The 104,102-nt window shown below is 43.7% G+C and overlaps 4 protein-coding genes and 1 pseudogene across 25 annotated transcripts in view; 1 reads left to right on the forward strand and 4 right to left on the reverse strand.

The window, feature by feature from the left end:
* LOC106588422 (chromodomain-helicase-DNA-binding protein 4) overlaps nt 1-20,672 on the reverse strand; it is a 23,623-nt gene extending 2,951 nt beyond the window's left edge. For 2 of the 18 annotated variants that reach the window (XM_045709278.1, XM_014177382.2), the window contains exons 1-35: nt 20,371-20,672; nt 19,775-19,909; nt 18,277-18,383; nt 17,872-18,126; nt 17,239-17,357; nt 16,652-17,030; nt 16,210-16,357; nt 15,390-15,559; nt 14,836-15,066; nt 14,347-14,550; nt 13,893-14,101; nt 12,346-12,477; nt 12,136-12,235; nt 11,673-11,864; nt 9,313-9,513; nt 9,037-9,174; nt 8,654-8,775; nt 8,323-8,496; nt 7,918-8,059; nt 7,567-7,698; nt 7,226-7,343; nt 4,958-5,082; nt 4,569-4,661; nt 4,180-4,333; nt 3,975-3,998; nt 3,592-3,767; nt 3,197-3,386; nt 2,226-2,315; nt 1,983-2,083; nt 1,643-1,776; nt 1,391-1,535; nt 1,127-1,295; nt 868-927; nt 528-634; nt 67-295 (exon numbers count right to left, since the gene is read on the reverse strand). In XM_045709278.1, coding sequence (XP_045565234.1) covers nt 67-295; nt 528-634; nt 868-927; nt 1,127-1,295; nt 1,391-1,535; nt 1,643-1,776; nt 1,983-2,083; nt 2,226-2,315; nt 3,197-3,386; nt 3,592-3,767; nt 3,975-3,998; nt 4,180-4,333; nt 4,569-4,661; nt 4,958-5,082; nt 7,226-7,343; nt 7,567-7,698; nt 7,918-8,059; nt 8,323-8,496; nt 8,654-8,775; nt 9,037-9,174; nt 9,313-9,513; nt 11,673-11,864; nt 12,136-12,235; nt 12,346-12,477; nt 13,893-14,101; nt 14,347-14,550; nt 14,836-15,066; nt 15,390-15,559; nt 16,210-16,357; nt 16,652-17,030; nt 17,239-17,357; nt 17,872-18,126; nt 18,277-18,383; nt 19,775-19,838 — 5,134 coding nt within the window. In that variant the 5' untranslated portion in view covers nt 19,839-19,909; nt 20,371-20,672. Of the gene's footprint in view, nt 1-66; nt 296-527; nt 635-867; nt 928-1,126; nt 1,296-1,390; nt 1,536-1,642; nt 1,777-1,982; nt 2,084-2,225; nt 2,316-3,196; nt 3,387-3,591; nt 3,768-3,974; nt 3,999-4,179; nt 4,334-4,568; nt 4,662-4,957; nt 5,083-7,225; nt 7,344-7,566; nt 7,699-7,917; nt 8,060-8,322; nt 8,497-8,653; nt 8,776-9,036; nt 9,175-9,312; nt 9,514-11,672; nt 11,865-12,135; nt 12,236-12,345; nt 12,478-13,892; nt 14,102-14,346; nt 14,551-14,835; nt 15,067-15,389; nt 15,560-16,209; nt 16,358-16,651; nt 17,031-17,238; nt 17,358-17,871; nt 18,127-18,276; nt 18,384-19,774; nt 19,941-20,370 lie in introns of all 18 variants that reach the window. The other 16 variants (XM_045709284.1, XM_045709285.1, XM_045709282.1 and 13 more) reach the window with 16 other exon arrangements.
* A 13,429-nt stretch (nt 20,673-34,101) lies between these two features.
* Nucleotides 34,102-50,740, reverse strand: LOC106588426 (cell division control protein 42 homolog). 2 transcript variants are annotated; one of them, XM_014177403.2, is made up of 6 exons: nt 50,504-50,740; nt 48,688-48,792; nt 37,805-37,877; nt 37,297-37,406; nt 35,530-35,727; nt 34,102-35,164 (listed from the first exon to the last, which is right to left on the reverse strand). In XM_014177403.2, exons 2-6 carry the CDS (start codon nt 48,790-48,792, stop codon nt 35,075-35,077), a joined length of 576 nt encoding a protein of 191 aa, XP_014032878.1. In that variant the 5' UTR covers nt 50,504-50,740; the 3' UTR covers nt 34,102-35,074. The 2 variants fall into 2 exon arrangements, with proteins under 2 accessions (XP_014032878.1, XP_014032877.1); XM_014177402.2 differs by having other exon boundaries at nt 50,408-50,530.
* On the forward strand, nt 50,349-72,532 carry LOC106588424 (gamma-enolase). Of its 3 annotated transcripts, XM_045709271.1 has the most exons (13): nt 50,349-50,631; nt 54,390-54,579; nt 62,708-62,793; nt 62,993-63,088; nt 63,280-63,338; nt 63,710-63,779; nt 63,941-64,074; nt 64,309-64,531; nt 68,097-68,294; nt 68,728-68,929; nt 69,616-69,724; nt 69,866-69,924; nt 71,882-72,532. In XM_045709271.1, the coding sequence occupies exons 1-13, from the start codon at nt 50,622-50,624 to the stop codon at nt 71,949-71,951; spliced, it is 1,506 nt and encodes a 501-aa protein (XP_045565227.1). In that variant the 5' UTR covers nt 50,349-50,621; the 3' UTR covers nt 71,952-72,532. The 3 variants fall into 3 exon arrangements, with proteins under 3 accessions (XP_045565227.1, XP_045565228.1, XP_045565229.1); XM_045709272.1 differs by lacking the exon at nt 54,390-54,579 and having other exon boundaries at nt 50,549-50,631; XM_045709273.1 differs by lacking the exons at nt 50,349-50,631; nt 54,390-54,579 and adding an exon at nt 60,735-60,859.
* A 1,216-nt stretch (nt 72,533-73,748) lies between these two features.
* On the reverse strand, nt 73,749-86,437 carry LOC106588421 (triosephosphate isomerase A-like; annotated as a pseudogene). Its single transcript, XR_001324657.2, has 6 exons — nt 86,185-86,437; nt 80,791-80,914; nt 77,611-77,828; nt 76,777-76,862; nt 74,785-74,872; nt 73,749-74,442 (listed from the first exon to the last, which is right to left on the reverse strand). The product of XR_001324657.2 is annotated as a triosephosphate isomerase A-like (transcript).
* A 7,323-nt stretch (nt 86,438-93,760) lies between these two features.
* Nucleotides 93,761-100,423, reverse strand: LOC106588420 (guanine nucleotide-binding protein G(I)/G(S)/G(T) subunit beta-3). The gene is made up of 8 exons (XM_014177380.2): nt 100,163-100,423; nt 97,831-97,935; nt 97,293-97,438; nt 96,824-96,887; nt 96,365-96,521; nt 95,831-96,099; nt 95,270-95,486; nt 93,761-94,858 (listed from the first exon to the last, which is right to left on the reverse strand). The coding sequence occupies exons 2-8, from the start codon at nt 97,885-97,887 to the stop codon at nt 94,752-94,754; spliced, it is 1,017 nt and encodes a 338-aa protein (XP_014032855.1). The 5' UTR covers nt 97,888-97,935; nt 100,163-100,423; the 3' UTR covers nt 93,761-94,751.
* Between the last annotated feature and the right edge of the window lie 3,679 nt (nt 100,424-104,102).

Genomic DNA, 104,102 nt, shown 5'->3' on the forward strand with positions numbered 1-104,102 from the left:
AACAGAATGCAATAGAAGTGGTACTGTGGAAAAATAGTACTGAACCATATTCTATTACGACATCACCTTTGGCCTTGGAGTCTTCCGATTTGACCTCGGACACGTCCATCTTGGCCTCTGCTGCTGGAGACTTGGTCTCCTCTCCTCCCTGAGTAGGCTTCTCTGCAGTCTCGCCGTCCTTCTCCTTCTCCGCCTCTCCATTGGTAGGCTTGTCTGTTTCCATGGGCTCTTCTTCATCTTTCTCTTTCGGTTCAGGGGAAGGAGTCTTCTCATCTTTATCGGGGATCGCATTTACCTGAAAGAGAGGAACATTCCTTAGAACCAGAAGCACAGAGAACAGCACAGGCGTTTTAAACTTACTAAAACTAACTATTCTGGACAAGGAGCTCCATCTCAAACTTCACAACAATGATATATACTGTGGTATCTATACCCCATGTAGAAGTATGATAAATTGATTGGCTTTGGTTAGACATTGGCTTATTCTAGTCTGTTGACCAATGTAGATCAAGTGTATAATTCTTTACCTCTGGGTCTTCCGTCTTTCTGGACTCCTCCTTCTCCACCTCGCCATCTTTCTTCTCCTCTTTCTCGCCATCCTTCGCGGCGTCCTCAGTCTTCGAAGGATCGTCTGCTAAACCAACAGGACATCAGCTCTTAATCCACCTTCCACATCTCCAAGCACTGATTGACAGTCACACATTTTACACACCCAAGCACCTCTTTTTTTTCCTAGGGTGGTTTCACTAAAACCAGCATAGCAGCAGCAGAGCTTGAGTCGGTGTTTGACCCTGCATGTCAAGAGTCCTGGAACAGTGAGATGGTGTGGAGGTAGACAGGGGGGAGTGGGGGACAGAGTTGGTTTACCTGGGGCAGGCGTGTTGGGTTGTGTGTCTGCGGGTGTGCCAGTGGAGGGAGTTTTGGGGGCTGGGGAGGGCGAGCACACAGAGGGGAACAGGGGTTAAAAGCATCATCGCAGGAGAGGGTCTAGACTCTGCAAGACACGGGACGTACTTGCAGAGATTTTGGGTTACAGACCATAGGTCACTACAGCTGGGAAAGACTGAAATGCAGGAAGAGCAAGGACCGGGGAGAGGGTTGTGGAAGAGGGCGTAGTGGTCTGTACCTGTGGCGGGTGTGTTGGGCTGCGTGTCTGCAGGCGTGCCCGTGGAGGGGGTCTTCCCTGGGGAGTCGGGGCGGGCTCCAGCTGCAGCGGCCGCAGCCTTTTTACTCTCCTCCAGCTCCATCATCCACGGCATGGACCACTGGCCGTTGACGTGCTCGAACTCCTGGACCTGGTGGAAAACACGGTCAGGACGAGCTACACTCACACTTTAGCGTGTTGAGTTGAATTCCTCCCAACTATCCCAAACCAGGAACTGGGCTCTACCTTCTTGCGGATCAGCGACATCACACCGATGCGGGTGAGTACGTGTTGCCGCGACAACCCCTCGCGGGGGACGCCGTCAGCGAAGGTCTCCGCTCCGTCGGCGCCGGGCTCGCACAGGTGCCTCATGAAGAGGGAGACGTACGCCCTGCGTGGGAGAGAGGATCCGATGTTAAACAAAATATAGAGGACAAATTCAACCAATATCAAGGCATTACTATTTTGGATTTACACTATAACATGTTAGTTACTCACTTGAACTCTTTCTCAGATTTCCCACGCAGGTCTCTGACCAGCCACTGGGTGGTGAAGGCGTCCTGAGGAGGCATCCCATAACGCATCACTGCATTCAGGAAGGCCTTCCTCTGGCGAACGTTGAAGCCCAACACCTGAACACCAGAGAGGCAGGGTTAGTGTTGCGTTAACAGGTAGTCCACATATTGACCCCTGACCTTTATTTCTGTACAAGCCAATTGAATGCCAAGAGACAAGTGGTGGGTTGGCCCATCCGTAGATAAGCTAAATTGCAAACACATTCAGGATCATGCAGAGCATTGGTTCAGAGTGCAGTGATCGATGGACATTGGAAGCTGACCTCAATGTTGCCTCCCACTCTGGCCAGCAGGGGGGGCAGTGGCTTGTCCCTGTCGCCGCGCATGCCTTTCCTGTTGGGTCTGCGAGAGTTGGCTGCACCGCCAGAAAACAGGAAAAACACCAAAAGTTATTCTCTTAAGCTTCACAAACCACATACAAAAACACACACACACACACACACACACACACCCACTCTTGTAAACACCGACAGAGACACCGTCTGTCCACACACACTTTCGCTTACCTTCTGCCCGCTCATCAAAGTCCTCGTCACCCTCCTCGGAGGCCACAGAGTAGTCCGAGTTGTTGTCCGATTGGTCATCCTGCCAATCTGCTTGGAGACAGAAGACACGGGGCGCAATTTCAGTACACAGTCCAGAAACTTCTCTGAACTTCTTCAAACATGAACATTTAAAAGAGGGGGGGAAAGAAGATTCTACAAGGAAGTGGACTTTGAGTAAAAGGTTGACAACCAGACCAAGCACAGAGCGCTAGAAGGAAACCAACGCCACAGATATGGGGGTGATGTGTCAACTTGTCCACAAGCAGTGCCCGAGTGCGAGTAGCTGACTCAAACCACATGTGGGACATTGTTTAAGCTAGTATGTGTACAGTTAGGAGCCGAGAAGAGATGCACTGTTTCCCGACTCAAAACGGAAGGGGTACAAAATACAAAACAACTGCAATTCAGTCACACGCGCCAACTTATTCTTCAAATCCCTTAGGGTGCTAGGATTAAAGAGTGCCACATTTTACAGGGGCGGGTGCTGGCATTTTCATCCTCTAGATGCAGTGCATTGTGGGTAGTGTAGTTCGCCATTGCAATGCATTGTATTCAGGTGTCAAAAGTTAAAGGAAAGCTGCCATTCCAACATAAAACTAACAAGGACTTGGAACAGATATCCGCTCACGTTAATGTAATTCTGAATAGTTTGGATTGTTGCTGGGAATAGAAGATCACGAGCATGTCGGAAGATTTACCAGGCTTTCTGAGGACTGACATAGAGCCTTTCTGAAGAGGTAATGCAAAAGGGAGGAAAATTCAAATTGCCACCACAACTGAAGAGGCATGCCTCATGCAGGTGAGGAGTAATCAAACCAGCACAAACACACGACACCACTCAGTTACTAAGACTTCGCTGGTGAAACTCACACCCACCACTCTCTCTCTCACACACGTAAGTAAGTAATGGCATTGGCGCTTGTTGTTGTTACCCCGTCTACTACCTCGGTCCTCCTGGGAGCCGTCGTTGTAGTTGACCTGCTTGCGGATGCGCTTGCCCTTGCCCAGGTTGCGGGCCAGGTCCTCCTGCTGCTGCTCATAGTGGTGCCTGAGCAGCTTCTCCCAGTAGTCTGGGTCGACACTCTCCTCCTGCTTGATGATCTCTCTCTGTACTTCCTCCTCCTGGGGGGGCCCGAGAGAGAGGAGGGAGGGAAAGGAGAGTCATTGATCAAGTGTGCATGTGTCAAATGAGACGTCAGTTACACACACACCTCACAACGTCTGGGCTACAACAAGGCCACTTGGGAGTCGACATTCTAAAAATATAAAACATCACTATGGGTCAAAGTGTCTGCTAAATGGTGTTTTTGACCCAAAACAAACTTACCGGCTCCTCCTCGTCCTTGACCACGTACTGGGCCACCTTGAAGGAGCCCAGGTACTCGTTCATGCTCCCGATCTCCGTTTCCTCCGGGGTTTCGGACTCCTGGTTCCTGTCCAGAAGTCTGTCCACCGCCATGTCATCGTAGTGGATCACCTGGCTGTCCTCCTCCTTGTTCTCACCTGGGGGACATGAAACATTTTCAGAACATGGTCCAAACATTATCAGAACGTGTTATAAACATTGTCATAACCTTATCTTGAACTAAATCTGTTCTAGACATCGGTTTACCCAAAATGTTGATAATTTCACCTAATAAGTAATAACCAACAAACTATCATCGTATTTGACTGTTCGTATCTGCTGGCATTTGCTCGTTTTCTGTTCACCTGCAACACGCTTCCAGTAACCTGCTGTGGGCAGGTAAAAAAATAAAATAAAAAAATATACAATAAGACAACATTTCATTGCTCCCTTTCAAGACAACTGAAAGGTGATTTAACAGATGAACAACTATCCACTCCATCCTTCCACCTACCCATCCACCCTCCCCATCCATGTTTACAACAGCAGGAGCTGTTTAGTTCCTTTTACCTTCTTTGTCTCCCTTTCCAAGCTCGTCCTTGAACAGCTCCTCCGTGCCAAACTTGAGGATGTCGTCCAGCTCCTGTTTGGACATGGAGCCCGTCTTGGAGCCCAGACCAGGACGCACCACCAGGTGGGTCAACATCATCTTCTTCTTGGCAACCTGGAGAGGGAGGGAACGTGGGATGTTTCTATGTCTGCATTGACTTTCTTCCTGCCAGTATAGGCCAAAGAACTGAAATGAGTAGCGCTGACGACAGACGAAGCTCGCTTCCACACACACACACACACACGACATTCATTGGATCCAACAAGGTAGCAATTCTATGATACAGACTGCTGTGTTGCGTTGTGAAGAGGTCATTGTGATGTTGCGGGAGAGGGGACGGCCTCTTTACCTGAGTGATCCTCTCCTCCACAGAGGCCTTTGTGACGAAGCGGTAGATCATCACCTTCTTGTTCTGTCCGATACGATGAGCTCTGCTGAACGCCTGAGATGAGAAAGAGGCAGAGACAAACAGTATGAATCTTTCGTCCTTGCAACCACCTTAATAAAAAGTTGATATAATAGAGAACAAGGAGATGGTGAATGGCCCAATCATAAACTGATCCATAAGCACTTGTGGAGATCTGATTGGATTCGACAGGTGTAAGCAATATGGTAATAGCTCCACCTTACCCTCTGACAGGCTAGGTGGAAGGTTCACCATAGTACTTCTACTAATCAAATTCTCAAAGATCATTGGGCTTGACTTGGGCCTGTGTGTGATGGTTTCAAGTGTGTTACCTGGATGTCGTTGTGAGGATTCCAGTCGGAGTCGTAGATGATGACAGTATCGGCGGTGGCCAGGTTGATGCCCAGACCTCCAGCTCTCGTCGACAGCAGGAAGGCAAACTGCAGCGCTCCAGGAGCTAAGGAACAAACAGATCAACCACTCAGACCAAATCACTATACATCAATCTATATTTACATCAATCACTTGCTTTATCTCTATAATCATTCACTTTCCAGGGATTATTCAGTTTTCTGGCCCGCCTAAATTCAAACAAGCAACGTGGCGCCGTTTCCACCTACTGAGAATTCCATCTCTTAAAACCCGATACAAATTGTAAAAAAGATAAATGGACCTATATAATTGTGTATTAATATCACGTTTGAGAACTAACCAAAGCTGGACAGTCAGGGATGATAACAAATTCCCCCAAAAACTATTGCAACAAAGACTCAGAACTTCTTTGGAGCCCTGTTTTATCGCTGGTATTCTTAAAACGAAATTCATTTGAGATTGCATGCACCTGCGTGGTAAAACAAGCTCGATTTCAACGAAAACCCCACAAGAATAAAACACTACTTTAGATAACCCGACGTTGATATCAGACAGCGGCAAATTTGGCCATCTGGGTTATCTATTCCCGCACAATTGAATTAAAGAACTATCAAGAGCTTCAGAAAACATAAGGCTGATGAATGTAAAATAGCTTACTATAAGAACAGGATTAGCCTGATAGTCCTACAGACTAGTTCATTCCAATGTTTCACCATAAATGGCATTTCATTTGATAAAAATAAAACATTTCAAATAAACAGTATCAGTCAAAAGTTTGGACACACCTACTCATTCAAAGGTTTTTCTTTATTTTTACTATTTTCTACATTGTAGAATAATAGTGAAGACATCAAAACGATGAAATAACACAAGGAGCCAGAAGATAGCCCTTATTGGTAAAAGACCAAGTCCATATTATGACAAGAACAGCTCAAATAAGCTAAGAGAAACAACAGTCCATCATTACTTTAACACATGAAGGTCAGTCTATCCGAAACATTTCAGGAACTTTGAAAGTTTCTTCAAGTGCAGTCGCAAAAGCCATCAAGCGCTATGATGAAACTGGCTCTCATGAGGACCGCCACAGGAAAGGAAGACCCAGAGTTACCTCTGCTGCAGAGGATACGTTCATTCGAGTTACGAGCCTCAGAAACTGCAGCCCAAATAAATGCTTCAGAGTTCAAATAGACACATTTCAACATCAACTGTTCAGACGAGACTGCGTGAATCAGGCCTTCATGGTCAAATTACTGCAAAGAAACCACTACTAAAGGACATCAATAATAAGAAGAGACGCGCTTGGACCATGAAACACGAGCAATGGACATTAGACCGGTGGAAATCTGTCCTTTGGTCTGATGAGTCCAAATTTTGGTTCCAACAGCCGTGTCTTTGTGAGACGCAGAGTAGGTGAACGGATGATCTCCGCATGTGTGGTTCCCACCGTGAAGCACGGAGGAAGAGGTGTGATGGTGCATTTCTGGTGATTTATTTAGATTTCAAGGCACACTTAACCAGCATGGCTACGACAGCATTCTGCAGTGATACACCATCCCATCTGGTTTGCACTTAGTGGGACTATCATTTGTTTTTCAACAGGACAATGACCCAACACACCTCCAGGCTGTGTAAGGGCTATTTTACCAAGTAAAGTGATGAAGTGCTACACCAAATGACCTGGCCTCACCCGACCTCAACCCAAATGAGATGATTTGGGATGAGTTGGACTGCAGCGTGAAGGAAAAACAGCCAACAAGTGCTCAGCATATGTGGGAACTCCTTCAAGAGTGTTGAAAAAGCATTCCAGGTGACTACCTCATGAAGCTGGTTGAGTGTGCAAAGCTGTCATCAAGGGAAAAGGGTGGCTACTTTGAAGAATCTAAAATAACATATTTTGATTTGTTTAACCCTGTTTTGGTTAACTACAAGATTCCAAATGCGTTTTTTCATAATTTTAATGTCTTCACTATCATTCTACAATGTAGAAAATAGTCAAACTAAAGAAAAACCCTTAAATGAGTAGGCGTGTCCACATTTTGACTGGTACTGTATATAAATCCCTCTTGATATTTAACAATTATAGGATATATATATATATATATATATATATATACACACCTAATTTAGATCTGAAGACTACAACTATATAATAGTCACTCTGAAATTGCAGTATACACAGTGATCTAGTTAGATAGTGAATGAGGAAGTCAGTGTGGGGTGAGCCTCACCATTGAATCTGTCGATGGCCTCCTGTCTCATGCCCCCGGTAATGCTTCCGTCGATACGCTCGTACTTGTAGCCCTCGTTCTCCAGGAAGTCCTCCAGCAGGTCAAGCATCTTGGTCATCTACGACAGAGGGCGTGAACGGGTGGTGAGTAAACAAATAAAGCTCATGCACAAGTGGAAAAACAATCTACATGAGTAAGCAGTGTCCATGTGAGGCGTGTGCTTTTTGTATCCAAGACCTTTGAAATGTTTGAATCCTTCTTGATGTAATGTGAGGGACTCAAATAAATGGACTTCGTGAACTCAAATAAAATATTGATAATGTGTGTGTTGGTTAACTAACCTGAGAGAAGATGAGTACTCTGTGCCCTCCGTCTTTCAGCTTCCTCATCATCTTCTGCATTAGCGTCAGTTTCCCAGCAGACTTAGTGAGGGCGCTACCGTCGTACATCCCATTGGGCATCTTTGGGGCTTCCTGGTTTTTTTGTTGGGGGGGGCAATCAAGAGTCAGCTATATAGAGCCTTACAGGAAAAATACTACAAAAGTTATAATGCATATCATGAAAATGCTTGACGCAAATAGTATCTAAGACTGTATAAAATAGACTGTACAAAATGAATGCACCACTACCCCACTTAGCCATCACAATAGCATGGTCCATTCCCATTCAAATGTATTATAAGTGGGTCATACCATGGCAGCCACAGGGAAGAGGTAGGGGTGATTGCAGCACTTCTTGAGGTCCATCACCACGTTGAGCAGGGATACTTGATTTCCACCACTGCGCGTGTTCAGAGCCTCAAAGTTACGGGTGAGGATGAATTTGTAGTACTTCCTAAAAAGAGAAAGAAAAAACACGAAAATCCACATTTAATACCACTTCCACAGTCCAATTATATTGTAAAGTTCTAGTGAGTTGAGTATCCCAAGGCAAGACTGTGTTTAAGTAAAAGTCTATGGACGATGACTAATCATTCTAACTTTATATTTGATCACGTCTCCCTTTTAGCCAAGTTAGACAGCACATACAACTGGGTCACCACTATTCAAAATGTACACCTTCACCACACCCTATCCCTCCATGCACTTTTCACTCACTTCTGCATGGGGCTGAGCTCCACCCTGACGATGAGCTCCGTCTTGGAGGGCATGTGTTTGAAGACGTCAGCCTTCAGTCTCCTGAGCATGTGTGGTCCCAGCATGTCATGCAGCTTCTTGATCTGGTCCTCTTTGGCGATGTCAGCAAACTCTTCCAGGAAACCCTCCAGGTTACTACACAGAGAGAGGAAATTGCAGGGAAGTAAGTAACGGTTAACTCTATAATAACTGGGCTAAGATGAGTGGGGTGTGATACAGGTGATGTGAAGTGGTCGTTGGGATTGAGTGGGAAAGTGATGTGGTCAGAATGTGTGTATACACACACACACACCTGAATCTCTCTGGCGTGAGGAAGTTGAGGAGGTGGAACAACTCTTCCAGGTTGTTCTGTAGAGGTGTACCGGTCAATAGCAGCTTGTGCTGGAGAGGATAGTTGTTCAGCACTCTGAAGAACTGGAGGGGAGAGAAAACAGAGTATTATTCAACTAGAAATGCAACACTTCTGTATTTGTCAATGGTACTTTCAGCCATACCAGTTTAGGTGGAGTTTCATTGTACAATGAAGGTATCCAACTAATGAGAAATAGAATTTGGGATGCCTCATTGCCCTTATACTTCCAAATTGATCTTTATCCTGAATAAGGGAATATGTTGCACATAACAGGTAAACTACCTCCATAACAGTCCTTTAAACCCTCAACTCTAATCTCTCACCTTGGACTGGTTGTTTTTGAGCCTGTGGGCCTCATCGACCACCAGACAGGCCCAATCTATGGAACCTAGGATGGCCATGTCGATGGTGATCAACTCATAGGACGTCAGCAGCACATGGAACTTCACCGATGAGTCTTTCTACAAGGCCACGACGGGGAACGGTTAAAAACGTGACACACACCAGCATATCACTGAAGGAGTGATATATTGAAAAAAATAAAATACATTTCATTTCATCGGTTCTTTTTTAAACACATTTCCCCCCGTAATTCTCACCTTCATCTTAGAAGCCCTCTTGCCTCCGCGGATGGCGTTGTTCTCGAAGGAGAACTCGTTCTCTCTGATGACGGCTCTGCTGTCTTTGTCTCCTACGTAGGTCACCACGTACATGTCCGGGGCCCACATCTCAAACTCTCTCTCCCAGTTAATGATGGTAGACAGGGGGGCGCTCACCAGGAACGGGCCCTTGGAGTGACCCTATAAAGGGGGAAAGAAAAAAGTTGATTAAAATAAGATCATTTGTATGGGTGGCCCAAGCGGGAATCAAACCCACTACCGTTGGTGTTGCAAGTGCCATGCCCTACTAACTGAACCACAGCTAATCTTAATAAAAATATATAATTTCTCATGTAACATTTATATTTCTATCATTCTAATGTTAAAATATTGTGTCGTCAAAAGATATTGCATTCTACACTCCGATCAATAGGTGGCAGTACATTTTAGTCATTTAGCAGACGCTCTTATCCAGAGCGACTTACAGTAGTGAATGCATACATTTCATACATTTTTTCCCCCCCGTACTGGTCCCCCGTGGGAATCGAACCCACAACCCTGGTGTTGCAAACACCATAACGCCACCTACGCAACAACATAGGCCTATACATCCTTTAAGCAGGGCTCATACCGACATTGGCAAGTCAAATTCAAGGGCTTCTTCAAGCATTTCATTGTAATTTAAGGACCTCAATAGTTTACACAATTGTACATATAGGGCCTAATATACTGACTAACGTTCAATATTCACTACATGGCCAATAGTATGTGGACACCTGCTCGTCAAACATCTAATTCCAAAATCATGGGCAGTAATACGGGGTTGGTCCCCCACTTTGCTGCTATAAACAGCCTCCACTCTTCTGGGAAGGCTTACCATTAGATGTTGGAACATTGCTGCGGGGACTTGCTTCCATTCAGCCACAAGAGCATTAGTGAGGTCGGGCGATTAGGCCTGGCTCGCAGTCGGCGTTCCAAATCATCCCAAAAGTGTTCGATGGGGTCGAGGTCAGGGCTCTGTGCAGGCCATTGTCATGCTGAAACAGGAAAGGGCCTTCCGCAAACTGTTGCCACAATGTTGGAATCACCGAATTGTCTAGAATGTCATTGTACAGTATGCTGTAGCGTTAAGATTTCTCTTCACTGGAACTAAGGGATCTAGCCCAAAGCATGAAAAAAAAAAAACAGCCCCAGACCATTATTTCTCCTCCACCAAATTTTACAGTAGGCACTATACATTGGGGCAGGTAGTGTTCTCCTGGCATCCGCAAAACCCAGATTCGTCCTTATGACTGCCAAATGGTGAAGCATGATTCATCACTCCAGAGAACGAGTTTCCACTGCTCCAGAGTCCAATAGTGGTGCGCTTTACACCATTCCAGCCGACGCTTGGCATTGCGCATGGTGAGCTTTGGCTTGTGTGCGGCTGCTCAGCCATGGAAACCCATTTCATGAAGCTCCCGAGGAACAGTTTGTGTGCTGACGTGGCTTCCAGAGGCAGTTTGGAACTCGGTAGGGAGTGTTGCCACCAGAGGACAGACGATTGTTACGCGCTTCAGCACTGGGCAGTCCCGTTCTGTGAGCTTGTGTGGCCCATCACTTCACGGCTGAGCCGTTGTTGCATCACATCACCACATCCGGCCGTAACTGGGAGTGCCATAAGGCAGCGCACAATTGGCCCAGCGTTGTCCGGGTTTGGCAGTCATTGTAAATAAGAATTTGTTCTTACATGACTTGCCTAGTTAAATAAAAGGTTCAATAAAAGAAAGATTAAACATCTAGGAGCAACATTTTCAGTTGACCAGGGCAGCTCTAACAGGGAAGAAATGTGATGAACTGACTTGTTGGAAAGGTGGCATCCAATGACGATGCCATGTTGAAAGTCATTGAGCTCTTCAGTAAGGGCCATTTTACTGCCCATGTTTGTCTATGAGATTGCATGGCTGTGTGCTCAATTCTATACACCTGTAAGCAAGAGGTGTGGCTGAAATAGCCAAATCAACTCATTTGAAGGGGTGTCCATATAGCGTACACTACAGGGCCTGAAGTATAAGTAAATGGAAGGACAGAAAAGTGATGTTTTATGTCATGATTTTGGACAAATCCATCAAGACAGCAACCACGATAAAGGGTTAAACATAGGGTTTAAAGCAACTCAGGAATTTTACTGAATATAGTCATGATTCCCCCTTATATCTTAATGTAATGACGTGAAAAAAATTGGCAGACTTTTATCAATGACTTGTCAACAGCCGTAACAAGTTAACCAGCAGAGGAAATCCTCCCTGGTACCCTAGTAAACAGAAAGACCCACATACACTTTCACCCTTATTCTCTCCCACACACACACACACACACACCTCTTTGTAGAGTGAGTAGAGGAACACGGCAGTCTGCACAGTCTTGCCCAGTCCCATCTCGTCAGCCAGGATAGTGTCTGTGCCCTGTGCCCAGGAGAAACGCAGCCAGTTGAGCCCCTCCAGCTGGTAGGGGTGCAGGTTGCCCCCCGTACTGTCCAGGTAATCAGGCTGCCGCTCAAACTTGATGGTGGGCTGAAGAGGGGGGAGATCGAGAAGAACAGTGAGTTACTGTTGATGTCAAGACACACCACTCAGCAGGAAATATGCACCATAAGGGATTTATCATGTGATTGATATAACATAAAGCTGCAGAAAAAGAGATGCTAAAAGTCTGTTTTAACAGTAAGATACGGAGCAATTTATGACGATCGGGAATACCTGACAAATCACGAGAAACCATATCTCTCATAAAAAGACAAGCCGTGTCGCCAATCCAATTAAAATGACAACAGCCAACACTTACGTCAACGACAGGATTCTCAGGAGGCCGGTCCATCCTCTTCGTCTTGCCTTTCACCTTGATCTTCTTCCCTGGTTTACCCTCGTCGCCCATCATCAGCTCCCTGAAACAGACGAGAGGGAACATCGTTACCCTCGGAAACAGACAAAGAAGAAACTCCTCCTCCGTTCCACCTACACAATGTAGAGAAGGTGGCGATAATGCATTAGTGACCTGTGGTTCCAGTACTGCTGTCTGAAGACGTCAAACTCTGGGATGTCCATGTCCTCAGCCTCCCAGGTGGCCTGGTCGTAGGCCAGGTCTTTCCACTTGATGAGGTAGTGTACGTTATTCTTCTTGTCCTGACTGCAGCTCACAAGACAAAACTTGGTTAGCAACGTTGCCAATTAAATCCAGTAGGCATGCACGCACATACATACACAAAAGTATGTGGACACGCCTTCAAATTAGTGGATCCGGCTATTTCAGCCACATCCGTTGCGGACAGATGTATAAAAATCGAGCACACAGCCATGCAATCTCCATAGACAGACATTGGCAGTAGAAAGACCTTACTGAAGAGTTCAGTGACTTTCAACGTGGCACCGTCAAAGGATGCCACCTTTCCAAAAAGTCAGATTGTCAAATTTCTACCCTGCTAGAGCTGCCCTGGTCAACTGTAAGTGCTGTTATCGTGAAGTGGAAACGTCTAGGAGCAACAACGGCTCTGCCGCTAAGTGGTAGGCCACACAAGCTCACAGAACGGGACTTCCAAGCACTAAAGCGCATAAAAATCGTCTGTCCTCGGTTGCAATACTCACTACCAAGTTCCAAACTGCCTCTGAAAACAACGTCAGCACAAGAGCTGTTTGTCGGGAGCTTCATGAAATGGGTTTCAATGGCCGAGCAGCCGCACACAAACCTAAGATCACCATGCACAATGTCAAGCGTCAGTCGGAGTGGTGTAACGCTCACTGCCATTGTACTCTGGAGCAGTGGAAACACATTCCCTGGTGTGATAAATCACAGGTTTGGCGGATGCCAGGAGAACACTACCTGCCCCAATGCATAGTGCCAACTGTAAAGTCTGGTGGAGGAGGAATAATGGTCTGGGACTGTTTTTCATGGTTCGGGCTAGACCCCTTAGTTCCAGTGAAGGGAAATCTTAACACTACAGCATACAATGACATTCTAGACGATTCTGTAATTCCAACTTTGTGGCAACAGTTTGGGGGAAGGCCCTTACCTGTTTAAGCATGACAATGGCCTGCACAGAGCGATTCAGTGCTTCCAACTTTGTGGCTTGCACAGAGCCCCATCAAACACCTTTGGAATAAACTGGAACGGCGACTGCGAGCCGGGCCTAGTCGCCCAACATCAGTGCCCGACCTCACTATTGCTAGTGGCTGAATGGAAGCAAGTCCCCGCAGCAATGTTCCAACATCTAGTGGAAAGCCTTCCCAGAAGAGTAGAGGTGTTATCGCAGCAAAGCGGGCACCAACTCCATATTAATGCCCATGATTTTGGGATGAGATGTTCGACAAGCAGGTGTCCACATACACTACATGACCAAAGGTATCTGCAACTGATTGGTTGAAATTATTGCACCATTTGCACCACAAGGAGAAACCCTTTACCTGACAAAGAAAACATGCAGATTTCACTATGTGTCTGGCCTTGCAACTCAAACTCTGCTGCTATTTTGGAAATGTTAACTCTCAATGAGACTAAAAATACATTTGAATCCCATTTAGCAGCCAGTCCGGGAGTCTCGTCCTGACCTGTGGTTGAGGATGCGGTGGATCATCATCCAGGCAATCTTGATGCCGAAGCGGTAGTATTTCTCCTCCATCTTGGCGTAGAGCGGGTCCTTGGCCTTCCTCTTCGTGCTCTTTTCCTCGTCGCCCTCGCCAAAGTCTATTGAAGGAGGCTCGTCCATGTCGTTCTTCCTCTGGTAGTTCCTGAACATCACCTGACAATGCAGCTCCAACTGGAGACAGGGAAAAGTGTGTGTGGGTTGTCGAACGTTGGTGCGACAACGCTCTTCTCTAATCCATTTCAGTGAGAAAGAAAGTGTCTGAATGGTTTTTGTTTGTGTTTATTTCAGTGTTCGCCGGCGCCTCAAAAGCAAAAATAAAATGCGCGACAACTCAAAATGAGGGTAGGTGTGTATGAGTGCGATTGCCTGCAACGTGGCGGCCGAGCGTAAGTCTGCATACCTGTGTGTGTACATACCTGCAGCTCAGACACCCAGGAGCAGTGCCAGTAGGACATGTTGCTCCACTTGGCGAAGAACTCCCTCTCAGGGCGCCCGGCCAGAGGGGCGGGGTCAGGCTGGTCAGCCGGGAGGTCTGGGGGGCGGGGGATGGGCGTGGGCGGAGGGGGGTCGCCCCAGCGCCACGTCAGAATCTTCTGCACCTTGCCCTTCATGGGTGGACACTGAGGAGGGGAGGAAAGTGTCAGTGAATAGGTCAAATGTTTTTAAAAAGCCGCTCGCTTTTCAGGACAAACTGATCATAACGTCATGGTGAAAACTCCTTGTCTACAGATAAGCTAGGTAATGTTACATTTAGTCGTTTTGTTTTCCCAATACACTACCCAAGGGGGTAGGGGGCTAGGTTTCAATTTGGGAAGTAGAATTCACTGTACCCTGTGTAACTGGCTGTGCCCCGTGTCAATCACCCTGCGGGTCCCACCCCATTGATTTACTCATGGTTCACTCACAGTGCAGCGTGGGCAGATCCACTCTCCGTTGGGGATCTCAGGCAGGGGCGGGTTGAGACAGTGGATGTGGTAGGAGGAGGGACAGGAGTCGCAGCAGAGCAGCTCGCCACCGTCCTTACACACCCTGCAGAACTCCATGTGGTGGTCGTCCTCCTCCGGCTCGGCCTCCACCTCCTCCTCCTCCTCTTCTGAGCCCTCCTCCCGCGCCTCCCACTGTTTGCCCTCCTTCTCCTGTGGATGGGAGAGGGAAGGGGTTCATGTGAATGGTAGTTGAGCAACGGGAAAGGGTTAACTGTTTGACTGGTAGGGAAGCAAAGATGGTTACGCACTTGAGCAATTTGAGAGCTAACAGTACCAGCATATCCCACAGTACTACCAGCTAGCGGTTTATGATCATTGACTAATGCCTCTCAATATCTCCTCATTACCCTCAACCAGATTCCTCTGTATTTTGTTGTCACTCCGATTGATCATTCTGGTTGGCTGACCAGTACCATATTGCCCGGTCACTTACTCCACAGAGCCATTCATTGGCTAAGGAAGGTGTCACTCACGCAGTGTGGGCAGCTCCAGGTGCCCTCTGGGGCGTTCTCCATGTCGGGGTCCAGACACACCATGTGGTAGGCCCTGGGACAGGTGTCACACAGAATGATCTCCCCTCCCTGCTGGCACACCTCACAGTAGTCCTGGTGGTCCGTCTCATAGCCGTCACCATCCTCCTCGACTGGAGGGAAGGAACAAAAGGACAGAAGTGGGTGAGAGCAATTCAAACTAGACACGGTACATTTCCTGAACAACCCCCCCCCCAAAAAAAGGAATGCATTTTCAACATTATTTTTGTTGTTTGACGAGCACCCTAATGAAATACCAGCGAGGCTATAACACTTTAGAGGTTACATATTGTGAGGAACGCACATTTTAATCAATCAGAATGTATTTTATAAAAGTGCTGTAGAATGAAACGTTAGGGAATGGACATCGCTGTTCGTCGCTCCCTTTTACCGTGTAGGTGGAGTCATTCAGATGCAATATAGGAAGCATTTCAAACTCCTGGGCGATATGTATCGATACTCTGACAGAAGAGTTTGTCTACGTCAAAGTGTGTGACAATCCCCAAAAAATTTAAAGGCAGAACATGCTGGATGCTGCCCTGCTGAAAAAGTATAATCTTCTAGTGACTCAGTAAGACTGAGTGGTACTGGCTGAGTCATAGCTAATTGGACATGCATACACATCCAAACTACAGCTGTGGAGTCTAGCAACTCAAGACCACTTTTTATTGGGTTTGAGACATACTGCATCACAGCCATGGATGACACACAACTTCTTGGGGTTGAGATATGTATCAGAGCCATGGAAGACACACACACACACCTGCAGAGTACAGACCCTTCTTCTTCTTGGGCTTGCTCTTGGGCTTCTTGGAGCGGCTGCTGCGGCTGTTGGAGCCGTCCGACACGGACACGCTGTTCATGCTGGCGTCGTCAAAGTCACTCTCCACGTCAGGCTCATCCTCTTCACTCTGATAGGAACAACCAGACAGAGAATGGTTAGGAACTTCGTTTTAAGGAGAAATGTGTCTAGGTCGGAAGGCCTCTATGCCAAATGATAAAAACATTTTGTCATCAACAACGAAGTCAAAGTGAGCGAGAGAGGTGACTAAACAGTGGGGCCGGGAACTGCCAGGGACCTCACGATACGCTATGATCACGATACTTACGTCCTGATACGATATGTATTGAGATTCTCACAATTCTATATGCATTGCGATTCGATACTGTGATTTTTATTGCGACTCAATGTTCCAAGCACTTACCGAGGAGCGTTTCCTCTTGCTGTTGAAGCCTCCTAGTTTGATCTTGAGCGGAGCTACCTTTTTTGTAGCCACTTTCTTCTTCTCTGCAGGCTTGGGGGTGGGCCTGGACTTCTTACGAGCATTAGGACCTTTGCCCTCTTTGGTCTTGGCCTTTTTCAGAGGCGGGGCGACCGGTGGCTGGGGCTCGGCGACTGGGGCGGGAGCGACCTCCGCCACCATGCTCTCCACGGCGGCAGACACATTGGCGGCGGCCAGGGCGGCAGTGGCGGCGGCCGAACCTCTCAGGGGATTGTTGGTGCTGAACTCACGCCACTTGGCACCCAGTACCATCATCATCTTGGACACGGCGATCTTGGGGTTCTTGGCCGCGATGAGTGGTCTGATGGAGAGATAGGGGTGGATGGTGAGTAATGAGGACAAAAAAAATTAAATATGTAAAAGAGTGAAACGGTAGGCGAGATCATGGGGAGAAAGGAGACAAAATATCTGAGAGAGCAAAAAGTTGAACAGCAAATGAGTGGGGGTAAGAAAGAGAAAGCTTAAAATACAATTCATGCGGCAAGCATTGACAAGGACAATCTCATTACCGGACATATTGGCTGAAGGCCTTGTAGTTGGTGAGGGAGCGGTAGTCCTCGTCGCTGAAGACGTGGTCAATGTCCTCCATTCCCCAGTCATCCAGGAGCTGGGACGACGTCTTAGGCTCCTAGATGAGACAATTCAACATGAACGTTTGCTTGAACGTGGTTCTTTCCCGTCTTTTCCTTACTGACTGGCCTATTGTGGTGGGACTATTTCTTGCCCTCTGAGTGTTGCCATTGTGTTCAATAGTTACTAGGTCTTTGTTAACTCTAGCACGGCTTTGGACAAAACACTTTCCTCCCACCATCGGCTATTTTAAGCTGCATGCAGTTATACCATGTGGCAAGTGCTTGTCTTAAAAAGGGCCAATGTCAGGTAGTTCGGTGTTGCCACGGTGACAGTATGTCCTTGCATAAGTGCACTTACCACTACCAGTCACCCTAGTGGTAGTCAACTCAGCATGGTAGTATTGATAACTTATCTACATCTAGAGATTACAGGTAGCTTATTCAATCACTTTCTATGAAGCTCTGAGTTTTAGTTGCATAATGACAATTCAATTAACACCATGACATATTATTTAGTCAACTTTAATGCCCCCCCCTCTCCATCCTTCGATCCTCGAACTAAAAACTCACCAAGCTATCATCGTCATCGTCCTCATCCTCCTCTTCCTCAGGTTCAGGGTCCTTCCTCTTGTCCTTTCCTCCACCGTTTCTGTCAGTGCTGGTGCTGCTCCTCTTCTTCTCCTTGGAGGTGCTCCCCCTGTTCTTCTTCTTCTTCTTCCCTGGGTTGTAGTCGCTGCCCTCGCTGTCCGAGCGGGGCGCCGCTCGCTCCTCGTCCCTGTCCACCTCGGGGGTCTCCATGGGCTCGGGGGAGCTCATAGGCACATCCTGGAGAGGACACATGGGGGGGGGGTGTATGAGTAAGCCCGTTGTCTTCCGACAGGTGGCGGGTCCCTCCACTGGCAGACAAACGGAACACAGTGCGTCCAAAGAACGTACAGATAAGATTAGAGACGTGGTCATGTCACTGTAGCCTACCTCTCTGCGAGAGGTCCGCCTCTTGCTGCTTTTGTTCTCCCGGCTCTTCTTGGCCTTCTTCTTCTTCACCTTCGGGGCCTCACTCTCTGACATCTCCTCTTCCTCATCTGCAATGAGGTCAGAGACACAGCTTAATAATAGCTGTAACGAAGAATGTCAATTGAATATCCTTGCAACCTTGGTAGCTGCAAAGTCCTATGGAATCGGGTTCCAAGGCCTATTATGTAATTGCTCATGGTAGATGTAAGCAAATGGCTGTTGGCATTGCAATCAGCACCAAGTAGCCATGGCCGACATGTGATAAGCTGTTTGTAAGTCAAAATGAGGGGTGCTGGGTGTCTAATTAAATGACACCTGAATGCCATGTCATCATTATCTGGGTTATGGTTGAGTCCAGTTAGCCCAATTGTAGAATTTGATGTCCCACAAACAAATTGGAAAAGATGGCTCTTCCAAGTCATTATCTAGATTCGAGTAGGATTATATATGGTCAATGATTTTCACATGCGAGAGGTTTGAACGCAAAAAAAATTAATAATAATAATTACTAACGACTATCCAAAAGGTGGCCTGTTGACGCCTGCTATGTCTAAAATCGGAAAATTCCATGGCCTTAACTTCCCCACCGAGGATTCTAATGGAATATGCAATGCCGTCATATCCGAACCTGTTGTGTAAACAAAGTAGCCAGCTAGCCTAACGGTTTTATTGTCCTTCGCCAGCTAAGGTAGCCATCTACGTTATATAAGTACAATTCTGTGACACGTTCCACAAAATGTACAGATAGAGTGAATGACTGCATTTGTTTCTACCACGCACCCGATGATAGGAGGAGAAAGTCACCGTCGTCATCTGCCATCTTTCAAGCTAACTGGCTGGCTCCATCTTGTCATCGGCACGTAAAAATACCGGTAACATTTGCTAGGCCGCAAGAATATGCCGGTGGGTCGGCATGATTTGTGTAGCCAAAAGTTTAAGTTCTGTAAATTGCTTCGGTATGGGAAAACATCTGTCCGTTTAGCAAACTTACATTTAAACGGCTTGCAATAAAACTGAAACAAAAACGTTAACTAGCATTGTTAGCACACGCAAGCTAGGATAACGTGTTAGCTTCTGCCAGATAGCTGCAGTAGTCAGTCAACTATCACAGCTTAGAGGCTGGTGTCCACTGTTCCAGCAACTACTTAGCTAGCTAGTTAACTTTTCCATAACTAGTTGACCAACTAACCGTAAACACTGTATTCTGCTTGCTTAACTAGCTTACCACAACCTGCCAAGTTAACTAACCACAACCAGTATCAACTAACAACCTACTGTATGTTAGCTAGTTATCCATAGATTCAAATTCACGTCACCTTCAAGTTCTTTACTCAGTGCAAAGCCATACATGGCATCTTTGGCTCAGTTTTACGATTAACTCGCATTATTTACATAAAGTATATAACATTTTTATAAATTAATTTCGTTGCAATAAACACATGTGTTGAAGTGGTCCTACCTTGCATTAGAGACCGGTCCTCTGGGGCTCCAAAATCATCCCTATCGTCCTCGCTTCCAGACATAATGCTAGCTAACTTTAAAATGTAGTTAGCTAACTAAAAAAAAAGTTTAAATCCGTGTTGCCTCCAGAGTCCTGTCCCAGTATTGAGTCCGTCCAGGTCGAGCGGGGAGGACAGGTCGGCAAGGAGGTGGAAATAAAAAAAAAAGAAAACAGAAGTGAATATTCAGAACTGATGTCGTGCATTGAACAATATAAATACATGAATTGCCTCTTATGTAGGTTAAATAATTTCTGATGTCAATTGTTTTAGACAATACTAGGCTACTCAAGATTATCAGCCTTTCAATCTATGCGTAGTCTCGCTACATTATAGCTAGCTAGTTAGCCATTAGACATGCCATCGTCGTGCTACTAGTTTTCCGTCCCACACTTGGTTAGCTAGCCCGCTAACTCCAGCTCAATCACCGGCTAGGTTCAGAAACGAGTCACACATTCATCCCAAAACATATCAATAAATGACGAATTTCAATTGTTTAATGAATGGTCTAATATCACAAATACAATTATAAACAAACTACAGTAACGTTACTCACAAGTTGAATGGTTCCACTGTTTGAAAACAGAAACAACGAAAGGGGATGTTTGCCTTTCTTTCAACAGTTTTTCTTTTTGGGTTACAATAGCAAGCTAACGTTAGTTCCAATAATTAAAATGCAGTATTTGTCTTATGTTGCCTGGCGATGCACACGACGTCGCCGTCTCCCTCTCTCGCATTAAACACCCGCGCACACACACACAAAGAGATCAGGGGGCAGACATCCCATAATAACCCCCCCCCCCACACACACACACATATATACACACACGCACACCCCTCCCCCACTCTGCATAGTTACCTTGCAACATGCAGACCATAATAATCCACCCCCCTCCTCCCTCACATGGAGTCTCTTCCCCATTCCTCCGTGCCACCCTAGCAACCAACGTTGCTATGGGAACACTCACCCCCACCCAACATCCCATAATAATAATGAGCATAGTCACTGACATCCCACAATAAGCATAACTCCAAAAAGAGAGGATGAAAAAAAGACTCACATGGCAACTCCTCCACATGACTGCATGTAACTTCTGTGTCACAATCTACATGTATGTAGAGACACTGTACTGTAGGAGCATATTTCAGCATCTACTGACACAAAGCATGCAGACATATGATATATAGGACCCATATGAACACTTATAAACCATACATTCCTTGTGGAGGGTCACCACAGGGCACACTCAGGTAAACGCTGTACTGTGAACTTGGGGAGACCCACTTGAAAACCATTGAATGATTCCAATGATTTGCTCAACCCCCATTATTTAATCTACACACAAACCAAACCACCATGAGTCAAATAAAACATGTTGTTTCCAGTCAAAGCAGACACAAAGACAAAACAGAAGTGCCATTAACTCAGGGAAACCCTGGTGTAATGATGGCCTTAGGTATATTGATAGGTCACCATGCATCATAGACACGGACTAATGAAGCCTTATTCAAAGCTATGTCTCAATCAGACCTCTGTATCTTCCTAGATCTAGCCTATAAAGCGTAACCAACAGCTGAGACCCAGGGTCTGCAAAGGAGGCCTTGTGAAGGCCTATACTGCATTGCACTCAATGGTGGGAAAATTGTTTGAATCCTAACATGATTCTGTAGTGCTACGTACTGCATGGTTATTAGAGTGCAAAGTACTGCATATGAAGCTAAGCCAAAGCATTGGCAATCTACAATGTGGATATGAAATGCAGGCTTACGCAATTAGCTCATAAGTGATGCAATGGGCCTTTTTCAGTACTGGCAAAAAGACAGACTGCATCTACCACCATTTGTGTTGCATTGTGGCAAATGTAGTTTGTGTGAAACACCGCATTTAGCACAGCCAACGGGTAGACCTTCACAGAAATCCATCCCGAAATGTACATAAATTAAAGGGGTTACGGTTTTATTAATTACTGATATAGTCAGGGTTCAAACCATTCTAATTAAACTCCAGCCTATTCAGGAAGTGAACTGAAATGGAACATTTCCTATTCTGACATATCCTATTATTCTTCAAGTCATGAATTGAATTTGAATGAGTTTTCTTGAATGGCCTTGAATTTCAATTATTTCACCCCACCCGTGTGGATATGATTTGTGTATGGACCTTCAACCATGTACTTTTCCAGATCAGATTCTGGGTTTTGTAAGTAAAAGCCATTCAAGTATATCAATACCTTATGTTAGAATTGTATAAACTCTAGGGCTTTTAGTTTTTTTACGCAATCCATTTCCAATGGACCCTTCCACAGTCTTTCTGTCTATCCTTCAACCCTCTCTCTCGCCCTTAGCTCATCACTGGAACGAATTGCAAAAATCTCTGAAGTTTGAGTCTCTAACTTTAAGCATCAGCTGTCAGAGCAGCTTACCGATCACTGTACCTGTACACAGCCAATCTGTAAATAGCACACCCAACTACCTCATCCCCATATTATTGCTTACCCTCTTGCACCCAAGTATCTCTACTTGCACATAATCATCTGCACATCTATCACTCCAGAATGAATGCTAAATTGTAATTATTTTTGCCTCTATGGCCTATTTATTGCCTACCTCCCTACTCTTCTACATTTGCACACACTGTACATAGATTTTTCTATGATTTTGTGTTATTGACTGTACATTTGTAGCTCTGTGTTGTTGTTTTTGTCACACTGCTTTGCTTTATCTTGGCTAGGTTGCAGTTGTAAATGAGAACTTGTTCACATTTTACATTTTAGTAATTTAGCAGACACTCTTATCCAGAGTGACTTACAGTAGTGAATGCATACATTTCATACATTTTCACACATTTCATAATTTTTCCCCCCCGTACTGGTCCCCCGTGGGAATCGAACCCACAACCCTGGCGTTGCAAACACCATGCTCTACCAACTTAGCCACACGGGACCCCCCTCAACTGGCCTACCTGGTTAAATAAAGGTGAAATAAAAAATAAAAAAATTAAAAAAATAAGCTAAGGACCCTGGGATTAAACACCCCCCTCTGTAACTGGATCCTGGACTTCCTGACTGGCTGCCCACAGGTGGTGATGGTAGGACACAACACACCTGCCACGCTGACCCTCAGCACAGGGTCCCCTCAGGGGTGTGTGCTTAGTCCCCTCCTGTTCTCCCTGTTCACCCACGACTGCACAACTCCAACATCATCGTTAAGGTTAGCCGACAACATGACGGTGGTATTCCTGATCACCGACGACAATGAGACAGCCTACAGGGAGGAAGTCAGAGACCTGGCAGTGTGGTGCCAGGACAACAACCTCTCCCTCAACGTCAGCAAGACAATGGAGCTGATCGTGGACTACAGAAAACGGAGGGCCAAGAACGCCCTCATCCACATCGATGGGGCTGTAGTGGAGCAGGTTGAGAGCTTCGAGTTCCTCGGTGTCCACATCACTAAGGAACCATCATGGTCCACATACACCAACACAGTCGTGAAGAGGGCACAACAACACCTCTTCCCCCTTAGGCTGAAAAGATTCGGCATGGTCCCTCACTTCCTCAAAAGTTCTACAGCTGCACCATTGAAAGTGACCGCAAGGCGCTACAGAGTAGTACGTACGGACTAGTACATCACAGGGGCCGAGCTCCCTGCCATCCAGGACCTCTATACCAGGCGCTGTCAGAGGAAGGCCCTAAAAATGGTCAGACTCCTGCTAAATAGTTAGTCCGGGTAGCTATTGGTTAACTATTTAACTATCTGCATTGACCCTACTGGTACCCCGTGTCTATAGCCAAGTTGTCATTACTTATTGTGTATTTATTCCTCATGTAGTTATTATTTATTTTATTTATTTTCTCTCTGTATTGCTGGGAAGAGCCCGTAAGTAAGCATGGGATTGATGGATTCACTGCAGTTCTTTCTTGGCCCCTTTCACTCTCTCTATTTTAGCCCACAGTTCCACTCTCACTCAGCACACCTTCATTATCTCTCTCTCTCTCTCTCTCTCTCTCTCTCTCTCTCTCTCTCTCTCTCTCTCTCTCTCTCTCTCTCTCTCTCTCTCTCTCTCTCTCTCTCCCACTCACACCTCTTCCTGGTTTCTTGCTCTCTCTCTCACGGTGAGGCAGAGTGCCGGCACAAAGAACAGCGGAAATGAAGCACAAGCACATTCTCTATCTCTTCTATCTTACTTGCTCTCTCTCTCTTTCCTCCCCTCCCCCCTTCCTCTCCTTCACTGTGGACACGGTGTTCGTGTGTGCAGGGAGGGGGCGGTGGGGGTGGGTGGTGGTGGTGGGGGGGTTAACATCCCATAATCACCAATCATAAGGATATGGGGTGGTTGTCAAGGATACCCGCACGCAGCCTACCCCTCCCCCACACCGGGGGACGCACCACTAAACATCCCATAATATAATTTAAGAGTAAAAAGAAAGTACAGACCATAATATCCCTTCCTGTCCCAGTTGTCGCTATGGAGATAAGCACTCACGAGGGGGTGGGGGTTACAGGCGGGGTCAGATTACCACGTAAGCCAAAATACAGACCATAATACTCCTTCACCCCCCCACCCCCCACCAGTCCCCCCCTCCCTCCACACCCTCTCCATTCCAGAGATCCTTTAATGTTACACTGTCACTAGGCAAAGGAGTTCATATGGATATGATCATACACTGATATAAGCAGAAAGCACACCGGCAGACAGATAAGAGCAACCGCTTGACGGACAGTCGGACAGGTAGACACACGTGATGGCGTGTACACAGGAGGTATTGGCTTGCTAACGAGTCAATGCACATACTGCATTGTGAAAACAGAACAATATGCCCTGTTCCATGGACAGAAATAGGTATAGCCTACCTATTTGCATAGCCATTATGATCATTCATTTCCAGCATCCTGAGCTGAATGTGTCTTCAAAAATAGGATGGATGTAATTCATCTGAATGAATCTATGGAGATAGGACAATAGCAGAGACAGATAGCCAAGGAATAGAATACCGTTGATGCCAAGTTCAATTTCACCTGTGGTACAAGAACTCTGAAAACCAGTGCAATGATCATGTCTCTTTCTGGTCAATATAACTTCTGGAATTCAGTGTCAAGGTTTCACCCTGCTATTGTACATTGCATTTCGTTGGCTTGTTAATTTTTTTTCCTTTGTTCTTATCAATGGGGCGAATGTATGAATATATACATTCTGGTTTCATAGAGCAAAGATCTCCAACCCTTGCTCGAGGTCTATGTGAAGAATAGTGAGACGGTATGAGCAGAGGACGTACTTTGGCAGATTTCTTCCCACAAGCCCAGACTGAGTTTCCCAGACAGACAAATGTCTCTCTTCTGAGTCCCTCTCTGTCTCTCAGGTCTGTCTCCTTTTTTTATTCAACCCACACCTGAGGATAAACATCCCATAATACGCAACATGTAGTGGAGCCTTGATCTCGATGCGTACTCAGGGCTCCCTTGGTAACACAGACACATTCTCAGGCAGGGAGGAGGGAGGCCTACAGCGCAACACACAAAAACAGGCCTAGGCCAGACCATAATATTCAACCAACCACCCCCTCCCTCCCTAATCCCCCCTTCCCTCTTCCCTTTCACACCATCCAGCCTCCCCCTCTCACCCCCCCCCCCCTCCTCCCGCCTTAGTTCCCGCCCCCACCCCTCCCCCCGCCTAACAACGCCCGGCACACCATAATATGCAGAGCTGCTGCCCACCATCCCTCCCTCCCTTCCCCCTCCCCCATATCCGCTGCCACTCCATAATAATCGGAGTGCTAATTCGCCCTCCCCAGCTCTGTCTCACTACTGTCTCATACGCAGTCCTTACAGAGTACAGTGTGTCTTCACATTTTTTTTTTTTTACTGAAGCTGGGGGCACACAGGAGCCCCAGAGCTCAAAATACACTGTGTGCTGCCCGTGACGTCTGCAACGAACTTCATCACGCTCAAGGGTTCTTCTCTCTTATTATTGTATCTTTCTCAGGCAGCCTTTGTAAAACCACAGTATGGTTGAATGTATGCACACACCACGGATATAGGCTACATCGGGCCCCATTTTCAAGCGTTGGCATAGGTGTACCATGCGCACGTCACAATCTGTGTGATTTCCTCAGGTTGTTTGTGCTATTTGGGGACTGTTTCAACCTGACTGTCTGAGAGTCACCTAAGGGAGATGGGCAACGGCCATAGGGGCTAAATGGGTATATGGAGTAATGGACCCTATTATACGAATGCCATGGAGATCTGAGTCCTTACATCCAGAGAAAGGTTGCTTTCTCTCTGCTCCCAGTTCCACTCAAGAGGCCTTACACACATCACCATTATCTCTACCCCCCCCCCTCCCTTCCCCCACCATCGTAGTGACAAAACAAAGAACATCCCATAATATCACCGTTGGGCCGCCTCGCCGTCACAGTATGCATGGTAACCGGTTATGTCAGAGATAGAGGGACTGTGACGCTTGACTGTACTTTCGACATACAAACCAACGCATGAGCCTTTAGGCAGTTCACATGCATACTGTAAACAATGAGTATTTCCCATAAGTGAAATGTATATGCTATTGTTAATTGTGTATGTGTAAATGTCTCCATGCATGTTTTTATGAACGTGTATATTGTATATATCACCAATATAAACAGATACTGTCCTTCGGATGCAAGAGAGATATGCCATTTCAATTTCCCAATATTTTTGGGACGTATCTTTTGTTTAGGCAAACCGAGAGGTCAGGTTTCTATCCCATAATTCCTCTCTTCTGCCCCCCCCTCCCCCACCGTTGCCCCTGACAACATTCTTATAATGAGGTCAAATTGCCATCCCATAATATGCGCTAACCAATCTGACTCAGGCAGTGTGGGTCATACAGCAGTCAATGTGACACCGGCTAACACCACCCACATGACCACACAAGAAGGCTGACACGTCTAATTTCTCTGTGGATCACTAAGGACCCCTTATTTCACCAGACCCTTCTTGAATCCTCAACATCAAGCTCATCGACTTAGTTATAAAAGGGAGCTGACATCTGTACTTCTCTGGATTGTATTTGACAGGTAGTTGGTTATCCTACACAAGTCACAGAAAGGCAACTATCAATACATGTTTTTGTAGGTGAAGTAGCCCATGGGACCATTCACTAAGTGGACCAGACACAACCATATCAAGACACTTGGGTTGTGTGGCGAGTGACTCCCTGGACCGTTGTATTTGGATGACAGAGACACAGTAATCATGATCGATGCTTTAGAAATGCACCAACTGAAGATACAGGGTTAGTAAGAGTATAGGTTCTACACTCACTGATGACAGGATGTGATTATATTGAGCACTTTGCATTCCCAATGATTTACACATAGGCCTACAGTAGGAGTGGGTACAGGCTGTTAAGAGGCTTACGTTAGGACAGAGATCTTGAGTGTAGCCTCACTTGTGAGGACAGGCTGTATCTCACATCCGGCTGTGATCGGGAGTCCCATAGGGCGGCACACAATTGGCCCAGCGTCGTCCGGGTTAGGGGATGGTTTGGCCAGGGGTAGGCCCTCATTGTAAAATAAGAATTTGTTCTTAAATGACTTGCCTAGTTAAATAAAAATACATTTTTTTTAAAAGACAGAGACTTTACCTTCAATGACCCTATTGTGACGTTAAAAGACGTTCAATTCATAAAAGAGAAGAACATGTAAGATAAAGTACAGTGGCACTAGTTTAGCTTAGTAATGGAGGGAAATCCGTCTGAGAGGGAGGTACGGTGAAAGTGACTAGAGACCAGTATGTCAGACTGATACACATTGACTGTGGCATAAGATAGCACTACACATCAATCTGTTGAAGATATGGAGGTGAACTGGGACCTTCATTTGTCTGTGGAGGCCATTTGTGGCTCTTTGCTTACTCAATTATTCGTGGAGTTAGGTTCCCCAATGTATTTGCCATCCAGGGTTGAGCTTCACCAAAAACCTAAAGATCATATTTACCAGTAAGATCATTCCATTGGTATGCACTATGCAATGGATGAGCAGTGATCTTAACGCTAATGATTATCTTTGTTTCTGGGAAACTCACTCGAAGAACTATTCTTTTCACTTAATCAAATCACACAAACCAACACACTCCCATTTGCTCTGCTCAAATCTCCCCACTCCTGTTTCTCACACGGAGACTCTAAAGCCAGTGGTTCTTCATTTCATCACTTCGTTTCATTGAAATGAGATCCATTTTAGATCACCAATCAAAATGGGACTTGAGTGATGAGCGCCGCTCTAAACAGATGGCATACCTCCCTCTAGTGGCAATAAGATGTAACAAAGTAACCCTCAACCTTCCAACGGAGGGGTTAATGGTGTACATTCGTATTCATTCACTTTGTTCAACCACTTCAAAAACTGGTTCCACTGGTTTCATCAATTGGTCTCAGCTCTATTAATCTCTGGGAAAATGATACTTGTTGGACGGTTGTTTCCATTTAATATTAATGAAAAAGCATGCATAAAATACAGATATAAAAGTCTGCTGATTTTGATACAGACCCTCATTAATCCCTCATGATGAGCAGGGTTCTCCTTTGCGCCATATGGAAATGATTAAACAGCCCAGGGCAGATAAACGTACTGAAGGACATTGCATGTTTGTTTTTCTATACTATCTATCGTCTATCTTCTGTTTCTCAGAAGTGTTTGCATTGCTTGCTCTGGATTCAGTGAAAGTTAAATAAATAGTACGGGACATGACATTAAGAAAACTAGGAACTTCACCCATCACTAACCAAGTAGTTCTATTTAGCATTTTCACCATACCAAGAGATAGCGTGGATTTAAACACTATTTACTCAAAAGTAGACAGTAGTTTCAAAGCAGCCACTTTGTTCCTTCACCACTTGTCTTTCTGACAGCAAGTTTCCAACTTTGGTATTGCATCCAGTTTTGATATTCCTCTCTGGACACTTTTCCCAACTATTTCAAGAGAAGGGACTTACCTGAAACATATAACAAGCAGATTATACAGTTAGTGCCTCAGTTTAAAAAGTCATCCTCATGGAGCTCCATGGTTTAATAGAGAGGCACTAACTGAGTGACAAATAGATTACGTCAAATAGTTGTTTGATGCGTGTGGTTAAAGTCTGCAAAACAAGGATAGTTACAATGGACAACGCACACAGCCAAGACGACGCAGGAGTGGCTTTGGGACAAGTCTCAATGTACTTGAGTGGCCCAGCCAGAGCCCAGTCGATCATCTCTGGAGAGACCTGAAAATAGTTGTGCAGCAACGGTCACCATCCAACCTGACAGAGCTTGAGAGGACCTGCAGAGAAGAGTTCGAGAAACTCCCCAAATACAGGTGTGCGAAGCTTGTAGCGTCATACCAAAGAAGACTCGAGGCTGTAACCGCTGCCAAAGGTGCTTCAACAAAGTACTGAGTAAAGGGTCTGAATACTTATGAACATGTGATATTATATTTTTAGCAAAAATTTCTAACAACCAGTTTTTGCTTTTGTCATTATGGGTTATTGTGTGTAGATTGATGTGGGACAAATACAATTTAAGCCATTTTAGAATAAAATGTGGAAAAAGTCAAGAGGTCTGAACACTATCCAAATGCACTGTATATACACACTGAGCAAAAATATAAACACAACATGCACCAATTTCAAAGATTTTACTGAGATACAGTTCATATAAGCAATAAGTCAATTGAAATAAATCAGGCCCTAATCTATTGATTTCACATGACTGGGCAAGGGTGGGCCTGGGAGGACATAGGCCTACCCACCTGTGAGCCAGGCCCGAAAATAAGAATGAGTTTTTCCCCACAAAAGAGCTTTATTAAAGACAGAAATAGTCCCCGCTCCCCTCCAGTATACATACATAGATACAGTTGAAGTCAGAAGTTTACATACACCTTAGCCAAATACATTTAAACTCAGTTTTTCACAATTCCTGACATTTAATCCTAGTAAAAATTCCCTGTTTTAAGTCAGTTAGGATTACCACTTTATTTGAAGAATGTGAAATGTCAGCTTAATAGAAGAGAGAATGATTTATTTCAGCTTTTATTTCTTTCATCACATTCCCAGAGGGTCAGAAGTTTACATACACTCAATTAGTATTTGGTAGCATTACCTTTAAATTGTTTAACTTGGGTCAAATGTTTTGGGTAGCTTTCCAAAAGCTTCCCACAATAAGTTGGAGGAATTTTGGCCCATTCCTCCTGACAGAGATGGTGTAACTGAGTCAGGTTTGTAGGCCTCCTTGCTCGCACACGCTTTTTCAGTTCTGCCCACAAATCTTCTATTGGATTGAGGTCGGGGCTTTGTGATGGCCACTCCAATACCTTGACTTTGTTGTTCTTAAGCCATTTTGCCACAACGTTGGAAGTATGTTTGGGGTCATTGTCCATTTGTAAGACCCATTTGTGACCAAGCTTTAACTTCCGACTGATGTCTTGAGATGTTGCTTCAATATATCCACCAAATTTTCCTCCCTCATGATGCCATCTATTTTGTGAAGTGCACCAGTCCCTCCTGCAGCAAAGCACCCCCACAACATAATGCTGCCACCCCCGTGCTTCACGGTTGGGATGGTGTTCTTCGGCTTGCAAGCCTCCCCCTTTTTCCTCCAAACATAACAATGGTCATTATGGCCGAACAGTTCTATTTTTGTTTCATCAGACCAGAGGACATTTCTCCAAAAAGTACTATCTTTGTCCCCATGTGCAGTTGCAAACCGTAGTCTGGCTTTTTTATAGCGGTTTTGGAGCAGTGGCTTCTTCCTTGCTGAGCGGCCTTTGAGGTTATGTCGATATAGGACTCGTTTTACTGTGGATATAGATACTTTTGTACCCGTTTCCTCCAGCATCTTCACAAGGTCCTTTGCTGTTGTTCTGGGATTGATTTGCACTTTTCGCACCAAAGTACGTTCATCTCTAGGAGACAGAACGCTTCTCCTTCCTGAGCGGTATGACGGCTGCGTGGTCCCATGGTGTTTATACTTGCGTACTATTGTTTGTACAGATGAACGTGGTACCTCCAGGCGTTTGGAAATTGCTCCCAAGGATGAACCAGACTTGTGGAGGTCTACAATTTCCTTTCTGAGGTCTTGGCTGATTTCTTTTGATTTTCCCATGATGTCAAGCAAAGAGGCACTGAGTTTGAAGGTAGTCCTTGAAATACATCCACAGGTACACCTCCAATTGACTCAAATTATGTCAATTAGCCTATCAGAACCTTCTAAAGCCATGACATAATTTTCTGGAATTTTCCAAGCTGTTTAAAGTCACAGTCAACTTAGTGTATGTAAACTTCTGACCCACTGGAAATGTGATACAGTGAATTATAAGTGAAATAATCTGTCTGTAAACAGTTGTTGGAAAAATTACTTGTGACATGCACAAAGTAGATGTCCTAACCGTCTTGCCAAAACGATAGTTTGTTGCCCAGAAATTTGTGGAGTGGTTGAAAAACGAGTTTTAATGACTCCAACTTAAGTGTATGTAAACTTCCGACTTCAACTGTATATACACACACATACATACACTACCGTTCAAAAGTTTGGGGTCACTAAGAAATGTCCTTGTTTTTGAAAGAAAAGCAATTTTTTTGCCCATTAAAATAACATCAAATTGATCAGAAATACAGTGTAGACATTGCTAATGTTGTAAATGACTAATTGTAGCTGGAAACGGCAGACTTTACATGGAATATCTACATAGGTGTACAGAGGCCCATTATCAGCAACCATCACTCCTGTGTTCCAATGGCACATTGTGTTAGCTAATCCAAGTTTATCATTTTAAAAGGCTAATTGGTCATTAGAAAACCCTTTTGCAATTATGTTAGCACAGCTGAAAACTATTGTTCTGATAAAATAAGCAATAAAACTAGCCATCTTTAGACTAGTTGAGTATCTGGAGCATCAGCATTTGTGGGTTCGATTACAGGCTCAAAATTCTTGTTCTGAGAAATTAAGGCTATTCCATGCGAGAAATTGCCAAGAAACTGAAGATCTAGTACAACACTGTGTACTACTCCCTTCACAGAACAGCGCAAACTGGCTCTAACCAGAATAGAAAGAGGAGTTGGAGGCCCCAGTGCACAGCTGAGCAAGAGGACAAGTACATTAGAGTGTCTAGTTTGAGAAACAGACGCCTCACAAGTCCTCAACTGGCAGCTTCATTAAATAGTACCCGCAAAACACCAGTCTCAACTTCAACAGTGAAGAGGCGACTCCGGGATCCTGGCCTTCTAGGCAGAGTTGCAAAGAAAAAGCCAAACCTCAGACTGGCCAATAAAAAGAAAAGATTAAGATGGGCAAAAGAACACAGACACTGGACAGAAGAACTCTGTCTAGAAGGACAAAAGTAGTGTATATACAGTGCATTCGGAAAGTATCCAGACCCCTTGACTTTTTCCACATTTTGTTACGTTACAGCCGTATTATAAAATTGATTTAATGGTTTTCAATCTACACACAATACCCCAAAAACCAACAAACAGCTTTTTAGATTTTTTTTGCAAATTTATAAAAAAGAAGAAACTGAAATATCACATTTACATAAGTATTCAGACCCTTTACTCAGTACTTTGTTGAAGCACCTTTGGCAACAATTACAGCCTCGAGTCTTCTTGGGTATGACGGTAAAAGCTCGGCACACCTGTATTTGGGGAGTTTCTCCCATTCTTCTCTGCAGATCCTCTCAAGCGCTGTCAGGTTGGAGGGGAGCGTCGCTGCACAGCTATTTTCAGGTCTCTCCAGAGATGTTCGATCGGGGTCAAGTCCGGGCTCTGGCTGGGCCACTCAAGGACATCCAGAGACCTTAGGGTCGTTGTTCTATTGGAAGGTGAACTTCACCCCAGTCTGAGGTCCTGAGCGTTATAGAGACGGTTTTTGTCAAGGATCTCTTTGTAATTTGCTCCGTTCATCTTTCGCGCGATCCTGACTAGTCTCCCAGTCACTGCCGCTGAAAAACATCCCCACAGCATGATGCTGCTACCCCCATGCTTCACCGTAGGGATGGTGCCAGGTTGCCATCAGATGTGACGCATAGCATTCAGGCCAAATAGTTCAATCTTGGTTTCATCAGACCAGAGAATGTTGTTTCTCAATGTCTGAGAGTCCTTTAGGTGCCTTTTGGCAAACTCCAAGCGGGATGTCATGTGCTTTTTACTGAGGAGTGGCTTCTGTCTCCAACTGCACCATAAAGGCCTGATTGGTGGAGTGCTACAGAGATGGTTGTCCTTCTGGAAGGTTCTTCCATCCCCACAGAGGAACTCTGGAGCTCTGTCAGTGTGACCATCAGGTTCTTGGTCACCTCCCTGACCAAGGCCCTTCTCCCCCATTGCTCAGTTTGGCCTGGCAGCCAGCTCTAGGAAGAGTCTTGGTGATTCCAAACTTCTTACATTTAAGAATAATGGAGGCCACTGTGTTCTTTTGGACCTTTAATGCTGCAGGAATTTGTTGGTACCCTTCCCCAGATCTGTGCCTCGAAACAATCCTGTCTCGGAGCAATTCCCCAGATCTGTGCCTCGAAACAATCCTGTCTACGGACAATTCCTTCAACCTCATGGCTTGGTTTTTGCTCTGACATGCACTGTCAACTCTGGGACCTTATATAGACAGGTGTGCTTTTCCAAATCATGTCCAACCAATTGCATTTACAACAGGTAGACTCCAATGAAGTTGTAGAAACATCAAGGTTGATCCATGGAAACAGGATGCACCTGAGCTCAATTTCAAGTCTCATAGCAAAGGATCTGAATACTTATGTAAATAAGGTATCTGTTTACTATTTCTAATACATTTGCAAGAATGTCTAAAAACCTGTTTTTGCTTTGTCATTATGGGGTATTGTGTGTAGATTGCAGACATTTTAAATATTTCATCCATTTTAGAATAAGGCTGTAACATAACAAAATGTGGAAAAGTCAAGGGGTCTGAATACTTTCAGAAGGCACTGTACAAATATTATATAAACTGGGTGGGGTCGAGCCCCGAATGCTGATTGGCTGGAAGCCGTGGTATATCAGACCGTATACCACGGGTATGACAAAACATTTACTTTTACTGCTCTAATTACATTGGTAACCAGCTTATAATAGCAATAAGGCACCTCTGGGTTTTGTGATATATGGCCAATATACCACGGCCAAGGGCTGTGTCCTAGCACTCCGTGTTGCGTCGTGCATAAGAACAGTCCTTAGCCGTGGTATATTTGCCATATACCACATCCCCTCGGGCATTATTGCTTAATTATAGTATGCTTTATGGGGAAATTGAGAAGAGTTCAAAGTTAGAGACCATTTGCAAGTTATTTTTTATTTATTTCAAACAACTGGATGAGGATGCTTCAATACAGCTATTACTGTTACTCATAACCATTATTGCTATTTGCTGTTATTACTACTGACATCACAACCAGCTACGTAGTCATTAGAGGCATATTATGATTGTTATGTCAAATGAAACCAGTAACACTCAACACATTGGCACACAACCATAAAAAAAATAAGAAAAATATATTTTTAAAAACAATTCAAGTGTCCAAACCGCTAACCACTAGGGGTATCCCCGGAAATAAAGAGGCAAAAAAATAATACTCTTATTATCGTCATTAATATACCATCATCTCCAAAACAGTAAATGTCAAAAAAGGAAGTAAGTGGAAATTCAGTTCATGTTAGGGGGCAGTGAAAACCAAGAGGAATAAGAAGCGCTTGTAGTTTCCATGGGAGCAGTGATGGCAGATAGCGGGTGAAGAAGAAGAGTTCAGTTGTGGGTTGAAGGGAGTAAAGCACTGGCGTGTGTGTGCATCTAGATTGCACAGATTAAGCACATTTTTCCAGTCAGTTTTTAAGTATCATCAAACACAAAATAAACTCCACACTGTCTCTTCCTCCTTTTGTCTAACTTATTTTGTTTGTACTGTAACTTTAAGGCAATAGAGGTTTCAAAACCTTGTCTCTTCCCTATATTGCTCTGTCGGTCTCCTTTTAAGAAGGACTATACTGGTCTGGAAGAGAATTGATCAGCTTGTTACAAGAAACATAGATATACATTCTATTACATATTAGGATGTATTTCTAGGTCTCTGTTTGTTACCTATCCATGCAACGTCGCCCCTCCCCACCTGTATCGCTGAAGGCACTATTAAACAAATGTCTCACTCGTCCCCTTTCTCCCTCCCTGTACACCCCTCCCAGCTTTGTCTGTCTGTTCTCCGTGTCCGCCTGTCTCTTTTTCCCCTGGCTCTTTGGCCCAATTTAAAATATTTTATAAGAGTGCGCAGCGTTTCTTGGGCTTGGTCTCTGGCGGCTCCAGCGCGGCCAAGATGGCCTCGTCAAACACGTTCTTCAGACCTCGCTGAGAGAGAGAAAGAGAGAGAAGTCAATTTACTAATTTATTGATCCACAATGTCCACAGTTGCACTATTAAAGGCTGTCAACAGTAGCCATCATCCGATAGTATTTCCTAGTGAGAAAGTATGACATAAAGACAACGAAGGACAGAGGTCGACAGAGTGAGAGGAAGTTACTTTTCAGAAACCATTCAAGTCACTTACACCTACCATTTCCTGTTTACATGAATGAGGGCCAGAGACTTAGTAGATAGAGATTGTGTCTCTTGCCCACGTGTACACACACACACACACACACACACACACACACACACACACACACACACACACACACACACACACACACACACACACACACACACACACACACCTGGGTGAGGGCTGAGCACTCGACGTATTTGACGGCCCGGAGGTCCCGGCACAGCTTGTCTCCGCTCTCAGGGGCCAGGGGCCGCTGCTTGTTCTTTGCCAGCTTCTCCACTGTGTTGCTGTCGTCCCTCAGGTCCATCTGGGTGCCCACCAGCAGGAAGGGTGTACGCGGACAGTGGTGGGAGATCTCTGGGACCCACTGTGGAAGAGGAGGGGGGCATATTAGGATCACACCCAGGTTTTGATCCTGGGATATATTATGTCCATTGAGTATGGGAGGGTTTCATGTTATATACAGTACCAGTCAAAAGTTTGAACACCTACTCATTTAAGGGTTTTTCTTTATTTTTACTATTTTCTACATTGGAGAATAATAGTGAAGACATCAAAACTATGAAATAACACATGGAATCATGTAGTAACCAAAAAAACAAAAGTGTTGAACAAATCAAAATATATTTTATATTTGAGATTCTTCAAAGTAGCCCCCCTTTGTCTTGACAGCTTTGCACACTCTTGGCATTCTCTCAACCAGCTTCATGAGGTAGTCACCTGGAATTATTTAAATTAACAGGTGTGCCTTGTTAAAAGTTAATTTGTGTAATTTCTTTCCCTCTTAATGTGTTTGAGCCAATCAGTTGTGTTGTGACAAGGTAGGGGGGTATACAGAAGACAGCCGTATTTGGTCAAATACGAAGTCCAAATTATGGCAAGAACAGCTCAAATAAAACCAAGAAAAATGTCGGTATGACACATGAAGGTCAGTCAATCTAGAAAAATGTCAAGAACTTTGAAAGTTTCTTCAAGTGCAGTCGCAAAAACCATCAAGCACTGATGAAACTGGCTCTCATGAGGACCGCCACAGGAAAGGAAGACCCAGAGTTACCTCTACTGCAGAGGATAAGTTCATTAGAGTTACCAGCATTAGAAATCGGCAATTAACTGCACCTCAGATTGCAGCCCAAATAAATGCTTGACAGAGTTCAAGTAAAAGACATATACCAACATCAACTGTTCCAAGGAGACTGCATGAATCAGGCCTTCGAATTGCTGCAAAGACCCAATTTGTCTTTGTGAGACGCAGAGTTGGTGAACGGATGATCTCCGCATGTGTGGTTCCCACCTTGAAGCATGGAGGAGGTGATGTGATGGTGCTTTGCTGATGACACTGTCTGTGATTTATTTAGAATTCAAGGCACACTTAACCAGCATGGCTACCACAGCATTCTGCAGCGATACGCCATCCCATCTGGTTTTGCGCTTAGTGGGACTATCATTTGTTTTTCAACAGGACAATTACCCAACACACACCTCCAGGCTGTGTAAGGGCTATTTGACCTAGAAGGAGAGTGATGGAGTGCTGCATCAGATGACCTGGCTTCCACAGTCACCCGACCTCAACCCAATTGAGATGGTTTGGAATGAGTTAGACTGCAGCGTGAAGGAAAAGCAGCCAACAAATAATCAGCATATATGGGAACTCCTTCAAGACTGTTGGAAAAGCATTCCAGGTGACTACCTCATGAAGCTGGTTGAGAGAATGCCAAGAGTGCACAAAGCTGTCATCAAGGCAAAGGGGAGAGAAAGAACATTAACCCCAACTAACAAAACACACACAATGCTATGTTTACAGAGAAACACAGGTGTAAAGACATGGTCTTGAAAACACAAGTCACACGTGTGTGTGTTGTGTTTTGGGGGTGTTGGGAAAGGCAGAAAACGAATTTATGTTCTAGCAAATGGACAATAAAGTTGTATCCACACACACCTTCTCACGGACGTTCTCAAAAGAGGAAGGTGATACGACAGAGAAGCACACCAGGAAGACATCTGTCTGAGGGTAGCTGAGTGGTCGCAGTCTGTCATAGTCCTCCTGACCTGGGGAGGGCGACAGAGAGAGACAGAAACATTGTTTAGGATTTTACGTCAAGGATACCTTTCATATGCAAGAAAAAGTCTAAGTAAGACAACTACACAATGGACTCCACATGATCTAGTTTATATTTGAGCTTGGTGGACTAACACAAGCAGACTAACCCACAAACACAAAAACTTGTTTAGACACGATGGTAAATGCTATAAATACATATTGCATGGGTAACTAGCCTGTTAAATGCTTAGATGCCTGGAGAGAAACACGATCCGTAAGCACCATGTGAAAGTAAAACAGGCAGACAATGGTGAGTGAGAAGAAGGTATTACAAGTCGAGGCTCAAGACACAGTAGTTAGGAAGCGCTCAGACAGACAGACAGACAGACAGAGAATTTTGTTTTACCTGCTGTATCGAACAGCCCCAGAGTGTAGGGCTCCCCTCCGATCATCACCGTCACTGCATAGTTATCAAACACCTGAGGAAGAGACCGATAGAAAGAGGATCAATCATTAGGGATTTCACAACATGTTGAGTTTTGATAGATTTATTTTATTTTCCAGTAAACAAATAAAAATCATACACAGCATACATTTAAAAAACGTGACAGGGATATCACAAAAAAATCTGAGACTTATTTCCATTGATGTCCCTAAAAATATATCTATATTTTTGAAAAGGCGATTGAAAAGTCTCTCTAGTAGTCGGTTCCGGATAATGGTAAGGGAGTTGAGGCAGTGGGCTGGAAAGGGAGTTGAGGCAGTGGGCTGGAATGGCAGTATAGCTTGAATGGAGGGCATTGTCGGTACATCCAGGGAGAAACAAATACAGGCCCGGAGCCTTTTGTCAGGGCACCAACACCGGTTTCTCTGACCTTCAGTCCATCCGCAGGAGCCGCTACTCTGCAGGTACTGGTCCTCCATTGCCAAAAATGTGGCACCTGGGTAATGCCACGGCTGCTGAAAAAGCGCTCGAAGAAGACTCCACACAGATAGTAGTTAGGAACCAGTCCTTTAGCCTTCTCTGCCATTCCTGGACATTGCATGCAATTGTTGTTGTCATTCCAAGCAGATAATTGTTTTTATTTCAATCCAAATAGCCAGCTACATACAGTGCATTCGGAAAGTATTCAGACCCCTTGACTTTTCCACATTTGTTACGTTACAGCCTTATTAAAAAATGCATTGGACATGATTTGGAAAGGTGCACACTTGACTATATAAGGTCTCAGAGTTGACAGTGCATGTCAGAGCAAAAACCAAGCCACGATTGTGCTTAGAGCTCCGAGACATGATTGTGTTGAGGCACAGATCTGGGGAAGGGTACCAAAACATTTCTGCAGCATTGAAGGTCCCAAAGAACACAGTGGCCTCCATCATTCTTAAATGGAAGAAGTTTGGAACCATCAAGACTCTTCCTAGAGCTGACTGCCAGGCCAAACTGAGCAATGGGGGAGAAGGGCCTTGGTCAGGGAGGTGACCAAGAACCCGATGGTCACTCTGACAGAGCTCCAGAGGTCCTCTGTGGAGATGGAAGAAAAACCATCTCTGCAGCACTCCACCAATCAGGCCTTTATGGTAGTGGCCAGACGGAAGCCTCTCCTCAGTAAAAAGGTACAACAGCCCGCTTGGAGTTTGCCAAAAGGCATCCAAAGACGCTCAGACCATGAGAAACAAGATTCTCTGGTCTGATGAAACCAAGATTGAACTCTTTGGCCTGAAAATCAAGCGTCATGTCTGGAGGAAACATGGCACCATCCCTACGGTGAAGCATGGTGGTGGCAGGATCATGCTGTGGGGATGTTTTTCAGCAGCAGTGACTGGGACACTAGTCAGGGTTGAGCGAAATAATCCCATCGAACATCTCTGGAGACACCTGAACAAAACAAAGGCCTTTGGCTTTTAAACACTGTCTCCAAGTTAATCAGACAGTTCTTTGGTTGCCATGACGAACATGGGGTAGCCTAGGCAGAGAGCTCTGAGGGAAATAAGTATTTGACCCCTCTGCAAAACATGGCTTAGTACTTGGTGGCAAAACCCTTGTTGGCAATCACAGAGGTCAGACGTTTCTTGTAGTTGGCCACCAGGTTTGCACACATCTCAGGAGCGATTTTGTCCCACTCCTTTTTGCAGATCTTCTCCGAGTCATTAAGGTTTCAAGGCTGACGTTTGGCAACTCGAACCTTCAGCTCCCTCCACAGATTTTCTATGGGATTAAGGTCTGGAGACTGGCTAGGCCACTCCACGACCTTAATGTGCTTCTTCTTGAGCCACTCCTTTGTTGCCGTGTGTTTTGGGTCATTGTCATGCTGGAATACCCATCCACGACCCATTTTCAATGCCCTGGCTGAGGGAAGGAGGTTCTCACCCAAGATTTGACGGTACATGGCCCCGTCCATCGTCCCTTTGATGCGGTGAAGTTGTCCTGTCCCCTTAGCAGAAAAACACCCCCAAAGCATAATGTTTCCACCTCCATGTTTGACGGTGGAGATGGTGTTCTTGGGGTCATAGGCAGCATTCCTCCTCCTCCAAACACGGCGAGTTGAGTTGATGTCAAAGAGCTCCATTTTGGTCTCATCTGACCACAACACTTTCACCAGTTGTCCTCTGAGTCATTCAGATGTTCAGTGGCAAACTTCAGACGGGCATGTATATGTATTCTTGAGCAGGGGGACCTTGCGGGCGTTGCAGGATTTCAGTCCTTCACGGCGTAGTGTGTTACCAATTGTTTTCTTGGTGACTATGGTCCCAGCTGCCTTGAGATCAATGACAAGATCCTCCCGTGTAGTTCTGGGCTGATTCCTCACCGTTCTCATGATCATTGCAACTCCACGAGGTGAGATCTTGCATGGAGCCCCAGGCCGAGGGATATTGACAGTTCTTTTGTGTTTCTTCCATTTGCGAATAATCGCACCAAATGTTGTCACCTTCTCACCAAGCTGCTTGGCGATGGTCTTGTAGCCCATTCCAGCCTTGTGTAGGTCTACAATCTTGTCCCTGACATCCTTGGAGAGCCCTTTGGTCTTGGCCATGGTGGAGAGTTTGGAATCTGATTGATTGCTTGCTTCTGTGGACAGGTGTCTTTTTTTACAGGTAACAAACTACGGTTAGGAGCACTCCCTTTAAGAGTGTGCTCCTAATCTCAGCTCGTTACCTGTATAAAAGACACCTGGGAGCCAGAAATCTTTCTGATTGAGAGGGGGTCAAATACTTATTTCCCTCATTAAAATGCAAATCAATTTATAACATTTCTGTATGTGTGTGTGTTGGTTTGGTTTACATCAAATCAAATTTTATTGGTCACATACACATGATTAGCAGATGTTAATGCGAGTGTAGCGAAATGCTTGTGCTTCTAGTTCTGACCGAGCAGTAATATCTAACAATTTCACAACAACTACCTTATACACACACAAGTGTAAAAGAATGAATAAGAATATGTACATATAAATGGATGAGCAATGTGTGTGTGTGTGCGTGCATCCATCAGTTACAAATACATACACACACACACACACAAGTAGGTCACATGGGGGAGAGGCGTTGTGCCGTGAGGTGTTACTTTATTTGTTTTTTTAAAAAACAGGTTTGCTGTTCACTTACAATACTTTTCCTTGAATTTGTTCTGGGCCTGGGGACTTTGAAAAGACCCCTTGTGGCATGTCTGGTGGGTTAAGTGTGTGTGTCAGCGCTGTGTGTAAGTTGACTATACAACCAATAGGAATTGCCAACACATTAATGTTTCTTATAAAAACAGGAAGTCACGCAGTCAGTCTTTCCTCAACTCTCAGCCAAGAGAAACTGGCATGCGTAGTATTTATATTAACCCTCTGATTACAATGAAGAGCAAGACATTCTGGGCCAGCTGCAGCTTAACTAGGTCCTTCTTTGCAGCACTTGACCATATGACTGGACAATAAATAACATTAAGACAAAACTAGAGCCTGCAGGACTTGCTTTGTAGAGGGTGGTGTCAAAAAAGCAGAGCACCTCTTGATTACGGACAGACCTCTCCCCATCTTTACAACCACTGAATCTATATGGTACAGGTATGGATACAGGAATATGGTCATGCTGCGGATAGGTTCAGTTGCATAGCCTATGCCTATATCCCATCCCATATACACACACACATATGAAGTCGGAAGTTTACATACACTTAGGTTGGAGTCATTAAAACTCGTTTTTCAACCACTCCACAAATTTCTTGTTAACAAACTATAGTTTTGGCAAGTCGTTTAGGACATCTACTTTATGCATGACACAAGTCATGTTTCTAACAATTGTTTACAGGTAGATTATTTCACTTATAATTCACTGTATCACAATTCCAGTGGGTCAGAAGTTCACATACACTAAGTTGACTGTGACTTTAAACCTGCTTGAGTCAATTGGAGGTCTACCAGTGGATGTATTTCAAGGGCTACCTTCAAACTCAGTGCCTCTTTGCTTGATATCATGGGAAAATCAAAAGAAATCAGCCAAGACCTCAGAAGAAAAAAAAAATTGTAGACCTCCACAACTCTGGTTCATCCTTGGGAACAATTTCCAAACGCCTGAAAGTACCACGTTCATCTGTACAAACAATAGTACGCAAGTATAAACACCATGGGACCACGCAGCCGTCATACCGCTCAGGAAGGAGACGCGTTCTGTCTCCTAGAGATGAACGTACTTTGGTGCGAAAAGTGCAAATCAATCTCAGAACAACAGCAAAGGACCTTGTGAAAATGCTGGAGGAAACTGGTACAAAAGTATCTATATCCACAGTAAAACGAGTCCTATATCGACATAACCTGAAAGGCCACTCAGCAAGGAAGAAGCCACTGCTCCAAAACCGCCATAAAAAAAGCCAGACTATGGTTTGCAACTGCACATGGGGACAAAGATCATACTTTTTGGAGAAATGTCCTCTGGTCTGATAAAACAAAAATAGAACTGTTTGGCCATAATGACCATTGTTATGTTTGGAGGAAAAAGGGGGAGGCTTCCAAGCCAAAGAACACCATCCCAGCCATGAAGCGCAGTGGTGGTAGCATCATGTCTTGGGGGTGCTTTGCTGCAGGAGGGACTGGTGCACTTCACTAAAGAGATGGCATCATGAGGCAGGACATTTATGTGGATATATTGAAGCAACATCTCAAGACATCAGTCAGGAAGTTAAAGCTTGGACGCAAATGGGTCTTCCAAATGGACAATGACCCCAATCATACTTCCAAAGTTGTGGCAAAATGGCTTAAGGACAACAAAGTCAAGGTATTGGGGTGGCCATCACAAAGCCCTGACCTGAATCCCATAGAAAATGTGTGGGCAGAACTGAAAAAGAGTGTACGTTCAAAGAGGCCTACAAACCTGACTCAGTTACACCAGCTCTGTCATGAGGAATGGGCCAAAATTCACCCAACTCATTGTGGGAAGCTTGTGGAAGGCTACCCGAAACGTTTGACCCAAGTTAAACAATTTAAAGACATTGCTACCAAATACTAATTGAGTGTATGTAAACTTCTGACGCACTGGGAATGTGATGAAAGAAATAAAAGCTGAAATAAATAATTCTCTCTACTATTACTCTGGCATTTCACATTCTTAAAATAAAGTGGTGATCCTAACTGACCTGACAGGGAATTGTTACTAAGATTAAATGTTAAGAATTGTGAAAAACTGAGTTTAAATGTATTTGGCTAAGGTGTATGTAAACTTCCGACTTCAACTGTACATACATACATACATACATACATACATACACATGAAAAACCCTCACTTTGGTTCCTTTGACAGAACAGTGTATGGTACTTAGAGTGGTAGGTGGTCAAAGGGAACCGTGTCGTCAACTAAGCAAGCCCTGATTTATACCATATGTACGCATGGAAGAACTCAAAATGGTATTGCGTAGAGAAACTACGTAGACTTGTGCAGCCCAGTCATTCATAACTTGACGCAATAATGCCATTTTGCGTAGCATGCTTGTGTTGCGTATGTAGGGTATCAGAATGTTTCACAGCATTCTTGTTCCTCTTAAGGTGCCTCCCCTTGGAGAGAAAGAAGCCACATACTGTTCAGTAAGAATGAGGAACTGTCAGACTCAGCTCATCTATAATGTGCAGATGAAACCACTGCGCTTCGTGCTGAATTGGATTGCCATTTCTCGTTTTTTTGTCTCCGTCGCACAATACTGCGTAGACAGTGACTACCGTAGGGCAGGTTCACGGGTGGTATCATTTTCAAGCTTATTTGTCGGTCAGAAAATTTTGAGGGAAAATTGTAACCCTGTGCTCAAAACACATTCTCTCTTTAACCCAAACGACAAATTGGTGTAGGGAGTTCTTGACGTTGCTTTGGAAAATGTAGACTAGCGTGAAACACTAAATCACTGCTGCCATTTATAGGTGTTCTATTTAAAAAGGAGTCTTATGGCTGTCACCTGGGAATTAATAACAGTGTTAACTACTATTACTTTAGCGTACATGTTTGTCATTGTAGTGTGGGGCTTGAGGGACATTCCCTTAATTTGGGTGGGAGATTCCTGACATTCCTGCCTTGTGTGTAGTCAATAAACCACCAATTTACCTTCTTCCCTGGCTGTCCACTCCCTGTTTCATCTCAGGCCTCATCCTAGTCCATTCTTACACTTGAGTTTGAGCCTCACTGGGCGACAAGGAGAGGAAGCTATTTCAGACCATTGAGATGCACCCACAAGTAGGGGTGTAATGGTTCACCAAACCCACGGTTCGGTACGTGTTGCTGTTTTGGGGTCACGGTTCGGTACGTGTTGCTGTTTTGGGGTCACGGTTCCGTACGTGTTGCTGTTTTGGGGTCACGGTTCCGTACGTGTTGCTGTTTTAGGGTCACGGTTCCGTACGTGTTGCTGTTTTGGAGTCACGGTTCGGTAAAGTGGAAAAATGAAATTCCAACAATTACTTTAGTTAACAAAATACGCAAAATTCAAAAGTACCCTATTTGTGGCACAGTTTCTGTGACATCATTCACAATGTTCCTGGCATTGTCTTTTGGCCTTCAAGTAGAGGTCTAAAAAGTTGGACACGATCCGAAATGGACCTGGGGCTTTCCCACCAAGACAAATATATTTTTCAATACAGAGACCTTTTCCGAACAGACCCGAGGATGACCAGTTCTGTATAGACGTGGTCAGATCAGAGTGAGGGAAGCAGCAGAAAAGTCCACTTGTAAGCTATTTTATTAATCAGAGCTGATACAGCGTGAAGGAGAGTAGGCGGAGGACAGGCCTTGCGGTGTGTGTCTTGTGATCAAGTGAAACGGGAGCAAGGAAGGAGGGAGAGGCAGCAACCAACCGAGCCGACTTGCGCTAGTAGACCGACTTCTAGCTTGTCATAGCTAGGTTATTTATCATCCAATATAATTACGTAGTACCTCTCGACTGCATCAAACCGAGAGAAGCTGGTTGGCTAAAAAAGCTAGCTAAGAGCTAGCTAGGCTAATTGAGTCTGCATGCGCTTTCTTCCTGTCCTACAGTTAGTTACAAATAACACATTATAGCATATACTTCTCATTTAAACTAATTCCATCTCGCATTGATTAGATCATCTCCTAACTTGCTTTGCCACACGCGAAGGCTTTATGACTTGGCGCTTTGATGACTTGTGATTGGCCGACAAAAGCAAGCTACACGCGCCACTCTGCATAGGCTATTCTCGTTGAGCAGCGGAGAACATAATATTAGCTTTTTATCCACAACTCTCTGTCCATCGCCGTTGTAGTCGACTGTGAAGCCAAAATGTTCCTAAACTGGAGATTTAAATTCTGGTTAATTGTTCACCACCAGGATAGTTTGAAATGAAGATTCACATTTTAATTACAACGTGTGCATAGGCTGTAGTTGTTTTAAATGGAATTCCATAAACTTTTCCCGCTCAGATTTACTCACAAGACAATGGCATACAACGCAGCATAGGCATAACCTAGAGTTAAAAAAAATGTATTTTCATTTGGAATGCATTCATTCGGGTTCACAGTGTGTACCGAACAGAGGTCCTGGTACCTAACGGTTCGGTAGGAATATGTGTACCTGTACAGCCCTACCCACAAGTCATGCTTGCTAGAGTTGGGATGCATCTCAATGGTCTCATATGTCTTCCTCTCCTCATCACCTTTCCTTTAACTGCACTGAATATGATGGAACACTAGTGCTGCACTGAACACCGAAACTTTTGTACTTTTTCGATACTAGGACATGAAAGGCGGTTCGGTACTTCTATCAAATGTGTCACAAGTCGTCTACTGATTGAGAGAGGATCAAGTCTGTCTATCAGCAAAGCTGATGTCACCTTCTAGCCCGAGCGCACTGTGTCTGCTCCACTTAGTCATTGCTAGCTCTAGCCTGTCCTGTGGAATCCCTGCACTCACTGGGAGTCTGGGCTGCATCATGTTAACTTCTGTGCAGCAAGAGTGTGGAGCTAACACACTTCAATAATGCAACACAGCATGTAGAAATGTTGCAACTGTTAATTACTGTTCGCAAAACAAAGTTCATTCCAGGCTAGAACACTTCACAATGCAAGATGATACCAGTAGCTTCCAGCTACGTAGGGCAACTTTTCTTGCTAGCTTACAGCTGAAGCTCACATCAATTCACTACCCTAGAACTTTGTTTGTGATAACACGCAAACCGTAACACACAATATGCTTATTCCCAAGCTGATTGGCACCAAAAGCCCTACAGTCATATCCAAAAATCGTTATTCCTTGGGCAAGTTTGTTTTGCATGGCCCGGTGCCCGGGTTTGTGGAGATTTCTCCTTAAGATCAATAGGATGGTCGAAATGAGCAAACCTTGCCGATCCAGGACGCCGAACGATGTAAAAAAAAAATATATATATATATATATATACCCCCATTCACTTCGTCTTCCTCGCCTCAGTCACGTCTCTCTCACTGTGTGTGTGAATGATGTCATTAGGTCTTAAAGAGCACACTTTGATAAAATAAGAGAGATTGCTTCTTTTATGCCAATGTTGTTGATCAGTACAATAAAATAAGTCCCAAATGTAAAGAAAACAGATTGTTTTGCCATCTGTGCACTTCGGCTATTATGCCGTCATGTTTTTGCGGTGGTATCCTTTTGGTATCGAGTATCGTGATGGTATTGATAATCGTGATACTAAACCTGGAATCGAAGTCCGATTTCTGGTATCGTGACAACACTATTGAATACTGTCGGAATATGAAAGAATTGGAGAGGTGAAAGCAATCTATCATAGGCTTATTTCTTTCACCTCTCATGTGTGTTTATACACCAGTGCTGAAAGACGAAAGCGAGGAGGACCCTTTCGACTATTAAGATGCAACAATGGACTTCAGTCTGCCACACACCATTGGTCTGCTTATCCGTTATTTGGTTGAGAAACCATAGGGCAGTTCAAGTTTAGACATAAAAACAGTGAGGCGTTGGGGCATGCAGTGGAAAGGCGCGGCAGGCAGCACACATTGAACAGCAACCAAGCAAAGTCAGAAACACATCTCTGATCACCATGACGATAATGTGTTTGGACAGAGCCAGGCCTAACACCATAGAGAATGGTGGGTAAAAAAAAAAAAAAAGGAACTGCCTCTACAAGGGTGACTGTCCACACTACACACATATTCAGATGTTTCAACTCCCCAAATGCAGTAGTACAAGGATTGTATTCACCAATAAATGAAAGGTTCTAAGAATGCACTACATGCATCTAACATAAGAATACACTAGGCCATTGTAGGTCATCTCAGCCTATTTCTGTACATGTAAGATGTGTAGGAGTATTTCAATACCTACCAAATCAACCAGTAGCATTGAGTATTTTGAGTCATCTGCTTATAATTTTTTTTAAACGTAAAATGCCACGTGATTTTTACGAGAAGAGTGCGCTGTAGTGAGTACAGAAGGACGGAGAAACATCATGGAGACAATTGGGTCTGTTTTACAGGCCAACATGAACACACCCAGTTGGACCTGACTGGACATAAAGGACTGAGTCGACAGACTCTCTCTGCCAGGTTCTGGTACAGCACTGTGCTGATTACTGCCAGAGAGAGAGATGAGAAGCTATTTCTATCAAGCCCATCACACACTGTCTGCAGCACCCCAGTACAGTGCTGAGTCCGTGAGCTATAGGATAAGGCTATCTAAGGGATGGACAACTGGCGGCCCCCTTTTTGAAGGCCCTCGGATAAATCCCACCCCAAATATGTTTTGGGAGGGGGGGGGACTTAGTCGAAGTCTCAACTTAATGTTGAGAGTTACAATAGTAGAATACACAAGGTGCAATTTCTAAATTTGTTTGTGCATCAGCAGTTTCTCTCTTGTTATGTCAGTCACTGATATGTGCTAATTGACTGATATTTTTATTTTGATTACTAAGTTAGTTTAGTGGCCAGCTAGCTAAACTTGTTACCATGGTCGAATTACCAGCCGGGGGCCTCCATTCATTTTGTTAGTCTCACTCATATTAAAAACAGCTAACATCTCTCCACCCTACGGCAAAATGTGTAGAATTGCATGAAATTAGTTATAAAATTGCTAAATATTCTGCTCCATGGCATAATGTGTAGAATTGCAACAAACTTGCTTTAAATAGCATCATTTTTTCTACACCCCATGGTTAAATGTGTAGAATTGCACAAAATTAACTTTAAAACGTAAAAAAAATGCTTCTCCGCTGTCAAGAGGGGCACTAAAATGTTTTGCTCGCTGTGTGTGTGTGTGTGTGTGTGTGTGTGGGGGGGGGGTTATGATGTGGGTACGTAGACCCGCAAGCAACTGTAGCCCCTCATGATGAGTTCAGAGTTTTGTGGCCCCCACCCCCATCAAAGTTGCCCATCAGTTGGACTGAGTTGTTTGTTTTCATCCCTATTTGGCAAATAGTAGAAAAAAGTGAAAAGGCTTGAAGCCCAACTGCTTCCATAACCACTTCCATAAGAGTCTGGCTCTTCATCCAAGGGTTCCTCTTTTCAGCTAGAAAACAAATACCTTCTCTTATCAAAACCCATTCTATATGTGATTCTATATGTGAGATTCTGCACAGATCAAGAATTACAGACAGTGTGCGGAGGCTTTTGTTCCTGCCCAGCACTAAACACACCGGATTCATTCAATAGCGGTTTAAAATTGATTAGTTGAAACAGAAATGTGATACAAATGGTTTGGAACAAACGACACAAACTGCAGTGGCTCCATTCTGCATACCCCCTAGCCTAGACACTTGACAAACCCTGACACTTGGCCATGCCCCGCTCAAAGACCTTTCTTGACAACACTTCAATCAGTGCCACTCACCGTGGGGACGTATTCAGAGGGGAACTTGTTGGTGGTGTAGGAGATCAACAGGCAGGTCTTTCCCACTGCACCATCACCCACTACCACACACTTTATGGTCTGCATCTGGATGGAGGGAGACAGACAGACAGAAACAGGGTTGAATGTACTGATGCTGGTGAAACTTCAGACCAAACAGGGAAGACAAAAAATATCTGCAAATGAACTGTCTTTTTGGTAGCTGTAGTCATAATTTAGAGAAGAGGTGCGAGTCATTGGTTTATCTCACTAAGTATAAAATATATTGAGAGAGAGAGAGAGGCAAGATAATACACATCATGAGAGGGTGGGCACAAGAGTGAGAGCAGACACCACCATTGTATGACTCATTGGCCACAGACCCAACAGTGTGTTTGTGAATAACAAGTGGTAAGAATTCCAACCATCTAGACCGCTCAAGTGCACACAATAGGCTGTCAGACAGTAATACACCGTTTACAGCACAAAACCCTGTGACCAGTATGTTGCTGAGCAACGACTCACATTGTTAAATGCGCTACATGGTCAATACGCTTTCTGCAGTGGCCGTATGGCGTTTACTTTAATGCGGCCTCCGCAGAAATCAGAGCAAACATATTTTTTGCGAGTCATGGAGCAGCGCGGAGCTGTTGTCAAGGATGTGACTATGTATTGATACATGACCTCCCGCCATCACCTAATCATGTCCATGCGGAGCAATACCGAGCCCTCCGCATTGTTACACAATTTGAGAGGCTAAGGCGATGCGGAACAGGGTGCCTCCAGAGGCCCAGGAATTGCGTCACACCACCGACCACACTTTCGGATCAAGCATAAGTTGGCTCTTAGAGCAGAGACAAGGCCATCTCGTCATTATATAGAGTATCTCTTGTTTACATCACCATTTCATCAATCTTATGATTTTTGACGGTTGTGGGCTGGGAGTATGACATAAGTAATTAACAACAATGCTAGTTCTAAATGCTGTCCAACAAAAACAGACGAAACAAAAAAATGTGACAATGTATCAGACTTAACGTTAACTATCACACGAGGATTGCAGGCTAGCCAACCTCTAACGTTAAGGAAGCAAGTTAATTCCCCCAAAAATGTTATTTACTATACCATAACATGCATGGATAATATGGGCACAATTATAGCTAGCTTACTAACCAACTTTTTTGTAGCACTTTCAAACCTTGCTTATTGCTACATTGTTGCTTACTAGCTACAGTTAGCTAGCTAACGTTAAGGTTACAGGCTGTCACTTCCGCATACAAAGTTCGAGGTAATGTTAAGGTAGGAAGCGAACTAGCAAATAAAAAAGGGGGAGAAAAAAAACACGTAAAGTTTTTAATCATACTAAATCTCAACTAGAGCCTGCCAAACGGACTAAACAGAGCGTTTTATATCTGAGCGTTACCTATCATAGGTCGCTAGGCTAACGTTTGCTTGCTAGTTAGCTAGCTAAATCCCAGACGAGGCCTGTAAAACCGTTTCGCCTCAATCATTTTCAGTGCCATGTCATTTTAAAAAAAACAACAAAGTAAAGTAAACAAAAACGAATGCTATTTTCCCAAGCTGCTATGTAGACACTTAGCACGTAGCGTTAACTAGTAAAAACAACAAACAAAAGCCAGCTGACGTCCTTAGCAGCTAACTTTAGCAAGCTGGTTAGCTAGGTGTCAACTGCTAATGCGGTTGTTTAAAAATAAATACATACACTAAGTTGTTCCAGATGTAAATATGTACTCTTTCTACATAACATACATTTCACGATTTATCTCAAATCAGACTTAGATTGCAAAAGTTTCGCTACCGTATCAATCCAACACAGGCGTTGTCACATCCGGGGTTCATACACATGATCACTGTAAAGGAGGCGTTTCATACAACACAGCCTCCAATATTCTTGAGGTTCATCTGTGGCTCATCGTATGGCATTAAGTGAGTATATATTCTACCTTTTTATCTACCCTCCCGCTTAGTTATATAAGAACATCTAGAGAGACATCCTCCAAAGAGACTACATACATTGTCCTTGGCAAGTGGTGAGACAACCTTGAATAGCTTTTATTAGGGCAGGTAGGTGATCTTCAATGGAGGGGTTGACATTGGCAAAACGTTTTTCACTAAACATAATTAATCAATCTGCGGTATTGATTTACTGATCAGTGCACATTGAGAGTCTGTAAACATTGAGGTTCAGAGCAAGCCCGGAACGGAGTCATGCCACAGGAGATTTGAGTTAGGTGAGACGAGTAAGCACTACTGAATGCTATTCTAGCAGGAGTGAATAACGAATTTTTTTTAAACAGTGGGCTACTTGTGAGCATAGTGAATTATGGGGAGGATCGCTTGCCTGGCAATCCAGATTTCTTGTTCCGGCCAAACGCGAGGCCACGCCCACGCAAGTAGTTTGGATCTCCCATAGAGATAGATCATAGAGATAGAGGACACATTATAGCATCTGTGACAGCATGGGCAGTGGCCGTTGAGGCTATCTCCATTTTAAAGTAGTCATTTTTCTTCTTAACGATTGGACCATCAAATCAAATTTTATTGGTCACATACACATGATTAGCAGATGTTATTGCGAGTGTAGCAAAATGCTTCTGCTTCTAGTTCCGACAGTGCAGTAACATCTAACAAGTAATATCTAACAATTCCACAACAAATCTAAGTAAAGGAATGGAATAAGAATATATAAATATATGGATGAGCAATGACAGAGCGGCATAGGCTAAGATGGAATAGAATACAGTATATACATATGAGATGAATAATGCAAGATAAGTAAACATAATTAAAGTGCCATTATTAAAGTGACTAGTGATCCATTTATTAAAGTGGCCAATGATTTCAAGTCTGTATGTAGGCAGCAGCATCTCTGTGTTTAGTGATGGCTGTTTATCAGTCTGATGGCCTTGAGATTGCTGTTTTTCAGTCTCTCGGTCTGTACTGACCTTGCCTTCTGGATGGTAGCGGGGTGAACAGGTAGTGGCTCGGGTGGTTGTTGTCCTTGATGATCTTTTTGGCCTCCCTTTGACATCGGGTGCAGTAGGTGTCCTGGAGGGCAGGTAGTTTGCCCCTGGTGATGCGTTGTGCAGACCGCACCACCCTCTGGAGAGCCCTGTGGTTGTGGGTGGTGCGGGTGGTTGGTGGTTGTGGATGGTGGTGGGTGGTTGTGGATGCTCTCAATTGTGCATCTGTAAAAGTTTGTGAGGGTTTTAGGTGACAAGCCACATTTTTTCAGCCTCCTGAGGTTGAAGACGCGCTGTTGCGCCTTCTTCACCACACTGTCTGTGTGGGTGGACCATTTCAGTTTGTCCGTGATGTGTCCGCAGAGGAACTTAACTTTCCACCTTATCCACTGCTGTCCCGTCGGTGTGGATAGGGGGGTGCTTCCTCTGCTGTTTCTTGAAGTCCACGATCATCTCCTTTGTTTTGTTGACATTGAGTGAGAGGTTATTTTCCTGACACCATACTCTGAGAGCCTTCACCTCCTCCCTGTAGGCTGACTCGTCGTTGTTGGTAATCAAGCCTACTACTGTTGTGTCGTCTGCAAACTTGATGATTGAGTTGGAGGCGTGCATGGCCACGCAGTCATGGGTGAAGAGGGAGTACAGGAGGGGGCTGAGCACACACCCTTGTGGGGCCCCAGTGTTGAGGATCAGCGAAGTGGGGATGTTGTTTCTTACCTTCACCACCTGGGGGCGACCCGTCAGAAAGTCCAGAACCCAATTGCACAGGGTGGGGTTGAGCCCCAGGGCCTCAAGCTTAATGATGAGCTTGGAGGTTACTATGGTGTTGAATGCTGAGCTATGCAATGAACAGCATTCTTACATAGGTATTCCTCTTGTCCAGATGGGATAGGGCAGTGTGTATTGTGATGGTGATTGCAAAGTCTGTGGACCTATTGGGATGGTAAGCAAATTAAAGTGGGTCTAGGGTTACAGGTAAGGTGGAGGTGATATGATCCTTGACTAGTCTCTAAAAGCACTAAATGATGACAGAAGTGCATCTACAGGGCGATAGTCATTTAGTTCAGTTAGCTTTGCCTTCTTGGGTACAGGAACAATGGTGGCCATCTTGAAACATGTGGGGACAACAGACTGGGATAGGGAGAGATTGAATATGTCTGTAAACATACCAGCCAGCTGGTCTGCGCATGCTCTGAAGACGCGGCTAGGGATGCCATCTGGGCCGGCAGCCTTGTGAGGGTTAACACGTTTAAATGTCTTACTCATGTCGGCCACGGAGAATGAGAGCCCACAGTCCTTGGTAGCGGGCCGCGTCGGTGGCACTGTATTATCCTCAAAGCGGGCAAAGAAGGTGTTTAGTTTGTCTGGAAGCAAGGCGTCATTTACCCTGCCACATATGTAAATAATACATAAAAAAGCAAAATACTGCAAAATACTAGAAGGACTAGAAGCAAGGCAGCCCTCTGTCAGCGCCATCTTGAGCATGATGACCCGATTGGACATGATTCCAACTGGGTCATCCGGAGGGATCAGCCAATGAAGCTGGAAGTCCCACTCAGTTGACTACATTAAAATGGTGGAAGCCCTCAATGGCGCTGCTCTTGCTAAAATAGCTTTTTGGCTACTAGAGGCCTCTATCATTCTCTATGGTACCCCCCTACACTTCATCAGAGAGGAAGAGGTGAAGTGAGAGGGATAAATGGACCCAAAATCTGTCTTCTGGTGGTCTTCTCCAGCAGGTGGGTATTTTTTTTTTCGCTCACCATGCAAGGAGTTTTTGTATTGCAGTTAATGAGAGTGTCGAATTTGATCAACAACATGTTTTATTTCATAAACCCCGCCTATTTCTACAATTTATCTTAAAGGTGCATTCGCCATTTCCTGGTTGCTAAAATTCTAAGTTTGTCTAATTTCAGTTTGTGACAAAACAAGCAATGTGTAGACAGTCTTTGTATCATCTAAATCGCTCTAAAATATATTTTCAGTAACCAAAAATATTGTATTTTCAGCTGTTTGAAGATGGCAAAATTGAATGTCAAGCACATGAAGCATAGAAATAGGGCACATAGAACAGCTCTACCGCATCTTAGACTTGCTTTCAATGAGAATAACAGATCTATAACTCACATATCTATGTGGGTTTGGTTGGTCGCCCAAAAAGTTACATATTGAAGCTTTAGAATGTGATTTTAAACCTTACCCTAAACTTAACCACACTGCTAACCTTTTGCCTAACCCCAACCTTAAATTAAGACCATAAGCACATTTTTGTTTTCATGAATTTCTTAGATATAGCCCATTTTGGGACTTTGTGGCTGTGCTATCTAGAGGAAACTGGGTGACGCAGCAGTATGAAAATTTGTCATTGGCTTTGATACTCTGATTGGTTAGAGACAATCCAATCTCTGATGACTTTGTTTTCTTACAACACCCTTCGTTCCCTTTCTCACCACCAACAACTTCAACGATGGCAGTCTCTGACTAAAGTATGTAGCGAATTCATTTAGTGTGAGTCGTCAGGAGAATAGCAGGGATGGGGCATGAACTTGCAGCTACAAGACAAGCTTGATACCTGTCCTGAAAGTACCATAACATTCAGACCTCTTGATGCATTATAGAATAGATCTTTATTGTGCATTTTTTCAAAGGCTCAATGGCAGTAGGTGGTACCTGAGGTCTAAATGCCATCTCTTTCTCTCTCTCCACCTTTTTTCTTGTCAGCCCTAGGATTCAAACCGGCAAGCCTTCGGCTACTGGCCCGACTTTCTAACCTTGAGGCTACCCACGCCAACCCATACAGGATTGCTGACATACAGGGACGCTACATTAGGTTGGACTCTCTCAGGCAGCAATGGGAAGATGACCACAAGAGGGCACTGAAGTATGGGAAGCTGTGTGGTAGCAGCAAAGGGTGGGTACAACGGTCTCCAGACTACACACTCCGTCCAATAGTCAATAGTCTCTAAAGTGGTGTCCTAAGCTCTCCTTGTCACCTTTCCTACAGTGCCTTCGGAAAGTATTCAGACCCCTTGACCCTTTCCACACTTTGTTACGTTACAGCCTTATTCTAAAATTGATGAAATAAAAAAAATCCTTAGCAATCTACACACAATACCCCATTATGACAAAGTGAAAACAAGTTTTGAATTTTTTTGCAAATGTATTACAAATAAAAAATATAAATACATTATTTACAAAAGTATTAGGACCATTTGCTATGAGACTTGAAATTGAGCTCAGTTGCATCCTGTTTCCATTGATCATCCTTGAGATGTTTCTACAACTTGATTAGAGTCTACCTGTGATAAATTCAATTGATTGGACATGATTTGGAAAGGCACACACCTGTCTAGAAGATCCCACCATTGACAGTGCATGTCAGAGCAAAAACCAAGCCATTATGCTAAAGGAAATGTCCGTAGTGCTCCGAGACAGGATTGTGTCGAGGCACAGATCTGGGGAAGGGTACCAAAACATTTCTGCAGCATTGAAGTTCCCAAAGAACAGTGGCCTCCATCATTCTTAAATGGAAGAAGTTTGGAACCACCAAGACTCTTCCTAGAGCTGTCCGCCCGGCCAAACTGAACAATCAGGGGAGAAGGGCCTTGGCCAGGGAGGTGACCAAGATCCCAATGGTCACTCTGACAGAGCTCCAGACTTCCTCTGTGGAGATGGGAGAACCTTCCAGAAGGACAACCATCTCTACAGCACTCCACCAATCAGGCCTTTATTGTAGAGTGGCCAGACGGAAGCCACTCTTCAGATAAAGGCACATGACAGCCCGCTTGGAGATTGCCAAAAGGCACCTAAAGGACTCTCAGACCATGAGAAACAAGATTCTCTGGTCTGATGAAACCAAGATTGAACTCTTTGGCCTGAATGCCAAGTGTCACGTCTGGTGGAAACCTGGCACCATCACTACGGTGAAGCATGTTGGTGGCAGCATCATGCTGTGGGGATGTTTTTCAGCAGCAGGGACTGGGAGACTAGTCAGGATTGAGCGAACGATGAACGGAGCAAAGTACAGAGAGATCCTTGATGAAAACCTGCCTCAGAGCGCTCAGGACCTCAGGCTGGGCCGAAGATTTACCTTCCAACCGGACAACAACCCTAAGCACACAGCCAAGACAATGCACGAGTGGCTTCGGGACAAGTCTCTGAATGTCCTTGAGTGGCCCAGCCAGAGCCCGGACTTGAACCCTGTGCAGAAACGCTCCCCATCCGACTTGACAGAGCTTGAGAGGATCTGCAGAGAGGAATGGGAGAAACTCCCCAAATACAGTTGTGCTAATCTTGTAGCGTCATACCTAAGAAGACTCAAGGCTGTAAACGCTGCCAAAGGTACCTCAACAAAGTACTGAGTAAAGGGTCTAAATACTTATGTAAACGTGATATTTCATTTTTTTTTTTTTTTAATACATTAGCTACAATTTCTAAAAACCTGTTCTTGCTTTGTCATTATGGGGTATTGTGTGTCGACAAACACACCAAGACAGTTGTGAAGCTTTCAACAAAGCCTATCCTCAAAAAGTTCTACAACTGCACCATCGAGAGCATCCTGACTGGTTGCATCACTGCCTGGTATGGCAACTGCTCAGCCTCCGACCGCAAGGCACTACAGAGGGTAGTGCGTACAGCCCAGTACTCCACTGGGGCCAAGCTTCCTGCCATCCTGGACCTCTATACCAGGCGGTGTTAGAGGAAGGCCCTAAAAATTGTCAAAGACTCCAGCCACCCTAGTCATAGTTTGTTCTCTCTGCTACCGCACGGCAAGCGGTAACAGAGCGCCAAGTCTAGGTCCAAAAGGCTTCTTAACAGCTTCTACCTCCAAGCCATAAGACTCCTGAACAGCTAATCAAATGGCTACCCAGACTATTTGCATTGTCCCCCCCCTTTATGCTGCTGCTACTCTCTGTTTATTACCCCCTGTATATAGCCTCGCTACTGTTCTTTTTCTGCTGCTCTTTAATTATTTGTTACCTACATTTTATACTAATCTATTTTTTACTTAACACTTTTTCTTAACTGCACTGTTGGTTAAGGGCTCGCAAGTAAGCATTTCACTGTAAGGTCTACACCTGTTGTATTCGGCGCATGTGACAGATAACATTTGATTTGATTTAGATTGATGAGGGGAAAAACAATTCAATCAATTATAGAATAAGGCCCTAACAAAATGTGGAAAAAGTCAAGGGGTCTGAATACTTTCCCGAAGGCACTGTATATCTGAACTGATTTTTAAAAACTAGACAAGCGACAGCCATTGGCTCATAGACCACATCCACCATATTGCTTTTATCAATCCAATTTCCAGATCACAACGAAGGATACAGAGACAGGAGGAGCAGGAAGCCACTTTAGACCCCTGATATGAAGGCACAGTTCAAGGCAGAAAAGAAACGAGAAGGACATAAGACATCTGGACAATGTGGAGCTAGTGTAGTGTATCTGATAAATTTGGTAGTATAGGAATTCTGCAGTCCACTCATTTTTCGATACACCTGCAAACAAAGCTACCCATGCATAGCCTGGCACACCCCCTCGTCATCCAGAATCCACCTATACAGTGGGGGGAAAAGTATTTGATCCCCTGCTGATTTTGTACATTTGCCCACTGACAAAGAAAGGATCAGTCTATAATTTTAATGGTAGGTTTATTTGAACAGTGAGAGACAGAATAACAACAAAAATATCCAGAAAAATGCATGTCAGAAATGTTATAAATAGATTTGCATTTTAATGAGGGAAATAAGTATTTGACCCCCTCTCAATCAGAAAGATTTCTGGCTCCCAGGTGTCTTTTATACAGGTAACGAGCTGAGATTATGCGCACACTTTTAAAGGGAGTGCTCCTAACCTCAGCTTGTTACCTGTATAAAAGACACCTGTCCACAGAAGCAATCAATCAATCAGATTCCAAACTCTCCACCATGGCCAAGACCAAAGAGCTCTCCAAGGATGCCAGGGACAAGATTGTAGACCTACACAAGGCTGGAATGGGCTACAAGACCATCGCCAAGCAGCTTGGTTAGAAGGTGACAACATTTGGTGCGATTATTCGCAAATGGAAGAAACACAAAAGAACTGTCAATCTCCCTCGGCCTGGGGCTGCAATAATCATGAGAACGGTGAGGAATCAGCCCAGAACTACACGGGAGGATCTTGTCAATGATCTCAAGGCAGCTGGGACCATAGTCACCAAGAAAACAATTGGTAACACACTACGCCGTGAAGGACTGAAATCCTGCAGCGCCCGCAAGGTCACCCTGCTCAAGAATACATATACATGCCTGTCTGAAGTTTGCCAATGAACATCTGAATGACTCACAGGACAACTGGTGAAAGTGTTGTGGTCAGATGAGACCAAAATGGAGCTCTTTGACATCAACTCAACTCGCCGTGTTTGGAGGAGGAGGAATGCTGCCTATGACCCCAAGAACACCATCTCCACCGTCAAACATGGAGGTGGAAACATTATGCTTTGGGGGTGTTTTTCTGCTAAGGGGACAGGACAACTTCACCACATCAAAGGGATGATGGACCGGGCCATGTACCGTCAAATCTTGGGTGAGAACCTCCTTCCCTCAGCCAGGGCATTGAAAATGGGTCATGGATGGGTATTCCAGCATGACAATGACCCAAAACACACGGCCAAGGCAACAAAGGAGTGGCTCAAGAAGAAGCACATTAAGGTCCTGGAGTGGCCTAGCCAGTCTCCAGACCTTAATCCCATAGAAAATCTTTGGAGGGAGCTGAAGGTTCGAGTTGCCAAACGTCAGCCTCGAAACCTTAATGACTTGGAGAAGATCTGCAAAGAGGAGTGGGACAAAATCCCTCCTGAGATGTGTGCAAACCTGGTGGCCAACTACAAGAAAGGTCTGACCTCTGTGATTGCCAACAAGGGTTTTGCCACCAAGTACTAAGTCATGTTTTGCAGAGGGGTCAAATACCTATTTCCCTCATTAAAATGCAAATCATTTTAGACATGCGTTTTTCTGGATTTTTTTGTTGTTATTCTGTCTCTCACTGTTCAAATAAACCTACTATTGAATGTATAGACTGATAATTTATTTGTAAGTGGGCAAACGTACAAAATCAGCAGGGGATCAAATACTTTTTTCCCCCCCACTGTAGAAAGTAATGTGTCCATGAATCTCGACATGAATCTGGAAACGATAGAGGATGGTTAGAAGCTAGAGCGTTAACACCAATGCATTATCTCACTCACTCACACACACACACACACACACACACACACACACACACACACACACACACACACACACACACACACACACACACACACACACACACTGCCCTATGAGAGAAGTCCATTCAGACTCCCCTTACTGACACACTGGCTCTCTGTCCACTGGCCTCCCATACACCCCTGTGCCTCCCCTGACATCTGCACCTCCTCTGGCTCCCTCTCTCCTCACAAATAACACACACACACATACAGAACAACCCCACTCTCACATTCACACTCCCCAGACAAACATAGCAAAAGGAAAAGGAGGAAATGAGAGAAAGGAGGATGGGACAGCAGCAGCTGTGTGGACTGAAACAGAGGTTGGAGAACCAGACGTGTGACCAGAGGGCGGAGGAAGTGTTGTCAATCAACCATGATTAAAATAGCAGTTGGATAGAGGCACTTTCCTTGTACAGTTCTCTCTCTCTCTGAGTGAGATGGGTGTCAAGGACATTGTTGTTGTTGTTGTATTCCAAAGATAATCCCATTTTTACTTGACCATTTATTTATAGAATTATAGATCTCTCACTCTCCTTTGTCTAGGCATACACACCCACACCACACCACACACACACACACGTACATGCATGCACAGGAATGCACACACACACAAATGCACATACACAGCAATGCGCACACACGCATGTGCTCCCGAGTGGCGCAGCGGTCTAAGGCACTGCATCTCAGTGCAAGAGGCGTCACTACAGTCCCTGGTTCGATTCCAGGCTGTATCACATCGGGCCGGGATTGGGAGTCTCATAGGGCGGCGGACAATTGGCCGGGTCTGGCCGGGGTAGGCCGCCATTGTAAATAAGAATTTGTTCTTAACTGACTTGCCTTGTTTAAATAAAGGTTTGATTAAAAATAAATAAATAAATGTGCCACACAAACACACACACGCTGTTTCACCCACACCGCCTGTCTATCTGTATAACCATCAAGCAGTCCTAAAACATTAAACTCTTCCAGTAATCAACAAATTGCAATTTTTTAAGGGCATTACTTTTCATGGAGGGTTTTGCATATAAGCACATCTTAAAGCAAAATACATTTGAAATGTGTTGGTATTTCTTACGTGTAATTGTTCTCTTACAGTTTACAAACATTTTTCAAACAACAAGATAATAGTAGTAATTTCGATATATGCTATAGAATGGGGAATACATTCAATGTTTCCAAATCCACTTTGATGCTGTAACAGTGCAACATTGCCGTTCATTGTTTAGTGCCTATACAGTTAGTCATATATAAGAAGTGGTATACGCTGTAGGTGCATCATTGCTGAGCCAGTGTTTAGTATAGATGATGCAATGGTGTACAGTATATGAACGGTGCCTTGTATACAGACTACACAGCCTTAACAGCATCATGAAAGAAAGAGACAGATGAGAGATGAGAGGGAAAGAGAGATGAGAGAGGGAAAGAGAGATGTAGAGAGATTAGAGAGATGAGAGGGAAAGAGAAACATGAGAGCGGTAAAGAGATGAGAGTGGGAAAGAGAGATGAGAGAGGTAAAGAGAGATGAGGGGTGAAGAGAGATGAGAGAGAGGGAAAGAGATGAGAGAGAGCGAGAAGGGGTAGACAGACCACTTCCTCCTTCCCCTCTCTATTTTTACCGCTGATTTGCAGTTCAAAATGCAGCACCCTGTCTTTTTCTCTCCAATCCACCTCTCCTCCATCCCTCTTTCTGTCTAATTAATCAATCTTCCCCACTCCCTTCCCTCTCTCGCTCCTCTTTTCTCAGCCTCTTTTTGTGAGTCATCCCGTCATCCCCTCCCCCTTCTGTCATACATTTGACCCCCACCCTCTGTTTTCCTCCTCTCTGCTCTCCCTCTCTCTCTCTCTGTTTCTCCCCCTTCCTCTCTCTGTTTGTCTCCCTCTCTCATCCGTCTCTCCAGTATTTTCTGGCTTTCCCTATTAGGCGGAACACAAACGGCAGGTAACGATGGAAAATCCTCATTCTCTTCTCTCCCTCTTCCACTCTCTTTTTTTCATTCTCCAGGCTGTCATCCCCTGTTTTATTCCTGCATCTTGTATTGATTGCCTCCCAGTAGCAGAGATGTGCTGGGTTGGAGTAGGTCGTGGTGATGGTGAGGATGCTGCTTGCTTAGTGTTGTATGTGAGGCATTACGGTTGTGTATGCTAACTAATGTGTCAGCCCTGCCTGGCTCTGGGTTCGAGGTGTTATATTGATTCACTGTGAGTGTGTGTTTGTGTACTGTGTGATACGTGTGTGTCAGTTTGTATTAGAGCATTTGTGTCTGGGTTCTTTGAAGTTGCCTCAGTGCATGATCTGTGTGTGTGTATGGAGAAAATGTGATTGTGTTTGAGCTAGTGCGTGTGTGTGTGTGTGTGTGTGTGTGTGCCATGCGTTAGACTGGTCTCCATGCGTCTGTCCAATCGGTGCCACTCCTGCGAAAATGATCCTTCTGTGTCCCTCTCTCTCTCCCTTCCTGCTCTCCTTTTTACTCAACCATCCCTCTCTCCTCCTCCTCTATCCCTCCATCTCTGAATCTCCTCTCTTCTTCAGCCAAAAGGAGGGATTTAATGATTTATCTATTTTTCTCCCCATCGCCTCACCCCTCCCTCCCTGCCTCCCCTCCCTCCCTCCCTCCCTGCCTCCCTCCCTCCCATCATGCTCTCTCTGGTTATTTGTGCTGAGCGCTGCAATCTTCAGGAGGTGCGGTGTGGACATGGGTGTCCTCATGCTGCACACTGCTGGGAGGGAGGGGTTATATAACTTACAGCTGCATTCATGTATGAGTCACGATAATGGATGGGGCTGATTGGCTGAAAGTGGATAGGGATTTATGCATATTGTGGCCCCATTAACCTCTATCACAAGCATTTAAATGAAGAACATAAGGAAAAATTAATTCATAGTCGCTGAAAAGTATGTATAATATATTTCTGCACTACAACCATTTCAGTGAAAAACATACAGCGACATTCATACATTTTTACACAGTAATGGCTGACAGAATGTCATGGAATAGAGCTGTAAGTGTACAAGGGCTTATTATTCAGCGCACTATATTTCAGTTGTCATTTCAGTTGCTGTAACATTTCAGTCTTTCTGTAATGACCGGAGATTATATAGCTGTGCAGTTCTGTAGGGATCCATGTTATTTTGTTAATTCAAATAAGTGAGCAATTAGCAACAAAGGCTGTCAGAGACTATTAATAAGGGACGTTATGACATCATATGGTACAGCATAGGGCAGGGATGGGCACTCGTCATGAGGAGCCGCAGTGGCTCGCGGGTCTGCGTACCCACATCCATACCAACATATAAATCCTAGCCTTTTAGCCTGTGGATTTATGGGTAATGCTTGACACGGTGAGCGCTGACAGTCCAATCTTGACCAATGGCGGTGACGGATTCCCTGTGTCTCGTGGAGTCGTGAGCCAAGTGACTAGGAACGATGACGTCGTTTCGCTCGAGTCACCGGCCGTCCACAGATTCCACACCCGATAGCGACGTAGTGTCTGAGTGAGCCATGTTTTAGCATCATGGACTTATATTTTAGTCTGGTCCTTTTACCGTGGTAATAGCTCCATCTGACTTCCTGGTACACGAAGCATTGTAAAATCTGGGGGTAACTCTTTCATAAATCATAATGGTTTATAGCAACCGTAATGTCACTCTCTGCACACTTCGTTTGCACTCCCATTATGCACTTCCTTACTGTATGTGCAAATGCAATGGTAAAAATAGAGGCACTTGATCTCTCTCTCTTTCTCTCCCCCCCTTCTCTCTCTCTCTCTCTCTCTCTCTCTTTCACAGGATGTCGATTGTCAGCATCGTTGCGAGGGAGATCCTAGACTCCCGGGGAAACCCCACAGTGGAGGTGGACCTGTGCACAGAGAAAGGTGACCCCTCTCAAGCCTGTCTACAAAGCGTAGTATCGAACCGTACAAAGAGTGTTAAGATTAGCCAAAGGCTACAATCAAATTCTTAAGAGCGTCGCCGTCTAAGGCCTCGTACTATTTCCCGGATCATTCCCCTCTAACGTCACTCTCTCTGTTGCCATCTCTTACACCTCCATCCCTCTCTTTCTGTCTCTCTCAGGTCTTTTCAGGGCTGCAGTGCCCAGCGGAGCATCCACAGGCATCTATGAGGCTCTAGAGCTGAGGGATGGAGACAAGAGCCGCTACAAGGGCAAAGGTTTGTTTGTGTGTGTGTGTGTGTGTGTGTGTGTGTGTGTGTGTGTGTGTGTGTGTGTGTGTGTGTGTGTGTGTGTGTGTGTGTGTGTGTGTGTGTGTGTGTGTGTGTGTATCTAATGCTTGAGTAAACAGAATGATGTTTGTCCCTCCTTCCCCATCTTCTCTCCCATCTGCCTTCTTTCTCTGCTCTAGGTGTGCTCAAGGCAGTGGGCCACATCAATGAAACTCTGGCTCCAGCCCTCATAGCATCGGTGAGTTGGAGGACTGTGATTTGGACATGTTTTGTCAGCTAGGTGACAGTCATCATGTTTTCGTGTGAGTGCATATTGATTTGCAGATGAGAGAGAGAGACATTGGGCTGCGGTTATAGAACGTAAATATAGAAATGAGCTGAACATCTTACAACTCAATGATTCTATACAACCAAATCTGTTATATCTATGATCTGTGCAAGAGGGAATACTTTTGAGGGTTTGGGTCATTGGTGGCTGCAAATATGAGATATTTATTGTGTGCAGATATGTCGCGGGTCATCTATCCATTTGTTGAATTAGAAAATTGGTCCTCGATATGCTTATAATATGCTTATAAAGGAGTTGTGTAAATATGACGTGTCCCATAGGGTATCAGTGTTGTGGAGCAGGAGCAACTGGACAACACGATGATTGAAATGGATGGCACAGAGAACAAGTGTGAGTCTCCCGTGTTCCTACCAAAGAAACATAACAAATGTGTCAAGATGTATCCCCCAATCAGTTCAGGTCCACCATCAACTGAGAGAATGGGCTTTTGTCTGCACCCGGATTTTGGTAGACCATTTTGAAATTTGTCACATTTGCTTCCTCGTCGACAGCTCAGTTTGGTGCTAATGCTATCCTGGGAGTCTCCCTGGCCATTTGCAAGGCTGGTGCAGCAGAAAAAGAGGTCCCCCTGTACCGTCACATCGCTGACCTGGCGGGAAACACAGAGCTGGTACTCCCAGTTCCAGTAAGACACTACTTATATAACGGTTATACCAGAGAAGGTGTAGCAGTAGCATAATAACAATGATTCAACACTGAAACAGTCATTGTGTAAATGGTTTTACCATAATGGTATGTATGATAAAACGAGCATATACTGTATATGAAAAATATATGGGAAATTAGAAACTGTACCTGCTGAACATGGGTATTGGCCTAACTGCTAATATCCCTTTGTCTCCTCTCATCTCCGTCCCAGGCATTCAACGTGATCAACGGAGGCTCCCACGCGGGCAACAAGCTAGCCATGCAGGAGTTCATGGTACTTCCTGTCGGGGCGGAGTCTTTCAGGGACGCGCTTCGGGTGGGCTCCGAGCTGTACCACACGCTCAGGGGGGTGATCCAGGAGAAGTACGGCCAGGACGCTACCAACGTGGGCGACGAGGGGGGGTTCGCCCCCAATATCCTGGAGAACAGTGAGGGTAAGTGCAGCAGAGTTCATTTAGAACCCCAGTCTTGTGACCTGTAAGCGCAGTTTTCACCCTCGGTCTACAGGGATTTTATAGTTGATTTAATGGTTAAAACGTTGGATTACCCGAGCAAGACATCTCCGGTACAAATCCAACCATAGGATATCCATGGCACTTTACTTCATCTTGGGTCATGTTCATAACGTACCAAACACAAGAAAGCAGTATGGACTACTCCGTTTTTGTTTTCTGTTTCAAAACATTTTGCTGTGTGCCCCACTGAACACTACTCTTGTAACAATTTAACCAGGGTTCAAATTATACATGCTCTTGGAGGTAGGGCTGTTGCATCGTTTAGTCACGGTAATTAGTCTTCTCCAAGCTCTGATGCTGCTGATGGTCATTAGTAGCCTACTAAACTTGCTAACTGCCTGGTACTCACCACTCTATTGTCCCTCTAATCACTCTGACATCAATGCAAATGTCATCGACTATCTAATCAAACACTTCATGAGAGCTCATGTTGCGCAACATTTCTATAGGCTATGCAATTACGTATGAAAACATGATGACGGCCTCTATTAAAAAGAGGAGGATCCCATCAGCTTTTTATAGGCTAGGCCTACTATGTTTATTTCTCAACTCCTAATACTAAGCACATTGCTTATCTTTACAACAGGAGTATAGCCTACCTAGATGGCATGAAAATGAACCAAGGTAAAAGCGATCCTCCATTCGCTATTTAAGATGTATTTTTTCCCCTGCCCCTGTTTCGAGATAGGCGCATGATAACGGTCCATTCTAAATCAAAACACATTTCACACATATTATTTAGTATATGTAAAGGTAAGATTAAATCAAGAATAGTCTGATGGGTGATATTAACCTATCACTTTTGAATTACTGTGATAATTATATATTATCACTTGTGAATGATGCCCAGCATAAGGCAAGAGACAATGCCCTTTTTTGTGCATCTTTATAGAATCATAGTCGCACACCTCTTTTAGCCTCACCTATAGGCCTATATGTTTTGATAAGGTTTGTATCACAACTAAAGTGGCCAAATAACTTCTTAAAAATAAGCACATTCATCTGCTTTATAAGGGGTGTAGAGCCTAACTGGCATATATAAGCGTGTGAGTTTCAAGTTTGGGGAAGCTAATTTTCATCATAAAAATGCACCTTTATAATAAAAGCATTACATGCATAATCACATTTTGATAATGCTGTTTTCCCGCTAATGCTTATAGCCTACTGCTGTTTATACATTTCTGCGCTTATAATGTGAAGAAATAGCCAAATGTTTTTATTTTATTTTATTTAACCTTTATTTAACTAGGCAAGTCAGTTAAGAACAAATTCTTATTTACAATGACGGCCTACCCAGGCCAAACTCGGACGACACTGGGCCAATTGTGCGCCGCCCTATGGGACTCCCAATCACGGCCGAATGTGATTCAGCCTGGATTCGAACCAGGGACTGTAGTGACATCTCTTGCACTGAGATGCAGTGCCTTAGACCGCTGTTTATCAACATTTTAAGCTAAACGCTCTGATCTGTTGCGTCAGCTACAAAGCTTAATTTTTTGGGGGGGGATGCTAGTAGTTGTATTAATTTGGGATCTATCACATCCCACAACTGTCCCAGACTATGTTTGGAATATTTATTACTCGCACAGAATAGGTAAACTTTTGTACTATGGGGGATAGTAGATTGACATAGGCTAGTGCTTTTTCTGTTCATTAGGCCTACTCATGTTGTTGGCTGATGAAAAGTAAATGTGGACAGTTCTACCAGTATCTTCAATATGCACCTCGGAATTGGATAAGGATGTGCACAGTTGCGTCTCCTATGTGTCTGTCTTCACTTGTAGCCTGTGAGAAAGACCCGATAACATGATGGAGAGCGATGTGAGTGAGAGGTGCTTTGGCGAGTGCAGCACTCAGGGAGAAGGGCACAACGCAGCACTCCGGGACAAGGGCACAACGCAGCACTCCGGGACAAGGGCACAACGCAGCACTCCGGGACAAGGGCACAAACGGGCACAACGGCCACACAAAGGGGAGCTGCCGTGAAATTTGAGGCATTATCAAGTGCTTGTCAAATTGTGAACGAGACTGATGAATTGTGTACAGCCTGCGCAAAAAAAAGCAGAGCTCATATCTTTCAACCGACTTTAAAAAAATCATCATTAGAGTCTTATCATGCAGCTTTACAATGTATTACAAATCAAAACATATAGCCCAACATTTGTAGAACAACTAAAGTTACATATACCTATTTCTATGTTATCCGCTCAACAAAGAATAGTCGCATCTGCACACTCCCTCAAATCGTTTGGAGAAAATATCTTTCTCTTTTATTCAGCTTTGTTCAATTGTATTCTTCATACTATAAAATAATGCCATGGAATTCTAAGAAAATCTTGTCTGCTAAATAAACTACTGTAGCCCACAGCCATTTGGCATAGCCAGATGAGGACCTAACATAAGTACAACTGCTATGCTATTCTGTTCTTCTGAAATAGATAACATTTTCTTCATATCATGCTTCTTTACACCTGTCTAAAATAAATAATGGATTTATTGTGAAGGTGTAGGCTATATTACATGGATTTATTAGACTTTTTCAAATGTAGATGTTCCAAAGGTCTGCATCAGTGGCTTGTAGGCTGTGTGTGGAAGCCAGGAGATGCTAAATGTGTTTATGTTAATTAACGGTCAATTACCGTGAGACCGACAGTTATTTCCTTGACAATCACCGGCTGACAAAATTCCACGGTCACCACAGTCATACTTGGGAGCACTGAAAATAGTGGACTGTACCAATATTAATATTTTGGTTGCCCACATTCTGTATGGGCATTTACACCAATAGACAAATCGTTTCACCCACAATCTAGCCTTTGCTGCGATGTCTATGGGACAACAGCAGCCATAAATCTAAAATGGGGTTAGAGATAAAATCATAAAACTAAGGTGGTATGCTTTAATGAGTTTCCAACCTGCCTCTGGTACAGTGTCTGCCCATCTGTGTGTTCGTCACGTGTCCTCCTCAAGGCTTTCTTTGAACTAACTGTGTGTGTGTGTGTGTGTGTGTGTGTGTGTGTGTGTGTGTGAGAGAGAGATAACCCTGGGCTTGGGGAAAGAGTAATGCCGCTATCCCACTATTGAAGAAGTAGCTAGGTGTGACAGGAAGTCGAAACCCTGGCAAGATCAAAAAGAAGTGTGAAAAGCCTAAAGGAGCGTCAGCTGTAGGCTCTTATAATAGATTTTTGGTCTGTAGTATCTCTCAAGCATCGAGAACAGAATCGTGTGTGTATTCATGCAACCTTTCTGCCTCACTCTCGACCCCACTCTAGCTTGGATACTTGACTATTTCTGCATTCAGCAACACAGCAGTATCATGTCACCAAACAAGCAACAAGACAAGTAGGCTAAAGTAAAAACAGAGTGGTCCACAGGCTTGGTAGAGTCTACCCTTACACCCTTCCTCTCTCGTTCTCTATCTCCGCCCAACACTTATCTTTCTTTCCTCCCATCCTCCCCTCCCTCTTTCCGTCCCTCCCCTCAGCGTTGGAGCTGATAAAGACAGCCATCGAGAAAGCGGGCTTCACGGATAAGGTGGTGATCGGGATGGATGTGGCGGCGTCCGAGTTCTACCGCCAGGGGAAGTACGACCTGGACTTCAAGTCTCCTCCGGACGCTGACAGGCACATCAGCGGAGAGGAGCTGTCAGACATCTACCAAGGCTTCGTTAACGACTACCCAGGTAGGCAGACAGTCACCTGACACCTATTGGATTCCTAATTCAATCTGACATGAATTTGATTGATTGATTGATTTTATTTGAGATACAAAAAAATACACAGTGCATAATTTTTTAAAAACTAGACATGGATGACACAAAAAAAAGTCAATGAGGTCCCTTGACTGATTCAATTAATTTGTTTCAATTCAGATCCATTCAATTCAATTCAATTATAGAGGCAACAGGCTGATCCTACATTTACATTCAAAAGAGAAGTTCAAGGTCATATCTACCTTCATGTTGAAAGATCCCACAACACATTTCTTCTTACAACACTATGGCTGTCTACTGCTTTGCTCCCTATTGAAAAACCTCCGTTCCAAACCACGACTGAGTACATGTCCCAACTGAGTGTGCACTCCACTAAACCCTTCTCCCCTTGTCCTCTTTGTAGTGGTGTCCATCGAGGACCCGTTTGACCAGGACGACTGGGCCGCCTGGTCCCGCCTCACGGCTTCCGTGGGCATCCAGGTTGTCGGGGACGACCTGACGGTGACCAATCCCAAGAGGATAGAGAAGGCTGCCGAGGAGCGGGCCTGCAACTGCCTACTGCTCAAAGTCAACCAGATCGGCTCTGTCACCGAAGCCATCCAGGCGTAAGTGACCCCACGTCACAAGACCCCACGTCACATGACCTGTCAATAAATCCCTTTGACATCTATATATCAATCATCAAGCCAATCTGTCGATCTCGGTTACTGCTAGGCCAGGCTAAATTGTCCTTGCAAAAGAGATTACCTGGTAATATATAAGAGAAACACTATGATGATCTATAACAAGGTTATGTAGCCCTTATGACGTAGGTAGGGTTCAAGTAAAGTGTGACGTCAGTCATGCACATTTATGTAGCCGTCAATCATCAAGTCTGTCTCTTGGCCAGGTTGAGAGTCCTTGAAAAAGAGATCATCTCAATGGCAGTTACCTACTTATATAAAAGATCATTGATTTAAGAAAATAATGAGCTTTTTTTTTTACATTCGTATGATCATCAATCAGCCATATTTATATAGCCAACACTTTACTTCCATCTATATACTTGTCAAATGTTACAACACTCATAGCCATCAATCATTGACATTTTACAGCTATCCATCATCTATAACTGTTGTCAATCTTGACCGAAAGTACAGCCAACAGTCCTTCAAAGTCGTTCAATTAAAATGTATTAATATAGCCATCAATCATACATTTACTTTATTCTCCGAGCCCCCACCTTCGTTTCTCTCTCTCTCTCTATCCCTCTCTATATATAGCTGCCTGACACCTTCTCTCTCTCTCTCAGGTGTAAGCTGGCCCAGGCCAATGGCTGGGGGGTGATGGTCAGTCACCGTTCGGGGGAGACAGAGGACACTTTCATCGCTGACCTGGTGGTGGGGCTCTGCACTGGACAGGTACTCACTCACTCACTCAGAAAGACATGCGGAGCGTCCCGTACAGACACAGAAGACCCCAACCATTATACAAATCAGACCACAATATTGTATCGCTTTCACTAAATCTGTTCTAATTCTGTCTCTCTCTCTCTCTCTCAGATTAAGACAGGAGCCCCATGTAGATCTGAAAGGCTGGCCAAGTACAACCAGCTCATGAGGTCAGAGGTCAAACATGATCCTCTTTAGCTATCCCTCCGAATTGTACTCAGTGGCTTATATTGCTTCTTGTGAAAGCATACTGCTTTTTCACAATTCCTGACATTTAATCCTAGTAAAAATTCCCTGTCTTAGGTCAGTTAGGATTACCACTTTATTTTAAGAATGTGAAATGTCAGAACAATAGTAGAGCGAATGATTTATTTCAGCTTTTATTTCTTTCATCACATTCCCAGTGGGTCGGAAGTTTACATACACTCAATTTGTATTTGGTAGCATTGCCTTTAAATTGTTTAACTTGGGTCAAACGTTTCGGGTAGCCTTCCACAAGCTTCCCACAATAAGTTGGGTGAATTTTGGCCCATTCCTCCTGACAGAGCTGGTGTAACTGAGTCAGGTTTGTAGGCCTCCTTGCTCGCACGCGCTTTTTCAGCTCTGTCCACAAATTTTCTATGGGATTGAGGTCAGGGCTTTGTGATTGCCACTCCAATACCTTGACTTTGTTGTCCTTAAGCCATTTTGCCACAACTTTGGAAGTATGCTTGGGGTCATTGTCCATTTGGAAGACCCATTTGCGACCAAGCTTTAACTTCCTGACTGATGTCTTGAGATGTTACTTCAATATATCCACATAATTTTCCTCCCTCATGATGCCATCTATTTTGTGAAGCACCCCCAAGACATGATGCTGCCACCCCCGTGCTTCACGGTTGGGATGGTGTTCTTCGGCTTGCAAGCCTCCCCCTTTTTCCTCCAAACATAACGATGGTCATTATGGCCAAACAGTTCTATTTTCGTTTCATCAGACCAGAGGACGTTTCTCCAAAAAGTACCATCTTTGTCCCCATGTGCAGTTGCAAACCGTAGTCTGGCTTTTTTTATGGCGGTTTTGGAGCAGTGGCTTCTTCCTTGCTGAGCACCCTTTCAGGTTATGTCAATATAGGACTTGTTTTACTGTGGATATAGTACTTTTGTACCCGTTTCCTCCAGCATCTTCACAAGGTCCTTTGCTGTTGTTCTGGGATTGATTTGCACTTTTCGCACCAAAGTACGTTCATCTCAAGGAGACAAAGTGTAAGTGTAAAGGACGTCACGCTGCTTTCTTAGCAAGTACCACTTCCTCCCGATTCGGCCCATACGTGGCGCGACCTCGGGACCTCTGCCACACAAACACACGTGACCGTCCTCCCTCCAGCGTCTTAGCGGATCGGGCCACCTCAAATGAGGCGGCGCAAGCAGGACAGTTCAAGCTGAGGTGTAGGTTTCACACATCCCCACGTGCTACACAAGCATGAACGTGTACTATAGCTGTACTATGTAGAGACCAACAAGCTCCTGGTCAACAATCCCTAAAAGTAAGAATAGGAGTAGGACAACGTTGCCCCTAGACACTGATCTAACGGCAGTTTCACATTCCACCCTCAATGGTTCAAGGTCAGGTTAGTACTCAGTTACAGTAAACTGAATCTAGTCCTGTATCTACATATAAGAGCGTAGCTCAGAGCGTAGCCAAGAGCATATTCCCACATATCCCATTCTAAACAAGCGTCGCAAAGCTAACTGCTGTGACGTGCATGCTAACGACACGCCAGTGTCACCCCATGTGTGAGAGCCAGTCAGAGCACGGAGAGCACCTGGGATCCGCTGTGTAATCCCATTGGGCTCTTAGCAGGACAGGGGAGGGAGGGCCTCTTAAACAATGACAGCACCATTAACAGCCATTATAACACCCTGACCACTGGGCTAATGGTTCCAGTTTGGAGTTACATGAGATTGCAGCTCCTATAACCCCTGATGATCACTGGGTTAATAGTTACGGGTGGAGGTGTATATAACCACAGACCTAGGATCAGATTGCCTGGGCTTTTACCTTGAGCAAATGGATGTCAGATACAAATTCAGTTCACATGCATTTACCTGTTCTATTTCCCTCCTTGTCCATTCTGTTGGTCTCTTTAGGATCGAGGAGGAGTTGGGGGATCAAGCTCGCTTTGCAGGCTATAACTTCAGAAACCCCACTGCCCTGTGAGACTAGACAGACACATCGCCGCCAACCATATGCACAGAGCCACTAAGCAACATGAGATGCACAGTTACTTTGAGGCACAAAGACAGATGGACAGATAAAGATATAAAGAGACCGACCGACACACACAAGTGTAGATATGAAGCCTGAAGTGCACCTAAGAAAGACAGGTATGAGTGTCAAAGACAAAATTAAACACAACGTTGTATACAAAAAAAGTAACACTCCGACTGGTGGCTGACAAGGACAGACTAACTACAGGCTGACTGAGAAAAAAACACACATTGTATTGCAGTTGTGTTTGCTCTCATTCACCCATGACACAAAACTGCACTCTCCCTCCTTCGTCCTCTTCTCCACTTTCCTTTCCTGGCTCTGCAGTCATCCCTTGTTTTTGTTGTTTCTTTGTTACTTCCACACGCTCTCCTGGTGTTGGTATGATTGCAGGAATTGGCCTGTTCCTCCATGCTTGTCCCGGTTTCCTCTTTGCCTACTTTTCTTTGGTTACTCTGGCAATAGAATTGCTGTGTTGAAAGACAGAACGCCTGTCATGAAAAAAATGTGAAATAAAATGGTACAGTCTCTTTTTTGTATTAATATCAAAGTGTTGTACAAATCTAGGATCGGCCCCCCCTTTTGTTATACAAAAATGGCAGATCAGCATTTGGGGGCAAACTCTTCCCACATCATTACCTACACACAAATGTAAATTACTGATGTTAAAACCTTTTCTGGTTCTACAACCAATGTACATCTGCGTGCTGTACTTGTAGTTCTCAATTTACGGCGCTGGATGCCACAGTATGCTCCCACTATCCCACACAGAACAGATGACAAATACTTGCTGTAACACAATTTCATGTTTGGCAAGTGAATTGATTATACCATATTGTTACCATTTGTAAACTATTTAGCTAGTGTAAAGTTACTGTATCTTAGCTAACAATTATTACTCATCTATAAGGGATACTTCAGGATGTTGGCAATGAAACCCTTTATCTACTTCCCCAGAGTCACATACACTGGTGGATACCATTTTTATGTCTGAAGGGAGTTTGGGCTGCCTGTGTAAATGAGGTAGTTTCATGAGCCAATGCTAACTAGCATTAGCGCAATGACGAAGTCTACAGGAACAGCTAGTGGTTCCCCATAGACTTCCAGTCATTGCGCTAACACTAGTTAGCAGCTTCCTTCAATCTGAACGCAGAGATAAAAATGGTATCCACGAGTTCACCTCTCTGGGGAAGTAGATAGCCGAAATTCTCAAAGTATCCCTTAAAAAAAAAAAAAAATTGGGTTGACTACACTTTCAGGATTACAAGACAGCTTGCTAGTTACCTTGGGAGGTTTCTCAGAGGAAGATATTTAACTTGTTACTCTGATCTTAAAAGCAGCATACCGCTGCTAAATGAACATAGGGGGAAACACTAAAATCCTGATTGTTTAGAATGGAAAGAAGTGGAGGGTGCTCAACCAGGTGAGTAGAGGTGCAGACAAAACGCGATCATTGTAAAAAGGTTCTGATGAAGGCCTTTGATGGCTGAAACATCAAGCTTTTAATTGTTTAAATAACAGAAATACGTCTTAATAGCGAGTTCTTGTTCCACCTTTTTCAATCGTTTTGTTTATAAGAAAGTATTATCCAGTGTGCTTTTGGTGGATGGAAGGAGTCATTTCTACTGGTCATGCAGTAACTGGAGAGACTTCAGTTGGCTCTAATAAATGATGCAAGGTCGACGACATGACAATAAAAAGCCATAGAAAACGGAGGACAGACTCAAGAGGGAGAACACAGGCAAGTTCACAGCACAGACTAAACCATTTATTCAAGTAGTCTTCAGCCTTGTGGGTTTGTCTTGACAGTCTTTTGCTGGAAAATGTTACTGACATGTGCTTCAACCAATAGGAGAGAAAGGGCAGGACTAAAACAAGCGCGTGCATGACTGTGCTTCTAGTGACAATGCAAATTGTACAGTCACTAGCAATACACTAAGTACTGGTCCCTCTACAGTTGTGAGTGAACACATATCCAGTGTGGCACATCAAGCTTATTAATATATCAGAAAAATATATTTTAGAATGTATACTGATATAGCAGTTGTTAGAAACTTGCAGCCAAAGGGCCGTTCCATAATAAAAAGTCACATCCTTAACACATAGAATACCATCTGCATCAACCAATGGAGAAATCTGGAATTGTTAATATGGGACTTTTACTGTGGCGGGCCCCTAAACTAGAGTGTAGTACAAAGTGAGTCGAATAGTCCCTTGTTGACAGACAAAAACACAGGTAAGACATAGGGACTCTGGGAAGAGGGACAATGTGACAATCACAGGACACTACTAGTAGCAGGTTAGGTTGCTCTTGTGCGCTCTAGGCAAGCGCGTTGATGATGTCAACAAACTCTGGCTTGAGGGAGGCTCCGCCCACCAGGAAGCCGTCCACGTCGTGTTCGGAAGGCTAGCTCTTTGCAGTTGGCCCCTGTAACTGAGCCTGGAGGAGAGGGGAGGGACTTTGGTTAAACAAAATAACCTCACAAGCGTGTGTGTACATATATTATAAAACTCTGATGAAATTCTTGTATATCAAAGGTTTAGGAACACTAATATTATTCTCAAGATACCAACGTACATACCTACCAAAGTAATGTTATACATGCTCTAAATTCCAATTGATTGGGCCCAACTCTATTCAGCCCAATACATACGTTTCCATTTCCATTAGGAACAGTGTCTCTGGGGATTGTCTCAGATATCAGCAGCCTTGTAGAGAATGTAAAAGACCCTCTGATAAGATAGGCTTCCCAGTGCTGGGTTCAGGGTGTCCCCTACTGACCTCCGTAGATGATGCGGATGTTGTCGCCCACGGCCTCAGAGACGTTGGCCCTGATCCACTCCCTCAGTTTCTCATGCACCTCCTGGACCTGGGGAGAGACGAGAAGTTCACTCACTTACACGCACGCTGGAATTTAGTGTTTTTGGAAAGTATTCAGATCCCTTGACTTTTTCCACATTTTGTTACATTACATCTTTATTCTAAAATTGGTTAAATAAATGTTTTTCTCAATCTACACACAATACCTCAATGACAAAGCAAAAAAACAGGTTTAGAAATGTTTGCACATTTATTAAACATAAAAAACAAATACCCTATTTATATAATGACTCAGACCCTTTGCTATGAGACTTGAAATAGAGCACCCACCGGTGCATCCTGTTTCTATTGATCATCCTTGAGATGTTTCTAGAACTTGGAGTCCACCTGTGGTAAATTCAATTGATTGGACATGATTTGGAAAGGCACACCTGTCTATATAAGGTCCCACAGTTGACAGTCCATGTCAGAGCAAAAACCAAGCCATGAGGTCGAAGGAATTGTCTGTAGAGCTGTGTCGAGGCACAGATACCAAAGGGTACCAAAACATTTTATGCAGTATTGAAGGTCCAAGAACACAGTGGCCATCAACATTCTTAAAATGGAAGAAGTTTGGAAGCACCAAGACTCTTCCCAGAGCTGGCCGCCCGGCCAAAATGAGCAATCGGGGAGAAGGGCCTTGGTCACGACCTTTGCAGCTGTCAGAGCTCCAGAGTTCCTCTGTGGAGATGGGAGAACCTTCCAGAAGGACAACCATCTCTGCAGCACACCACCAATCAGGCCTTAATGGTAGAGTGGCCAGACGGAAGCCACTCCTCAGTAAAAGGCACATAACAGCCTGCTTGGAGTTTGCCAAAAGGCACCTAAAGGACTCTGTCCATGAGAAACAAGATTCTCTGGTCTGATGAAATCAAGATTCAACTCTTTGTCCTGAATGCCAAGCATCACATCTGGAGGAAACCTGGCACCATCCCTACGGTGAAGCATGGTGGTGGCAGCATCATGCGGTGGGGATATTTTTCAGCGGCAGGGACTGGGAGACTAGTCAGGATCGAGGGAAAGCTGAACGGAGCAAAGTACAGAGATCCTTGATGAAAACCTGCTCCAGAGCGCTCAGGACCTCAGACTGGGGTGAAGGTTCACCTTCCAACAGAACAATGACCCTAAACACACAGCCAAGGCAACGCATGAGTGGCTTTGGGACAAGTCTCTGAATGTCCTTGAGTGGCCTAGCCAGAGCTGAACATCTCTGGAGAGACCTGAAAATAGCTGTGCAGCGACACTCCCCATCCAACCTGACAGAGCTTGACAGGATATGCAGACAAGGGAGAAACTCCCCAAATACAGGTGTGCCAAGCTAATAGCGTCATTCAACAAAGTACTGAGTGAAGTGTCTGAATACTTATGTAAATGTGACGAGTTTCATACATTTTTATGAACGTGCAAACATTTCTAAAAACCTGTTTTCGCTTTGTCATTATGGAGTATTGTTTGTAGATTGAGGGAAAAAAAGATTTAAATCAATTTTAGATTAAGGCTGTAACATAAAATCTGGAAAGAGTAAAGGGGTCTGAATATCTTCTGAATGCACTGTATAGTAAATAGGTACATGCACACTTGAACCAGGTCTCTCTTGGACCAGGTCTCTCTCAGACTAGCCTGGATAAGTAAAGATTAAAAAAGATCCAATGCAGCCATCTCAATATCAAATCGTTCCTGGTTAACAATTAAGTACTTTACTGTGATTGTTTTGAATATTATTATTATTTTTTTTTTTTAAATGCTTCATAGCAAAGAGCAATTTCTCAAGCAATCATTTTTCAGACTGTCTGGGGAGGGTAAAACCAATATGCATTTCCCACAGAGCGGCTTGTAACTATTAAATAACACAGTAAAGTACGCATGTTGTATGTAAATAAGTCAATATTGTTATGAAATGGTGATGAGTCGTACCTGCTCGGGTGAAGCTGTCTTGCCGGTACCGATGGCCCACACAGGCTCGTAAGCCAGCACAACGTTTCTCCAGTCCTTCACGTTGTCTACAACACAACAGCTTATTATCAAGATAATGGACGGCACTGTATGTAGATAATGATAAGGTATGTTTGGCCTACCACTAATTGCCTTAATGTATAATACAATATGTGGTAGGTAAACAGGGGGCGGCAGGTAGCCTAGTGGTTAGAGCGTTGGACTTGTAATTGAAAGGTTGCAAGACCGAATCCCTGAGCTGACAAGGTAGAAATCTGTCGTTTTGCCCATGAACAAGGCAGTTAACCCACTGTTCCTAGGCCGTCATTGAAAATAAGAATTTGTTCTTAACTGACTTGCCTAGTTAAATAAAGGTAAAAAAAAAAAACTATTGAAAGGAATGGATTTTTAGGTCTCAGGCAAGGGTTCCCATCATGCAACACCACCGTTTAGTGAACTACTGCCAACCCCTTTCACTACCTCCTGAATAAGGGGCACAAAATCCCCCAAGGCAACATCCAGGGCCTTTGAGACAAACATTTTCCACTTAAACCGAAATTGGAAGGGTTTTGGAAACATTTTTGGAAGGTGTGCAACAGTGCTATGCGGAGCGAGCTAACTGAATCTAGAGTGGGTAGAAGGAATACAATTGAGCTTTCATTGACATAAAAAAATAAAATAAAAAAATAAAAATCCCACAGAATGATTCAGTAGAGAAAACAATGGGTATATATTGTACATCATGTGCTGGTGTGGTGTATCGCAAGAAAGATTACAGTACGCACATCAGACCCAGGGTTCGAGCCCAGCTGTTACCTGCGATGGCCTGCGTCTGGGCGTACACCACCTCCTCCGTGGTTCCAGCCTCCCTCTCCTCCAGCTTCTCTCCGATGCAGGCGATCACCCCCAGGTCACTCTCCAGGGCGTGGGCCACCTTCTGACCAATCAGCTCGTCGCTCTCCCCGAACACATGACGCCTCTCCGAGTGGCCCAGAATCACCCACTCCACGTCACAGTCCTTGATCATCGCAGGGCTGTGGAAGCGAGAGAGGGAGACTCAATACATCCACTAAAAATAGAATAGTATATTTAATTGAAAATAGGGTAAAATACATTTTTGGTATCTCAGATTGTTCTGGCAATTCTCACAGAAACTTCATTTGGAGGAAGAATGTTTGAAGTGTATTTTACATTTGTATCAAACCATTTGCATTTTTTTTTTTTTATCATGATGAAAATGGGCCATTTTTGATTCTGATATTCAATGTGAGAATTGTCAACTACCCGTTTTGATTGTGTTCATTTTAAGGTATTGTTTGGAACAATACACTCTACAGGTACATCACATTTCCAGTGTGGGCTCTCCGCTAAGTCTGAAGGTATGATCAATGTTATGAGCACCATCAACACAGTGAATGGGAAAATGGATTCAAAAAGGAAACTCCCTCTGCTGGTGACTTGCTGAATGTGCAATCCTAAAGGAGGGCTGTGAAACGAGTTTCACTAGCACCAGGCATAGCCAGCCAAAAATTTAAAAAAAAAAGTGAGCCAGGCCTTCCCGGGCCAAATGACCTATATTTTAGTGGCCTCTGGTACATTCCAATGCCTTGATTCCATCTGAAATACACCGCAAAATTGAATACATTATCAAATGTACCATCCAGATTGGAAACAGTTGTGGCATTGTGTGTAGAAGGACATGACTTTACCATTTAAATTACAGGTAATGTATGAATTCAGTGTATTTGTAGTTATTTTGGATATTGTCTAGGCCTATTATGATCAGGACTATTTTCTAAGTAAAAGCACATTAAACATTTAAAGTTGCAATATGTCACTTTTTTGGCAAACAGACCAAATTCACATAGAAACGTGAGTTATAGATCTGTCATTCGCATTGAAAGCAAGTCTAAGATGCGGTAGAGGTGTTGTAAGTGCGCCATTTCCATGCTTCCCGTTCGTAAGTTTTCGTTTTTGCGTCTTTAACTTGCGGTTTTGTACACCAGCTTCAAACTGAAAATACAATATTTTGGGTTATGGAAAATATGTTTCACAGCGGTTTTGATGGTACAATAATTCTCTGCATAATGACAGCTTGTTTTTGTCACAAACTGAAATTAGACAAACTATTAGGATTCTAGCAGCCAGGAAATGGCAGATTGATTTCTACATATTGCACCATTAACCTGTATTCTCTTGAGATGAATGTCTTATTTACAGTTTTACTGCAAAATATGAATAGCCACAATGTCTGTTCTTCAAATTTTGAACAACCTAGTGTAGGAACAAAATAATGTAAATAGCCAAGCAACAAGGACAAAGTCACTTTAGTAGACTTTTGGGTAAATTCAACCAACTTCACTCAGTGTGCACAGCACCCCAGGCACTGTTGCTGCGGTCCAGGCACTGTTGCTGCACGCCAGGTGGGATATATGGGACCCTACGTAGTTCCTGGCATACAAATAGGAAACCGATCTTATTTCTATGGTTCTTTGTGTGATTAGCTACCACTTATGAAACAAACGGCAGAAATACTTTGACAGTAGCTCCGGCAGGATTTATTTTGTTGCTATGAAATCACAACTCGCACATGTGCTCACTTTACTTTCAGTTCACACACACACACACACACCTATTTTTAATAGTGCGAGTATAATGGTCGCACTGTAGAGCCCTGAAATTCACTAAACAGGTTCCAGCCAACCATTTCATGCGGATTAATTACCTGACGCATGAGAAAAAAGTCACGACCGGGCAGACGGAAACATGAAATGCCGGTACAATTTTAGAAATGCCAACAGACATGGTGGGATCTTGTTTCTGTCAAATAAAATTTGCGAGAAACGGATGTGGACATGCATTTATGTGCAAATATTGATGTAATAAACATCATATCGAAGTAAACTTAGAGTCAAGCAGTCCTCTAACTTCGACTCAGGAAAGAACAACGTTTATTAGGCTACAGATGAAGTAAGTTGTGATCAACTTCACAGGGTGGTGAAAGTGAACGGTGACGAGCACGATGCTCCTTTCCAATAAATGTCGAGGGTCTTATTCTGGTGACATGATGATCCATGCTTGGCTGACATTTGACAAATAAAAATTCTCGCTCATATCTATAATAATCTCATCATGTAGGTAGCCTAGCCTCACTGTATCTGCCAGCTGTTGGCTAGAGAGCACATATCAAGACCAGAGTGGGCACATTCGCTACATAACGCAACGTCTGTCATGACGAAACCATCAGTCGAGTTGAAAATGCCATGGAAACCCATTTAACTGGTATTTTTCCCCCATTCGGTACATGGGAATTCAACGGCAAAATGTTTATGTGCACTTCGTGTTCACGCACAGCCTTTTATCCGCAACAAGTCTGTTTGATGGAAACACACCTCTGGCGGAAAAAGTAGCTGGGTGAAAATGAGTAATCGGCTCTTTAGCTGACAGTCGGCGCTAGTGGTTAATGACCTATAATGTCAATTTCTATGTATAAAGTGCGTCATATCATTAAAAAAGTACCAGAGAGCCCCCTGTGGAAATATGACATGTTTGAAGAGAATGTTAACCAAAATGTAAAAAAGAAAACATTTTGAGATTAATATTTTTAATGTCGGATAAATTAATGTGAAAATGTGTATTTCAGAATCTAGACATACGCCATATGTCTAACACTATAAGGAGTATAATACATCCAAGATGTTGTCTGTATCATGTACGGTTCACAGATCATAGGCTCTTACAGGACACATGGATAGGTCTAAATAGGCCAATTTCATCATGATAATTTATTATATATATTTTTTGTACAAATGTAAAAAAACATGTTCAACGTCCTTCCTCCCAATGAAGTTCCTATGTGAGAATTACCAGAACAATCTGACAACCCCCCAAAAAATAAAAATAGCAGAATAAAGAGGCCATCTTTAACAAGTTCTCTGTCACAGATTCTGTCTCAAGGTGGAAGACGTGTTGTCGTATGCAAGAGTGGAGCCTTACCTGATCTCGCCAGTGAAAGCCCCCTTGGCGACTTTGTAGCAGTTCTGTGCGGCCACACCGATCCTGGCACGCAGGTTCGAGCGGACAAAGTCGAGGTAGACGGCGGGAGCGGCACACACCACGTCTGTGTGAGTGTATAAGAGAGAGGGAGACAAAGGTGGGGGTGAGGAGACAAGAGATGGAGACAGTAGGAGGAGTTAGGAGAACAGCAGAAGAAATCAAATCAAATTGTATTTGTCACATCTAGGGTTGCAAAGGGTCGGAAACTTTCCGGTATATTTCTGGAATTTTTCCATGGGAAGTTAAGGCCGGGTATTTTGCTTAAATTCATTAAAAAAAAGTTGCTGTTATAAGCTAACCTTTTTTGTGGAATACACTTAAGGCAATTCTAGGTCTTGTGGTATATTTTGGTTAAACTATCCCCAATTCAATGGAATTGCAACCCTCTGCATGCACAGTGCATTCTTCCATCACATGTACAGCTGATTGTCAAGCTCTTGCATACACTACTACACTGTCTGAGCCAAGGACAACATGCTTTCTGGAAAGTTTTGATTACAATACTGGGTGGGGTGAATATATTTTATGACATGATTTTTTGTTAAATAGTAAATAGTAGCCTACAGCAAAGTGTGTTTAAATCACTTCTAACTTGTTAACAATTTCTGCTAGTTAGCTTTCACTACCATGTGAGTTTTAGCTTGCTAGAGCCTGCTAACCGAGGAGTGTTAATTCACCTGTTTCCATACACGTTTCATTTTAAAACATTTAACTTACAAAAGGAGTTGTTTAATTTAACTGCTTAACTATTTATCTGCACACACACCTATCATCTTTTTAAACTTTTTTCCCTAATGTTTACAGGAAAATGCCACAGGCACTATCTGATGTGTGGAGACATTTCACTGCAGCTAATGTAAAAGAAAGTTGTGTACATTTGCAAATACTGTGCCAAATCATATGTGAAGAATGCAACAAAGATGCAGAATCATCTGGCCAAGTGCATATAGTTCCCTCAATGCTCACAACCTCTGACAAAAGTCCCTCTACTTCTATTCGAGGTGAAAATGATGAATCAGACACCTTATCGATAGCAACAGCTCATTGTCCTCCTGAAATCAGAAGTTTTTTTTGACTCAATGGAGGAATTTAGTCAGAGAAATGCTGATGAATGTCTTGCTCAAGCTGTGTATGCAACTGAGTCACCTCTGATGCTCACAGGCAATGTGTATTGGAAGAGATTTCTTAATGTTCTTCGCCCAGCATACACCCTCCAACCAGACATGCTTTATCTACTCATTTGCTGGATGCAGAGTTCAGAGTTCATGTGAAGGTCAAGCAAATCATTGAGAAAGCAGACTGTATTGCAATCATCTCTGATGGGTGGTCCAATGTCCGTGGGCAAGGAATAATTAACTACATCTCAACCCCTCAACCAGTATTATACAAGAGCACAGACACAAGGGACAACAGACACACCGGTCTCTACATTGCAGATGAGCTGAAGGCAGTCAATGACCTTGGACCACAGAAGGTATTTGCACTGGTGACAGACAATGCTGTGAACATGAAGGCTGCTTGGTCTAAAGTAGATGAGTCCTACCCTCACATCACACCCATTGGCTGTGCTGCTCATGCATTGAATCTGCCCTTCATGGCACTGAAAACAATGGATACACTCTACAAGAAAGCCAAGAAAATGGTTAGGTATGTGAAGGGTAATCAAGTTATACCAGCAATCTACCTCACCAAGCAAAGTGAGAAGAATAAGAGCACCACATTGAAGCTGCCCAGCAACATCCGTTGGGGTGGTGTCATCATGTTTGACAGTCTCCTGGAGGGGAAGGAGTCTCTCCAAGAAATGGCCATATCACAGTCTGCCGATATAGACAGCCCCATCAAGAGGACCCTCCTGGATGATGTATTTTGGGAGAGCGTGGTAAGCAGCCTGAAACTCCTGAAACCTATAGCAGTAACCATTGCACGGATTGAGGGAGACAATGCCATCCTGTCTGATGTTCACTCTGCTTGCAGATGTAAGAGAAGAAATCCGTACTGCCCTGCCCACTTCACTGTTGTTCCAAGCAGAGGAAACTGCAGTAATGAAATACATCAAAAAGCGTGAAGACTTCTACCTGAAGCCCATACACGCCTCAGCGTACATGTTGGACCCCAAGAATGCTGGCAAGAGCATCCTGTCTGGTGCAGGGATCAACAAGACCTATGGTGTCATCACTACAATGTCTCGCCACCTTGGCCTGGATGAGGGCAAGGTTCTTGGCAGTCTGGCGAAGTACACTTCCAAGCAATATGGCAGTCGTGCCAACATATCTCATCAGCCACCTGGTGGAAGGGACTTTGTGGATCTGAGGCTCTTTCCCCTGTTGCCTCCATCATCCTCCAAATCCCACCAACATCAGCCACCTCAGAGCGCAACTGGTCCTTGTTTGGGAACACACACACCAAAGCACGCAACAGGCTGACCAATACAAGGGTTGAAAAATTGGTGAAAAATAAAGTGACAGTGAAGATGAGGCCTCAGTCTGATGTTCAAGAGGTGGACATTGAGGAGGTCCAGGGAGAAGACATAGAAGCCTGAGAGTAAAACAACCAAAGTTTTAGTTTGTAGACTATCATTTTACAGATGTATGTTGAAAACGTTTTTGGGAGATGCGATGGATCATTGGGGATCATTCCCTTTCTTTTGTTGTTCAGTGAAATCATCCCATGTGAAGAGTCAACTAATTTAAAGTTCAATTCGTAACTAAATTGTTATGTTTTATTTATACTGGAAGGATTTAATACATTTACAATTATGTCTACTTAAGGTAAAAGGTTTATGTTTCTGTCTCCATATGATATAGTAAATATATCCAATGCAAAAGACATCTACATTTAAATTGTATTCATTTGCATTTATTCCCATTAATTCCCATGGAAAGTTTCCACCTCTGAATATTCCCCAAAATATTTGCATGAAGTTCAGCTTTCCCCAACTTTGGTCCTTCCCAGTTCACGTCCCTTGCCCATGCTCGCGCTGCCCAACAGTCCTCCGCCCACTTCGCTTGGAAATGAATGGCTTTCCAAAGTTTCATCACCCACATAGTCATCAGTTGAGAGGCACTGTAAAAGCCTTTAAGGCTTCCCCTTTTATCTATGTTGATAGCCTATCCCAAGGATCATCAACTAGATTCAGCCGCGGGCCGACGGTCATGGGCCGGAACATAATTACAAATCATTTGTAGACTGCAAATTGACCTCAAGAAGCCCAAAAAGATAATGTTTGACTAAAACATCATTTCAAACCTTGCTTACATTTGTATACGATCACGTGTCTCTATATGAGTGGGAATACTTGGTGACAGATTTCTTCAATTAAAATCACTTGGAGCTGATTTCCTGGTGTTTTTACTAGAGGTCGACCGATTAATCGGCATGGCCAATTTCACATTTTCAAAACAAATCGGTAATCTGCCTTTTTGGGCACCGATTACATTGCAATCCACAAGGAGACTGCGTGGCAGGCTGACCACCTGTTGCGCAAGTGCAGCGTCAAAAGGACCTTGTGGCTGCAAGGTAAGTTGCTAGCTAGCATTAAACTTATCTTATAAAAAAACAACAATCAATCTTCACATAATCTCTAGTTAACTACACATGGTTGATGATATTACTAGGTTAACTAGCTTGTCCTGCGTTGCATATTATCAATGCGGTGCCTGTTAATTCATCATCGAATCATAGCCTACTTCAACTTCGCCAAATAGATGATTTAACAAAAGCACATTCGCAAAAAAAAAAGCACAATCGTTGCACAAATGTACAATCAATAAACAGAAGTATATATTTTTTTAAACCTGGATATTTAGTTCATGTTAGTAGGCAATATTAACTAGGGAAATTGTGTCACTTCTCTTGCGTTCAGTGCAAGCAGTCAGGGTATATGTGACCATTTCTTCCTAACAAAGGCCATAATTAATTTGACTGATTTTTACACAATTATGACATAACATTGAAGGTTGTGCAGTAACAGCAATATTTAGACTTAGGGTTGCCACCTGTTCGATAAAATACGGAACGGTTCCATATTTACTGAAAGATTAAAGTTTCTCTCGAAATGATAGTTTCCGGATTTTACCATATTAATGACCAAAGGCTCGTATTTCTGTGTTTATTATATATATATATATATAATTAAGTGTATGATTTAATATTTGATAGAGCAGTCTGACTGAACAGTGGTAGGCAGCAGCAGGCTCGTAAGCATTCATTCAAACAGCACTTTACTGCGTTTGCCAGCAGCTTTCAGCAATGCTTGAAGCACAGCGCTGTTTATGACTTCAAGCCTATCAACTCCCGAGATTAGGCTGGCAATACTAAAGTGCCTATAAGAACATCCAATAGACAAAGGTACATGAAATACAAATGGTATTGAGAGAAATAGTCGATGCGTCATAATTCCTATAATAACTACAACCTAACACTTCTTAACTGGGAATATTGTAGAACTGGGAATATTGAACCACCAGCTTTCATATGTTCTCATGTTCTGAGCAAGGAACTTAAACATTAGCTTTTTTACATGGCACATATTGCACTTTTACTTTCTTCTCCAACACTGTGTTTTTGCATTATTTAAACCAAATTGAACATGTTTCATTATTTATTTGAGACTAAATATATTTTATTTATGCATTATATTAAGTTAAAATAAGTGTTCATTGTTCATTCAGTATTGTTGTAAATGTCATTACAAATATATATAAAAAATATTTTTAACAAATGGTGGATTAATCGGTATCAGCATTTTTTTGGTCCTCCAATAAATCGGTATCGGCGTTAAAAATCATAATTGGTCGACCTCTAGTTTTTACAGTCTATGTCCAACAATGACATTTAAAAAAATAAAAAAAACAATTGAAAACATGGGGGGCCATGAAAAACAACCCGCGGGCCAAATTCGGTCCACCAGTTGGGGAACCCTGGCCTATCCCATAAACACTGGCCAAGCATAAGGTTTCTTTGTAAGTGACAGATGATTAGGACTGTGGTAAAATTGCCTCAGGAACAGTGTTTACCAGTCACTCTCAGTCAAAAGGCATTGCAGACAAGCAGGCTTATTGGGAATTCAAAGCCCAGGTGTCATCGATGCACTCAGATATGAGAAACTATGCTCAGTCTAATGAGCACAGCTTGCGCTAAGCTAGGCTAGGCCAACAAACCTGCATGGATGGAGCAGTGTCATGGTGTCGTTTGACGCTTAGTGTTAAAACAAATATTTCACAGTTACACTTTACATGCAAGTATTGGATATTGGTATCAGTCAGAATGAACTGTAAACGACGTATTAGTGGTAATTTTAGACAAGATATTTTGAGACAAAAGAAAATAGTATACCGGTTTCTTCGTGGAGGTTTGCTTTGTTCAGGGTCGTTATGAGATCGCCCAGGCTCTTCTTGTCACCGTTCATCTTCCAGTTTAGTCCTACGAAAAATATTCTGTACATGATGGCTGGGCGGTAGATGATACCAGAAAAACGACGACACGGGCCTAGGAGGTGATGCTTTTGATACAAACAGCGGGCAAACAGAAGCTGTCTTTTTCTTCTTCTTTGGGATTGGTTGGCGGATCGCATCCAATTTAAAGGTCCATACACCGCCACCTACTGTACTAAAGTGTGAGGCCAGTCAAATTAATTGAATTATTCCTGTTCCTAAAAGGAAAAACTTGCACCAACAACTAACCCTACACCTAAATAACACTATTTCATAAAAATACAAATCACCTCTTCTGCAGTAAATACTTACATGTAAACAGGTAACCTACTTCTCTGCAGCTACCACCTACACTAAAACCCACCACCCCATTCCATTACTTTTACTCTATCCGCTTCTGCACCCTGTAACTCTTCTGATGTCAAATCTCATATACCCAAATACTTCTCTGCAGCTGCCACCACAACATCTTTTCTCTGCGATTTGCATTCAATTTTTTCGGTAGTGTTGATAACCGTTGCTATGAATGCTAAGAAGCCAACCTTACTGAAGCATAACTCACTCGTTGCCCTATCCCTCTGTGCTGGCACAAATATATTACTCAATAGGATCCCTCACCCTTGACCCATCCTTGACCCATCATCTATAAGTCTTTACTAGGTAAAGCCCCGCCTTATCTCAGCTCACTGGTCACCATAGCAGCACCCATCCGTAGCACGCGCTCCAGCAGGTATATTTCACTGGTCATCCCCAAAGCCAACTCCTTCTTTGGCCGCCTTTCCTTCCAGTTCTCTGCTGCCAATGACTGGAAGGAATTGCAAAAATCACTGAAGCTGGAGTCTTATATCTCCCTCACTAACTTTAAGCATCACCTGTCAGAGCAGCTTACCGATCATTGTACCTGTACACAGCCCATCTGTAAATAGCCAGCCCAACTACCTCATTCCCATATTTATTTATTTATTTTTTCTCCTTTGCACACCAGTATTTCTATTTGCACATTCATCTTCTGCACATCTATCACTCCAGTGTTTAATTGCTGAATTGTAATTATTTCACCACTATGACCTATTTATTGCCTTACCTCCCTAATCTTACTACATTTGCACACACTGCATATATATTTTTCTATTGTGTTATTGACTGTACGTTTGTTTATCCCATGTGTAACTCTGTGTTGTTTGTGTCGCACTGCTTTGCTTTATCTTGGCCAGGTCGCAGTTGTAAATGAGAACTTGTTCTCAACTGGCCGACCTGGTTAATTAAATAAAGGTGAAATAAAATAAAAAAATCCTCCTCTACTTTCTTCACTGCCTCAGCATTCAACATCCTCTGCACTACTCTGACTCTGGCCACTTCAACCTTCCTCTCTCGCACCGGACACGTCGGAACCCCAGCAACATGAGCACCCCTACCCCCGTCTTCTTCTTCTTCTTCTTCTTCTTCTTCTTCTTCTTCTTCTTCTTCTTCTTCTTCTTCTTCTTCTTCTTCTTCTTCTATGATATAATGGGGCTCTGAAAACAAACGTTAAAGGTGCATGCCGCCACCTAATGTGCTGGAGTGTGTGGTCAATCACAGTATACAACATTTCTAAGAGCCCTACTAACTTCTAATAGACCCTTCCCCATCCCCCAAATCCCCCAAATCCCTTCTGAACCCCCCCAACCCCGTCCAGCATCAATGACCCTACAGTTCAATCTTTCCCTCTCTTCAACAGGAGGTCAGAGACCTGGCAGTGTGGTGCCAGGACAACAACCTCTCCCTCAATGTGAGCAATACAAAGGAGCTGATCGTGGACTACAGGAAAGGCAGGCATAACAGGCACCCATTAACATCGACAGGGCTGTATGGAGCGGGTCGAGAGATTCAAGTTCCTTGGAATCCACATCACCAACAAACTATCATGGTCCAAACACAACAAGACAGTTGTGAAGAGGGCATGACAACACCTTTTCCGCCTCAGGAGACGGAAAAGATTTGGCATGGGTCCCCAGATCCTCAAAACGTTCTAGCTGCACCATCGAGAGCATCCTGACCGGTTGCATCACCGATTCGTATGGCAACTGCTCGGCATCTGACCGTAAGGCGCTACACCAGGCACAGCCAGAAGAGGACTGGCCACCCCTCATAGCCTGGTTCCTCTCTAGGTTTCTTCCTAGGTTTTAGCCTTTCTAGGGAGTTTTTCCTAGCCACCGTGCTTCTACACCTGCATTGCTTGCTGTTTGGGGTTTTAGGCTGGGTTTCTGTACAGCACTTTGAGATATCAGCTGATGTAAGAAGAAGGGCTATATAAATACATTTTATTTTATTTTATTTTATTTTATTTACAGAGGGTAGTGCGTACAGCCCAGTACATCACTGTGGCCAAACTTTCTGCCATCCAGGACTTATATACTAGTAGGTGTCAGAGGAAATCCCCCAAAATTGTGAGAGACTCCAGTCACCCAAGTCATAGACTGTTTTCTCTGCTACCACACGGCAAGCGGTACCAGAGCGCCAAGTCTAGAACCAAAAGGCTCCATAACAGCTTCTACCCCCAAGCCATAAGACTGCTGAACAATTAATCAAATGGCCACATTGACACCCCCCTCCATTTGTTTTGTACACTGCTGCTACTCGCTGTTTATTATCTATGCATAGTCACTTCACCCCTAACCTACATGCACAAATTACCTCAACTAACCTGGACCCCCGCACATTGACTCGGTACCTGTACCTCCTGTATATTGCCTCGTTATTGTTATTTTATTGTGTTACTTATATTTTTTTTACTTTAGTTTATTTGGTAAATCTTTTCTTAACTCTTTCTTGAACTGCACTGTTGGTTTGCAAGTAAGTAAGTAAGCATTTCACGGTAAGGTCTATACTTGTTGTATTCGGCGCATGTGACAAATAAAGTTTGATTTGATTTGACTTACAACACTATAACAACACATGCTCCACTGTTTCATCAACCATACACTCCAGACACAAGCCATTCACATGCTTGCCAACCAGATGTAACGACGAGTTCAATGTACAATGTCCTAAGCACAATCGAGCAAACACCACCTCTTCCCTCCTAATCTGACCTTGAATCTTAGTCCACCAACCTTTCTTTGGAGGGCATATGATAACGGAATTTTATATCCTATGCTATAAATTAACAATCAATAAGCCTTGACTAATCCCCAGGGTTTGTAAGACACTGGGTTAATAACTAGGCAAGGACTCAGCTTTCTGCAAAAGGTCTTGTACAGTTTATTCAGAGAACATTCTGCCCAACATACACAAAGATGTTCATTTTATCCTCTCTCCGCTTACGCACACACATCCACACCCAAAAGTTGATAACCTATGCACACACATACGCACAGACAGTAGGTGAACAGTATCTCTTCCTCGACCTGCTACCACTGTTCCAGCCCTGCCTGTTCCTTTCCCCATAGATTAGGAGAACCTTGAAGGCTTCTCCCGGTATCTCACACACCCATGTCTAGACTTGATGGGACTAACGTTTAGTACATTGACTTACAGTTTTATTATCTATGCTACATAACTACTAATTAATGATGGATTATTGATTCATTTACCTTCATTAGATAATTCGCTTATCAGCATATAAATGCCAGCCCTTGGGCTCAGAGTCCCATCTCTTTTGCCGCATATCTATCAAAATTGCTAGTTATAGGGCTCTCTAGAGGGTGGTGCGGTTTACCTAACCTATCACTGGGGGCAAACTACCTGCCGTCCAGGACACCTACAGCACCCGATGTCACAGGAAGGCCACTGCCTGTTCACCCTGCTATCAACCAGAAAGCGAGGTCAGTACAGGTGCATCAAAGCTGGGACCGAGAGACTGTAAAACAGATTCTATCTCAAGATCATCAGACTGTTAAATAGCCATCAGTAGCACCTCAGAGGCTGCTGCCCAATGTACATAGACTTGAAATCACTGGCCACTTTAATAATGGAACATTGGTCACTTTAATAAAGATCACATATTTTGCATTACTCATCTCATATGTATATACTGTATTCTATTCTATTCTACTGTATCTTAGTTTATGCCTCTCTGACATTGATCGTCCAAATAGTTATATATTTGTCACACACTGATCTGTTTCACCTGTCTTTGTGATTGTCTCCACCCCCCTCCAGGTGTCGCCCATCTACCCCATTATCCCCTGTGTATTTATACCTGTGTTCTCTGTTTGTCTGTTGCCAGTTCGTCTTGTTTGTTCCAGTCAACCAGCGTTTTATGTCTCAGCGCCTGCTTTTTCCAGTCTCTCTTTTCTCGCCCTCCTGGTTTTGACCCTTGCCTGTTCTGACTTCAAGCCCGCCTGCCTGACCACTCTGCCTGAGCCTGCCTGCCAACCTGTACCTTTGCCCCCCTCTGGATTACCAACCTCTACCTTATCCTGAGCCTGCCTGCCGCCCAGTACCGTTGCCCCACCTCTGGTTTACTGACCCCTGCCTGCCTTGACCTGTCTATTGCCTGCCATGGTTTGAATATGAAACTATTGTTTATTCAACGTGGTCTGCATCTGGGTCTTACACTCATACCTGATAATATTCTTAATTCCATTCCTTTACTTTGGATTTGTGTGTATTGTTGTGAAATTGTTAGATATTAATTGTTAGATATTACCGCACTGTTGGAGCTAGAAACACAGGCATTTCGCTACACCCACAATAACATCTGCTAAACACGTGTATGTGACCAATAAAATTTGATTTGATTTTGATTTGACCTCACCTCTACCTTGTCGAACAATTGTATCTCGACTCAAAGCTCTTTTGACTAACTGGTCTACAATTTCTTCCCCCGAATGTTCTGGGACCCAGCAGAATCTTACTACTACACCCAGTCTCTCAATTCTCCATAATAACATTAACACCTCCAATAGTAGATCTACTCCTGTCTTTTCTCTAAGCAACCGCCCCATTCGACTCTTACAACAACAGTTAGGGGATTCGATTAAGCTGCCCAAAGTTGAACTGGGCTATGGCCAGTCACATGACCGGGCGAAACCGGTGAGGGAGGCGCTCCCTGCTCAGTCATATTGTCAACAATGTAGTATGTTGCATCGTTCAGAAACGTACAAACTCGTTTTTATTGGGAAGGCAGATAAATTGCTTTTATCCAAATCAATGACTTTTGGACATGAAAACACAGAACCCTACTCATTGCTTTTATCCAAATCAATCACTTTTGGACATGAAAATACAGAACCCTACTCATTACTTCACGTGTTTAACCTACATCACTTTTGTTTTGAGCCGACTAAGCTGTGAGCCAGACCGGGGCACCTGGCTCACGCCCGGTGGTCTGGTGATTGGACACTGTGCATATTCACTCAGTGCCAGTTAAAAGTTTGTTTTTGGACAGTTTAGATGGACGTCATATTATATTTGTTTCCCCTTCTCATAGGCCTATTATATGGACAACAACGTTTTTATTGATCTTTGTCAGTGTCAGCAGAGTGGGCTACCCTGTAATTGTACTATTAAAAAAATATTCTCCAGTCATATAAAGTGCAGTAGAATTGCATGAAATGTGTTTTCCCCATGCAAAGAAAGAAGAAACGTATCTGATAGAACCTATAGCCCAGGTCTCTACCTATACAAGCTCAGCCATGCATTGAACAGTCTTTTTTGTGAACAGTGATTGAGTTATATTGTTAGCATAAATTAGGATTATCCAATCTACTCATTACATTGCAAATAGTAGGCTATTTTACACGCGTTTGCAAATGCGATAATGCATGGAATGCTCTATTATAAAGGTGCATTTTTAAGGTGAAAATTTGCTTCACCAAACTTCAAACTCACACAACGCTTTTTTTAAAATCCTCTTGTTGGCTGAGGAAAAGTAGCCTAAATGTGGACAGTTATTCTAACCAGTGGCGATCGGTGCTGTTTAAGATCAGGGAGGACACTTTTTTTTCATGAGCATGGCCTTATTTCTATTACAGTATATTGGATGACTGTCATTCATATTCCATTCACTAAGTTTAATGTAACATGGATAGGTTTAGGCTACTACATGATACTCAAAATTTCCCTATACCCATCATGAGGTTGCTACAAACTAGCCTATGAATGAAAGTTTACAACGTAGGTGCAAACAGGTCGAGACAAAAATTGGAGATGACAGTGACACATGGACAGACAGTGACACATTCAATACCTCCTTGCACACTCTTGCCTGCATCTAGCTGATCTAGGGCGTAATCATTAGTCCAACAGTAGCAAATGAGAGTTTCTATTGGACAAATGCAGGTATGTTTATCCCCGTTTCATTCCGTTTGCTTCCATTTTTTAAACGTTTTTCAACAGAATCGGCAGAATGAATACACCCCTGATCACGCATAAACACAGTTCACTTTCATAGCAGCCACGTTGTATTCCTTCTCGCATCTCTGCACTCTCCTCCTCTCACCTTTTCCCTTCGCTTGTGGACTTCAATGCACAACGCATCAGCTCTAAAACTTTCCAAGCCAAACCATATCATAACTGTTACACACAGCCTACGTCGTTGTCACCATATTAGCTAAAGTAAAGTCATAGTTAACATAGCTAATAGAACTCTCTCTTTAAGTCAACTACTCACCACATTTCATGTACTGCAGTGCTAGCTAGCTGTAGCTTATGATTTCAGTACTAGATTCATTCTCTGATCCTTTGATTGGGTGAACAATATGTCAGTTCATGCTGCAAGAGCTCTGATAGGTTGGAGGATGTCCCCCGGAAGTTGTCATAATTACTGTGTAAGTCTATGGAAGTGGGTGGGAACCATGAACCTCCCAGATTTTGTAGTGAAGTCAATGTACCCAGAGGAGGAAGGAAGCTAGCTGTCCTCCGGCTACACCGTGGTGCTACCTTACAGAGTGCTGTTGAGGCTACTGTAGACCATCATTGCAAAACAATGTGTTTTTATCAGTTATTTGTTGACGTGAATATATATAGTATAGTTTTATCTAAAAAGGATAACCTTTTAAATGTTTTAACATTTTTATGAAATTGAATGAGTAGGATGGTCCTCCCCTTCCTCCTCTGAGGCGCCTCCACTGATTCTAACATCTTCAAAGTTCACGGTAAGGACACACGTCATTGCATCCTCGACTTGGCTGTTCTGTTAAGAGTAATTATCATAATCTAAATGTGATTTCTGTCATTCTGAGCACCGTGGGTGGACACACTAATCACGTTACGCACCAAATGCATATGGGTCCGGTAAATTGAAATGCTGCCGGTCAAATTTCCGGTGCCACATTTACATAATGGAAACCCTGCTCTACATATACCTTGCAACAACCAGACTTTAGTGAAGAGAAAATTCAGCAACTCCTGGAGGACAGTGATGGGACTCAATTAATGCCCCGGGCATGTTTGTTACAATAAGGCCTCCAGCAAGAGGTTTGCAGATGACAAACTTTGAGACAAACTTTTTTCTAAATGGTTGACTGTCAAAGCACAAATACACAGACATGGTGTTAATGCAGAAGTCAATGTTTATTAGAAAGGTTTTTCAACAAGCATTCCATTTTTTACAGAGATACTGCAGATGTGTAAATGTGCTAACAAAACGCAGTTGGGAGGGAATGTATTGATATCTGATATGTAACACCTCAACAACGCTTTTCCCTGAAGTATAATACAGGCGTTGCATTTTGTTTTTACATCATGGATTTGCCTGGTGATAGGTGATTGCAGCCATTTTGGGGCAGAGTCAAAGGGTGCTGCTGGTTAGCATGTATCATCATAGGTCCAAAATGGCGGTAGTCATATTCCTGTGGGACACATACATCGGGTATGTATGAACAAACAGCACTGTACATCAACTATGCACTCTATAATAAAATTGTAAATGTAAATAAATGTACATATCAACTTTCAGTTAATATCTGCAGGCTTTATTAATCAAAGATCTCAAAACAATAAAAATGTATCCGTAATACTAAATCGTTATTGATGTGCATTATATTTCTGCATTTATCTCACATGTTTTTATTGTCAAAAATCTATACGTGTAATTGTCACTCCCTCACCTTAGACACAAGTAGAGCATATTTTTTTTAATTCATTTGTTATTTCAAATAATGACTTCAAATATCCTATTTTTTGGTGTTTGTCATTGTCTAGATATTGATAGTGTCAACAATAACTTCAAAACTCTCGTGTACATGTAGCGTGACTGCATCTTGTGCTGTTGTCGATGCCATTTATGCAGCATGTTCTATGAAGTCCCATTCACCACCTCCCACATTTGCATACATAGCTGAGAAAGAGGGAGCAAGAGAAGGGAAGATCTAGCGGTTACAAATGACGTGAAATGGTACGGCAAACATCCTCCTCCTGGTATCTCCCCAATCCCAAAATGAGCATCCTTATTTCTCAGGCTTGTGATTCCCCCCTTCTCCTCTCCTCCTCTAGTTCCATCCATCCCCCCTCTCCCTCTCCTAATGTCGTCTCTGGAGCACCAGCTCAGTTCCAGATCTTCAGGAAGCTATCCCAGGATCCTGTGCAGATACCCAAGCCATCATCTGGCACCCCAATGCAGCTCACTCTGTTGTCATGGCCAGATAGAACACCTGAGAGAGAGAGAGAGAGTGAGAGAGAGAGAGAGAGAGAGAGAGAGAGAGAGAGAGAGAGAGAGAGAGAAAGCGAGAGTGAGAGAGAGAGAGAGGGAGATGAGAGAAGAAGTCATACACACACTGATGCAAATGATGCAGTTCTAGTTTCTATTCTTTTTTCACCCGTATTTCTTTAATTGACTGCCTCCACAAACATCTCATCCAGACTTTTTTTTAACAATCCACTTTCTCCCTTTCATTGCCTCTGTTTCAACCACTCACTTATGCCATCTATCTCTTGGTCTGCCTCCCTCTCTTTACATTGACTGTTCTCCCTTCGGTTCTCTCTGCCTCTACTCTCTTTTTTTTCCACCAATCCCCCAGTCCCCTCTCCTCTCTCCCGCTCTTTCCTCTCCCACTTTTACTCACCGACTTTCTCGGCCTTCAGGGAATCCCAGATGTTGCAGTTGAAGTTGTCGTAGCCGGCGAAGATGAGGCGTCCAGAGCTGGAGAGGGAGACTGACGTGACGCCTGCATTCAACGCAGCGTCCTGGTAGCCATTGACCTCCTGGTCGGCACGGAGGTCGTACATCTTGAGGGTGCAGTCATCGGATCCCGTGATAACTGCAGTGCCACTAGGGAAGAACTGGGGTAGGGGGGAAAAAAAGAGGAGAGGGCTATTTCAGCATGTTTTGTTTTTGTTTTGACATCGACTGAGCTTGAAGGTTAGTTGCCTGGTGAGTTGACTGAGTTGCAGAGTACAGACTCCATCGAAAGAGCTGGTGTTGTGATGCTAAACTATGTTTCGAATTTGGATCGCACTGCTCATGTCTTGCTTATATTGTAGTCGGGGGTAGTCTCAAACGGAGCTTGAACCCAGGATCTTGTAACTGCAACCCAACACCTTGATGAGTTCGCTAGTTGTTGGGTTAAGGTCACTAAAATATATAGAAAAAGAAGAGTCATTCTGACCAGGATTTATGTGCTCACCGCAATGGCGTTAATGTCACTCGTGTGGCCGATGAAGGTCTGCTTGCAGCCACCATCTCTTATGTCCCACAGCTTGGCGCTGGAGTCACAGGCCCCTGAGATGAAAGTGTTCTGGTCTGGTGACATGGCCAGGCACATACAGTCACCCACATGGCTCTTGTAGACCACCTTCTGCTTGCCAGTCTCCAGATCCCACAGGCAACAAGTGGTGTCACCGGATGCAGTGAGGATCTCGCTATCGTTCAGGAAGCGGCTATGGGAAAGGTAGCCTGAGATGGAAGGAGACGGACAGAGATTTTATTGTTTGTTCTACTTATTTCCAAAATATTTTTAGGACATCTAATTCATGAACACCATTTTTATGAATTCTCTGAATTGTAGTTGGTCACAGAGTTGACCGTAACCCAGTTGGTCACAGAGTTGACCGTAACCCAGTTGGTCACAGAGTTGACCGTAACCCAGTTGGTCACAGAGTTGACCGTAACCCAGTTGGTCACGGAGTAAACCATAACACGGGTGAAGAAGGGTAGCTACCTTCATGTGCGTCCAGCTCCCTTAGGGTCTTTGGGCTGGCAGCCTTGATGTTGACGATGGTGCACATGTTATCCAGACCTCCACTGGCCACCAGATTCCCAGAAGGGGCCATGGAGCAACTCATCACCCAGGAAGACTTGAGGGGGACCGCATATACCTGGAGGGCAGGGAGAAGAACACTTAACCACTCACTTTCTAGTTTGCTTTGTCTAAAGGTTAGAAGTCATAATATACAAAGCTAGCTGACTTTTACCATATAAATATATTCGTAGAGTGTGTAGTCAAAGTCAAGACAATCTGAAACCAAAGTCGATACTGCTTCTACACATCGGTGGTTGACGGAGGGATCTACTCCAAACATTGTAAACCAAGTGGAAAGCTCTCTATGTAAGTCCTATGCATTATTATGAAAACAGTTCGAACTGTGAAAATGATGACTGATCAGTGATCAGCCCTTACCTTGTTGCCAGTGTAGGTGTCCCAAATAAGAAGCTTGCCATCTTGTGAGGCGCTGACCATGTGCCTGTTGGAGAGAGAAAGAGAGTTAAACAAGAAACAAGTCAGTCTATCAAATTCTGTTTGAACCAGGTTTAGGCATGAGATCCAGTATGAATCTGGTTTAACGCAACATTTGAAACAATGATGGCCTTTGAACAGCCTTTTCATCGAACCCCATAACACTTGCATGTTATCGTGGACACATTGAACAATGGGGCTTTTCGATGTCCGAGTCCATTTGGTTTGAGCGGTGCATCAGACAACCCATCTTATCGACCTTCCCTATCTTGCGCAAAGTAGACCTTCTCTATGTTGTTCATAAGTCCCTATATCACACTGGCTCGTGGTAGTGGTGGGGTGTCTATGGTGAGCTAGACCGGCCCTGACGCTATTCTGATTCTCAGCTACCTGGACAAGAAGTCCTTCTCACCTGTTATCAGCAGACCAGTGCAAGCCGTAGATTTTGGCCAAGTGGCCCTTCAGTGTCTTTCTGTTCTTCAGCTGGACACGGGGTGCAGCCGCCACACCAGATGCTACAGCAGACATGGTGGTGTCATTGACCGCCTTGCGGGCAGCCTATTGGTGTGAGGGGGAGATACACATAGGAGAGGAATAAGATTAGTGAAGAGTAAAATAGTCGTAGAGAAATAAGCATAAATTGAATGTTCTCCATACCTCTGGTGAATTTCAATTTTTCAGGAACCAGACACTGCTTAAAATGTCTTAGTATAACTTTAGCTCAGTACCAGTTTTGGTATGTGGAGGAAACTCTATGTAGGCTATACGTACATCAATTCTTGTGCATTATTGATACTGTGCTTCCTAGTTATTTATCTGATGATGAGCCCTTTTTTAGACTGGAGGTGATATTGAATATCGTCACAGAAATGTGCTTGATGAGTATGTCTTGTGGGGACTATTGTCATGGTGACCCCAACATCAATGCATGCTGTGACAGGAAGACTCACTTCAATCTGGGTCTTCAGGCCATCGGCCTCCTTTTTCAACGTGTCCATTTCACCCATGGCAACAGTTGATAGGGGCTGTTACGGCCGGAGAAAGAAACTAGCAGACTAGAAGATGGGGAGAAAGAGAAAAGGATTATATGATTACAAACATATTTATGCAAATCAGGGCTTGGCAAAATGGCTGTCGTCATTGTAAAATGAATATAATGTAGAACTCAATAATATAAGGAAGACCTTAAATAGAACTAAGAATTCATGTTCTCAAATATGTACAGTAGATATATACAGTGGTACCTGTTGAGGAGAACGTAACTGTTTGTTCCTATAACCCCCCATGGCCTCTGACCCCCTAAACTAAATCGCTCAGGTGCTTTCGTCATCTAGTCTGGTGCCAGAGCCTAGCTTGGCCTTCTTGAGTATGGTACGAGGTATAATCCCACATCCGCTGTCTAATAGTGATATATCCAAGCTCTACCTTCACCTATCTGAAGATTAGGGCAAATTACTGGCCATCTTTTCTGTGACACAGAAAGCCATTTTGGTTTTTATAGGTCATTACAGAAGTGTTGTCTGTGTTTCGAGAGTACTTGTCTTTTTTTTTTTAATGACTGTTTTACCGCAACTTTACAACTTTACAACTTTACTTTATTACTTTTATTTTCCTATTCATGACTTCAATTATTTAAATGTTTTGTTACATTTAAAACAAGTTTAAGAGACAATTTACCATGAACCTTCCTCTGTCAGCTCTCACACTGACTTAAATGCCTTTTAAGAGAGAATATTATATGATCAAGAAGTAATTAGTGCTTAGCTGTCTATGGCCCTAATACTCTTAATTGGATGCAGACGTTTTTTGTAATTGGAGGCCAATTACCAACACACACCACTTTCTAAATTGTTTTTAAAAAATGTGTCCAACTAACTACAGCACACATCCCTGCAAATACGGTATTTAAAAAAGGTATTACTTTCACAGAAACAATTGTTCACGTGCTGACAAAGCATAGGCGTTGAGTAGTTTGACCTATGACGAGAGCCAGGGAGACAGCGTGCGAGGAGGGGTGGGCACAACCCACTGGGCTCAAACTGGTTAAATCAACGTTGTTTCCACGTCATCATTTTTTTGTTGTTGATGAAGTTGAATCAATGTGCAAAACTGGTTAGATTTGCAAAAAGTCATCAACGTAAAGGAATTTCTGGAATTTGTATTTCTTTCACCAAACTTTCAACCTAAATCCAATGATAAGGTTAAAATTATTTTGATTTCATGTTGAATTCACGTTAGTTCACAACTCAATCAAATGTAAATCAAAACTAGATGTTGAAATGATGTCTGTGCCCAGTGGGAAAAGAGCTTTAAAGCCCCAGAACTTAAGGTAGGCTTTTCCAGTCAAATCTCCTGTCATCCGATTACAGACTGCTCTTCACCTCTGGATCAGAAAGGGGGAGTGAGGGAGGGGGGAAGAGAGACAGAGAGGATAGAGGGGGCAAGAATAGGCAAAGCTAGGGGCCTATCAGGTTCACATTTGAGTTTTCTTCTTCAGTTTCCTGTTTGGTCATTTCCTTTGAATATATATTTGCACAAATGCACAGAAAGGCCTCTATTCCTCTTTGTCTAGGTAACAGTACTCTAGAAGTGCACAATTATATTAGCACGGCTTCAGAATTAAAGAAGACTTCAATGCACAGAATCAATATCTGTAAGACATTGCCACCTGCAAAAATCCTTTTGTCAAGCGAGAATCAACTGAGAAAGACAGTTCTGCAGTTTGCTGCTTTCAGGCGTGATTTTTTTTTTTTTTACTGGAATCAATGTGGGAGGATTTGCAACCTTCATGATAATGCTGCTAATGCTTTTGCATGCTGCTGTCACCTAATAAAGGAGACTGATTCTGAGAAGAAAAGCACTCGATGTCACTGTAACTACCTACTTCTCTGCCTCTCTCTTTCTCCCACTTGCACAGACATCAGTGAGTATGTTTTCCACGGACTACAGCACACTTGTTGCAGGCATGCCATTAGAGCTTATTTTCCGATGGAAATGAGCACCACTGAGAACTCCAATTACTACGGCTGTCAATGACCGACCCTTGAGTCGTTTCTTTCGGCTCATATTCAATCCATTGGCCCGTACTGCAAATCAGATCACGTTCCATTCTTTTAACTGTGAAATCTTATCATGGATGAGAATACTGAGATAGGTAATGGGATAGTTTCCAGAATTCTGTGGATCCATGTTGGTAATCATCAGAGGAGTCAATGTAGTTCCACATAGTTCCATGTAAATGCCTAGAAGAATTTGCAACCAAATTGGCCAAAAATCACTCACCTTTTCCACACAAATGTGATCCTTCTTCTTTTGGGGCTTTTCCGCCTCAGTAGCCCTTCGGAGCAGCTTTTTATGTTCCACAATACTCAAGTCAGCCCTGCTACCCTTATCTCTCTCTCGTTCCTCTTACGCTTTCACCCACAGACTGGTTGCAGGCAACCTGTGAAAACTCTCTCTCCCTTCCTCCTGTGAGGAACAGATGAGGATTGGAGGGATGAAGGAGATCAGGGATGAAGGGATAAGCCCGAAGGTAGAAATAGAGAGAGGGAAAGAGAGAGCAGGGAGCATGACAAGAGGAGGCAGGTAAACCGATTGGAGGAGGAAATCAGGTTATGAGGTCAAAAGTCAAGAGCAGGTAAAGAGAGGAGGAACGAAGGGAGAGAGGGGACAGGTGGAGGTGGAAATGTGAGAATATTAGAAAGTAGGGAGGCATTGATAGTGAGAACGCATCATTTATTACATCCAGATCAATGGCTACTACATAAAGCTTGTAGAGGAACACATTTGATGTCTTCCACATTCAATCACTCATCATTCAACAGTATAATATTAAGGTCTGCAAGGAGAGCGTATTTGATTTTGCTGACCTGGACTGGTTCATGATTTATACCACCATTTACATCACCAACTTTGAGCCAATTGCATGGTAGGCCTACTGTACACATCACTAACGAGTGGTGTTTGGGTTCTTATCCAGTCTATCAATGGCAGCCTTAATTGTCTGGTCATCTGATGCAGCAGTCAGAGATGACCAGACATCATAGTATTATTGTCTGACTGTATTGATGGGGTGGTTGAATTTTGTCTGGTTTCTGAGAGATTGGCAGGGGTTGAGGATGAAGGGAGTTGAATTCATTTGCCAGAGCTAATGAGTTGAGCCCAGTTAATCAGGATCCAATTGGATATCCGGGGAATCTGAAATCTTGTTAAGGAATTGGAGCAGTCCAACCAGAACGTGCGTCACCAGTGACACAGAAAAGACAAGATGAAAATGGATCAAGAAATCGAGGAATCGATTGTGGGTTAAAATAGAGATTTGGGTGTGAAGATGCCAGTGCAGTTACAGAATGAACTTGGGAATAAATGACAAGCCTTTGCAGTTCCGGTAGATGAAGGGAGAATGTTACAGTGAGAGTTGATAGTCTTTTCTCGGCCATGGTAAACTGACTTGTGGCTCCGAGGGAGAGATTTCACAGATCCCACAAGATCGGGGCGGGGTTAAAGATCGGGATGGATGGGAACAAGAATTTTTTTTTTTGGGGGGGGGGGTGCAGCTGCTGCAGTAATACCTGTAATATTACAGCAGTATATAGATTCAGATATATAGATTCAGATGTACAGATTCACCCTCAAGAGTTCAAGAGGTCATTGGTGCTTTGATAAGTTGCCGCAATTACCGCTCGATGAAGTAACACAAGATTTGTTGCTTGAAATGCCATTATTCGCTGCAAGGAATGCCAACAAACAAACCTTATGCCTAGATGCACACAATATGGCCCAATACTGATACTCTAGATGGCGCCCATGCAACGATTACTTTATAGGTCGTTTAGACCCCACGTGAGGAGAAATCTTGTGAAAACACATCTATTCTATGCTATGCAAAACTCTGGTATTAACGAGACAATGCACCTTGAACTCCTAGTAAAACAGCACAAGTGAAAACCTAAACGATCAGGAATTAAGATCCTAGTTACAATGTGCAGCAATAGTGAAAAGTAGCTGAATCCTCTTCAATGGAAAGCATGCAAAAAAAGACTTAGATATGCAGTCAGGAGGTCATGCATTTGGTTGCACGGTAGAACCAACACTACCACTTATCTCGCCTATTTCCACTGGTTTCATATCAGTGCGATCTACTAATCACGCTGCACCGTGGCATGTCTTGTTGGGCCAGAAATAGTTAAGGGTTAAGGTGACTGTTGGTTTGCAGCACACATAGCGAAACGACACTCGGATTGGATTCACACCTTCACCAGTCAAAAGACATTAATCTGTAATCCATTGATTTGACAGATGATGCACTGATACCTGGCTACCACCAGGGGGCTGTGGACCACGAGTTTCCAATAAATATGTAAAGCTGCAACTATTTTCGTGAGGGGGGGAAGTGGCATTGATGGCCAAATTTGACATCTTTGAATATCCTCTGCATAAAATACACAATAATTTCTTTATCTTTATTGTTCAGCATTGATAAAAGTTTCAACAGGCATGAAACGCTTCCACCCCCCCAAAGGTCAAGTATTTGAAAAGTTAAGTATTTGGCATTTGATCCAAGTTTTTAAGAATCCATTTTAGAATCTGTTCTGTGTTGATTTTATTCTGCAGTTGGCACTGAAAAGGTCTGCAAAGCCCCTTCAAATCAGTGCAAGGGTGAAGCCACAGATGCTTCCCAGTGATGTTGTTAGTTACTATGTTAAACCTGGCCATCGTCTCATCCCTTTTCCCTCAGTATTAGTGCAAGGCTGTGCATTTATTAGGCCCCAGTAGGACACCTAGTATTACCCTCTCTCTCTCTCTCTCTCTCTCTCTCTCTCTCTCTCTCTCTCTCTCTCTCTCTCTCTCTCTCTTTCTCATTCAAATTGCTTTATTGACATTGCCAAAGCAAGTGAAATGAACAACAAACAAAAGTGAGAAGACACAACATCAACATAAAACCCGAAAAACTCTCTCCCTCTTCTCTCTCTGCACACTCTCACCTCTCTCCCTCCTCTCTATTACCCAATTCAGACCGAAGACGTGGTATGTTAGCTGTAAAAAATATACAGCAATGTTTATGTCACCCCCTTTCAAACAGACCCTGATTTACCACCTTTTGGCAATGACACCCCTTTTATACATATCAGTGGCACATTGAGAGAGATGGGGATGTTGTAAAACCATGGGGTCTGTTTGCAGTTGAAATTAGGGAGGTGTTAAACAATGGAAGTGTTAATGGATTTATCTTTAATAAAGCAGAGAAACCATTCACACACGCCCCATACCTGCATTTTGGTTACGGGGTCTGTGAAAATGCAGGAATCTTTAGGTGGCATCTATTTTTCCATGTTATTTACCCATATACGAACAAGCTGGTATAAAAATGCACGCATGGTAAATATGTGGGATTGTAGTCTGTGTATGCAGAACAGTCCAACAGTGAGTATTCGGCACAAACATTTAATAATATTAAATATATTGTAAAATATTAACTTCGCTATTATGTTGGTATGATAGTGTTCAGTATACTGTGTCTTAAAGTGCTATACTAACCATATCTGTTTTGTGAGGACTTTTGGAAATGTGTATCACCGGGACTGGAGCAGTTCTGTGTCCCACCTTTTGCTCTTTACAATGGGCCATTTCACACCTGTGACTGACATGACTTCAAGACATTCTGAATAACAATCCAAAGATCTGTCATGTGGTGTCATATTAACATCAATAACGTATAAGGAATAGAATAATACTTAAAGTAAAAAATGTAATTTTCCAGTTAAAAAAAAAGACATTTCTACACTATGTGATTGAAATAACACTGACATTTTGAAAATGATGATAATGCCCTTTTTGTGAAAGAAGAAAATAAGATATATATGGAATATCAGCCTGTTGGGGTGGGATGGAGTTTTTGGCACAGATCATGACCTCACAATCTGATCTGATTACAGGTTGTTATCAATAAAACGTCACAATAAGGTGCAAAGCGTTCAATTTGCTTGCGTGGGGGCAACTGCGCGCCGTTTTCAAGGGACTGTAAAACAAATGTTAACATAGTCAGAACTACACATTTCCAGTGACGTCATCAGAGTTATACAGAAAATATTTGCATGCGTTTCACGACCAGGAAACATCATTTCAGAGACATGAGGGTAGCCTCACAATAGCTCTCAATATTGGCCACCATAAATTGGATATTTGAGGGATATAAGTAAGCATTAAGTAAGCCTGTTGTGTT

Source organism: Salmo salar, chromosome ssa27, assembly GCF_905237065.1.
Source record: "Salmo salar chromosome ssa27, Ssal_v3.1, whole genome shotgun sequence".
Classification (NCBI taxonomy): domain Eukaryota; kingdom Metazoa; phylum Chordata; class Actinopteri; order Salmoniformes; family Salmonidae; genus Salmo; species Salmo salar.

Coding starts and splice junctions, on each gene's coding strand:
- LOC106588424 (XM_045709271.1), top strand. Junction 63,089..63,279: donor GAGCCGCTACAAGGGCAAAG/GTTTGTTTGTGT, acceptor TCTCTGCTCTAG/GTGTGCTCAAGGCAGTGGGC. Junction 64,532..68,096: donor TATCCTGGAGAACAGTGAGG/GTAAGTGCAGCA, acceptor CCCTCCCCTCAG/CGTTGGAGCTGATAAAGACA.
- LOC106588426 (XM_014177402.2), bottom strand. CDS start 50,452: ATGTTATGTAGAAAGAGTACATATTTACATCTGGAACAACTTAGT. Junction 37,878..48,687: donor CCTCTGAATACGTCCCCACG/GTGAGTGGCACT, acceptor TCTCTTCCTCAG/GTGTTTGATAACTATGCAGT. Junction 35,728..37,296: donor TTGAGAACGTCCGTGAGAAG/GTGTGTGTGGAT, acceptor CCTCTTCCACAG/TGGGTCCCAGAGATCTCCCA.
- LOC106588420 (XM_014177380.2), bottom strand. CDS start 97,887: ATGGGTGAAATGGACACGTTGAAAAAGGAGGCCGATGGCCTGAAGACC. Junction 97,439..97,830: donor GCCTGAAGACCCAGATTGAA/GTGAGTCTTCCT, acceptor TCACACCAATAG/GCTGCCCGCAAGGCGGTCAA. Junction 94,859..95,269: donor CCTGAAGGCCGAGAAAGTCG/GTGAGTAAAAGT, acceptor TCTCTCTCTCAG/GTGTTCTATCTGGCCATGAC.